Raw genomic sequence first — 144,179 nt, 5'->3', positions numbered from 1 at the left:
CATGTCTAGAAATAGGATAACATATGTGCAACAATATACTTGCAGTAATTATTAAAAGACTAAGGAAAAACGAAATTAATAACGTCACTGTACAATGACTACGCAGTGATTTACAGTACGCCTGTCGTTTCAGCATTTTTCGGGTGTATTCTCTATTCAGGTCCAAGGGATACATGTCAGAGACAATTCAACCGCTTCACCTCGGAGAGGACTTAAACAATCAAATTGCTTGACTGATTGGACCTGAGCTTTAGTTTATAATGTTCGGCATTACTTTTTTCAACAAAAGGAAGTTTTGAGTCAATGGGTGAAGACACACAAGGTGTAGTTTTTATATCTGATGGTAGTCCATAAAATTTCTTGATATGACTTGAATGAATCCAGCCTTTCCTGCCTTCGATCTTCACGGCTGTCCTCGTCGTTAATAACACGAGCTGAGGCGACCTCCACCTAGGATCCAGCTGAGTCTTTCGATCAAAATTCCTCACGAAAACGAGATCCCCCGGAATTACGTCATGGGGTTTCACTTCAGTGTTGTTAGGAAAAGCTGCAGCTACCTGTGAACGACAAGATTGTAGTGCAGACATCAAGGAAGCCAAGTAATCTGTCAGCATATTACAGTCAATATCAGTTATTTTACGTGGTATAGGCGTCCCCCACATATTTGGTGGTCTACCGAAGATCACCTCATACGGGGATAGCCCTGTTCGAGAGTGTGCTACCATTCTCATGTAAAAGAGTGCAACTGGTAATGCTACTACCCAGTCGACACCTTTCTCCCTGCATATTTTGGACAGTCTGATTTTTAAAGTTTGATTATGTCGTTCCACGAGACCTGCTGCCTCGGGGTGTCGGACACAATGAAACTTCCACTGATATCCTAGCAAAAGTGAAACGTGTTTCATTAATTCGGATGAGAACGGCTGGCCGTTATCTGAGTAGACAGCACGTGGTAAACCGTATCGTGGGAAGAATTCTCGAACTAGCTGCTTGGCAGTAGTCGGGGCAGTGTAATCTGATACCGGGTACGCTTCGGTCCAACGGGAAAGAGCACAGACAACTACGAGAACATATTTGAATCCACGACATCGTTCCATCTGGATATAATCCATCTGGAGAATTTCAAAAGGGTGATCAGGAGGCTGAAATCCACCCTGCTCTACGGGAATGCTTTTTCCTGGGTTGAACTGACAACAGATCATACAGGTACGAACTTTTTGTTTCGCTGCTGCTCGTAAATGCTTGTTGAACCAAATATGTTGAATGCTGTCTAGCATAGCTTTCTCTCCTAGATGCGCTGGACTATGGACAGTGTTAATAATGACTTGGACCATTGAATCAGGAAGGAACCACACAGATTTTTCCTTCGTCATCCATCCTTGATCCGTTTGGATCCCTCCTAATTCAGTCCATTTCCTTATTTCGTCTGGAGTAGCATGTGTCTGTATGTCAATTACATCAAGAGCGGGATCCTTAACCATCATGCAATGTGTTGGTGTCTGGACTATTGTCTTTGTCATGTCGGATGTTTGAGTTTGAGCAGTCTGTTTAGCTGTTCTGTCAGCTAGATCATTGCCTTGAGAAATGATATCAGTAATTTTCGTATGAGCTTTACATTTCATGATCGATATTGCAATGGGCAAATGTATTGCATCTAATAAGGCATGAATGAGGGGTCCGTGCTGAATGTGGGCACCGTGAGAAGTTAAATAACCTCTCTCTCGCCACAGCACGCCGAAGTCATGTACAACTCCGAATGCATAACGTGAATCAGTGTATATGTTGACTTTTTTATTTGTGGCTTGAATACAGGCCTGTGTCAGAGCGACGAGCTCTGCTGCTTGAGCGGACAAGGTATTTATACACTTGGTTTCAATAATTTCAGTGTCTGTTGTGACTGCGTAAGCGGCCACTAACTCTCCTGTACTTGTTCTCATACATGAACCATCTACATACAACGTCAGGTCTGGATCTGACAATGGAACATCTGTCAAGTCTTGTCTGGGTTTCGTCGTGATTGTAATAACATCAATACAATCATGGGCTAATTGGTCTGTTCCATTTACAGGTAAAAGTGTGGCAGGATTCAATGTGTTACAACGTCTGATTTCTATATGTGGCTGAAACAATGTTAGTTCATACCCTGTAAGTCGTGCTATAGTCAAGTGTTGTGTTTGCGTTCGATTCACAAGAACCTCTACTGCGTGTGGTACTTGTACTGTCAATGGATGTCCTAACACTATGGCATCGCTTTGTCTGATTGCTAAAGCTGTCGCTGCCACTGATTTCAGGCACGCAGGCAGAGCCTGAGCTACGGGATCTAATGTACTAGAAAAATAAGCACACGGTTTGTGTGATCCTGCTTGTTCCTGTGTGAGTACTGACAAGGCAGTACCTTCTCGTTCTGTAACAAAGAGTGTAAAATGTTTTCTGTAACATGGTGTTGCTAAAACAGGTGCTTGACATAAAGCTTTCTTTAGGCTTTCAAAAGCGAGTGTGTGTTCCTGAGTCCAAGGGAGAACAGTCGATGTGGCTGCCTCCTGTGTTGTTAGTTGAATGAGTGGTTTTGCTAGAAATGCATACTGAGGGATCCACTGCCTACAATATGAAGTGAGGCCTATGAAAGCCCGCACCTCCTTTTGTGTCTCGGGTATTGGCATATTAGCTATTAACTGAATACGATCTGGTGTAAGCTGCCTTCCCTCCTTGGACAGCGAGTGACCAAGGTAAATAACTCGCTGGACACAGAATTGCAGCTTAGAAGGGGACACCTTGTGCCCCTTTTCGGCCAAAAAATGTAAAACCGTCAGTGAGGCTTTTTCACATTCAGGTTCGCTTCGGGCGGTGATCAGCAGATCATCGACATATTGAAGCAAAGCAGTGTTGACTGGCATGTGGATACTGTCGAGTTCTCGTTTCAGTGCTTGGCTATAGATGCTGGGGCTTTCTGTAAACCCTTGAGGTGCGCGTGTGAATTTAAAGCTACGTCCATTTAAACTAAATCCGAACAAATATTGGCTTTCCGGATCTATTGGGACGCTGAAAAAGGCATTCTTGAGATCAATTACAGTAAAGAATGTTGCTTCGGAATCAATAGCTGTCAGTAATGAAGAGATGTCTGGAACTACGGGGTATTGTGGTACAATACATTTATTTAATTCGCGCAGGTCAATAACCAATCGATATACTGGGGGAGCCTTTGGATCAGTTCGTTTAAGAATCGGAATTATCGGTGAATTACATACATTGGAGTCGGTCTCCACAACCACTCCTTGGCCAATAAGTTCGTCAATGATTTGCAGTAAAGCCATTACAGCATCTGGGGGTAACTTGTATTGTCGCATTCGTGGTAGTACCACTCCTGCCTTTAGTGTGACTCGATATGGTGTAATGTTCATGCAACCAACATCTGTAGGGCCTTGTGCCCATAAATGGGTGGGTAAAGTCTGCAGTCGGGAATCCATATCTCGAGACACATAATGACCTTTGAAATCACGTAAAAACAATCTTACTCCTTCCGGAGAACAACATATTATAGCTCCTAGAGCTTTCAGTGTTTTTATTCCTAACAAGTTTTCTGGACATGATTTAGTAAGCAATAAATCTGTAGTTCTGGTCAAGGGTCCTATCGTAAGTGGAAGAGGCTGTGATACTTCATTAACAATAGGTTTTCCTGAAAAACCAAGGGAAATATTCTGTGAGCCTGAGAGGGGTGCCCCTGGAACTTCACTACGTTTTATGGTTGTTCGACTTGCCCCTGTATCAAGTAAAAATTTTCTATCTTGGCCTAATAATTCACTTTGTACATAAGGTCCTTCTTGGTCTACAGGGACCTCGATAAGGGGTAAGTCAACTTCCCTCTCTAGGCTGGTTCATGCATATCGTTGATAATCAGGATAGTCATACTGTGCGGTCTGGTACAGCTGTCGTGTCGTGGTTTGTGTGGCAGCAGCCGGCAACGCTGGTGCGGCTGGCACAAACTGTATAGACTGTTGTGGAGCTGGCATGGCCTGTGCATGCTGCGGTGCTCCTTGTTCATTCTGATCCTGTCTAAGTGGCCGTGGTCTTTCTTTTGTAATACCTGTGGCGATATTACGCTTCAGGACTGGGCAATCGTGTATGTAATGTCCTGGCTGTTTACAATAGTTGCATGTCCCTTTTACAGGTCCTGCTGAATCACCGGAATGTGTCGTACCCTTTTTATGTCCTTCAGCTGGAACTGTCTGAGAGACTAGCATTTTCATTTTTGTGTCTTTCATGCGTCTTTGTTCATGTTCTTGTTCCTCTCTAATTCTATTGTAATGATACTGTAACATTTGTAACATTTGTGATGGCGTATTACCTTGCCATGTACTCTCGAATTTTAATACTCTATTCTTCACTTGGGGCAAAGAATTTTCAACTAATTTTGTCACAAACAGATGTGGGTATGACTCGCTACTTGCTTTTATACCACTATTTATACCAAAACATTTTTCGAATCGGGCATAGAAATCACTAGTGTCTTCATCTTGCTTTTGTTTACAGGCTGAAATTGCACCCCAGTCTTCCTTTTTCGTAGTTAATAAACGTGGCAGTACCTGTACTAGTAAACCTGGTAGTGCTTTAGTTTTGTCCCCAAGCCCCGAACCTGGACCTCGGGCCTTTTCTTCATTTTCTAATGCTGTCCACTCTATCTTTTGGTCTCCTACCTCCCACTCTTTTTCCTTGAGTTTTTCATAAATGCCAGCAGGCATTAATACCTTTAATATTGTCATAATGTCGGGATAGGTATACTCTCCCATGAGTAACATATCTTTAATTTCTCGGTGGAAACCCGCTGGGTCTTTGTCATGACTGGGTACCACTTTCTTCATTTCTAACAATTCTATTTTCAATATGGGCGTATATATATATACGCGTTTAAACTGATTATCTTCGCCCTTTATTGGGTGTACTTCTCGTAAGGGATTCTGTCTGTCCATGTAATACATAGGTCTTTCCTTGATGGGCAATGAAACATGTTCTGGACATACAAAAAGAATGTACTGCTTTCTGGATTCTAGTATTTCCTTAATTAACTTAGTACCTGAACCTCTCCATCTATTCGTGAGTAATTCAGTCAATATATCAGGTAAGGGACCAGGATCTGAATGTTGGTTTTTATATAGTATAAGAAGTTGTTGAATCATATAAATCCCAGCTAAACGCTGTTCATCTGGGGTGAGGTTCAAAAATGTGTGTGCTACTGTATCATCACCATATTTTCCGGGACTGTCAATCCAATGAACGGCTGACCTGGCTAATTCTTGTTCATCCATAGAATCGAGAAAATGATAACCCCTTCGTTCTCGCAGTGATTTGTCAGCGGCTTGGAACGAATGCTCGGGGGATCTCATATTTATTATAGGTGTTTGGAAATTCCTGTTATTATCTGGACATATCGGACGTATCGGGTCAGTAAAATATCTAGTACTATTACAAGATCTTCCTCTACCTACATAGGCTATGGTTTCTGACTGTCCTGTGGACGGTCCTGATCCTTCTTCCTCCTCGTTTTGTTCAAACTGGTCTACCGTTAATCTTTCTTCGTGTAGGCGTTCTATTTCTTTACGGATCTTTCTGCACATGGCTATTATACATTTTTGCCTATCATGTCTCCCTTCTGATATATTCTGGCTCCATCTGGTAAGAGTTTGCATTATTTCCGGATCTACCCCCGATCGGTCTTGATTTCTGATTACGCAATTTATGAGGAAACGTAACAGTTCCCCCTGTATCTCCACTTTCTGGTATTCCATAGCTCTGTTAATACATTCAGAGTCTCGCCCTGTTTGGACATAATGATATATATTATCTAGATGCATAGTCATTCCTGGTAACTTCCCTAAATACACCGCGGCTCGTCTGATACGTAATGATGCCAGGATCATTTCGTCCTCTTTGCCGGGCACAGGGTCATATCTACAATCTACTAGAAGTTCCTTAAGCGTGCGGGCATTTATGAGTTTGGGGGTACGTGGATGTGCTGACTCTTGAAAGGTAAGTTTATTTATTCTGGGTGGCGTAGAAAAAATATTGGTAGTACCTCCGGTAGCCCCGTCTGGAGTATCGGGCGTGAAAGGATTCGTAGAACGCGATACAGCAACTATAGGTGTGGACGACACAGCTATAGAAGTAGCTGTAGGAACAGATGTGGAAACGGACGTGCTTGCCGGAACTTGTGTCAGGATTTGACGCTGTAAGGATACAGGATCTTGGCGTTGAACCTCCCCGGCCAACGGTCTATGTGGGGCGGGGTTAGCATACTCGGGAGCTGCGTCATCTAAATATGAGGAAAGAAAAACATCTTCTGCGGTTCTAGGATGCCCCTTAGGATGTACCTTTATTGGAAATAATGGGGGTGGCAAGTCTTTTGGTATCCCCGCAGTAGCCTTAGGTTATCCCTCGGCCAGAAGGGGATACATACCCTTCATAAGGGCATGTCTTTGTCTGTCTACTTGTTCTGATTTTACTCGTGTACCTTCTTCAATTAATAGATTTTCTTGAACTTTATTTGAATTCTCTTTACTCTTCTCTTCCTGTCTACGTGCTTTTTCTGTTCGTCTATACGATTCTTTACGCCATAATTCAATGGCATCTTTCTGTGATTGTCTAGCTTTCTTTTTCCATAATTCTTCCTCTACTTTCACGATGCACTCTGCATCCCAGGTCCCAGTTGCGGGCCACCTCTGACTTTCTGGTAATTCCTTAGTGTAGTCTACCCATAAATCGAGAAATAATATGGCGTCTAGGCCATGTTTATGATACATGAAGTACCCTGGAGTGTCCCTAGGAGGAATGGGAACAGCTTCTTCGAGTACCCCTTTTCTGGTTGTGATCTGTCTTAGTTTTGAAAAGAGCGGCATATTGAAAACTGGTCTGCTACTTGATCTTGAACAAACTTAATACAATAAAACACAATAATGAACAGTCATTCATACCACAATATGCAGGACGTATCAATACATTTAACATTTAACATTTAAAATGAGCAACGGTGATGATGACGATGATCTAAGAAAAACTTAATCACTAAAACATAATACTCGACATTTAACTGAATTATTCTGAATTTATATACTTGATATACTAGATATACTGCTAAACAGTACAGATACACTGCTGAAACAGTGCAGACCGGATTTGTGTACCCAAACCCGTCTTGACCGGCACAACCTATGTGCACGTCAGAACGCCTCCCCAGTAATGGTACTCACCGGGTAGCTCGGAACGGAAGGCCTCGGAACGGATCTGAACTGAACTTGAACCGGACTCGACTTGAACACTTCGGAAACCGGACTTGACTTGGGACCTCGGAAACTGGTGGGCCTCTGTGTACCTCGGATCTTGCTCTCTCAGCTAGGCTCTGGTCGGGATACTTCGCACTTCTCACCGCCTCGTCTGGGTGTTGATCGCAGCCTCAGTCGCCCCCGCTTGACCGGAGGAAGATACAGGAAATCCTGCTGGTACGCGTTGTTGTCCGTCCAGCTGTGGCAGGAGACCGGGCCTGCAACGCACCGCCGGCGCGTGAGATGAGAAAGGGTCCCTATTCGGGCGCCATTCATGTGGTAAATAATTTAATTACCGGGACTTAATTTGATACAGAAACATAATAAAATAGCTCAGTAAATAAGAGGCAGAATCCGTGGTATTAGAGGTTCGGAATGGGCTTTATTCCAATGGTCGATTATAATCGGTTGCTCCAGGTTCCATCACCACGAAGGTTCAGGAAGTGAAGTACATACTTTATTGACAATCAATTACTTTTATACAATAAGCATTACAGTGAAGCAAATACAAAAGGCGTAACAATTGATAGTGGAGATAATATATTCATACGTGGCAAAGATAGGCGTAACTGGGTGTGTTTAAAGAACGTCATCAGATGTGATGTCATAAGAGGGTGGTTACATGAAAGAATTTCGCAATGTCAGCAGAAATACTTGGCAGAAATGCGCGCGCAGCAGCATGACGTGTGATTGACGTGCAGCTAGGGGGTGAAGGGGACTTGACATTTAGCTCTACATGTGGCGACAAATGTCTGGAGGGTCAAGTCAACCTAATCCCAAATCATATCTAACATCCTATGTTTAAAGAACTATGTTATCCAAAAGAGAGGCCTTCTTGGAGTAGAATCTTATTCTATACTGACTATACTGACTGTTAGTGCGTGTACAAGCGTCTAAGTGTCTACACTAGATGCGAGGACAGGAATCTTCCATGGTAACAGTGCTATGAATTACTTGCATAAAGACAGAGAAGCCGGGCCTTTGCTCGGTAGCTGGCAGAATGTTTACTTAAGCTACTAGACAGGAATGCATTGGGCAGGGAGCGGAGCAGATAATTTCCGAAGGTGAAATACAGTTCTTGGCAGGCAGCAAGCTGATGTCAGGCATCGTGAGCCGCGCAGAGGATGAGACAAAGTTCATGGTCACAGATGCAGGCTCGGACTGGAGCTTCAGAGACAGAGAGCAAGAAAAGCTTGATGACAGAATCAGGGCCTACTTGCCTGGACTGTAAAATGGCATAAGTGAACCATATAAAGGCGGTGGCCTTTCGTACTTAGGAATGGAATATCCGGCCCATTCATGGCGGATCTGAAAGAGGACATGTTAACGGTGGACGCACATGTATTTGCGTCTTCATAACTGGAACTGGAGGGATCATACATGTACTTGTAACATGCACATAGAACCGTTGGGGTCCAAGATAGGGGACATAACTGACCAGAAAAATCCATATTTCCACAGTTCGGACACTGGAAATCCCAGTGCCCGGTCCTTTTGGAACTGAACAAAAATAGGGACCCCAATAGACACAACCGGAAGTTTGCCGATACCCACCATCAACGTCACCAAACTTGATTAGGATCACGTGCAATCGAACAACGCCATTTTTTTTTCTCAAATACACTGACCAGATCACTGATACGTACAACGCTTCAACAAAATAGTATGGTCAAACATTTTTTAATAACTTATAAGTATAACAATATTCCGGCAAAATGAACAGGTTAGAACATGTTTTAAACAACTATTTACATGACAGTCTGCTGCGACCTGCATCCCGAAGCATTCACGTCCACGTGACACCGTCCTCGCCTCTCCTTCCTCGAAGTTGCAACATTGGCCTGTTTTTGGGCGGTCCTTTCAGTTGACTTTGGGCTATAAAAGCCATGCAAAAATCCCTTGACATCAGTGGCGGGCGGCTGTGCGAATAGGCCGGAGGCTATACGAAGCGCCAAAGTTCTGGCAACACCAAGGCGGAGTCCGCCACGCTGTGCGGGCCTACCCGTCTTCTTTCTTCTTTCTTCAATAATGGCTGACGCCCTGGCGGGGGGGGGCGACGCGGACGGGCCTCCCCCACCTCCCCAGGTGGAGGCTTGCCAGCAGACGAGGGCTCCCCAGCCATCTTTTTCATCGGCCTGCTGAATTTCACCCTGGCACGCTGTGCGGATCTTCCCATTCTCTTCTTCTTTCGTTAACCCCTTCCCTGCTCATGACGGAACCGTTCCGTCATGAGCCACGGTTGTCGTGTGCTCATGACGGAACGGTTCCGTCATGACAATCCTGCCGGCGGCCGCTCCGCCTGCGCGGCGCTGTTTCCCCGCCTGTGCGGGGCGACAACGCAAATGGGCGGAGTCATGACGGAACCGTTCCGTCATGAGCACAGCTCAACTGTGGCTCATGACGGAGCGGCTCCGTCATGAGCACAGGCCCGCCGCGCTGCCCCCCTGCCCCCCCCAGCGCTGCAGCGGAATGTCCGCAGCAGCGAAGGGGTTAATAAGGGTTGGGGTGCCCTGGCAGGGGGAGGCGACGCGGACGGGCCTCCCCCGCCTCCCCAGGTGGAGGCTCGCCAGCAGATGAGGGCACCCTAACCGCATCTTTCACACGTCAGCCAGCTGAGTTGCGCCCTGCCACTTCATTCGCCGTTCGGCTGAGCCGGCGCCCCTGCACGCGGCCGCCAGGCAACCACCCAAGCTCAGGGTTCACCAGGACTGCCGCTAGCACCAGACGCGAGGAATGGGCCCCCGCAGCCAAGCAATTGGGAACCCACTCCGGTGGTGATACCATCCGAACTGCTGTTGTCGCTGCTACTGGAACCACTCCGGTGGCAATACCATCTGAACTGCCGCTGTAGCTGCTGTTGGCCCCTCTCCGATAGCCGTACTGAAGAGCTGCTGCTACTGCTGCCCTTGAACTCCGGCGGTTGACCCCTCCGGTTCCAGGCCTGGCCCACCGTGAGACAATTCTGGACTCGAAAGCTTGTTTGCTTGGGCATGGGCCCCACCCTTGACAGAACGCTCCCCTCAGCCTTGCAGAATCGGTTGGAGTCATTTGACATTCGACTCCTGCGGACTTCCGGTAAGGACAAAACCACCGCCATTGCTCTTTTGCCCCCCGGGCGGCGGCCACCTTGCCTCCGCTTGGTGCAGTGAAAAAGTAAAACGTCGGCGGAATAACCCACCTGCCGCCCCGCCCTAAGAACGAACCATGGCATTGCTACAAGGTTGCAGTGACGCCATGCTGACGCAAAGTTGACGCTAACGAAAGTTCTCGAACTACCGAAAGGAATTCTGGTTCAACTGCTAATTCATGGAAAGACTTAGACTGTGCACTGGCCCGACCCCGCCCTAAGATGGCGCCGATGTAGGAGTGGCCTACAACTCCTTGTGGCGTTCCAGTCACGTGACATTTGTGTTAAAAAGAGATATATATATATATATGTACGCGATGCTTTCACACATGATGGTGGGGGAGAGGGGGGGAACCGATTTTTATGTTAATCTAGTGTTGCTCATGTTGCTCGACGCCTCTCACACCGTGGCCGGCCTATAGCGGCTGTAGGCCCGTATTTCTACACTGACATTGTTTTAAATAAAGGGCTTCTTAAAAAGGAATTACGGAATCAGTGTCATGACTAATCATCTGGGTTGTTGAAGGTTTCTCTTTTAAATAAAAGATTGTCACTCCTAAGCGAAAGCATACAGATAATACAGACTCAATTTGCCTAAAATATTTTTGTTTAACGGAATTTGTACCCATCACGCCTGCCCCCTTTTTCCAAGAATTGTCAAATCAATAATCAACTATAACTTAAGGTATATGCCACACGCAAGGTATGGTATCTTGCACCATAATACGCGACCAATTGAGAAATACATGTACGACCAGGGAACCCGAATTTAGGAGATGAATGAACTAGAGCATCTTTGCCTCGAACTAAAGAATAATAGGTCCGTGGTATTACCCACTCCTGCGGCTAGCCTGGTACATGGTAGGTAGAACTTTTTCGTGTCTGCGCGCGCTAGGGTATTTTGAATACTGCACCTCCCCTCCCCTCTTTTTCCCCTCTATAGGTCACAACGAAGTTCCGACTGAAGAGTGGAGTGGACATGGACCGCACCGAGTTCAATATCAGGGAAAACATAGACAAACGTTGTGAGATAGTGCGTAAAATTACAGACCACCATTGGGAACATGAAAAACTGTATGATATGATTGTGCGTGTGTACTACGATTATACGGCATGAATGTGTATGCATTTCATGTTTGGGTCACTTGAAGAGAGCGTCACTGTATGATTGAAGTGCTCGTCCGCCGATCAAAGGGAGGAGAATAAAGGGTCAGACACCCCCTAAGATAAACTACAAAATACTAAAGGTACGCAGCATGCATAGGAATAGAGGACAGGAAAGGAGAGGTCCCCATGCTCAACGCAGCCCTGAGTCTCCGTCTTAAGTCTCCGTCTTGATGCATGTACTGTCACACCCTATCCGGCATTTGTGTGTACGTGATCACCGAATTTATGTCTTTTCCCCGCTTGTGTTTTCTTACATGGAACAGACCCATGCTACTCCATGTTGTGTGTGCACCAAGTGGCCTATTATCTTACCCATGTCTCTCTCGTTTTGTGTCGTATGTATGCCGAAATAGCCTACTTGATGCACACGTCTCTCTCTCTCTCTCTCTCTCTCTCTCTCACTCTCTCTCCCCCTCCCTCACAAAAGGCTCTTTCTTGCCCTCTTTCTTCTTGAATAAATTAACGACATACACCTCTTTGGTAAGTGTATAATTGGCCTGAACACGGTGGTGTTCGAACAAATTGACAGAAACAAAAACGACCATACTTTACCACGTTACTACCTCTCCTTTTTGCAAACGTTAAGCCTAATCGGCTGAGAAGGAAAGGACAGGTAAGACGACTGATGTCTCCCAATCTGACCCTCAACACGGGGACTATATGTCAGTGGTTTTTGTTCTTAAAGGACACCATCTCCACCGCCCAGAATTACCCCAGACCAATTAGCCCGAAATAGAATGTCTAAAGCACCCTGTTCTCCCAAAGATAACCCCAGCCCTATACTAGCCGTCTCAGAGTATTCCGAACGAAACAGCTGATGGCCCTGTTTTCTAATAAATCCATCGCCTAAACTGATAAAGGGTCACCTACTGTCCCCAGCAAAAATAATGCTTAGCTTATGAAAAGGATACTCGTGAACGCATGACCGTAGCACCTCGCACTTACTTTTTCTCAAACTTAGTAATCCTCGGAGGAAGATGTGTATTACCAAACCTTGTATTGAGATGAATGAGTCTCTACCGGAGAAGCCGGTTCGAATTTTTAATAGACCAGAAAGTGACAGATGTCCGGCTTCCTGCAACGATTATAGGGCACAGGAATCGTCACCTAGAAGGCCAGACAATGGACAGGGGCACCCACAGAAACCTGCACCACAGCAATGATTAATAGATTAGTAACACGCCCATTAACATCAGAGTTAATATACACCAATCATACAGTAACAGATAAGAGCATTTCCGCAACTACTCGGTGGTTGGGAGAGAGGATGAAGTATGTAAATGTCTTCCCTGCCAAAATCTCTAAGACTTTCGTTTCTTATAACCCATTCAAAGATAACCTGCAGCCATCGGAAGAGAGGGGTCGGACGTGACGCACAGCCTGACTGCGGACCATAAAGCATCTATGACATCGACCAAGGGGGAAGCTACGAAGCAAAAAGGGCGTGAGACGAGACGCCATTATCAGAATGATAAGCGCGAGGGGCTACATCGAGGCCCCTGCTCACTGACCAGCGTGCCTGAAGTCTCAACCCGTCGGGCCCGATTGATGGGCCCAGTGCTGAAAGATTCTGCTCTCCTTGGTCCGCATTTTTGATCCGATACCACGCCACCCCTCTTCCCTCGACATCCCGAAGCACGCCACCCCCTTCTCTCTTCCTCTTCCATTTGGATTATGACTTTGACCTACTGCCGAAGAACAAAAGGCAGGTACCCTGTCTCAAAGTACCTGTGGTGAACTGTGTTAAGGAACAGGACTGTGATCAGAGAACAGTGAGTGGTCACACCCTGCCACGTGAGAAATCAGATTTGAGCTGGACCTTAGCTCCACCGCCGGTGCTCAACAGTGCCAACGAAAGAAGAACAACAACAAGAGCTTACCAGTGATGGCTCTTTATAATAGGACACTGGCAAGAAGACCCTATGTTAAGTTGAAAACCCTCTCCCAACCACCTATTTATTAACTATCTTCCTATTGAGTTTTCATGATGCTGCATCAATCACTTCCGACTATACACTGGGACAGTATCCTATTCATACTCGAACACACTCACCTGGGCCTGACCTGCGGCACAGCTAATGTAATTTTGAATGTACTTCCTCCTCGCCTACTTTATCAAACTGTATGAGACAATGTACAAATGTGTCAGATTACTCCTGCCTACCCTAAAGACTCTGTATCCTTAAGAAATGTATGACGAACATTGACGATACTGTAACTGAAAGGCTAACAAAGGTGAATATTGGCCAGACAAGCTGGCGAGATATGTTAAAAGGGAGGACTGTGGAAATTTAGCTTGCAAACTGAACATTATCTGCGCCATCTTGCCTCTCCCCAGCGCCACGCACAGCGAATGCACGGCCGCCATTTTAGGCACCCCACTCTCTCCCCGCTCATTGTCACTCGCCAGCGCGTTCCCCCGACGCTGCAAGCATCCCCCACGCGCCGGCCACCCCCGCTCTCTCATACAGGCCATAAACCCTCTCCTTCTGCGCGACCCTGCTACGGAACCACTTCCGACCGACAACCCATACATGGTCATGCCTCTCCTTTGATAACCCCCTTCCTCTGCGCCCCATTGTCCGAACTGGTCCCAGGCCATCACCTAGCCCTGCGGATGCAGTTTATTGCCCCTACTGTAAGGGAAACACCCCACGTCAAAGGGATTACAGTAGATCAAAGCCCCTACTCCCTGAGACCCGACCGGTCACACACACCCCCCAGGAATTGGCGGATTACCCTGCTGCGCAATAGCCATCTCCTACTGTGGGTGGGGTGGGAACTTCTACTGTATCTATGTGTGGGATCGGATCTGAACCGGGGCTTCAGGGGATATTCCCCCATGCATCAAGGGAATCTCAAGAATGTACTATGTGTAATAAAGCAATAAACCAGTGTATAAGAGACTAGGTCTCAGAGATGCAGTTAGAGCACCTCGTGACGATACCTTGCTGTCTGATCTGATGTGTTCTGCTCCGACGGAATAAAAATTTGTTTCCTGCCTTCCAGTCTCCGGCGCCTGCCTCTTTCATTGGTAAATTATCGAGTGGTATAAGAGGCGATTACCGCCGGGCAAATACTTGAAAGGTTATCGACTGAAACTGCCGCTACCATTTAACAGATTGTGCTAGTACCTTCTATTGGGTCTGCATCATCCAAGGAGCAGCCTGACGATCAAGAAAATGTTACATTCTTCTGTTGTGAATCTGTCCCAAGCTCTGTATGTTTATGTGTTCTCAGATTGTTGTTGGGTGTAGAACTCATTCAGCAAGTAAGCGTACGTTTTCTCTTTTTTTTAATTTGTGATGCCTTTTTGAATTTTGTTTATTTATTTTTTACTCAATCAATTTATTTATTATGTTTTGGCACTCCGAGGAGGGCCACATAAACAAAATACACAAATACAAATACATATTCTCAAAGTACAAAATGACAATTACAACACTCTCCACTGAACAAAACAGACTGTGACACACACCTCCATATTTCATCAATAAATAGCTAAAAAACCTTTAAAAAAGTTAAAAATATTGAAGCAAAACATTTCATTTGGAGGAGTATATAAAGCCTGCAAAAAAGAGTTCATATCAAGAATACCCAATTGCAAACATATTGATCTTAGCCACTTTAAACGAAGTGGACGCAATACAGGACATATAAACAGTACATGAGAACGATCCTGAGCAGACATATTACATAAGTTGCATAAAGGAGAGGACCCATACCATTTTGCCAAAAGAGTATTAAGTGGCAATAGGTCCTGCCTCAAGAGGAACCAAAATCTCCGAACACCATGAGGTAAATTCCAGGAGACATAGGGTTGGGCAAGCTTCCTTGAGTATGTATTAATCAGAAGAACACCTCCCTGCTTAACTATCATGGACTTCTTGTCCAACGTAAAACAAAGAGTCCAGGAAGCCTGTTTCAAAAGAGATTTTAGCTGGGAAGGAGAAATAGTAAAAATGGTACTCTCTTCTAATTCAAGAAGTGCCACAGCCTTTCTGAAGTTCTTAACAATTTGGGAGTACTCTCTAAAACTTCCCAACAATTCCCCCTTGAGAAGGGATCTCAAAGTCCCCATTTCTCCTCTAGCAAGGCTGGCAACCCATCGTACTAAAGCAGACAGGCCCTGCACCCAACTACTACGGAGACCGAATTCAAGTCTACAGGCAGCTACAGAACAAGCAGAATTAAGAGAGGTTATAGACCTTAATAATTTTCCTTCAACCGTCTGTAGAAAACCCCAGTGCTTTAAATCGACCAATTCTATACCATACAGGAGGGTTGATGGAATTTTTGCCCTATAAACCTCGAGTAAACAAGCAAAGTGTCTTCTCCCTGTGGCGGAATAAAGAGCCCTCAAACTTTTACCTTGGGACAGGGCTTTACGAGAATTGTTATCGATATGAGGCTTCTCACTCAGGTTGGCAGAAATTATTTTTCCTAAAAAGGTATATGTCTTAACCACCTCCAATTTCTGACCACCGACTGACCAACCAAAATTCTCAGATTTAGATTTTTTCTTCCCTGTAATGCACATAATTTTACTTTTTGTGGCATTTATCCTCATGAAGTGGGTCTCTGCAAAAAGATGTAAAGCCTGCAGACGATTAGCTAATCCCTTAGGGGTTAAATCTAGGATAAGAATATCGTCTGCATATAAGAGGCAGGAAATAGAAGATCCCCCCACAACCGGGGCTATGCCAACACAAGATGCAAGCGAAGCTGGAAGTTCAGCAATATACAGGGAGAACAGCAGTGGGGCCAGAAGACAACCCTGTTTTAATCCATTAATAGAGGGTATAACCCGCGATAAACCCCTTTCTCCACCCTGTAGCACTCGACACCAAGTGTCCGTATGTAAAGACCGTACCAGATCTAATAAAAGTGGGGGCATACCCAAAACAGCTAGCTTTCTCCACAGCAAAGGGCGATCTACTTTGTCGAATGCTGTGGAGAAATCAATAAAAGCCGCATACACTCCTCCACCCCGAACTCTTACATATTTGTCCAAAATAACCTGAAGGGCTGTAAGGTTATCCAAAGTACCATGCCCCTTACGGAAACCAGTTTGTTCAAGGGGTAATATCTGATTCACCTCAACCCAATCAGTAATTAGTGATAGGAGACATTTGGAAAAAACTTTTCCAATAGCATCAAGAAGGGCTATCTGGCGATAGTTCATTGGCTTATCCCTATCGCCCTTCTTGAATAAAGGAACCAAAATGCTCCCCTTCCAAGAAGAGGGCACAGTTTTACTAAGGAAGCACGCTCTAAATAATGGAAAGAGAATCTTGCTCCATAAAACAGGGTCCAACTTCAATATTGAAATAGGAAGTTCATCAGGCCCCATTGCTCCAGAGGAACGCATATCCTTAATAGCCATTTCAATGGTTTTCTCTGAAGGAACTTCAATAGAAAACTCATCGTCTTTAATGGGCCACTCGCATTCCAGCCCAATGCCGTTCCCAGCATACAGGCTGGAAATGAAAGTGACCCATGACGATTCAGCAATAGGAATAGGGAGAGGACTAACTCTAACTCCACAACCCTCTCCGATAAGAGACCAAACTTGTCTGAGTTTGCCATGAGCAACGGCCTCCCGTAAACTTATCCAGAGAGAATCTTCTTTTTCTTTTTTAAGTTTCTTCCTAATTCTACTTCTCCTTCTTTTTAACAGATATATTTTGTTGTTTATTTCAATAGATCTGCACAAAAATTGCTCCCGCACTAATTTATTTATTTCCTTATTTAGAAGAATAATTAAACTAGGAACATAAATCCTTTTTACGGAAGAGGTGGATCTTTTAGCAACACAAATAACCTCCTTCATAAAATTCTCAAAGTGAATCAATTCAAAACCCTGCCAACCATTCAATTCTAAAATAGTTTTACCTAGAATACACTCCAGGCCCTTCTTGGCTTTAAAATTCCAAAAACATCTTCCAGAGTCCTTATGAAAATTAACTATATCACTATTAAGGGACCATGAATCGGAATTAGGAAGTAGTAGTGAAAGGCTTATGGTAATCACATTGTGGTCACTAAATGATGTCGGAGAGACCACCAAATCTTTCACTAAGGAAAAGATACAATAGTCGGTGATTACATAGTCCAGGATTGACTCGCTTTGAGAGGATCTATGAGTATATTTTGCAGGAACATCAGAGGGAAGCCTACCATTCACTATTAACCCCTCCGCTGCTGAAAGTTCTTCCAGCAACAACTTCCCTCTCTTATTAGTTTTAATTTTATTAGAGAAGAGAATTTGAGGAATAAAATATGCTTCTTCTTTACATTTGTTTCTAAATAACTCTAAACTAGAGTTCGAAACTTTACAATTAAAGTCACCTACTAACAACACATAGGGGGGAGGTTCTAACTCTTTAATCTATTTAATATACGAAAAAACTTGCTTCAATAGAATATTAAAACATTCATCCGGGGGGATGTATACATTTATTATCACCAAAGAATTATTGTTTCCCCTACTAGTTAAACTACAAAGGGTCACCGCCTGGAAAAGGTTACTTGGGTCAACATAATGGGTAAAATTCCATTTTAATCTATTCGACAAAAGGCACGCAATTCCCCCTTTTGCATGCCCTTTCTTCGAAGGCGAGGCCATTGCCTCAAGGACGAAATAATCTCTCCCTACACACAATCTACTGGCACACCAAGTCTCTTGGATGCAAATAACACTAGCATTCAAAGAGAACAAATATTGCAATTTCTCGGGACTATTATTTATCCCGGCAGCATTCCAAGAGATAACTTTTAAATTATTACTAAAGGTGTTGAAAGAGTTTAGGATTGTCTATAGATTTAGTAGACAAAGCACCAGGCAGCCAATTCCACAGTAGATTGTCTTCTATTGGGGGAGTATTCTGGATTATCGGGGCAGGCCTTACCTTCGTCACCAAACGTATGTTTTTCGAGACCCAAATCTTTAAATCATCAAATGAGGGAGGGAGACTATCTTGGCCGATGCCCTGCTGAGAGAGTCTATTATGAGGGAAGCTATTTCTCCCAAAGGACAGAACAGGTAATACGTTAATTCCCCTACACTGAAAACTCTCAGCCTGTTGCAATATAAGATTTACTATAAGTTTGGAATAAAACTTTACCCTGACATAGGGTGCGGCGGCTGTTCCTGATATGGAGACTAGATCAATATCGTTAGATTGAATTAATTTTAGGCTCTCTATATTCTTAAAGTATTTAAGTAGCCATGCTCTATTTAAAGGTAAATCCGAATCAAATAACGATAGAAAATCCACAGTCAATGTATCTACAAAAACTTCTGATACTTTTATAGGCAGATGATGAGGCCATACTACACCACCACCCGAAGCAGGAAAAGCAGGGGCAGAAGGATTTAGAGCTACAGACAACGTAGGGACCAACCCGGACATCTCTACCACGGGGAGAGGTATTGTCAACCCCCCCACATCCAATGGGGGGCCATCCCCAGGAGAGACCGGACAATCAGAGGAGATTTCAATGCCCAATACTGAGGGCTTCAAAATGTCAAAAGAGTGAGTGGCCGCCTCTCGACCCCGAGACTCACCCACAGATTCTCCAGTAATATGGACATTGGTATCTGGGACTTGGGAATCCTCAAAAATTATTTGTCTCTGCCTTTTCTTCCTGTATCTACGGATTGGTTTCCTCTTTTTTCCTATATTCTTTCTTTGTTTTCTAGTTTTTCCCTTTTCAACCCCCCCTATCCCCTTCATTTCAGGCACAAAAATTGAAAATAGCTCTTTTTCAGCTTTTGGCGCGGCGACCTCAACACTTTCTTCTTCAATTTCAAGGTCAAAAATCTTTACACAATTAGATACAGGAAGTTTGGGAACTAAAAAAGGCTCATTTTTAGGAGTAGCCACAAGATTTTTTTGAACTGAATTTACATTTACAGTTGAGTGATCACTACCCAGCTCATGCTCCTGCAGACCTACCTTAGAAACTAAATCAGGAACCTTTTCCGGGAGCTTTAACAGTAAAACATTTAATATCTGAGTGACTGATTCCAAAATACAGTCAGAGCTTCCCACAAATTTACTCAATAACTGTAAGATAGATGCCAGCAAATGTTCCAATGCAATCAGGGATTCAGAAATCGGTTTTTCCACTTTATCATAACCTGGAAGACCCATATGACCAATGCCAGATAAATTAGGCAGTGGGCTCTTGGAAATGTTATACTGAGAAAAAATATCTGGCGATTTTAAGGAGGGGGTACTACTATGAAGCAAAAGACCAGAAGGAGTAGCACCAATCGGGGACTTAATAGCTTCAGGTAGTTTCAAAGAACCATCAGCTAAGTATCGACCACAAAGCTCCAGGTCAATACTTGACAGCTGTAAGTCTCCCTTACTGTCCACCTTTAATTGTGAACCTCCCATGAGATCATTGGATGATAACACTTTATAAATTGCAGACCCATTATTTTGTTGCCCAATCTCAGAATTAAAAGAGACACCCTTAATGTCACCGGACATATCAGGGGGCGCTGGGCAGGATTTTTCAGTAGTCAGAGAGCCCGAATATTCTTTATTCCCCACATAAGGGACCTTCTTCTCCCATAGTTGTGGCAACTGGCATTGACCCTTTAATACCAAGTTACTGGCAGTCTTGTTACTAAGGGGGTTGGATCTTGACAACGTGCAAGCCCTTCCCCCCAATAATCTCCCCGAACGTAACTTTTTAGCCGACATCCTTATACGTGGGAAACAGGAAAGACCGTAACCCCGAATGAGTGCAATTAATAACAGTTAAACAATAAAAGATTGAGTGTTTGGAGGTAGGTTACGATGAGTTCCTAGTCAGGAGGAGAATGTTCACACCGTCATTATACACCACGATAAACATGTACCACTAAGCAAAATACAAAATGACAAATCAGGATTAAAATTAAATATTAATAAATAGGCCCAGCCCAGCCTACTTCAGCCTCTGAGGGCCACAGAGGGCCCGCCCTTTGCCCGGGCTTAGCCCGGCGCCGACCCGCGCGCGTCCCGCGTCGCAGGGGTAGTCCTCCAATTTAAGCGCCTCCGAGCGCGCTACTAACGAGGGCGGACTTCCGCCGCGAAGGAGCTTGGGGGCTGTAGTCCTCACTGTGCCCCGCGGCGGGAAAAGATTAACTGTGGCGGCGACGAGTCAAACAGAAGGTGAGTGTCCCAATAATCACAGCCACAAGCACACACCAAACTGCTGCAAATTTGTCCTGGTCACCATCAAATACATATTTTTTACTCTGATTAATTGCATTAAAGTCTGCGATAGTTTATTTTATTTGTCCTACTGGCGCTTTGACCTTTGCTATTGTATGAGACTCAGAATGGTTTTACAAGCCAACCCATATATTGTAAAGGGTATAGCCACATTGCTACCACCTGTTCTAGACCCTGGTTAGTGCTAGGAAATGGCACAGCTCTTGAATGCAGCAAAACTTACACGTTACTAAACTGGAAAGGAAGGTTTTGGAGGCTGAAACAGTAGTAGGTCAGGATTAGGCCTGGGCGAATTTTTACTATGCTAGAGTAATTAGAGTAATTTCCATAATTACAGATTACTCTTGTGATGCGAAATTACCAAATTTACGTGATTACTCCAGCTTGAGTAATAAGGAGTCATTTGGTGCAAAACTCCTACCGCAGGAGCACAGGAACAATGTTTTCAGAAAGAGAGAGCAGCTGCCGGCTACAGCTGCTCATGTCCGGTATCATTTAGAGATTTATTCTTAGCACAATATGCATCATCAAGCCCATTTTGGACACAAGCATGCAATTTGCACTAAAATAGCACTAAATGCTGGTTTACGCTTCTTACACAATTACGCATAATTACAAGTACTTTTTCAGTAATTACAAGAAAATGTGCTAAAGAGAATTACTCCAGTTACACCCACCCCTAATCATGATCACTTTGGGGCATATCAACAACCACCGGCGATAATTATCTCTAAGCGCACTTAGCGCTAGGATAATTATCGCCGGCTAGCGTGAATTTTTATTGCTGAGATAGCGTGCTATTAGCAACGCTTATCTCAATAGCGATAAAAATCCTCACGCTAACAGGCTAACGTGAGATTATCGCTGGAAACCCAGCGATAATCTCACATTACCTTGTTGATAGGGACAGGCAAATTTAGCCATGATATCCTCCTTCCATAGGATATCATGGCTAAATCAGAAAAATACCAGACGTAAAAAAGCAGCGTTAACCGCGGTTAGCGCTGCTTTTTTTGTCTCTAACAGGGTTAGCGACATTCTTGATAATAGGAGAAATGTGGCTTAGCGACATTTCTCCTATTATTTTACTCTGGAACGCCCCATTTGCATCTCATTAGAGATGCAAGGGGAAGCATAGAGTAAAAGGGTGCTAACATGCAAATTTGCATGGTAGCACCCTGTTGTTGATAGGGCGCTAGTTTTATCTCTGCTTTTTTGGTTTTTAAAGCCAAAAAAGCAGAGATAAAGCCCTTGTTGATATGCCCCCTAGTTGTCAGTGTTAATGCGGAGAAAGCTAGCTCCCATTCAGTGGACATTGAGAGCAGAAACAAGCATTGCACTCAACGCCGTTCGTGTAGTTGTGAAAAGTGCCCAGTGTTTTTCCAGATGATGGATAGAAAGCTTTGTCTTCCGGCCTTTTCCTTTTTCCACTTTTGGATTTCAAATCTGGCAGTGCTGAGGCTGCTTACTCTCCACTGGCTCGTTGAGACTGTGGTAATCTCTGCACAAGCTTGCCTAACTCTGGAGCGTGAGCTCGCGTGGAGAACGCGATAGATGGACGGTTGGTGGGGACGGGACTTCTGTTTCATGGCGGCGTTGTGAGGTTCTTGTTATTTACTGCCCTCTGGAAATAATAAACCTCACCATTCCAGAGTACACAATAACATGTGCAGTTTATGTGCATCTACTGCCTCGTAACACTGGTGAGGAGGATGGGATGTATACGACTTCAGAAATGTCTGACAACATAAGCAGACAATATTAGACTAGAACTTTTGTTTTACTGGGCGCACTCCAAGGTTCACTGAGACACTTACGGCTTCAAAGTCCTGCTTCGGGTCCAGGCATAGGTGGCCTTCAAGGCGATGGATGGCGAGGTCTATGACACAACAGAGAGGGAACATACCTTCTGGAAGGATTCCTTTACATACCTGTTGACCTGCAGGCCATGCTCAGACCAGCCTTGTGACCTGCAGGCCATGCTAAGACCAGCCTTGTGTCCTGCAGGTCATGCTCAGACCAGCCTTTTGTCCTGCAGGCCATGCTCAGACCAGCCTTGTGACCTGCAGGCCATGCTCAGACCAGCCTTGTGTCCTGCAGGCCATGCTCAGACCAGCCTTTTGTCCTGCAGGCCATGCTCAGACCAGCCTTGTGACCTGCAGGCCATGCTCAGACCAGCCTTGTGTCCTGCAGGACAATGCTCAGACCAGCCTTGTGACCTGCTGGCCATGCTCAGACCAGCCTTGTGACCTGCTGGCCATGCTCAGACCAGCCTTGTGTCCTGCAGGCCATGCTCAGACCAGCCTTGTGTCCTGCAGGCCATGCTCAGACCAGCCTTGTGTCCTGCTGGCCATGCTCAGACCAGCCTTGTGTCCTGCAGGCCATGCTCAGACCCGCATCAACCCATTAGTAGGAAATGTCCCTTTTTGGCCCCAACTAAATGGTCTTTGTACTCACTCGAATGTAAGGAAATTCAGAAAACAGTTGGAAATCTTATTTTTACACTGTGATACTTAGTCAGTTTATTCTCCTTATCAACTGATGTTACCTGGCGGGCTGCTACCAGCTGAGCCCCATTGGATCCTACAAGGGTGCTAGACTGCACTATAACAAACAAATTATAAAAACATAAAGTAGGTAAATTGGGCTTTTAAAATGACTGAAGTTGCCTAATTTTAAAAAATGGTTGAGAAAATGCATTTGGAGGAAGAGACATTGAGCTAAACTTAGAGCAACCCCTCCCCCAATCCATTATTTTACTCTGGATTGGTTTGAATCAGTCAATTACCTTTATTGTTTGTTATTTAATTGTGTATGTACATACTATACCTTTAACTTCCTTTTTTGAAGATAACTTGTCTTCCTCTATGGGAGCAGGTGGATGTGATCAAGATGTCTGACACAACCCTCTGGCTTTCAGCTTACATCCAGTTTGGGGGGTTGTATGACAGAGGCACGCATGGCTAAACCACGCGTGTCTCTACAATGCTGCCTGACTAATGAGTACATCTGAACAACGCATTCCTTAACCATGCATGCCTTTACCACGCATGTCTTTTCCACACAATTTCGTAGTCAAGGGATATGTGTGGTAAAGATAACACCTCAGCCTCCCGTCCTGGGCCCTAAAAACGACCCAACCCCCCCCCCCCCCCCGAGCCCTAAAAACTACCTGACACCCCTCTGAGTCCTAAAAAGTACCCTAAACCCCTAGGCCTAAAAACAACGCCATGCCCCCTCCTGAGCCCTGAAAACATGCCTGACCCCCGGAGCCCTGAAAACTACCACCAACCCTGAGCCCTAAAAACGACCCCAACCCTTAAAAACTACCACCACCCCGAAAACCCAGCCCCAGCCCCCTTACCAGACAGCGTCCTATCCTGATTCTCCCACTTCCTGTGCCCCTGAGCCCTAAAAACTACCCCAACCCTCTGAGCCCTAAAAACTACCCTGCCTCACCAGCCCTAAAAACAACCCCAAACCCCCTGAGCCCTAAAAACAACCTGACCCCTGAAAACAACTCTGACCCCCATCCCTAAAAACTACTGTCAACCCTGAGCCCTAAAAACTATCCCAACCCTTGAAAACTACCACCACACCCCCTAAACCCAGCCCAATTTACCATACTGCGTCCTCTCCCGATCCTTCCTCTTCCTGTGCCCGCTCATCCATGCATCTAGACCGCGTACTGCCTTAACCATGCATATGTGTGTTTACGGCATATGCGTGGTTAAGGGAAGCGCGGTTCCACTTCCGGAGAAATAGCATGCCTGGCTCAGCCCGCGCTCTAAGTGTTGTTTCTCAGTTTGGGAGACTCTTGGTTCTCAGGGTTACTGCTGCTTCTCAATATTCTCAGGGTTACTATTACTTCTCAATCGAGGTGATTGAGTCCGATTGCCTCTGACATGCTGGGGCTCACCTCCTGGTGTCCTGAAATCTGAGCGCCAAACACTCTCTTTATGCGCTTGACTCTCATTGTAGCCAGCTAAGGAGTCCGAGGCTTACTTTTTAATGGAGGCGGTGTGGAGTTAGTCACTCAGAACTCAACAGGGCCCTCAATAGCCCTCATAACGGACTGTCCACTCAATACTTTTATTCACAATGAAAAAGTATTTAATTATATCACTACTTAATAAAGTAACAACAAAAATAGATAATATCGAATGCAGGCATAAGTAATCACTAAATCATCCCACGATGCTATGTAATTCTACGAACGCAGCGCTACACACAGAATGTAGACAGGTGTCGGCTCACTTGCAGGGCTGAGGAGCTTCTTCGGGCTTTGGTGAAACTGAGATCAGTCTCTCTCCCATTCTGTTCTGGCCCTTTAATCAAATGGTCTCATATTCATCCTCTCATGCCTGCTTATGTGGGAGCCATACTACCTTCACCATGTGTATTGGATTCCAACACAACCGTAGGGGTCAGAGGTCACAGGCATAAATACAAACACTGGGAAACGTTCAGTCGCACCATGCAATTTTTACAATACAATATGTACTACCTCACAATCAGGCACGCAACGCCCAATGGGCTAAAAGGACTTTAGATCAATTGCCACCTTCCTCCACCCCCCAAATTGTGTGTGTAAGGCCGGGCTGGTGCAGCTTCGAGGACACACAGTAGGCGCTGATGTGTGCTGGAGATGGGGCCTCAGTGACAAGTGCTGAAGTGCACAATAATACGGCAACTGCAATCCTGAGAAAGGCATTCTTTTGTGTTATGAAAGCTCAGTTGGTTAATGCAATCACTGCAGATATCTGTGTGTGTAACCAGCCACACAACTGAATCCTAGTTGGTGCACCAGGGAATAGTGATGTATATTTATAGTGTTCTGAGGTCCCAGCCTGCGACTGAAAGCGCTGTAAACATGGAAGTCTTTATTTTAAAATGGCAGTACAAGCAGTATGAGACATGATGCCACAAAATGAACAAAGCCATGTTGGGTCTGATGTACAGAGCATGTTTGCGATCACCAAGTTTGGAATTCTCAAACTCACCTGGTTTGAGAGTGGCATATGACATTTTTAAATGTCCTAAGCCAATTTTGTGATTCAGTAACAAGTCACCAAATCGTAAAATAGGTTTAGAACAGCATAATGAATCACTGTTCGGAAGGGGCATGTTTAGGGCATGCTTTAGTGTGTTGAAAACATAAATTAGTGTGTACTACACAACCAAACTATAGCCGTGCGCATCTTTCTATACGTTTCTATTAAAAGGACGCAATCCAGAAGGTATCTGATGACACCCTCAGATTTCTTTCAAAAAGAATGAACCTTTGTCACCATGAAGCCTCAAATGAGTCCGTCAATAAAAGCCATAAACTGGCTCCCGAGCAGCCTTGAGATGTGCTGGTTAGCCAGTGGCACACTTGTACATTTATTTCAGATAGCAGCAGGCCCCCTGGTGAGAAGGCGTCCTTCCTCGTTTGCTGCCTGCGTCTACACTGGCTTCACAGAGCAGGAGCGGAGACCACCTCCCTTCGCTTTCAGGCAGAGGCGCCTGAAGGCCGGCTTTATCGGCGCTAGGGTGCTTTTTTTGTTTTTGTTTTTTTAAAGCATGCAAATGTTCTTGTAAAGTGGGAAATGATTGGGCATCAATATTAGACCCCACCCACTACACCCACTGAGACCACCCAAAGCCACTTGGAGGCAGGGGGGGCTTTCTCTGTTTTTTCACTGCTTCTCTTGGTTTCTGGTGTAGCGCTCACTCTGAATATTCAGCCCAGTTTCAAGGCGCTCATGGCCGCCGATTGGGAACTGTGCAGAGTGAATTCGAGTGTGGAGGCTCGTGCACACGATTACAAGAGGCCCAGCTCTCCTACATTGGAATTTACTGGCGGTGGAAATAACAAACATGATTTTACCGGCCAGAAAATCCAGGAGGTAAAATCACTCTCAGAAAAGACGCGTCGTCGCCAATGTCACCTCTATGACCCCTGCCTAAATCTCAGACGAGGCACGGGGGAGCATCGCATGCCCTCCACTGCCAGCCAACATGCTCCACTCCTTCTGTGCCTTACAACAGCCCCCGCACATTTGTACCACCTGCTCAGAACAAGTTAGAAGTGTGCATTAAACCCCACAGAGAAGGGGACACCATGTGGAATACCACCAGGTAATTCCCTGCAGTTTAACTCATAATTGCACAGTACTGATGGGTTGGTACTTAGCGCTGTCCCACTTTTCCATTCTTCTACCGAGAAATACTCTCAGTGCATTGTCACTGTTTATCCACAAAGGGATGCTACAACGCTACGGCTGTGGCGTATCATTAATTGAGCCCCTCTGGCCCACCTCCATGCCCCATTGGATTGACAGCCTGTCCTCACATGGAGTACCCGGACGGGTCCTCCTGTGAGTAAACCTTTTTCCTCTTTTCTTCACGTGTGGCACATCATTTTCACAAGGCCGCGCAACCATATATTCAGATGTCCCTTCATCACCAGTCCTGAAGAGACCCCACATTGTTTTGAGGGTCTCTTCAGGACTAAAGAAGGAAGGAAGAAGCGAACCATTTCCCAAGCACATATCACTGAATATCGCTGCTGTTCACATGGAATTATTATGATAATGGTCGACTTGTACAAAGTGTGAAAACCTTGTATTTAATATTCACATTGTCACTTAGGTTTAGGTTCCCTTTGTCACTTAGGACACTATGCACAAATGTTGTTTTGATGTATAATGTTTACTCCTAACTTTATTGTTTAAAAAATCCATAAAATATACTACACTGTAATCGGTGTGTTAGTGGTTCCTTCGCGCTCTGCCATTATCTAACCCTCTGTATAGCGATTGTGCTGATGTATCATAACCTCATAGTATATTATTCCACAGGAACCATTGTTTTTCCTACATAAAGATCACAACAATGGCAGCTCCTGTTGCCTCCTCTCGCTGTTGCTGTTGTGTTGTCCTGTAACCTCCAAAAGAGGATCTTGAAGAAACCTTTTATATTCCAGGCCACATAAAAGCGTGCGTTGCTAATGCTCCTATCATGTCTACAATGGATTGTGCCAATGCTTGTTATGTTGACCTTCCTGAGTTAGCTATTTGCAAGCTTTAAAGCATTCAGAATATGGCAGCATAGCTTGGCCTGAATTTCAGGAAGTTTGATAGGCCCTTCTGGGCTCACGTTAAGCTGCACTGGTTGCTAGCTCCTAGAAGCGAATCAGAGAGCTAAAAAGGGTGCCCACATTTGAAAATTGGGGACTTTTGTACTTGTAAAGACACACTCTGGAGGTGTTTTACAAGGTATGGGCCACTGCATGCATTTGTGCTTGCTGAAGGCAATGTTTGTGGTAGTATCAGGCAAATCAGTAGTACAAGCATTCGCATTGCCAATAGGTCTCGCCTTTGGGACCTTATAAGTGTTTAGCCATGCAACAGTTGCATAACTAAATACTTGTAAGGTCCCAAAAGCGAGACCTATTGGCTATGCCAATGCTTGTTTCTGTTTATTACTGCTCTGTAGTAATGCTTTAGAATTGTCTATTTCTTTACTTTTGAAGCAATCTCAGCAACCGACTTTAGCCTAAGATGTTTAAGCTAAAGCACGGGTGCCGCCATTACTACATAGAAGTAATAAACAGAAAAAAAAAGCAAGCACCCGCTTCGAGAAATGACTGCCGTGGCGGGGTAAAAATGCTACCGCCGGCCACAGCTTGCAGTGCATGTGCGCGAGTGGTGCGCGCGCAGCAGTAATCACGCCATACGGTGCCTCTGCTCAAGCGCGTGCCCGCGCACATTCACTGCAAGCTGTAGCCGGCGATAGCATTTTTTGAAGCCCTTACTCAAAGTCTCGCCAGACCAGCGCAAGCGCTGGGTCAGGCGAGACCTAAAAAACCAGCCCAGCAGACCATAAAATAGGCCCACACAGGGTAAACAAGCATTGGCATAGCCAATAGGTCTCGCCTTTGGGACCTTATAAGTGTTTAGCCATGCAACAGTTGATGTTGTTGCACCAAGGATATTGTGCTGCATAACTAAATACTTATAAGGTCCCAAAAGCGAGACCTATTGGCTATGCCAATGCTTGTTGTATTATGTTTTTGACCTTTTCTTGACTAGAAGAGATACACAGTTGGAAATTGTATATAGAAGTTTGTTTTACCTTTGATTTCATTTTTTCTACTTTTCTAGTCTGTAGTTTGAGCCTTCTATTGTCCCACAGACAGAAGGCTACAAGGTATACTTAACTCTCACACATGTATATAGGATGTATGGTGTTCTTGATTCCTGTTGCCACATAAACCTTTATTCTCTATTCTATTTTGGTAAGGCAATGGAGATAAAGTTATTTGGCCAGAAACACAAAATGTTGAGCAGATACCAGAACCTGGTTTCCAAGTTTCTATGTCTGCAGTGGCTTTGGCCGTTAGGCCATATCTCCTACAGTCTTCTTCGTATATTGTGGGATGTCCACAACTTTTGTCAACCATTCGTCAGAGTGATATTTGGGTAGAAGCCTATTAAGCACTTTTAGCATTTGTATCGTAGGGTATGGTTGGCTGACGGATGAAAATGTAATTAACAAATTTGCTTATGTACCGATAAAGTATGTTTTTTAACTGATTCATTAAATAGATGATAGCTTTGTTGAAATGTGCATAAGCAAAACAAATGGGAACAAGATATGTTTAAGATGTACATCCAAGCATGAAATGTTGGCAAATTACTATTAAATATATTTCAGACTTGTTGAGCTGTGCTTGCACTCAAAACCTGATAAAAGGTTGGATTACAGTATAGTCACGAAAGCCAAAACAGTACACGGCACTACATATTCCGAATGTAAGGAGATTAATAGATACATCTGCACGGCAGTCACTTAGACAAGGGCAGACAAAGTGGGACAGAAGTCGGTGTCACCGGCGTGCAGAGAGCATAAGACCCTCGGATCAAGCCACGCCGGATTCCCATCATAGCAGCTGAGGCCGAGAAACAAATCCTTCGAGTGTAAACACTTTGGAGTGACTGCTGCAAAAGACTTCACTGAGTAGCTCCGACCCCTCAATTCAAGTAAACATTGCAGCTGTCTCCAATTACATTTATACATATTTTTGCAGTTTTATATAACGCAAACTCCACCCAAAGTATTGGAGTGCTTTACATGAGAACCAGATACATTACACAAAGACGCATTCTGCTTTTTTCAGACACGGGTAGATGAAGTGATTTGTCCAGAATCACAGAAAGTTGAGCAGACGCCGAGACTCGAACCGGGTTCCCATGTTCCAAATTCGTCAGCTCAGGTTGTAACGCCACACCATCTCCCAAAGACCCACGCTCTAAAGTAAACGTTAGGTAACCATGATCCGCTCTAGGGTTGCTGAAAGGGGCTCTTCAAGTGAGGTGTGATCTTTTTGTCCAGGATCCCATTTTTCCCTTGACAAATCTTCGATAGACTTGACACTGATTGTGTTTATAGACAGTAATGACTTCCTGCGAACACTGCCAGCTTTGAATTTACCGACTTACACCAGACATCCCAAACTATGATCTTGTAAAAATGAAACTCCATCTTTATTTTGTCAGTTCTAATATAATATAAAGGGGATTATTATGTTGCCAGTCATGAATGTGTAACAGTTAATCATATATCATCGTTCTGGTTTCTTAGAAAAGTCCAATACTGTGTAATATCAGCTCCTCCCTTCATGACGCCGCCGAATGCTTCACAAAATAGCGCGCAAAATCACACTATATACTATATGATCCCCAGGTGCAAAACCGTACAATGGACGGAAATGAGACAAATGAGAGCATTTTAGAATGTAAAGGACAGATGGGTGCTTAGGGATTTTTGAACCGATGAAAACTCTTACCTCTGTCACTTCATGCTTTCTCAAGTGTCACTCAAATGGAAAATCCCCGCACCCATGTCCCCCAGCTCTGGATGTATGCGATCACACTTCTGTCAAGGTTGGTGCCAGCTCTGGAGTCAATGGGTAACTTTGTGACGATGATTCATATTGGTCCGTAGCATCTGAGGTAAATTTGAATAATGATATGGTGGCAATTGCAACATGGATATCATCTGTGTGCACCAGAAAATGACTTAAATAGTTCAATTAACTTATCTTGAAATGTAACATCCAATGGGTGCAAGCCAAATATTGAGAACTGACCTCAAGTGGCATTGGTAGGTGTGTGGTTTGTGTTCTATGCACTTATGCTGCGGAAAATCGGTGCTGCGTCACAAGCTGCCCCAGCATAGTAGCATAATTTCACAAACATCATATAGGAGACAGCATGTGTTGCTTCATCTTCTAGCGACATTAGAGGACGTAGCAGCCCAGAACCTTTGACCTCTTTAGTGTGGCAAGGGCAGTTTTGTTTCTTGAAAACTCAGGCTGCAGGACAGTAAACAAGTTGGTTTTTGTTGCATATTTATGTAGCGCAAACTCGCCCCGAGGGTATTGGAGTGCTTTACATGTGCACCGGTTACGTTACAAAATAGAACACACTTTGTTTAAATTCCACTTCTGCACCGGAAAGTATTTTTATTGCGGTTACCAAGAGGCTTAGAATGCAGATTTATTAGCACGGTTTACCGCAGATTAAACTGACTTGGAAAAAAAAACACGCAATCCCCCAGCCATTAAACAGCCGCAATTACACGGATCTCTGGGAATTAAAACAAGCACAGGCACGCCATTAAAGAAAACAAACACGCGCACGCGACTCGCGCTAAAGAAGGAGGCAGCAGGGGGAGGGAAGACAGGAGGGGGTCTGTTTTCCTTCCGGGAACGAGCATATGTTTGCAAGTTAATTACAGACATATGATGTCAAAGCTCGCTCCCGCAAGGGAATCGCCAGACATGCACGTGTTGCCATTAAAAGCAATGCACTGCGTGCACGTTTTTGGCTGAAAAGGCTCATCAGTGGCTAAAGGTCTTTCTCCTATGCCGCGCAAGCGCGCTGCATAGGCGAGACCTAAAAACGACCCACCCACTGACCTGTCAGACCAGCCCATCGGGCACTGCCTGATTGCCCTACGGGCCAGTCCGACCCTGCCCATCAACCATACAGTCGATGTGCTCAGAGTGTGAAGGAATACTTGTAACCTTTGCATGCTAGAAAGCCATTTGCTGCAAGCTCATACTGCCTTTTGGCTAAGTTTGCGCTACAGACATTCAGACATGCATTCATACATTCAATACAACAGCAAGATGTGGTTTGGTCTTTTCTTGGAACATTAAGCCTTGGGGCTACGATTGAAGACACAACTGGTGATGGGTGATTTGCACACTCAAGGATCCTCACAGTTCACAACGGCGGTCCCGTTGACCACTCCAGGGCCAGAGTGGTCCTGGGGATCTCCTCAGGGTTCAGAGGGCGACTGGAGAGCCACGCTTGTGGATAGGGAGGCCGGGTTCACCAGAGGCCTCAGCAGTACTGCTTCCTCAGGATACCACAGCGTGCTCAATATGATTCTTTCTGGGCAACCCTGACAGCAGGGCTACAGCAGGGCTCTCCTCTCAGCAGAGTCACTTTACATTTGGAATCACTTTGAATCAGTGGATCGCGCTAATCGCACATCCGATGACAAGTATGGCAATACTTACAAAGCACACTGTTTATTAACATAAGAATGTATAAAAAAGGGTGCTGCTTTGAACCGTACCGTTGGTACCCAAGGGATTCACTACAGAGAGTGATCAGACACCACACCCAATGCAATATCAAGATGGTCCAGAGCACATCGTAAAAGTTGGTTGGCCATCCACACCGCACACCGGATATGAATTTTTGGTATTTTATTCCATTCATAATATGAACAAAGCATTGCAAAGAATGTACACTGAGAATCCAACTGTGATAACACTAGAAGCAGTAAAGGAACATGACCAGTACTGTGCTGTTGTAGCCGTATGGTGTTGAAAGTGCCTTTTTCAAGTCTGTAATACGAACCGACAAAGATTGACGACGCTGTGTTCTGACCAAACATTTATTGGAACAGCTTAGAAGGACGCGTTTCGCCTGCCAAGCAGGCTTGTTCACCAATAGTTCAACCATTTGTGAAATCAGACATTTTAAATCGTAATGCATGAGTCAATAGTCACGTGATACGACTACAATTGCAGTATGTTGGAAGAAAGACTCGTAGTTCTCACTCGTGGACAACTATCGTTTTTGCCGCTCAATTAATACACAAAATAAATGAACAAATGTCACAATGTCTAACAGTACAATACATTAATAATTAATGACTAGTCCAATTGAACATAAAGTATATTTTTAAACTTCGTTCGTGATTTTTCAATAAAATTTTATGTAAAATTTGGTCATAGGTATTTGTCTCAGCAAGTCACGCTACACTAGGTAATCGATCCTCACTGATATGATTAACCTCGGACGCTTATGGGTGTATTTGCCCTAGTGGGTTTGCCTTTTTTGTACACCTTCCGTTTGCACTACAACTTTATACAGACAATCCTGTCCTTACAAAATGTGTTCACATTAACATCTAAGGTTCAACTCTCGTGAGTATAACCTGCTCTCGAATACAAGTACTACAACCCTAGTGGGTATAATTTCCTCGTTCGTGCAAGCAGTTTCTCAGATAATGATTGTTTAAAAAAGCTATATTGCTTGGTCTAATTACGCCCCAAAAGGAATATATTCAGGCTTCTATTAAACAAGCGAAAAAGAGAACAAGAGAAGATATTTTATTCCATGACAGCAAAAGTAAGATCATGCGACATAACAAGCAGAATAATCAAGTAAGAATGATCACCTCCTTCAACCGACAGCATGGTCAAGTTAGGAGTATTCTGAGTAAGCACTGGCACCTTATCAGAAACGATGCAATTCTGGGCAAGTTAGTACAAAAAAGGCCTGCAATCACGTTCAGAAAAGCTAGATCATTTAAGCAGATGCTAGTCAGCAACATGATTCCAAACCAGCAAACCACAAAGACATACACATGGTTAAGAAGAAAAGAAGGGTTTTTAAAATGCACAAAATGCAAAGCCTGTAACCATGGGAAGAATACCTCTTCCTACAAACCTGGACTCTCTAAAAGAGAGAAAAAGATTAAAGGTTTCCTGTCGTGCAAAACAGAATATGCTGTCTACGTTCTGCAGTGCCCTTGTGGCCTGCAATACGTGGGCAGTACTATTCACCCAGTACATGTAAGAATTCTGCAACATCTGAGAGCCATAAGAAATGGGGATAAAACATACCCAGTTGCACAACATTTCGACACATACCATGATAAAAATGCGCAAGAACTAAGCTATTATGTCATCGACTGCGTGCCTCCTAGCATTAGAGGCGGCAACCGAGAAAAAAAGCTTAGAAGACTAGAATCGCGCTACATTATTGAATTAAACACCAAAACCCCTATGGGCTTAAATATGGAAGAGGACTTGATAACCCATCTGTAAATTAAAGGCACAATATTTGTGTGCCAATCTGCGACACAATTTGTCAACCGAAGAAACAAGATATGCATGCTACACCTCTCTCAATTTCTAGTTTTAACTATTTTTTAATTTTCTTTTGTTTTCATTTTTTCGAACTTATTCCTCTCAAGTTTTTCTTGAAGGCATGAGGGATTATAAGTCGCAAGTTGGTTTGAAGGATTTATACATTATAGCTGCTTATTTGATTATTCAGCACAAGCTGATTGTATTTTTAAGAACATAACCCACTGTCACTTTAACTAGGATTATACATGCAAAGATCATCAGAAATGGGTGTATGCCCACTGGATCGTAATTAGACCAAGCAATATAGCTTTTTCAAACAATCATTATCTGAGAAACTGCTTGCACGAACGAGGAAATTATACCCACTAGGGTTGTAGTACTTGTATTCGAGAGCAGGTTATACTCACGAGAGTTGAACCTTAGATGTTAATGTGAACACATTTTGTAAGGACAGGATTGTCTGTATAAAGTTGTAGTGCAAACGGAAGGTGTACAAAAAAGGCAAACCCACTAGGGCAAATACACCCATAAGCGTCCGAGGTTAATCATATCAGTGAGGATCGATCACCTAGTGTAGCGTGACTTGCTGAGACAAATACCTATGACAAAATTTTACATAAAGTTTTATTGAAAAATCACGAACGAAGTTTAAAAATATACTTTATGTTCAATTGGACTAGTCATTAATTATTAATGTATTGTACTGTTAGACATTGTGACATTTGTTCATTCATTTTGTGTATTAATTGAGCGGCGAAAACGATAGTTGTCCACGAGTGAGAACTACGAGTCTTTCTTCCAACATACTGCAATTGTAGTCGTATCACGTGACTATTGACTCATGCATTACGATTTAAAATGTCTGATTTCACAAATGGTTGAACTATTGGTGAACAAGCCTGCTTGGCAGGTGAAACGCGTCCTTCTAAGCTGTTCCAATAAATTTTTGGTCAGAACACAGCGTCGTCAATCTTTGTCGGTTCGAGAAAGAGAGATAAAATATTACCGACCTTGCCTTGGTGGTCCTTCACGACGACGCACCCGTTGGTTTGGTGAGCGGCAGCTGTACCAAGGGAAAGAAAGTTGAATATATATATATATATATATACATATATATATCCAACTTAGCAGGAAACCCATTTGAAAAAGGCCACAGGAAGATGCAAATAATCTCTCTGATTTTAATGGCAGCATGCAAGCAGATGACTGGACAGCATCATACATCCAAAATAGTTCTTAAGCCAGACGCGTTTCGGGAATCTCGTCAGTCCCTTCTTCTGTGGCAATGTTCTGAGAAGATGAAAGCACTACTGCATTGCGCACGTTTACATTAAGTACACCTGCCCCAGTGGGCGTGGCCGCTTGCACGGCCTTCTGGGTGTTGTAGTGCGGTGCCTGTAATCCCCAGTGGGCGTGCTGTTCATTTTCACAAAAATACGCAAAGTAAAATCCCAAGTGGGTAGGTGCATGTGGCGGCCGACATCTGCCCCGCTTTGTTGCTGTCATGCTGAGTAGGCGGCCCCCGCCCTGCAAGGGAGTCAGCCTTGTCTTCCTTCCTACTGTTAAGATGCCGGTTGGCACCTTTTCGGATCCGCATTCACACGGTGGGCCTTATTTCGCGACCGGGAGACAGCCGCAAATATATCCAACTTAGCAGGAAACCCATTTGAAAAAGGCCACAGGAAGATGCAAATAATCTCTCTGATTTTAATGGCAGCATGCAAGCAGATGACTGGACAGCATCATACATCCAAAATAGTTCTTAAGCCAGACGCGTTTCGGGAATCTCGTCAGTCCCTTCTTCTGTGGCAATGTTCTGAGAAGATGAAAGCACTACTGCATTGCGCACGTTTACATTAAGTACACCTGCCCCAGTGGGCGTGGCCGCTTGCACGGCCTTCTGGGTGTTGTAGTGCGGTGCCTGTAATCCCCAGTGGGCGTGCTGTTCATTTTCACAAAAATACGCAAAGTAAAATCCCAAGTGGGTAGGTGCATGTGGCGGCCGACATCTGCCCCGCTTTGTTGCTGTCATGCTGAGTAGGCGGCCCCCGCCCTGCAAGGGAGTCAGCCTTGTCTTCCTTCCTACTGTTAAGATGCCGGTTGGCACCTTTTCGGATCCGCATTCACACGGTGGGCCTTATTTCGCGACCGGGAGACAGCCGCAAATATATCCAACTTAGCAGGAAACCCATTTGAAAAAGGCCACAGGAAGATGCAAATAATCTCTCTGATTTTAATGGCAGCATGCAAGCAGATGACTGGACAGCATCATACATCCAAAATAGTTCTTAAGCCAGACGCGTTTCGGGAATCTCGTCAGTCCCTTCTTCTGTGGCAATGTTCTGAGAAGATGAAAGCACTACTGCATTGCGCACGTTTACATTAAGTACACCTGCCCCAGTGGGCGTGGCCGCTTGCACGGCCTTCTGGGTGTTGTAGTGCGGTGCCTGTAATCCCCAGTGGGCGTGCTGTTCATTTTCACAAAAATACGCAAAGTAAAATCCCAAGTGGGTAGGTGCATGTGGCGGCCGACATCTGCCCCGCTTTGTTGCTGTCATGCTGAGTAGGCGGCCCCCGCCCTGCAAGGGAGTCAGCCTTGTCTTCCTTCCTACTGTTAAGATGCCGGTTGGCACCTTTTCGGATCCGCATTCACACGGTGGGCCTTATTTCGCGACCGGGAGACAGCCGCAAATATATCCAACTTAGCAGGAAACCCATTTGAAAAAGGCCACAGGAAGATGCAAATAATCTCTCTGATTTTAATGGCAGCATGCAAGCAGATGACTGGACAGCATCATACATCCAAAATAGTTCTTAAGCCAGACGCGTTTCGGGAATCTCGTCAGTCCCTTCTTCTGTGGCAATGTTCTGAGAAGATGAAAGCACTACTGCATTGCGCACGTTTACATTAAGTACACCTGCCCCAGTGGGCGTGGCCGCTTGCACGGCCTTCTGGGTGTTGTAGTGCGGTGCCTGTAATCCCCAGTGGGAGTGCTGTTCATTTTCACAAAAATACGCAAAGTAAAATATATATATATCTTACTCAAAGATGAAGTACACGGCACACCTCTTGATGATATTAGATTTGTTTATTCAGTTCGTGACTGTCTCCTACGCGTTTCGAACCGTAGTTCCTGATCACGGTAGAGTGTTATTCTAGTCCTTCTTTAATTTCCACTTATATACACTGTAAATCTCACTAGTGCATTATGGGTTGGGTAGTTTATACAAACATATGCTTTTTTACTTTTTTTACATTTATTCAACAAACTTTATTGTTCATTGCGCTATTCATTCTTCCACCTGTGTGGCGAGTTTGAGCATCAAAAAACACAGTAATTTGGATGAGCTTTCATCACATAACCTCCATGTGCTGATGAGGCCTGGTCGCTGAGTAGCGTACATGCCGTTGTTGGCATGCAAAATCGGCAAAAATTTAAAGAACTTGAGTGATCCAACGGGCAAAAACTTTGAAATAAGGGAAACCATCACATGTGAATCCACACATGTGGTATACATTCTCCAATGTGATTGTGGAAAACAATACATAGGCAGCACGATCTGTCCCCTGAAGAAAAGGATACTAGAACACATCCGAGCGATACAAAACAAGGACAATACATACGCTATCGCGAAACACATGACCATGCACAAGGACAAAACTTGGCTTAACATTAAGTATTCAGGATTAATAACAGTTCCAATAAATGAACGTGGAGGGAACAGAGTTCAAAAACTACGTCGCCTAGAGTCCAGCATGATCATGAGATTCAAGACAAAACAACCACTGGGTCTCAACGGGGATGAGGAGATGTATGTTCACCTCTGATGGTGACTGAAGAAAGAAGAAAGGAAAAAGAAAAAAGACAAAAATCGAAAATTAAGAAACCCGACGAATTTGCTCTGTCAAGTGAACTTTCACTAAAAGTTTTGCAGCAGAACTACATAAACACAACCGAACTATGTGGAGAAAGACAACAACAACCAGACAGGAAATGCATTAAAAACGATGATGCTCGCACACTCCTCATCTAACTGGCGACATGAGCAATCAAAAACACAGTAAAGGGCACTCAGCCCTCTACCCTGCGAAACACTCAGTTTAAATCTACCCCATGTGCAACTGCATAAAATGTATTGGATAAATTACCAACAACGGCATGTATGCTACTCAGCGACCAGGCCTCATCAGCACATGGAGGTTATGTGATGAAAGCTCATCCAAATTACTGTGTTTTTTGATGCTCAAACTCGCCACACAGGTGGAAGAATGAATAGCGCAATGAACAATAAAGTTTGTTGAATAAATGTAAAAAAAGTAAAAAAGCATATGTTTGTATAAACTACCCAACCCATAATGCACTAGTGAGATTTACAGTGTATATAAGTGGAAATTAAAGAAGGACTAGAATAACACTCTACCGTGATCAGGAACTACGGTTCGAAACGCGTAGGAGACAGTCACGAACTGAATAAACAAATCTAATATCATCAAGAGGTGTGCCGTGTACTTCATCTTTGAGTAAGATTTTGTACGAGACCCTGTCCTGGTCTCGACGCGGGCACCAGCTGATCAAGGAGCTCCCACTGTCAAATGGATATTTTTGCTCAGTGATATATATATATATATATATAGATATAGATATCCCGCACGGATAATTAACGCAGCACTTCTTTGGGCTTTTAAGATATTTATTCAATCGTAAATCTCCTACGCATTTCGAACTCTGTTCTTGATCACGGTAGTGTTGACACAGTCCTTTGTCAGTTTCTCATTATTTATACATGTATGGGTTAATGTTAAACAAGGTGCATTCTGGGTAGGGTAGTTTACCCAGGAGCATGTGTTATTTGTGTTTACAATCAGCTATACTGATCACGTTTGCCCGCTGCACGATCACGCCATCACAATAGTCATATTTATAATTTTTAGTGAGCACTGGGAATGTGCGAGATCTTTTGCTTCAATCTCACACGCATTGTGTGTCAAATGACACAAAGTTAATTAACCAAATTCCGATGTCGGAGGATTCGGTCAATATCAGAGCTCCTATGTGGACTGAGTGTCCAATGCAACAACGGCTGAGTGCCTTAATTGACCGTTGTGATATTGTGATCCTCAGCAAAACAACGTGGACAAAGTCATTAAGCATTGTATATCCATTTCTCCATTTACTTATTCTCAAGCATTAGTGTTCCTTCTACTAGTTAGTTGGTGTTCTACAACAATACTTGTAGTTGAGACTGTAACTATTCTCATGGTAGAGAGAGAGATATATAGGTAAAGAGTAGGTGAAGGAGACAACGGTTGAGGAAAGAGGGTAGAAATAATAGAGAGGAAGAGGGTTAGTCAGGGGGACGGGTGTAAATGTCCACAGTATATATAGTCCTGTTTTTATGTCCATTTCATTTCTATTGTCATATGCCATTGGATGGTAAATGTACTTTTGCATCTTTTTATTGAAATTATATTTTCATAAATGTACATACATCGCTTCATCCCCGTTCAGGCCCAGGGGATGTTTCATTTTGAATCTTATGATCAGCCTTGATTCCAGCCGCCTGATTTCTGAGTTCTATTCCCCCCCCGTTCATGCAGGGGGATCGTCGCTAATACAGAGTATTTTATGTCCAACCATGTTTTTCCTTTGTGGGTACTGAGATGTTTCGCCATGGCATATGTGTGGTCTGAGTTCTGTATGGCTCTTGCATGTTCCAAAATGCGTTTTTTAAGGGGACTACGTATTTCTGTCCGCAGAAACATTCTAGGACATATACCACATAAGTTGACTCACATGTGATTGTTTCTTTTATTTGAAAGATTCTTCCACTTGGATCTTTAAGGGACTTTAGATTTGTACCAATTCTGCAGGCCTTGCACGTTGTGCACTTAGTAAACCCTTTTGATCTTTGCTGAAGCCATGTTTCAGGTTTGTTATCTTCAAAGTGACTTCTTACCAACGAGTCAGATCGGCTCGGTGCTCTTCTGTACGACACCATTGGTCGGTCTCCAATTATGTTGCCTATGTCTGGATCTTTTTTCAAGACACTCCAGTATTTTGCTAGCGTTTTTTTAATCTTATAGTTCTCTTTGCTATATGTCAGTATAAGACGTGGCTGATCTTCATTATTTTCCTCTCTTTTCTTCTTCTTCGTGCCGTCCTCATGATCAGATTTCTTATCTTTGTTCACCAGAGTTTCAGCTCTTGTTTTATTTTTTGCTTTCTCTTCTCCACATCTAATGTCTGCATGTTTGTATCCCCTCTCCAAGAAACGGGTTTTAGTTTCATTAAATTTCCTCGTCATTTCCAGCTGTTCTGAGCAATTCCTCTTCATTCGTAAGAATTCCCCGTAGGGTATGCTCTTCTTCAATGATTGCGGATGGAAGCTCAATCCATGCAAAAGGCTGTTAGTTGTGGTCTTTTTTCTATGTACCATTGTGTGCAACTGATTATCTTTGACATAGATCTTAGTATCCAAGAATTCAATTTCTTTTGAGTTCAGGTTGTGTGTGAATTTTAACCCCACATCATTCTTATTGAGGACCATCAGATAGTCTAGAAATTCCATTTCCGTCCCCTTCCATAGCAGGAACAGATCATCTATGAATCGTAGCCATAAGGCTACGTTCATAGTGTGATGGTCGTTTTCTTTTCTCCAGGCTATGTTCCTCTCCCACCACCCCATCATGAGGTTCGCATAGCTTGGAGAGAAGGAAATTCCCATCGCAGCACCACAACATTGTGTATAGAATTTTTTGTTGAAGAGGAAGACATTGTTATGTAGACATATTGTTATCATGTCAATTAGCATGTTTGTGTGTTGTAATTCACTGACTGGTCTTTGGTTAAAAAAATACTGGATGGCATTGAGACCTTTATCATGATCTATTGAAGTGTACAGAGACACCACGTCAATTGTAACTAGCAGATAGTTTGGTTGCCATTGGGTGTCCACAAGTATGCGAAGGAAGTCCCCTGTGTCCTTAATGTATGAGCTTAACGTCGGGACAATCGGTGCTAAAAAGAAGTCTACATATGCAGATACATTTTCATATAGACTGCCACAGCTCGAGATAATCGGGCGCCCCGGTGGTTTGTTGAGTGTCTTATGTACTTTCGGAAGAAAGTACATCGTTGGAACTATCGGATTGTCCACCATCAGGAAATTTCTTTCATCTTCCGTTATTAGGCCTTTGTTCTGCCATGATTCTAGTTTGTTTCTCGAATCCATCCTTAGTTCATTCATTGGGTTCTTTTTTAGAACCTTATAGTTTTTTCTTTGTTTAGTTGCCGCATGGCTTCTTCCATATAATGTTGTTTCTCCATTACCACGATGTTCCCGCCTTTGTCGACTGGTTTTATTTCTATTTGATTGTTATTTCTGAGTGTTTCAATTGCTGCACGTTCATTTTTGGTAAGATTTTCTTTACGTTTTGGAATTGAGACAGTTTGCATGGTATCAAGATCTCCTGTCACTAAATCATGGAATGTATCAATTTTGTTCCCAGGGTGGAGTGCCGGGCAGAATTTTGATTTTCTTTTGAAATGAGCTGGTGTCCATTTGTTAGCGTTCACCCCCATCTCTTCCAGCATTTGTGTGTCAGTTATATGCGAGTTATCCATTTTGTTTGCCAGCTCATAGGCGATACGTAAGTGTGGTATTTCAGCAATTGAATATGTTTCAGATTCCTCTGATGTGAATATTTGGCTTGATTGGCCTCCGATTTTTGGAGGTAGTTTGGTGAAGAATTTCTTTAATTTCAATTTTCTTATGTATTTATATACATCTATTTTTGTTTCTATTGGGACTTGGTGTTTTCCGGACAGAAAAATAGTCCTTTCTTCAGGAGACTGTGTTCTGCTTCTGTCAGATTGTATTGAGATAGATTAATGACTAGATTCAGACTTTTTAATTCTTTTGATTTTATTATTTTCTCATTACCATACGGTTCCTTAGATTATATCTTCTGTTTTTTCCGGCTGCCTCTTCTTGTCTTCCTTCCTGTTCTCTTGATGGATAGAATCCCCTTCCTCTTGCTCTCATTCTTCCAAAGCCTCGTCCTCGGGTTTTGCCCTTTGGTGTTTGCTGATCCTGATATAGTATCTTCATTTCCTCTAAAAAAGAGAATTTACGTGATCCCAATGATCTCTGTTCTCCCTCACTTAAATCTGATTTAGACTCGGTAGTGGTTTGGTTGGTTGCTCCTGTGAGAAGTTGGCCTGATGTATGATGTCACTAGTTCTAGTGTACACCTTATATCAGTCCAAACAACCCTTATGGTGATTGGTTGTAAAGTCAACCTTATAGACCAGCTATCCTAGTGGTAGCATGGACAAGAGCAGTCTTAGGCTAAACTCTGAATGGCATGTGAAGCCAGCTGTGATACCATATATAATCCCTTGAATACCAAATGAAAGGACACCACAACAGATATATATATAAAATAAAGTGTATTTATTCTAGTCAAACCCTCAGCACTCTTTATGAGATTCGAGGTAAGTACAAAACAGTCTTATTTAAGCATACATTAAGTCACACAGGTAAGTAATACAGTTAGGCCCTAGGGGCCACGCAAACCATATACTAAAGAAGTGGTATAAGGACCACTGTTACGGAGTTACGGAAATAGAATAGGCCTAGGCCTAGGGAATCGCTGGGGCTACACTACACTACCAACAGTTAGGAAGTGGGAGGCCCACAGGATTCAGGTGCAGAGTGGAAACACTCACGCGTAATGCGTATAGTCGATAGAAATAGTACAGTTTTGAAATAAGCAGTTTAAGGACACTTCTGAAGCAGCTAGAGGGTCGAGACTCGGAAACTAGACCCTAGGATAGTCACTACCCTTGTGAGCACCGAAGTACCCAAGTTACCTAGCCCACAGGCTGCGGGTGCATAGGTGTGAACTTGCGTCGGGTTTCGTCGTGGACTTCTATGGATGCCTGAAGGAAAGTTGCTGACAGGCAGTCAGTGAAGAGTGTCCGGTGGATCCCAAGGCCGGGATCAAGAAGGAAGGGTACCTGCAAGCAGAAGGGACAGAGTCAAGGTCACTAGCCAGTGACCACGTGGAACCAGGAAGGAACCAGGCGATGTCGTGAAGATTGCAGGTGAAGGGTGAAGCTTGTTGCTGCAGCCACGGGTACCAGGAGACGTCGAGGACAACCAGGACCAGGAGGCGAGCTGTCCCACAAAGGCTCTTGCTGACAGCGGCGTCGAAGTCGAACTAGGACTCACCAAGCCTTGGCAAGCGGAACCCACGAAGAACGGAGGACTTGCTTCTGGTGCAGACCAGGAAGATCTGGGGTGCTTCTCTGTTGCAAAGAAGCAGGAGCCAGTCTCGAGGAGCCAAACCAGCAGTGAAGATTTTAAGGTGTGTCGTCACAGAGGCCGCTAGCCAACGGGCAAGCAACCGGACAGACGCGGCAAGCAGGAAAATGCAGAAGGGCCCCACGCAGGACTCGTGGAGTGAGGGGGGCTGATCTTCGGTGCAGATGGTGCTTGGGGTTGGGGCTTCTCAATCCCCGGTGCACAACTTCGAGGGTACCTCAGAAGCTGCGCTGGAAGATACTCGCCACTTTTCCCAGGTAGCCGGTCCCACGTCTCTCGTCGCCTCCACGGATCTCAGTTCGGCTGTGGATGTGGATCAGGGTCGGAGAAGTCTGGAAGTCAAGGCTCTGGTCGGGCTCTGCAGTCGGTCCCTCGTAGAACTTCAGCAAAGCAAAGGGTAGTCTCTTGATGGTGCCTGTTTGCACAGGGTAGCCACTCCTTGGCCACAAGGGAGATTCTTCAGTCTTCTTCTTTCGTCGAATGTCGAAGGTCCAGAGTTTCTGTTCAAGTTGCAGGTTCAGGATAATCTAATCTCCTGGGGCCCAGCTACCACTCTTATACTAATCTGGGGGGCTGGGTTGCCTGCTAGGTCACGCCTTATGGGTGGGACCTGGGAGGGGGGTGGTTACACCCCCTTCCCTTTGTCCAGTTTCGCGCCAGGACTGGGGCTGGTGTGCCCCAGCACCGGTTTGAACTGGACTATGCATGGAGCACCTTGTGTGCCCCAGGCAGTGTCTCGTTTCTTTCATCCCTCCCTGCCCCAATACACTAAAGTCTGTCTGGGGAGGTGCTAGCACCTCCCCAAGCAGGAAACCTATTGTCCAGGCCTCCCTGGCTGGGAGGGCTCCCAGCAGCAGGAGGTCAGACTCGTGTCTGTGGCAGCAGCATCCATTTTGTGATGCTGAGGCTTTGGTGAGAGTTAAACAGCAAAGTAGGATTTTAACATGTCTCTCCCTCTAGAAGGGAGGAATAATATCCTCATCACCAGAAATGGTATGGGGGTATTATTCCAAAGTGTTAGACACCTTACACGACATGTTTTGATAAAGCCAAACCATATTTACCATAACCATTTAAGATTATAAGGCACTTTAAGAGTATATGGTAGGCTATATCATAGAACAGCTATAAGGACATGGTTCCGAAAGCTGCAGACAGGCTCAGCTCATGCTAGAGCACCATCTCACATGTTACCAAGCACTCTGCCTCCAGGATTGTTAAGGCCTGCCATAGGAGTGGCTGATAGGTACACATGTCTCTATATATAATGGTAGATATAGGTATACTATATCTAAGCAAGGGGTGATTACACGACCTTGCCCCAGCTGAGTGATCAGCCAGTTGTGTCTGATTGGAGGGCCAGACCAGGGGTGGCATAATACATGCTGCAGCCCCTGGGAGGCCTAGGGTACACCTATGCCCTGGGTATCTAGGGTACACTGTACAGGGTCCAATAAGGTGATCCTTACCAATTGGGTATGTACCTAGGGTACATGGAGTCCATTTTAAAGAGAGAGCAGACAGCCTGAGACCCTGAATGGCAGGATCTCAGGCAAACTAAGTCGAAAAACCAGCTAGACACTAGGCAAAAAGTTGGGGGTAACCATAGTCAGATATCCACCTTCCTACACAACCCCCCCCCCCCCAAACGAAAGGAGATAAGGCTGTCCTTGACAAGGTAAGCCTCTATTGCCTAAGTGGCCATATAAGGAAGAACCAGCACTGGCATGGTTACCCCCTGTCTCATGGTCCACTAAGCAATCCCTCACCCTAAAGGTATCATAGGGTCTCCACCATAGGGAATCTCTACCTTTGGTGTGTCTTTGCAAAGTAAAAGGCTGGTGTTGAGATGGAGTACTGAAGTGAGTGTCCTCAAAGTGAGGCCTCAGCTTCCTCCAATCATCCTCCACCATGGATGCCTTTCTTTCTTTAACTTAGTTGCACTGTGCTCTCAGGGTCAGCCTCTGGCTACCTAAAGCTGGAGGCTGGGTCCCTTTTGTGGGCTTACTGGAGGGACAGGTCAGGTTTGGGGCCCTAAGGTCCCATGTTTGCCTGTGCCCAACAGAATCCCTCTGGGGGAGGTCCCTAACTCCCTGTAAAGGAGATCCCTCAGGAATGTTTTTAACCATCACCTGGCTAGGGCTACTAGCCAGGCAATCCTCATTCTTTTGATGAGGGGGTTCTTGTGGACAGGGGCCCTCTTGGGGTCCACTGGCCTCCCTGACCTCTGCAGCCCTGGGCTGACTGAGGCAGGGTAGAGAGAGGCAGGCTACCTGCACCAGACTGGGTCCCACCTTGGAAGGGGCCACTGACATCAGAGGCTCTGCCAGGCCAGGCCTGGCTACCTCTGGGGCAATTCCTCCACAAGGGGTGAGGTCAGTTCCCTGAGGAGGCTGACCTTTTCCTAATGTCTGGGGAGAGGGAGACTTTCCTTCCTCCCCACTACTCTCTGTTTGTGTGGAGTGATCCATAGTTTCAGGCTTCACTACACCTATGTCAGTCTGAGTATAGGCTGAGACCATTACAGCCTTGCCAACCTTTTCAGGGAGGCACTCAGTTTGGGTTTGAGCTGTGACTGTCACAGCTCTGCCAATCTCTACAGGAAAGTCTGTCTTTGCCTGGGCTGTGGCTACCACTGCCCTTCCAACCTTTTCAGGGAGGAAATCTACTTGGACAGGGGTTGTGGCTGGCACAACCCCACTACCCTTTTGTGAAAGGCCTACCATTTTAGAATGGGTGTCTTGTTCAACTCCAGCCCGAGCTGAGAGTTCTAAGTCATTCCCCAGTAAGCAGTCCACAGGCAAGGTTGGAGACACTGCCACCCTTTTAGGGCCAGTGACACCTCCCCAGCTGAGACATACCTCTGCCATGGGATGACTGTTCTGTTTGCCATCAATGTTAGTTACCTGGTATGAGAAACCAGGCAAAAGCTGCTCAGAGGGAACTAGCCCATGGGCTACCATAGTGATGCTAGGTCCAGTGTCTCTGTAGGCCTCAGCTTTTCTACCATTGATGTAGGGCTCTTGTCTGTACCTACCCAGAGTGTTGGGACAGGCAGTGAAGTTGGCAAATCCCATGCCACCATCACAGACAAGAGTAGCTGCTGTAGGGGAATTGGCTAAGCCAGGATCCCCCTGTGTTCCCCAAGAAAACCCAACCAAATTGTTGGGGTCACTCCCACCACCTGGGGGATTACTGCTGACAGTAATAGGTGGTGTGACAGGAGTAATTGGAGGAACAGTTTTGTTTTTAGCCTTTGGGCAACTGCTGTCAGTTTTCCAATGCCCAGGAGTTTTACACTCATGGCAGTAAGGCTTTTTAACTGTGGTAGAGGAGGGAGCTTGGGACCCACCACCCTATGTGGAGTTTTGGGGCCCTGAGGAAGATTTCTCTTTTGTTTTGTCCCCACCCTTCTCTTGAGGCTTGGTGGTATCTTTCTTTTGGTCACCACCCTGATTTTTAGGCCTAATCCTGGTCCTGACCCATTTATCTGCCCTCTTTCCCAATTCTTGGGGAGAGGTCAAATCTGAGTCTACCAGGTGTTGATGGAGAAGCTGGTTCTGACAATTACTAAGGATCTGCTCCCTCATAATCAAGTTGTACAATCCTGTATAGTCCTGCACCTTGCTCCCAGTTAACCAACCTTCCAAAGCCTTAGTGGCACAATCCACAAAATCAGACCAGTCCTGTGTCTGTGTTTTCTGGGTATCTCTGAACAACAACCTATATTGCTCAGTGGTTAAGCCAAACCCATCTATCAGAGCACTCTTCAGGACTTTGTAATTGTTAGCATCCTCATCACTGACTGTGAGGAGCTTGTCTCTACCTTTGTCAGAAAAGGAGAGCCACAAGATAGCTGCCCACTGACTCTGGGGTACCTGCTGTACTTTGCAGGCCCTCTCCAAAGCATTCATCCACTTGTGGATGTCATCCCCATTCTGATATGGGGGACTATCTTGCTTAGGTTTCTATGGTCATAAGACCTATCCCTATCTCTAGGAATGTTGCTGCCACCAGTGGGTTCTGACCCACACAATTTTTGCTCTCTGGCCAGAGCAAGCTTCTCTTTGGCAAGGGCAAGTTCTTCCCTTTCAATCCTCAGTTTGGCTTCCTTCATTCTGGCCTCATGCTCTCTCCTTTGGGGGGAAGTCATCCCCCTGTGGGATGGAGCATTGGAGCTTCTTGAGTGATAGGAGAGGAGGGAGTCCCCTGAGGGAGATCTACCCCTCCTATCTCTCTTTTTAAGATTACTTGGGGGCCTGTAAGGGAAGCTCCCATGCAAGCTCCCATGCAAGCTTAAGTTAGCCTGACTAAGTCTTCTGTCTGGGGTCTTGCTACCTCCCTCTTCCTCTGAGGTCTCTTCTAACTCATCTGTATCAGTTAAGTCAGGGGTCTCTTCTGTGGAGGGGAGGCCCTTATCTACAGCTATGGCACCATACTTGGCAGCTCTTTCAGCATCATAGGCCGCCAGAAGCTCCACTAGCTGTCTAAGGGTAGGGTTGGAACCCTGTTTTAATCTCCTGGAGGTACACAGTTGTCTCATCTCCTGGAAAGTGAATGCATCATATCTAGAGGGAATCTGTCCAGGATTCTCCTCTCCTGAGGGAGTATCAGTGTGATCTCCATTCAGGGACATGATTCTAGTGAGGGTGTGGTGTGTGCACCTACCTACACTAGTTGTATCTACTAAACCTCTCTAGTAGTTGTAGTCAGGGTGTGCTAGGCCCTTCAACCTACAACAACTAAGTCCAGTAGGACTTAAGTATTATAATCTATGTTATATGTACCTAAACAATATCTGTGTGATCTTTCAATTTAGTATCTCAAGATTACAATGGTATTACAACAGCAAGCTCAGATCCCACCGCTGCCACCAATGTGAGAAGTTGGCCTGATGTATGATGTCACTAGTTCTAGTGTACACCTTATATCAGTCCAAACAACCCTTATGGTGATTGGTTGTAAAGTCAACCTTATAGACCAGCTATCCTAGTGGTAGCATGGACAAGAGCAGTCTTAGGCTAAACTCTGAATGGCATGTGAAGCCAGCTGTGATACCATATATAATCCCTTGAATACCAAATGAAAGGACACCACAGATATATATATATATAAAATAAAGTGTATTTATTCTAGTCAAACCCTCAGCACTCTTTATGAGATTCGAGGTAAGTACAACACAGTCTTATTTAAGCATACATTAAGTCACACAGGTAAGTAATACAGTTAGGCCCTAGGGGCCACGCAAACCATATACTAAAGAAGTGGTATAAGGACCACTGTCACGGGAATAGAATAGGCCTAGGCCTAGGGAATCGCTGGGGCTACACTACACTACCAACAGTTAGGAAGTGGGAGGCCCACGGGATTCAGGTGCAGAGTGGAAACACTCACGCGTAATGCGTATAGTCGATAGAAATAGTACAGTTTTGAAATAAGCAGTTTAAAGACACTTCTGAAGCAGCTAGAGGGTCGAGACTCGGAAACTAGACCCTAGGATAGTCACTACCCTTGTGAGCACCGAAGTACCCAAGTTACCTAGCCCACAGGCTGCGGGTGCATAGGTGTGAACTTGCGTCGGGTTTCGTTGTGGACTTCTATGGATGCCTGAAGGAAAGTTGCTGACAGGCAGCCAGTGAAGAGTGTCCGGTGGATCCCAAGGCCGGGATCAAGAAGGAAGGGTACCTGCAAGCAGAAGGGACAGAGTCAAGGTCACTAGCCAGTGACCACGTGGAACCAGGAAGGAACCAGGCGATGTCGTGAAGATTGCAGGTGAAGGGTGAAGCTTGTCGCTGCAGCCACGGGTACCAGGAGACGTCGAGGATGACCAGGACCAGGAGGCGAGCTGTCCCACGAAAGCTCTTGCTGTCGGCGGCGTCGAAGTCGAACTAGGACTCACCAAGCCTTGGCAAGCGGAACCCACGAAGAACGGAGGACTTGCTTCTGGTGCAGACCAGGAAGGTCTGGGGTGCTTCTCTGTTGCAAAGAAGCGGGAGCCAGTCTGGAGGAGCCAAACCAGCAGTGAAGATTTCAAGGTGTGTCGTCACAGAGGCCGCTAGCCAACGGGCAAGCAACCGGACAGACGCGGCAAGCAGGAAAATGCAGAAGGGCCCCACGCAGGACTCGTGGAGTGTGGGGGGCTGATCTTCGGTGCAGATGGTGCTTGGGGTTGGGGCTTCTCAATCCCCGGTGCACAACTTCGAGGGTACCTCAGAAGCTGCGCTGGAAGATACTCGCCACTTTTCCCAGGTAGCCGGTCCCACGTCTCTCGTCGCCTCCACGGATCTCAGTTCAGCTGTGGATGTGGATCAGAGTCGGAGAAGTCTGGAAGTCAAGGCTCTGGTTGCGCTCTGCAGTCGGTCCCTCGTAGAACTTCAGCAAAGCAAAGGGTAGTCTCTTGATGGTGCCTGTGTGCACAGGGTAGCCACTCCTTGGCCACAAGGGAGATTCTTCAGTCTTCTTCTTTCGTCGAATGTCGAAGGTCCAGAGTTTCTGTTCAAGTTGCAGGTTCAGGATAATCTAATCTCCTGGGGCCCAGCTACCACTCTTATACTAATCTGGGGGGCTGGGTTGCCTGCTAGGTCACGCCTTATGGGTGGGACCTGGGAGGGGGGTGGTTACACCCCCTTCCCTTTGTCCAGTTTCGCGCCAGGACTGGGGCTGGTGTGCCCCAGCACCGATTTGAACTGGACTATGCATGGAGCACCTTGTGTGCCCCAGGCAGTGTCTTGTTTCTTTCATCCCTCCCTGCCCCAATACACTAAAGTCTGTCTGGGGAGGTGCTAGCACCCCCCCAAGCAGGAAACCTATTGTCCAGGCCTCCCTGGCTGGGAGGGCTCCCAGCAGCAGGAGGTCAGACTCGTGTCTGTGGTAGCAGCATCCATTTTGTGATGCTGAGGCTTTGGTGAGAGTTAAACAGCAAAGTAGGGTTTTAACATGTCTCTCCCTCTAGAAGGGAGGAATAATATCCCCATCACCAGAAGTGGTATGGGGGTATTATTCCAAAGTGTTAGACACCTTACACGACATGTTTTGATAAAGCCAAACCATAGTTACCATAACCATTTAAGATTATAAGGCACTTTAAGAGTATATGATAGGCTATATCATAGAACAGCTATAAGGACATGGTTCCGAAAGTTGCAGACAGGCTCAGCTCATGCTAGAGCACCATCTCACATGTGACCAAGCACTCTGCCTCCAGGATTGTTAAGGCCTGCCATAGGAGTGGCTGATAGATACACATGTGTCTATATATAAGGGTAGATATAGGTATACTATATCTAAGCAAGGGGTGATTACACGACCTTGCCCCAGCTGAGTGATCAGCCAGTTGTGTCTGATAGGAAGGCCAGACCAGGGGTGGCATAATACATGCTGCAGCCCCTGGGAGGCCTAGGGTACACCTATGCCCTGGGTACCTAGGGTACACTGTACAAGGTCCAATAAGGTGATCCTTACCAATTGGGTATGTACCTAGGGTACATGGAGGTCATTTTAAAGAGAGAGCAGACAGCCTGAGACCCTGAACGGCAGGATCTCAGGCCAACTAAGTCGAAAAACCAGCTAGACACTAGGCAAAAAGTTGGGGGTAACCATAGTCAGATATCCACCTTCCTACAGCTCCCCCCAGATTTGTTGTTTTGTTTTCCCATTGTTGTTTGAATATCTCAAACCTTTTGGCAAAGGTGAAAATGGTTCCATATTCATAATCATCTTCATCCCTGCGGAATTTTCGATGTTTGCGTTCTTGTACTTCAGTCTCATGTTTGTCGAGGTTGTGCTCCATGTCTGCTCATAATTTTTTGATGGCTTCATTCTCCTCATTTGAAGACTTTATTTGAGTTTCTAATTCTGCTGTTTTATCATGTAGTTCCTCCACGTCTTTTCTTGCATATTTTATGATAATTAGCAACATGTTTCTCGAGCAGGCCATATTATCTTTGCCCCATTCCTCGAGCATTTCCGGTTTAGTGTCCGGGTGGTTTGGTAGAGTAAATATGCGGAGGCCCCTCGGTACCATTTCACATTCCACATATTTCTCTAGAGTGATAATTTCCCAACTTCTCGAGATCTCCTTCCGCAGTAGCCTTTCAAGTTGTTTGAACAACTGTTTTATTGTAGTTGTTTGGGTCTTCGTTGTTCTGCCGGATTTCTTCACTTCTGTTGGCTTTGGGGTGCCTCTTTGAAACATACTTTCGGCCTGTGAGGCACGTTTGGCCGCTCTCTCTTCCATGTTGAATTGACTCTTGGTTTCTTTTTGCTATAATGATATGTTTGAAGTGACGATGGCGTCTTCTTACCCCGCTTAATTGCTTCAGATCAGTTCATGTATTTGTCGATGTTCAGGACTCTTATCTCCACCATTCGTTTTAAATGAGAGTGGGGCTGTTTAGTTGGCCCCCTATTACGATTGATGTTGCCAAGCCAAAAGGGGTTTCGAGAAGTATATAGAGATTTTCTTCTCACTTTTAAACCCGCGCTTCTTTTACTAGTGAAAATAATTAGATAAGCGCTTTGTACCAGGCAGGCAACTAGAGCCAAATTTCGGGGGGGGGCTGAAAAACATTTCGGGGGGGGGCTAAGTCTTCCAGCCATAGGCAGAATGACTGTAAGAAGGGGTGAACACACAGCAAAAGCCTCATTAACGAGTAAATTGTCTTTTAAAGACCCGTGAAGTACTCGGGTGCGGCTGCAATTTGACGGACGCCAGCCCGCGAGGCTGTCTCAGCCGGGCTGTCACACACGACGGGGGGGGGGCTGAAGCCCGGTGAGCCCAATGGGTGTTGCGCGCCTGCTTTGTACCTCACTGCAGCGTTGGTGACCTTGTCCCCGCAAGTACTCGAAGTACGCTCTTACCTGGGAGACTCCCGGTCGTGTCAGCGTCCTCTGACCCCGCACGCCAACACTCTACCTGGTATTAGCGGAGCGTTTGGTCAGGTTTCAACTTCAAATGCTTTCCTCGGCGTGTTCTTCCCACCACGGAAAAAGTTCTGCTCTTTGCCTCCAGTGGCCGGTGGTTTATTCTCTCACGCTCTGCTGTTTGTTATGCCGGAGCAGTTTGAAAGGTTTCACTGGGCTCTCTCTCGTTTGTTTACTATCCAACCGCACAACATCCTGTACGAGAGGAGCACTTTGTCAGTCGGTGCTCGTGGCGAGATCAGGACAGAATCTCGCTACAAAATATCCCGCACGGATAATTAACGCAGCACTCCTTTGGGCTTTTAAGATGTTTATTCAATCGTAAATCTCCTACGCGTTTCGAATCCTGTTCTTGATCACAGTAGTGTTGACACAGTCCTTTGTCAGTTTCTCATTATTTATACATGTATGAGTTAATGTTAAACAAGATGCATTCTGGGTAGGGAAGTTTACCCAGGAGCATATGTTATTTGTGTTTACAATCAGCTATACTGATCACGTTTGCCCCGCTGCACGATCACGCCATCACAATAGTCATATTTAGAATTTTTAGTGAGCACTGGGAATATGCGAGATCTTTTGCTTCAATCTCACACGCATTGTGTGTCAAATGACACAAAGTTAATTAACCAAATTCCGATGTCGGAGGATTCGGTCAATATCAGAGCTCCTATGTGGACTGAGTGTCCAATGCAATGACGGCTATATATATATATGAATCATGGTTGCCACATAATGATTGCCAGAAGCAAAAAATATATATATGGAAAATAGTGCATAGTTCTCAAGAGTTGTTCATCATTAAAGAAAAGAAAGAAACATGTGTTGTATCAGCCCAGAAGTGTGGCATGCACAGAGAAAACACGTAATGTAACCGGTGAGAGGACAGGATGTGCTATAGGTTGGAAACAGGTAAACCCTACACCACAGATGCACAGATTCCTTAGGCGGGGAGAGTTCCCAAACACCTCTCATGTACAAGCAGGAGGCCTGCTCGTCCAGGGCAGGACCTCAACTTCACTGTAGACTCTCCAGGTGATTTGCCCTCGGAGGACTGGGGAGTCGACTGTCAGGACCGCAGACCTGCTCCTCAGGAGTTCTTCCACCACACTCCAGGGCATGGCTTCTACTGGTCAACTAAAAGTCCTGGAATAATGACTGCCTGCGCCTGTCCTTCTCATTTACTCATTTTAGGTCATGCCTACTAGACAGCGCATTCCTTGTCTCTTGTGAGGTACACTGTGGCCTCCCAAGAACTTAGATGGGCTTGGAGCCCGCCCACTGCTTTCCATTGGTTGGAATCCTTGTCACTTTCATTTGCCTGCTTCTTACTTCGATCCCAGCTTGTCAATCTTGTGTCTGTCCCTCACCTGAGCATCTCCCCCTGCACTCTGTGCTGCTCTCTGTTGGCTTCGCCACCTTTGCCCTCACCCTGGTGCTTCGGCCTCCTGCTCCCCCCACCAGTGCCCTCGGTGTTGCTTTCCTTCGACCCCTGCATTGCTTCCGCTCTTGCCCTCTCCTCATTGCTTTCTTGTTTCTTCCAACACCCCCTGTTGCTTTCGCATCCTCTTCCATGTTGGTTCAGTGCCCTCCTCGCCTTCCCTTGTGTGGCTAGCTGTTCGGCCCCAACTGTCCTTCGTTTTGCTACCACTTCCCTAACTGCCTGCGTCAAAAAAAAAAACTTTTCTGCATTTTATTTTTTTTAGTTACGGATCCAACTCAGGTTTGTAACTAGAAAATCGCACATGTGATCCGCATGCCTACTAAATGACGTGGGCAGCTGCAGTAAACATCTTTTTTTTTTACTTTAGCCAATGCTTGTTGAGGTAGGGATTCTGCATTCTTCTTCTGCACTTTGGATTAGGATCACCAGCACAGCTGAGGGGAGAATTCAAATTTTACACCTTTCCACCATTCAGGCTCGAAAAGTGGAAGCCCTGACATAGTGCTGGCCTTCGCCGCCCTCTCTACTCAAGCTTAATGGACAGGGCCACTGGAATTGTGCGGCAGGAGAGGGCCAAGTTATGCGGCAGGGGTACGTAAATTATGCGGCAAGAAATGCCAAATTATGCGGTGTAATGCAGCACATTTTGCAATAGTATTACTTCATTATTTCATCATTTTTAAACTTGGTAACACTCTCTGGGCATTGTTTGCACCTCATTAGTACTAGTTTAACACACAAATATAGCAATAAGCAACAGAAAGGGACCAGTGTAAATTTGCAAAGGGTTTCCCACTGCGCAGAAACACGGATTGTCGCATTTTTCGGAACTTTTGAACCGTTTGAGCCAAAAACTTTTTTTTCTCGTTAAAATCTGCAGATTATGCTGAAGATGATGGAAAATGTGGCAAATCTATAATCATGCAAAAATTGCCGCAGAATTGCATAATTTCAGTGGCACTGCTAATGGAGTGTCGTTAAGGAAGAACAACAGGCAGGACACCACCAGGCCAGTCCCTGCATCTGTAAGAAGCCAATTGTTGCCAACCCTTACCAGGAGGATACAGGAGTGTAAAGTGTACACCATGCTAGTCTGGCAGGCTACCTCCATCTCCATTTTGTGCAGCATGCCTCTAGGAGCAATCCAAGATGGAGGTCAGCGGGCCCAGAGTTGCACAGGACCCGTACATCCCTGGCTCGCACTACCACACATGAGGCACACACGTGGAGTGTCGAGAAGAACCTGGGTATATGTGAGGCTGACTAGCAGTTTACTGTGGCGAGGCTAATAGCCACGCCATTTCCATGCCAGGTAAACAGGCCTGTCACACTACTATCAGTTACACGCCTCCACCATTGCCAATCTCAAGTAATCAAAGGGGGCGGTAGTCCAGGGGACTGGTCTGCTCCGGTATGAATGTCACTTGAAGTGGGTCCTGGGCTCACACACATGATCGCTGTGTGCGCCGATGCCTCAAGAGGTAACAAATACCGTCCAGCGCTTAGTTTGTAAACAACATAAGTGCCAGACCCCTCATCAGGAGGACACTGCAGCTTGCACCATCCGTTATCATGCCAGCGCTGCCAATGACAGAACCAACACAACTACTCACCATCACACTCCTACACGTGTGAGAGTTCAGGCTATTCCAGGCCCCCAAAGCGATAAGAAGGGCTTGGGCGGCAGGTAATAGTCATTTTTAATGTATACTGAACTAATAATTAACTTCTGTTGTGGTTATCACTAAATTAGCCATACAGCGCCACCTTGTGGCAGACTGTCACAAGCACTGGTGTTCACAATAAAGTGCTGGTACGGAGCACCGGAAACACCGGCTCACATTAAGCACTGCCAGAGATCCTTCTAGGGGTAACTTAGGGAGGGGTGCAGGCTTGTATATCATGGGCGATACATTCACATCCCAGCTCTTGGTAATTTATAGTTCTATCCGTACTTCAAGCACCAGTGTACTGTGGATTACATATGACGTTACTTTATCAGACTGAAAAACAGTTGCTACGAAATATTACATTTTGCCTCTTTAAGTTGAAAACCTGGTGCTTCAATGTCATCAGCATTGGATGAAGTTATAGCTAGTCCTGCTGGAGGACTTGATCGGTGGTGGCACAATCTAGAGTGATTATGGTCCATTGAGTCACTCATAATGTAATGAAAACTCGGCTTATTTGTAGGTATTGTAAGCGAGACCGGCGCAGAGACGAGGGCAGCCCTACTTGACGATTTACCCTGTTTGCGAGAGGCGTAGGTGGAAAGTAAGTTGTTGATGTAACAACATGAGTACAACAAGCATTTGCAATGCAATAGGTCTCGCATTTACAAGAGTTTGAGCTATTAGCATTGTAAATGACAATGCCTTTTATTTGTTTTGAAAACCTGCAAGTGGTGCGTTAACGCGCACTTTGGGTTTATAGTCCTTGCTTACGAGAAGCAAGGCTGGCAGTAAAAGAGGCGCAGTTACTGCCAGCCTTGCTTCTCATAAGCAATGACTAGAAGTACAAAGTGTGCGCTTACGCTACGCTTGCAGGTTTTCAAAACACATTAATAAAAGGCATTGTCATATATAATGCCACTAACTCAAACTCTAGCAAATGCGAGACCTATTGCATTGCAAATGCTTGTTCCCTTTGCTATTGCTGGTTTGTTCTCAAAACTCTGCTCGAGAGCAACTGCAGGATAAGAAGGGCTTCGTTGCTTCTGTTCACCAGTGCATTTGTCTGTAGAGCAGGGAGAGTTGAAGACAGAGGGAGCATGGGAAGTGCTACCCACTCACTCCTTTAACGGGTTTTGTCTTCTGGAACACTAAAGACAAAATGGTTCGGGCACAGGAAAGGGGGTTACGCTTCAGACCCTGGCAAACTCCTGTCCCAGGGCAGCAGGGTAGTCTGCCAGTGGGCTGTTCCTCACCCAGGCATGCCACGTGACTTCTCCATTGAGTCCATGCCTGACAAGGGTTGGGCATGTGCTAGAGACATGATGGAGGGTGTAAATCACTTACCTGCCCGCCGGCCGCCCCCGCCCCTCTTTCCTCTTCCTGGCTTCTTCTGTGCAAATAGGAAGCACCCAGGGTCCCCATAGCCAATCACAATGCTGCAATGCAGCGTTGTGATTAGTTTGAGGGCTGTAGTTCGGCGCTCAGCCAAGGCATGGAAGCATGGGCGATGGCATATTCTCCACCCAGACTGTAATGTAGTAGGGTGGAGAACATGCAAAGTGCGCATGACAGTTTGGCCGCCCGAGAGGAACTGCCAATCAGTCCTTGCTCACTCACAGAGTGCCAACCACTCCTCCCCCCTGTTCTGAGAGCAGAGCGAATCTGCCCCGCCCCTACAATACACAGCAGCAGGAAGAAATAATATTATAACGTCAAATTATTATCATTTTTTTTTTCACTGCAAAAAGCAGTGGGGCAACGCTCCTCCGCCTTAGCGGAGGAGCTGCCACTGGAAACTTCATCAGGTAGGACTCAGTTGAAATGGGTAAATTATTGTTTAAGAAGCAGAAATCTGTTACATTCACAGACTACAAAGTCTGTTTTCCAGATCAAAACAAAAGGATGAATGAAGCACTTCTATGTTACAGGCAGAGAGATATTCTGTAGCAGCCTCGCAGCACAGGCTCAGGCACAGAAGCACCAATACAGGATACCAATATCGGCGACATTAAAGGAAGGTAATGTCAGAATGTAAGCCAGAACATTAATGTGGACTGAGAAAGCACTAAAAGCACACAATACACCAAACCCTAAGCCCAACCCATCTGATAATAAAATAAACATTGTAAAAACCAATAGGTTTTGCTTATGCGAGATCTACTGATTTTTCCTGTGTTTTTTAATACATGTGGCACAGCAGCACAAGCTGTGCAACATGGGTTAAAGTTCTAAAAAGTGCTATGATGTGGCCAGCGTTGACTGCGTCATAGTGGGTTTTCCCCCTGTAAGCCATGTTGTACAGCAACCTACACTGCTGTGCAAGATGGGTAAAACAGTGCGAGCCAATCAACACGAGGGAGGTGCGAGCGGGAGGGAACCATGTACAGCGGGAGGAGGGTGAGGGGCGGGAAAGAAACAACGGACAGTGAGAGGAGGGCGGGGGTGTTAAACAAACAACAGACACTAGGAGGAGGGCGGAGGGTGCTAGAGAGACAAAGGACAGCGGGAGGGTATGGTGGTGCTTGTACCCCTTACTGTGTTATAGGCTACCTATATCACTACCATTGCACACACATATAAAACCTATAAGTCACTCCTATGGCAGGCCTTAACAATCCTGAAGGCAGAGTGCTTGGTTTTTATGTGAGAGGGTGCCCCTGCATGAGCAGAGCCCCTCTGCAGCATTCGGAGTACCTCCTCTGATGCTGTTTGTGGTGCAGCCTGACCATATACTCTTAAGTGCATTATAACCTCGCGGTAAATGCTAACTTTGGACTGGCTGCACGGAAACATGTTGTGTTTGGTGTTAAACGCTTTGGAATACTACCCCCCCCCCCGCCAGTTCTGGCGGCGGGGGTAGCATACCACCCTTCTAGAGGGAGAGACATGTTCACACTGGTCTAACCCGGTAAAGACTTTCTACAGCCCTGGCATCACAAAATGGATGCCACTGCCACAGACACGGGTCTGGCCTCCTGCTGCTGACCGAAACTCCGGCAGGGGAGGCCTGGGCAATAGGTTTCCTGTCCCAGGGAGGTGTAACCACCTCCCCAGACAGGCAGATGTGTATTGGGGCTGGGCAGGAGCATTCTCTGGTGCTTTGAAGTCCTGCACTGGGGGCACACTTGGTGCCCCTGTGCATAGTCCAGTTCAAACCGGTTGCAGGGGCTTCCTGCCCCTGCTCTGGCGCGAAACTGGACAAAGGAAATGGGTGTAACTACCCCTCTTTCCAAACCCTCCCATAGGTGGGTCCCTAGAGTATGTCCAACCCCCAAACTTAGTATAAGTATGGGAACCCAGTCTTTGCGACTTTAGATTATCCTGGACGAAAATCTGCAACATATATCCTGGACCTTCGACGTTCTACTTTAACTAGAAGACTGAAGAAATCTCCCTTGGGGTCAAGGAGTGACTCCCCTGCTTGGCAGGCACCAAAGAAGCAACTGTCCGGTCTGCAATTCTGAAGCTCCCGCCAGACGCTGAAGTTTCTGCATCCCCAGAGGTGGATTTCCAGACTTCCCCGAGGCTACCCTGAGTCCACAGCAAAGCTGAGGCCCGTGGCTATTGTGGGTGACGTGGAACCATGACCCCTGGACACTGTGATCGTTTGCTGATCCATCATCTTCCTGGTCTTCCTCGAAGTTGTGCTTTGGGCTCCGAGTAGCCCCAGCCGTGAGCACCTCCTACACCAAAGATTTCTGGCCTCCACTCCATGAGTGACCCGCGGGCCACTTTCCAGTGCGACTGCTTGAGGTTCCTTTGCGATCGCTAGCCCGTTGGCTAGTAAGTCCCCACAAAGGCAACTCCTCTTCTGATTGGGCTTTCCTGGTTGCTCCAGACGTGTCCCGACTTACCTTCGCTTAGTGAGTCCCCAAGACCTTGCTGGTCTGCACCGACGTCCTTTTTCTATTTCTAAGCGACTTCCCGTTGCCAAGGCTTGTTGGGTCCAATCTGGTCGCTGACACCACAGCACTCGACAGACTTCGTGGTACAGCTCGAATCCAGCTCCTGGTCATCGTCGACGCCTCGTGGCTAAAGAATCAAGACACCCATCAACTCACCTGAAGCACCCGACATCTGTGGGCATTGAAATATCGTGCCCCATGTCACTGGTAAGTGACCCAGACTCTGTCCTCTATGCTCTCAGGTTCCTTCCATCCTTGATCCGGCCTTGGATCGCTTCAGACACTTCTCCTCTTCTCGGCAGCAGCACTTCCTGAGCAGTTTCCATTGAAAATGACGCCGCGACCCGACACCATTTGACACCTATGCACCCGGCTTCCCTGGGTGAGGTAACTGGAGTACTCCGGTACTCCCGTGGGTGTTGGCCCTAGATGCCTCTAAGTCCAAAAGGGTTCGCTCGTACTCATCCTCTAAGTGTCCTTAAACTCTAAATTTCCAACCGCAACTTTCCCCATAGAAGTTAACGGCGATTCGCGGCTGTGTTCTCACACTGCACGCGTCCCTCGTGGGTCCCCTGTGTCACTACCTTGGGTGGTTCCTTGTGGTCCTAAGCACTTCTACAGGCTCTAGGCCTTGTGTCTAGTTCAGTCGTGGTTCTTATACCACTTTATTGGTATATGGTTTGGTACGCCCCTAGGGCCCAAACGTGTATTTGTGCTTTTACTGTTGAATACTGACTTGTAACTTAAGTACTTCAAACTCCAGCCTCATAAAGAGACTAGAGGGGTGTGTTTTATCTTAAATACAAATATTTTAAATACATACCTGGTGTGGTTGTCCTTTCATTTGGTCATTCAAGAGATTATAGACTGGTAAAACAAGCTGCTTTACATTCCTTCAAGACTTAGCCTGAAGGCTGCTCTCCATAGCTACCACTAGGATAACTTTCAATAAAGGTTGTCTTTAACCTGTCACCATAAGGGGTTGTTTGGACTGATAGAAGGTGCCCACCATAACTAGTGGACAGCATATATCAGGCCACCTTCTCACACTCCCTCCTTACTTTCCTCACTCCATTCCTCTGCCCCTCCCTTCCATCCTTCCTCCCTCCCTTCCATCCACCCTCCCTCTCTCCCTTCCTACCCTCCTTCCGTTGCTTCCTTCCTTCCTTTCTTCTCTCCTTCCCTCGCTTCCTCTGTCCCTCGATTCCTTCCTTCCTTCCTTCCTTCCTTCCTTCCTTCCTTCCTTCCTTCCTTCCTTCCTTCCTTCCTTCCTTCCTTCCTTCCTTCCTTCCTTCCTTCCTTCCTTCCTTCCTTCCTTCCCTCCTCCCTTCCCTCCTCCCTTCTTTCCTCCCTTCCTTTCTTCCTTCCTTCCTTCCTTCCTTCCTTCCTTCCTTCCTTCCCTCCTCCCTTCCCTCCTCCCTTCCTTTCTTCTTTCCTCCCTTCCTTCCTCCCTCCCTCCCTCTCTCCCTCCCTCCCTCCCTTCTTTCCAGGTATGAGGACCGAGATACTCCAGTACACTCAACAGCCGCACGTAGCTCTACATACATCTACCTCCGCAGCTGCTGTACCCCAGGCTGTACCTCGAATCCTGGGGTCTGCCTCAACCACCCAGACACCAACCCATCCGGAGTGAGTGGGTGTGGTTCCTGGTCGGCAGGGTTTACCTCTTGGAGCGGGAGTATGGCTTGTGGAGATGTGCGTCGTCGGTACTGCGCGTGACTCTGGCCGTGCCCCACCCTCTCCCGGCCATGATACACCTTTACAGTGGCCGTGGGCAACTCCTGGTCACTAGCAACTCCTGCTAACTAGCAACTCATTCTAACTAGCAACTCTGGTAACTAGCATGTCCTGCTAACTAGCAACTCCTGGTAACTAGCACATCCTGCTAACTAGCAACTCCTAGAAACTAGCAACCCCCAGTATCAAGCAACTCCTGGTAAAAAGTGGAAGAGGTGTGGCGCAGCGGCCAGGGCGGCTGACTCCGGAGCATGGGACTCACCGTTCGAAGCCCTGCGTCGGCGGCAGGTTAGCCCAGCACCACGTGACTCTGGGCAAAAGCTCACTTAATCTTCCCGACTGCCCCCAGCGCCTTGACACCCTTAGGTGTAATTGTTCGCACTTTACAAATACCGGTATAACAAGCAAGTCCTGGTAGCTATCAACTCCTGGAAACTGCAGCTCCTGGTAACCAGGAACTCCTGGTAATAAGCAAGTCCTGGTAGCTATCAACTCCTGGAAACTACAGCTCCTGGTAATCAGCAACTCCTGCAAACCAGAAACTCCTGGTAATAAGCAAGTCCTGGTAATAAGCAACTCCTGGTAACTAGCAACTACTGGTAACTAGCAAGTCCTGCCAACTAGCAACTCCTGATGACTGGCAAGTCCTCCTAACTAGTAGGTGCTGTTAACTATCAACTCCTGGTAACCAGCAACTCCTAGTAACTTGCAAGTCTTGGTAAACAGCAATTCCTTGTAACCAGCACGTCCTGCTAAGGAGCACCTAATGCAAACTAGCAATTCCTGGTAACTAGCAGCTCCTGGAAACTATCAATCCTTGGCAACGTACAACTCCTGATAACCAGCGACTCCTGGTAACTAGCAAGCCCTGCCATCTAGCTACTCCTGGTAACTAGCACCAATCACGCCCCGGTCGTTAATTTCAGATAGTTTAATTCTATCAAATAACGAAAATAACAATGTTTGACTGGCTCATAAATTTTAAAACAGCTGGACCTGTGTGGCGGGATCTGTGGCCATTAGTTTGTATTTTAAGTATTCTACTGTACCGTTGTGTTCCATGAGTTTGCAGTGTTCTGTTCTGCATCTCTTGTTTCTATGTCCATGTTTACATCTTCGACCATTTGTTTCTGAAAGGTAAAGTGTGATCCATTTTGGGTCTGAATCAAGGACCTCCTACAGGGGTGTCCAACAGAGGTACAGGAGGGCCACACCTATGAGGATCCGCCGATAATGAGTCTAAATGAAATTATTTGCATTGCTAGGGGTTATCCTGGAATTAGAGCCAGATCCGGGGGCCTGCGCGGGAGACCCCTGGTCTAGAAGGAAAGGAGTTTCAGAGATGCCCAAAGGATGGACAGACCAGTCACCAAAGTCGAAGATGAGAGAGCGAATGGAATAAACATTCACACGGTTCTTACTGCATTTCAAGGGATCTTTATTGTTCAGAAGAGTGCACAGCCATGCAGTGACGTCAGCAGATGGGCACAGGAAGCCAGAGGGCGTGATGGAGTGAGGTCTTCGGAGCAGGGAAGGAGAGACTCAGGCGTGATGGAGTAATATCTTTGGAAGAGAGTTAGGAGCGCTTCTGGTGTATGGAGTAAGGTCTTTTGAGGAGGGACGGAGCTCCTCTGGCATGATGGAGTAAGGTCTTTGGAAGAGGGACAGGAGCACCTCACGCGTGATGGTGTAAGGTCTTTGGAAGAGGGACAGGAGCAACTCACGCGTGATGGAGTAAGGTCTTTGGAAGAGGGACGGAGCTCCTCTGGCAGGATGGAGTAAGGTCTTTGGAAGAGGGACAGGAGCGCCTCAGGTGTGATGGAGTAAGGTCTTTGGAAGAGGGACAGGAGCGCCTCAGGTGTGATGGAGTAAGGTCTTTGGAAGAGGGACAGGAGCACCTCACGCGTGATGGTGTAAGGTCTTTGGAAGAGGGACAGGAGCAACTCACGCGTGATGGAGTAAGGTCTTTGGAAGAGGGACGGAGCTCCTCTGGCAGGATGGAGTAAGGTCTTTGGAAGAGGGACAGGAGCGCCTCAGGTGTGATGGAGTAAGGTCTTTAGAAGAGGGACAGGAGCGCCTCAGGTGTGATGGAGTAAGGTCTTTGGAAGAGGGACAAGAGCGCCTCTGGCATGATGGAGTAAGGTCTTTGGAAGAGAATCAGGAGCACCTCTGATGTGATGGAGTTAATTTTGGGGAAGAGGGACAGGAGCGCCACAGGTGTGATGGAGTAAGGTCTTTGGAAGAGGGACAGCAGCGCTTCAGGCATGATGGAGTAAAGTTTGGGGAAGAAGAACAGGAGCGCCTCAGGCGTGATGGAGTATGATCTTTTGTGGAGGGCCGGTAGCTCCTCTCGTTTGATGGAGTGAGGTCTTTGGAAGAGGGACAGGAACGCCTCAGGCGTGATAGAGTAAGGTCTTTTGAGTAGGGACAGGAGCGCCTCGGGTGGGGTGGAGTAAGGTCTTTGGAAGAGGGACAGGAGCACCTCAGGTGTGATGGAGTAAGGTCTTTGGAAGAGGGACAGGAGCAACTCAGGCGTGATGGAGTAAGGTCTTTGGAAGAGGGACGGAGCTCCTCTGGCAGGATGGAGTAAGGTCTTTGGAAGAGGGACAGGAGCGCCTCAGGCGTGATGGAGTAAGGTCTTTGGAAGAGGGACGGAGCTCCTCTGGCAGGATGGAGTTAGGTCTTTGGAAGAGAGTCAGGAGCGCCTCTGATGTGATGGAGTTAATTTTGGGGAAGAGGGACAGGAGCGCCACAGGTGTGATGGAGTAAGGTCTTTGGAAGAGGGACAGCAGCGCTTCAGGCGTGATGGAGTAAAGTTTGGGGAAGAAGAACAGGAGCGCCTCAGGCGTGATGGAGTATGATCTTTTGTGGAGGGCCGGTAGCTCCTCTCGTTTGATGGAGTGAGGTCTTTGGAAGAGGGACAGGAACGCCTCAGGCGTGATAGAGTAAGGTCTTTGGATGAGGGACAGGAGCGCTTCAGGTGTGATGGAGTAAGGTCTTTGGAAGAGGGACAGGAGCGCCTCAGGCGTGATGGAGTAAAGTATTTGGTAGAGGGTCAGGAGCGCCTCTGGCATGATGGAGTAAGGTCTTTGGAAGAGGGACAGGAGCGCCTCTGGTGTGATGGAGTAAGGTCTTTGGAAGAGGGACAGGAGCGCCTCAGGCGTGATGGAGTAAAGTTTGGGGAAGAAAGACAGGAGCGCCTCAGGCGTGACGGAGTAAAGTTTGGGGAAGAAGGGCAGGAGCGCCTCAGGCGTGATGGAGTGAGTTCTTTTGAGGAGGGACAGGAGCGCCTCAGGCGTGATGGAGTAAACTTTGGGGAAGAAGGACAGGAGCGCCTCTGGCATGATGGAGTATGATCTTTTGAGGAGGGCCGGTAGCTCCTCTCGTTTGATGGAGTGAGGTCTTTGGAAGAGGGACAGGAACGCCTCAGGCGTGATAGAGTAAGGTCTTTTGAGTAGGGACAGGAGCGCCTCGGGTGGGGTGGAGTAAGGTCTTTGGAAGAGGGACAGGAGCACCTCAGGTGTGATGGAGTAGGGTCTTTGGAACAGGGACAGGAGCGCCTCAGGCGTGATGGAGTGAGGTCTGCAGAGGAGGAACAGAAACACCTCTGGCATGGTAGAATAAGGTCGTTGGAAGAGGGATTGAACACCCTCTGTTGAAAGTAGAATTAAAGCAGAACAAAGAGGGGGGGAATATGAAGGCAAAGACTGAATGGGCAAGAACATGGATGAAATAAAGAAGAGCAGAAAACGTGGAGGAGCGATGTTTGGGGACAAAGAGTGCACCGGACTCTCCGCTCACTGTCAGGGCGCTGCAGGTGGGGCAGGAGGCAGGAGGTAAAAGGGTGAACGAGGAGCGGGTAGGAAAAGGCTGTACTGAATGAAGGAGTGAAGAAGCGCTGGGCAGGGGGGGGAAGGCTGAACAGGAAATGACAACTGCGTGACTGAAGAAGTGAAATTGAAGGGATTATTTAACTATGACTCTAATTAATCAATTAACTGAATTATTAATTAGGGCATGGGATAAACCATACGAGGAGACTAGCGCCTCACACTGAATAAACACTAGGCATTGACTTGCTTAAGAATGAGAGATTTGGCAGTTACAAGACGCACAATGTTGTGTCCATCTGAAGGGCAGTGGGTCTGCCTTGGCGGATGTTGCAGAGTGCGCGTTCCACAGTTGTGTAACCTGAATCACAAAATGGCGTCCACCCAGTGACTGGGTTTTCAGTGGACACAAAGAGAGACATTCTGTATGGGTCAGATGAGAGGGTTATTTTTCTGACTATTGGAGAAAATGGAGAAGTGAGTGAAGGCGCTGACCACCGCTGTAGCTTGGGTGCCCAGTGTCTTTGAGGATTCTACAGTGGCCCCACACCTGTGGCTTTAAGAATCAGAGAATCAGTGAGAGAATGAGAAACAGGGAGAGACTGAGAGTGGAAGATTTGATGAGAAGAATGAAGAAGCATAGAATAGAAATAACTGAAGGTGGCGGGGTGCGGGGTGCGCAGCTGGTCATAACCAGCGAGAAGGTGGAAACGCAAGGGCGCAAGACGAGAGATGGAGCGAGCGAGGGAGTGGGAGGGAGGGAGGGAGGGAGATGGGGAAGCAGTGTTAGGGAGTGGAGATGGCACTCTGAAGATGGTGGGCATCTCATCATACTGTTCATCAGCGGACAGAGATACAGATAGCCTGGGCGCCACAAGGACGATGGCGATGGCCTCGTGGTCAGTATTTGCTGAAGATCGCCAGGATGTGCTCCTTGTTCTTGGGTTTGTAGCTGTCAACACCTGTGGGGAGAAGAGGACACTGGAGTCAGGAGAAGAGGAAGGCTGAGAAGCCAACAAGGATCATGAACCAAACAATACTTTTCCTGAGTGAAGATGTGGAGAGGCAGACAAGGTGCAGAATCCGTGATGGACCAGGGAGACATAAAGGTCACCGCTCATGGTTTGGTGCTTTCCATTCTTGAAGCGTCATTTTTAGGCCTTGCCTACAAACAGCTTTAGTTGTATAGAAGACCTCCTGTTATCAATACAGCACACAGGAGTACATATAAGGAATCTACAGAGAGAGCAAATGGGCATTGAGCCAGCCCCCTCTTCCAGTGGCTTTCGTGTCATTTTCAGGGGTTGGGTGTGCCTGTCCATCATGTCCACGGAGGATGGTTACATTGGCCTATCATCCCTTTAGGTTCCGTGACGGGGCCATCAAGAAGTGGTTCTAAGCACCTGTCTCCACACTCCCCGTCTTCATGAGTCATGCCGCCCTCCAACCTGCCTTTAGCTCTTCTCCTTCCTGTCCTGTTGCTTCCTTCCCCCACTCTATCCCCTTTTCCAGCATCCAAAGCTTTCTCACTCAATTAATTTCTCCTATCTCCGGCCCGTCATGGCTTCTCATCATCACTCCACCACCCCGCCCGTCATCTCCCCCATCATTGTTGCAGCGCCTCAATGTCTCCTCGACATTGTTCTGCCTCCCGACCAGTCATCGCTCCCTGTTGTTGCTGAACTCCCTGGGGAGGCAGATAGGGCACGGGGGAATGCTGCTAATTACAGCCACCATCAAGAGCATCCAGCCACCACAAGTGGGTCAGTACTCCAAGGACGGAGAGCTGTCCAAAGGGGAGTCTACGTCCTCTGTTGTGGTTCTTCACCCTGTGAGAAGGCTTTCTGATCAATGCCGCAGCTTGTGACAGGCGGAGTTCAAACCCAACCACCACATGCGCACCACCTTCCTTCTTGGCAGTACCGGTGTCCACACTTGGACCCAATTCTTCTAGCCAGCCCTGGTGCTACACGACTGTGCCGAACTGTACAGGTTCAGCCAGGCATGGCATCTAGTCTTCCTGAACTGTATCTCTGATGAACTCTGTGGGAAGCAGTGGCTACCTTTGCACAGTTGCGGAAGAAAAGCATGTGCTGGAGGTTGAGGCAGTGGAGGAGGAGGCAGCTGACAGCTCTCATTTACCCGCTATTGTGTGTGCTGTTCTCTAGCCTCAGCTTGCTTCCTTCCTTTATCGTTGTCGTTCTCTTCTACACTTCCCAACTTTCTTTTTTACACAATGTCAGCGTTGCACTATGTCTATTTTGCAGCCAGCCTACAACTGAATGTGAAAAGTTAAACTGATGAAACTCTAATAGCTGGAAAGTTCTTGCTGTATTCGGCTATCTTCAAAGCTACATCAACTCTGTCACTTCCCCTCTCTTAGTGTGCATTTAACTACAAAACCCACAGTAAGATAATTTCAGGCAGTAACACCCCTTTGACCTCAAATGGAGTTCTACTTTATTTTGCAAGACAGCAGCCTCGTTTAGTTGAACAAACAGTCAATGTCCATAGTGGAGAACTTTGCACAACAGGAGTAGGATCCTCTGTGCAAATGGACGTTTTATTCCTTGGCGGGGAGAATTTTTTGTCTATGGGGAAAGCCCTTCGTCTCCAATCCCAGCAAATCTGGGGTCGATCTGTTATTCTTCCCACCCAGAAAGAGGGATTACGCAAACCCTTGGCTGGAATAAAGTTGCAACGATTTACAAGGTCATGAGGGGAATTCTCATGTGCTGTTCAATGGATGTAGACTTGTAGCGTCACTGTAGGACTCCCAGGCAATAGAGTCCACAGCCCCTGTTTTGAGAGTTTGAGAATCCATGGATACATTTCTCATGGATATTTATGCCTTCTGGTAGAGGGATTCATGAGAGGTAGAACCCATTGATAATACCAGGCAATGTTTCCTAAGCGTAAGTTATCCGCCCCCTGGTTCAATGAGAATTTAAAAAATGTAAGGAAGGGCAGTAAACAAGCTGTAAGAAAATGGAGGAAGTGCTATGATGAAGATGATAAAATAGCCCTGAAGGTAATAGTGGGTAATTATAAAAGAGAAATCGCAAAAGCGAAAGCTGAGTACTATGCTAACACCATCTTGGAGGCATCCAACAAAGCTAGACGCGTTTTTAAAATAGTAATTGATCTGTCTATGCCCGACTGCTGAAAAAACAACCATCGTGACTCAAGACTTATGTAATGGTCTAGCGACTTTCTTTGAGGAGAAAGTCACTAAAATAATCAACGGTCTTGCAGTAGACCAGGAACACAAGAGTGGGAGGGAATTCAGAGTGACGATAGAGCCGCTAGGCTGTCTGGAGGAGGTAGGGGCAAGTGAGGGCAAGTTAGTAACTTTAGATTATTTTGAAACCCCTACAGAGGAAGAATTTCATAAACTCGCTTCGAGCAATGCATCCGGATCCCCTATGGACCCCCTCCCTCATAGGTTATGGAAGGAGCATGGTGAGGAGGTTTTCCCACAGCTCCGTCAGATCTGCTGCCAATCCTTGAGCAGTGGGTTGTCCCTACCTGCTGGAAACAGGCAATTGTGTCGCCCCTGTTGAAAAAAGCTACACTCGACCCCCGGTGTCCAAACAACTGTAGACCAATCTCCCCTCTATCCTACCCTGTGAAAAATGTAAAATGCCTGGTTAGTAAAACCCTCTCTCAATTTCTGGAAACTAATCAAAGGCGGGAAAACATACAATTTGGTTTTTGCTCGGGTCATGGTACAGAGACTGCATTAATAACAGTCCTGGACGAGCTTAGAATGCATGCAGACAGAGGTCAGTCGGCTATTTTGATCCTACTGGACATGTCTGCCGCGTTCGATATGGTCAATCATAAGATCCTTTTGAGGCGGCTCATGGAAATTGGGGTGGAGGGCATGGCACAGAAGTGGTTTCATTCCTACCTTGGGAATAGGCAGCAAGCAGTGGCCCTTCCCCCTTTTCTATCGAAATTTGGGACCATTCAGCATGGTGTTCCTCAGGGTTCAGCAATTAGCCCGACCCTTTTTAATATCTATATGAGTCTGTTGATTCCAAACATCAAATCTTATAAAATCAATTTGGTGAACTATGCGGATGACACGCACTGTCCCTAGAGGGGAATCACTCAATACCACTTAACCTCTTCTGTGACCATGACGAGATAGTCTCGTCATGGAGCACGGTCGCGCTGTGCCCATGACGAGACTATCTCGTCATGAAACCCACCCACGTGGGAAACGCCCGGCACAGGAGGGGGAAAGGGCGTGGCACCGAAGGGGTTAATAGTTCTCATGAATGCAAAAAACTGCCAGATGGCTCACGGACAATTCCCTGAGGTTCAACAGGGAAAAAAAAGAAATCCTGTACTTCACGGCCAAGAAAGTTCCTCGTCCGCTCCCGTCTAATTTTTTGCCCACCCCTTTGGATAAGCCCCCCATACCCTCCGAGACAGTGCGTAACCTGGGTGTAGTTTTTGACGACAAGCTGAGTCTGGAAAACCACGTAAACAAAACGGTTGGAACATGCTTCTCCCTCATTAGAGCACTGTGGACAATACTCCCTATGCCAGCTATGACAGCCAGGGCTCTCGTGGTGAGAAGTGTCATTCTGAGTCGACTGGACCACTGTCATGCTCTGATGCTGGGTGCGCCTAACATTCTGATCATGAAACTTCAAAGAATTCAGACGATAGCTACAAAGCTAGCCCCAAAGTTGCCACATAGATCTTCTGCCTCTGTGTCCCTCAAAGAGCTCCTCTGGCTTCCAATACCACAGAGAATACAGTTCAAGTCACTATGTATTGTTTTTAAGGCTCTGCATGGACTAGGGCCGGCGCCACTGCAGAAAAAATGTGTCTGGTAGGCCCCCACAAGAAGTCTTCGATCCTCTGCAGCCCATCTGGTTAGCACACCCAGAATTAGAAACACTAGGTCTGGAGGTCAAGCATTTAGCTGTGCAGCTGCTCGTTTATGGAACAAACTCCCGCCCAATCTTAGGCAAATAGAAGAATTCCTACACTTTAGGAAGAAGCTTAAAACCTGGCTCTTCCCAAGGGTGTAATGCGGAACAGTCATCCTCATGGTAATACGTGCATATAGGGGAGCTAATGTAACCTCTGCGCCAGGATGCCCGTGGGGTGATAGTGCGCTTTATAAGACTGCGTTACATTACATTACATGTTGGTGAATATTGCATTATATACGGTATTGAGACTGCGTGGCACTATTCCCTTCATAGGCAAATACATTGCGTGCTTGGAACCTCTGAGATCGCCGGTTCCTTGGTAGGTGGATCCATGGACTGTTTTACCACGAGCTGTCACTCAGCCCTTTTTGATGCTGTTGGGAATTAATATGCTATATCATAAAAGGCTTACCTGGGAAGCCCTGCTTACCTTGTGCCAGAGGCTTAGTCCCACTGAAGAACTGCCAGTAAGTCTTGTCTTTTGTGGATTCTGCGAGGCCATTGATGGAGGTGACGTACACGCCCTGTGGCAACGTCTCTGTTTTAAAACTGAAAAACAAGCAAAATTATGTCAAACGATTGTCTCACTTATAGAAATCACCTATGTATCTGGGATGGTGAGAAACAAGAGCAGATAATGAGAGTGAGAGTGACATGAAGAATGTAGATAAGAGAGAAAGAAGGAGTGAGAGATAAAAAGAGAATAAGGAAGATATGTTGGGAGAGACTGTGCAGTGAGAGAGAAAAGGAGTGTTGGAGAAAGTGGTAAAGAAAGAGCAAACAGAGGTAAAAGAGTGAGAGCTGAACGTAGACAGAAATAGAGTGAGACAGAGAATAGGAGACGGCGCCAAGAGACACACTCCTGTCAAGGTTCTGAAGTCCCACATGGGTACAAAATCAGCCATTCAAAGGGCTTACAGGATTCCTACCATAAACAAGTAAAGTAGTTTAAAGGCTGAGCACTGTTTACTACATTTTCCCACAGGTGCAATTACTGACAAGGCTGTTGATCCTGTTTTTTGGGAGGGTCAGCATGACTCATGTAAGCCTATCCCAAGGACACCACGACAGGTAGAAATGTTGTGAGAAATCTCTCTAAAAACATGAATACAAAATATGGCCAACATCATCCAGGAATATTAAATCAGGTTTGATAGACACATTAGATCCTTTCCCATGCGAGGAAATTTCAGATGGTTCCTTCAAATTTGTCTGTGAAATCAAATTGAAGAAGAATTTCCCATAATAACAATGGCCATCCGATCTCACAAAATTCCATCATGGTCCTTCAAGTCTTCAGATCTTACCAGGGGCCAGATGTATGCAGTACAGTTCGCAAAATACTCGTTGCAATATGCAACCAATATTTTTGCAATCAGTGTGGTAATCTGCAAACCAACCTATGAGCTAATAGGTTGGTTTGCAGATTGTGGGTTGCATTTCGACCTACCTCATGAACATTAATAAAAGGCCTTTTTGTGGTCACAAACTGCCCGATTCTGTGAATCATGCCATTTGCAAATACCAAAAACGCTTGAAACATCTGGCCCCATATTCCTTCGTGGTCATCCCAGGCAGCAGATCTCAGAATGTTTTTCTTTGGTTCTTCTATCTATGAAATGTCAGAAGATTCGTTCATAGTCATCCCAGCCATCAGATCTCAGAAGATTCCTTCATGGTCATTCCAGCCATCAGATCTCAGAAGATTCCAAGATGGTCATTCCAGCTATCAGATCTCAGAAGATTCCTTTGTGGTCATTCGAGCCAGCAGATGTAAGAAGATTCCTTTGTGGCCATTCCTCGCCAGCTAACCTAAGTAGATTTCTACACAGCCAATGGATTCAATACTGGTCATCTCTTGACTTGTGTACTCTTCCCAGAGCAACTAGAGCCAAATTTCGGGGGGGGGGGGGGGGGGGCTACAAAAAATTTCGGGGGGTGGGGGGGCTAATTCTTCCAGAAATAGGTAGAGTGGAGATGCAGGGGCTCTCAGAAGGGATGAAAACACAACAAAGCCTTGTTAACAAGTAAATGGTCTTTTGAAGACCTGTGAAGTACTCTGGTGCGGCTGCAATAAGACGGTCGCCAGCCCGGGAAGCTGTCTCACCCCGGGCTGACACACACGGGGGGCGGAAGTCCTTTGAGCCCAATGGGCGTTGCGCACCTGGCTCTTGCTCTTTGAAAATCCCTCCCTGGCTGCTGGACATTTACTGCACCCAGGGTCTAAGTACCCTTATTTGATCCATGTGGTACCTACTGCTTTATCCCACACTCTGATTTCTTGCCCATCCCTCACCTCTCCTTTTAGTTGTACTGGGCTACATAATGCAGTGTTATCTTTAGAGTGCACCTAAGCCACAGATATTACTTTTATTACATAGGGAATGTTATCCTCAAACGTCCCGTAGGTAGACATACGCTCTAGTCCTTGATCTTTTTTCGGGGTCATGAGTGCCTGAGAGGGTTCCTGGCACTACAACCACAAGGAAAGCAGGACATTTCCTTAAAAGATAATTGATTTCAGATTCCTGGTAGGCTGCTATGGACTGTTGCTGTGTGCTGTTATTTTTAACTGGGCATGGCTCCCCAGTCTGGTGGTCTTACTAAGACCCTAATTACAAATCCGGGATTTCACCCATAGTGAAATCTCTGGGTGAGAAATCACAACTTGCAATTTTCAGGGTCTCGCGGCCCGAAATCATCGTGTCAATAAACTCCACACCTGATAATTCCAGGTTTGGGAAACACCGTCCGGCCAGTCACAGTTGCTGCAGGGGGAAGAGGATGAGAAAAGCAGCATTCCCAGCCCTAGGTGGTCCTCTGTAGGTGGGGGGCAGACAATGATTCAACCAGAGAGGCACTGGTGTGTTCTGCACTCCTTATACACCATTTGACCCCCACACTCTGCCGGCTCTCCCGCTGACAATTTCCACCTTCTCAGAGCAAGTGGAAAATGTTACTGTGGTGTTCCCTGAAATAGGGAAAACTGCCTGGCAAATTATCCAATAATGTGGTTCCAAGCAGTTATTCTGCATTCCATGGAACAGGCTCTCAATGGCCAGAATCTTTAGTGTGGAGACAATGGCTGGTAAGTTGGATCCTGATCCCGGTATCTCAACACCAAAGTCCATCCAACTCCTAATGTGGGCCTTAGTTTCTGTAAAGGGCTGAAGATCCTCTTCTCTTTGCTTCCCAAACCCTTCCCTTCACACCTGTGCTACGGTTCTCCATTTTACACCCTTCCTTTCACACCTGTGCTACGGTTCTCCATTTTAAACCCTTTCCTTCACACCTGTGCTACGGTTCTCCATTTTAAACCCTTCCCTTCACACCTGTGCTACGGATCTCCATTTTAAACCCTTCCCTTCACACCTGTGCTACGGATCTCCATTTTAAACCCTTCCTTTCACACCTGTGCTACAGTTCTCCATTTGACACCCTTCCCTTCACACCCGTGCTACGATTCTCCATTTTAAACCCTTCCCTTCACACCTGTGCTACGGTTCTCCATTTCAAACCCTTCCCTTCACACCTGTGCTACGGTTCTCCATTTTAAACCCTTTCCTTCACACCTGTGCTACGGTTCCCCATTTTACACCCTTCCCTTCACACCCGTGCTACGGTTCTCCATTTTAAACCCTTCCCTTCACACCCGTGCTACGGTTCTCCATTTTAAACCCTTCCCTTCACACCTGTGCTACGGTTCTCCATTTTAAACCCTTCCCTTCACACCTGTGCTACGGTTCTCCATATTAAACCCTTCCCTTCACACCTGTGTACGGTTCTCCATTTTAAACCCTTTCCTTCACACCTGTGCTACGGTTCTCCATATTAAACCCTTCCCTTCACACCTGTGTACGGTTCTCCATTTTAAACCCTTCCCTTCACACCGTGCTACGGTTCTCCATTTCAAACCCTTCCCTTCACACCTGTGCTACGGTTCTCCATTTTACACCCTTCCCTTCACACCTGTGCTACGGTTCTCCATTTTAAACCCTTCCCTTCACACCTGTGCTACGGATCTCCATTTTAAACCCTTCCCTTCACACCTGTGCTACGGTTCTCCATTTTAAACCCTTCCCTTCACACCTGTGCTACGGTTCTCCATATTAAACCCTTCCCTTCACACCTGTGCTACGGTTCTCCATTTTAAACCCTTCCCTTCACACCTGTGCTACGGTTCTCCATATTAAACCCTTCCCTTCACACCTGTGTACGGTTCTCCATTTTAAACCCTTTCCTTCACACCCGTGCTACGGTTCTCCATTTTAAACCCTTCCCTTCACACATGTGCTACGGTTCTCCATTTCAAACCCTTCCCTTCACACCTGTGCTACGGATCTCCATTTTAAACCCTTCCCTTCACACCTGTGCTACGGTTCTCCATTTTAAACCCTTCCCTTCACACCTGTGCTACGGTTCTCCATATTATACCCTTCCCTTCACACCTGTGCTACGGATCTCCATTTTAAACCCTTTCCTTCACACCTGTGTTACGGTTCTCCATTTTAAACCCTCCCCTTCACACCTGTGCTATGGTTCTCCATTTTAAATCCTTTCCTTCACACCTGTGCTACGGTTCTCCATTTTAAACCCTTCCCTTCACGCCTGTGCTATGGTTCTCCATTTTAAACCCTTTGTACTTCTTATCGCTAAACTCTGGAACCATTTTAGTTCGACCATACTTTTCATCTGCTGCACTTACTAGTCTAGATCCTGAAATACCTTTTCTCCTCTGAAGCTCTGACAGGCATATTTCACCCAAGTGATTGACATGTTTCAGCGCTAAGAGGTCATTTACATTCAATCTTCCTTTTTCATAAAAGAGCTATTTGACTCTGAGGCAGAAATGCTCCAGGAACCAAAGGAGTCATTTATAAATTGAAATGGGGTACCCAGTGGTTTTATGGCAATGCAATTATGCCCTCCTGCCTTTAAGTGGTAGTGTTTCTATTTTAAAGCCATGATCCCATGGTTACTCCATGTTAAATAACAGTGTTCCCAAAACATGGCTATGGCCGTCAACATAATAGCCTCAGACATTATAATTTCAGAGATGCTCAGTATTGAAACCTATGGCCCCTAGCACCTATTGAGCTATATGGAAGCGCAACCTGTTTTAATGGGAGGTTTGTGGTGAGAATGAGTGCAGGCCTCTAAGAACCTCATCCTGAGCCAAAGGCACCCTAAAATGACTCCTGTGCCCTCTACTGTTAATCCATCACCCTTACCTGAACTCTTCTGCATTAATCTCTTGGGCTGTCTTCATCACGCGCAGTAGCACTGACCCTTCGGGCACCATGACCTGGATAGAGAACTTGAAACTGTCTCCCAGGAGGTCGTTGATGATGGTGTAATCCACCGTGATGGTAGGAACTGTAGGGAGAAATCAAGAGACAGACCGTGCTTAGCATGGAGCAGTATGACTTTGGGTACATGGTCAGAGGATGGGGACCCCTCTGGGCCAAAGCACCTCAGAGGATCTTCTTACCATTCTCAGGGGCACAGGTCTTGCCCACGTCCAGATAAGTCTTGCCCTTCAGAAACGGGAGGACCTGCGATGCAGCTATTGGGATGGCAAATGTCCCCTGTGGAATCTCGCTCAGAACCTTGGCCAATGTCTTGGTGCAGCTCCAGAGATCCGGAGGATAGTACTGCCAGGCAGCAATGAGGGCCTGAAGGATGGAAAGAATGGTAAATTTACTCTGGAAGAATGAAAGGGGACTAAGAGAGGAGTCTCAGAATGCATGAAAAGATCGCTGGGAGACAGACCGAGAATGGGGAAACAGGAAAGAAGCTAACAGGAAAAAGAAACAGAGAGAAGCATGCATAAGCTGACATAGCAAAAGAAATTGAGGAGAGGAGTTGGCCTAACGGCTAGGGCGGTCGACCTCAAACCTGGGGAACTGGGTTTGAGTCTCAGCAATGACGCTGAACCTCCTGTGATTCTGGGCAAATCACTTAATCTCCCTGTGCCTACCAAAAATGAATGTGTGTCCTCATGTAACGTAACTGATGCTATGTAAAGCGCTCTGATACCCAATTTGGGTCAAGTTCACGCTATATAAAACTCTGTAAAAAAAAAAAAAATAATTAGAAATAGGACACACTTTGATATTAACTACAATATACTTCTGGACCTACTCAAATGCACCATCTCCTTCCACAAGAATAATCCTAACATTGTTGAACTTCTTCCTAACAAAAAGGTCCCAAGTAGGATGCTTCTTGAAATTGGCCTATAGACTAATGCCAGTCCCCTAGATGTCTCCGGGCAACAATACCATTGACTGACCCTTTACTGCCAGAAAGTGCACTCCATAATGCCAGGGGTACCACCATACGGACCAAGCCACTTCTCCAGTTGCTGCTCTCCTGTAGGCCACTGACAAAGACTTCCGATGTCTTCCAAATTACAGAGAATGCCTATCCTTAATGACTGGTCCTCAATCTATCAGTGGCCTTTGACACAGTTGATCACCAAGTGCGGGCTACCAAGCTATCCACACACAGGGCAGCACCGGCACAGTTATCAGCAGGCCCACATTATTCCTTTACCACAGGCAGCAATGTGTGCAAATAGACTCCTCGAAGACACTCCTGCTCCTAGTCAAACACAAAGCTCCCCAAGGCTCTATTCTCACACTAGTGCTGTTCAACAATTCCATGGATCTCTTTCGATATTAACAAAACATAACAATGCAATTCACAAATATGATGGTCAATAAACAACTCTATCACCTACTACCACCAATATGCAGCAAAGACATTGCCTGAACATCATCCACACTGGAGAGCTGCAGTCAACCTAAAATATATATATATAATACAGAAAATGAGTTAATTCTCATTAACTGGCATCACTCCGAGTCCTACTCCCTCACTTTACTTCCTTACAAATGTTGCCTCCCTGCCTTCCCTAGACACCAATTCCATGGAACTTCCCCTAATAAAAGTCCTTCCCCCACCATACCTCCTGTACTTAAATCAAGCTCACAACCAACCCACTAGTCAACTGTTCTACAGTGGGAGGGCAGGAGAGATGAGGAATTAAAGCGAGGAATGCCATTACTAGTAAGTAATAGAAGCATAACCCTTACGTTTCTCACTTTTTTGAGTTTATTACAAATGAAAGTTATCAAGCCAACCAGATAGACAACTGATCATAGTAAAGAAACATAACACCAGGCTTCACTGAACAGAACATAACCAATCTCCTATTTCCTCATAGAGGAATGAAATGTGTAAACAAAGACATCATTTATACAAGAGCCTTATAAAAGTCTATAACGCTTAGTGTAGGTAGAAGAGTCAGACCGTGTAGCTGCCCTGCAGATTTCAGCCATTGAAGTTTCTTGTAATTTCAGAACAGTTGAAGACATACCACAGACCTTCTTCATCTTCTAAATTCCTCCAAGGAGCTCTGAATGCTCAGATAGCTGCCCATTGTACCCGCATAGTAGCTACAGACAATCTCAACCTTGACCGTTCCAGTATAAATTTCACAATCAGCATCAAACTAACAGAGCTAGGATTTCTTCTCTCACACCAGCGTGAAAAAAACTTTCTGTGCCTATTATATGATGTCAAAGCTGACAATGTCCTACAGGCTTCTATAGTAACTACTAGATTCTGTGGGACACCCTGTCCCCTTAGCTCTTTCCTTTTCACATTCAAGCTGTCAGGTGGTGTTTCCTGAGGGTTTGTTATCAGAGGACTGGCAACTCAAGAAGGGATGGAAATATTGGAAAGTTCCATTCTGGTAACACCTTCATGGTAATCAAAAGAGGAAACCAATTGGCCCATGGCCAGTGAGGAGCAACCAACACCACCTGAGCCTGCTTCCTCCTCACTCTCAATAAAATGATCTGTGAAAGGGGAGACTGAGAGAAAGCTTACAACAGACCCCCTGGCCATTGGCGTGAAAGAACATCTATGGCTCAAGCTCAACCATCCCTGTCTCTCGAACAGAACTAATGCACCTTGGTAATGGTCACTGATGCAAATAGATCTAACACCGGGACACCCCAATGCTGGGTCAGCAGATCATGTGCTTGAAGGTGAAGACAAAATCCCAGAGAGGATGGAGTCTTCCTGCTGAGAACATCTGCTGTCAGATTCAAGATCGTCTGTATATGAATCTCAGTTGAAGCTATCAGGGAGTCCTGCGCCCAGGCGAAATTTCTGTGAGCAATCCTGTTGAGCACCCCGGATCTAGTCCCACCTTGCCTGTTTCTATAAGCTTTGGCAGTGATGCTGTCTGTCCGAGTCAATACTGCTTTTCCCTTTATCTAGATATGAAAAACAGAAGAGGTCGGTTCAATGTTTTCAATTCCCTCCGATTTGGCCATTTCTGGGCTTCCATTAGAGACTATAAACCATGAACTTGTTGATACTCCAACCATAAACCCCATCCGGTCAGACTGGCTTCCATCGTGACTATTGCCTGAACTGGAGGATCCAGGAAAATCACAATCTCCAGACTGTGAGAGTCGATCCACGATGACAGCTTGTCTTTGATTTGTCGAGGCAGAGAAATCCTGATCACCAGGTCGTCAGAACTCGGATCCCAGTTCTCCAGAATTCAAGACACTAGCTTGTGTGGTTGGAATCTTGCTCAGGGAGCAAGAAAAATTATTGAAGCAAGATCTCCCTTGATTCTCAGTCACAAAGCCATTCTTGAGACCTTCGCGGGTGAGTAGTTGCGCTTTATAAACCCCTGATTGATTGATTGATTGTCTCTTAAAGCCTGTTAATTCCACAAATCCACAATGTGACTGAATTTTGAGAATCCAACAGGATGACAACCGCACTCTTCCCTCTCGTCTTTGGAAACGCGCTCATATAAAGACCGAACCTTGAGTTGGCTTTAAGTTTTCCCCAATTTATGAGAAACCCATGTTTTTGGAGCACCTCCAGAACACTGCTCGTATGTGACACCAAAAAGCATTTGATGGAACCTGCATCAACCAGTTAACGAGATAAGGATGAACAAAAGTTCCCTCTGAATGAAGAATGGTGACCAGAGGCGCTAAGACTTAGCGAACACCCTCGGAGGGGATTTGAGCCTAAAGGGAAGGACACAGCTTTGATAATTTGTGCCTTCCACTCCAACCACAGGTAATTTTACATTGATTTTTTTGATGAGAACATGCAAATAGGCATCCTCCAAATCTTTCAATGACAACCAATCTCCTGTTTTTATCAAAGGGATTACAGACTGTAATGTTAACATACAAAAATTGAATCATTGTATCCAGGAATTGACCCATCTTAGATCCAGGACGGGTCGGAATGCCCCGGATACCTTCTGAACCAGAAAGAGGATGGAATACAGCCCCATCTCCCTCTCTGAATGTGGTACCTTGGATATTGCCCTCTTCTTGAGTAAAGAGTTTACAACACCCTCCAGAAGGATCAGGCATTTGGGACTCACTTTTGGTAGCTGTGTTATCTTTATCACTGTAAGGGGAGGTCATTGCACAAAGTCTATCGCATATCCCTTGTTGACTATGTTCAAAGCCCAAGCATGTGACACATCCTTTTGCCAGTTTCCCAAAGAGTGATGAGGTCTTGCACCCACTGGCATTAGTTTTGATGAACCTTAGTTGTCAGAATTTCTTTTATGTGTAACCTTCCAGCCCATATCCTTTTTAGGAGAAAAAACCTTTGCCGGTATTACTTTCAATGGAATGTAAATGATAAGTACTCCTTTTGAGGAGAAGCAGTTGTCCTCTGGTCCCATAACCGGATTTTTCTTCATACGAGAGTGCATGCTTGTGGTATTTGAATGTCTTTGAAGCCATGGAATTCAACTGTTTTCCAAACAGCATCTTGCCTTGAAAAGGTATTTTTAGAAGGGAAGATTTTTCTTCCGTCTTCGCCTTCTATTCTTTCATCCGCAAGTGCCTTCAGGCCGCAATCAGTGCCCTAGCCGACACACCTGTCATTTTGATTACATCAGAAGAGATCTCAGGGAGCAACTATGGTTGCTCCGCCATACCAGCAAGCAGCTCTGAACATTTGACCCCTTTCTGAATGGCAGTTTATCAAAGTTTTTAATTACCGACTGGACAGTGTAGGCTGCATACATGCTCACTTTTAGCACCAGGTATTCTGCTGTAAAAGCATTCTTTATACCTTAATCAACCTTTTTATCAGAGGGGTCAGAAGGGGAACAATTCTTTGGATTAATTGAATTTCTACCAATCAATATGGCCAACATTGCATCCACCTTAATATCATGAGGTTGGACCTCACCACCCTCCAGCATGTCTAATTTGTGTAGAATCCAAGGAACCATAATTCCGGCCAAGTCCCTCCACTCTCCCATTACCACGTCCTTAATGGTTCTGTGAAGGGGCAAACACATAGCACATGGTTTCACATATTGAGGAAATAGGAGATCCTCTCCTTCATCCACCAAAAGGGAGGTAATCCCAGGTTATCTCAAAGATGAGGCAGGATTTCCCATATCCCCTCTCTCCTAAGCCTGATGAAGTGGAGGACTTTTATCTAAATCAGGGCCAAAGGAGACCACGTCCTCTAATCTTCTGCAAGAATTGGAACTTTGATTGCACTTAGATTTGGCTAGGGCATTAGAAAGTGCTGTCTCAATCATATCTTGCACCTCCGATTGCGACCGGAGAGGCAGTAATGCAGCAGCCGAGCTCCCATTCCCACGTGTGGGATGAGGTGCCGGAATAGGACCCTCCTCATTTTAGAAAGATTAATAAATTACTCACATCCTCTTAGTTGCTTTGTTCCCTGACATCTGGACACAGACTGAAGGGAGAAACTACCTGTGCCTAAAAAGGAGACAGAGGATTAGCACCTGAATTACTTCCTCCATTGCCAGGCAACCAAACCTCAACCTATCTAACTGGCCTAGCAGAAGCCATGAAAAAACTTTATAAAGACTGTCCCACTCTGAACAGGACCTTACAAACGCTCCCAGTGTGTACAGGACAACTCCGGCCACCTCACCGCTCACTGCAGCAATTGCACACCAGTCATATCCTACTTTGTCCTCCAACCCAGAAAATACTGCCCCAGCTGCAGAATATTGGTCCAACTCTGTCGGTGCATCTACTGCTAAGCCGCTGCCTACATCCCGCTGCCTGCATATGACTCAGCTGGCCCCATTCCTCTTTAAAAAGTGCCAATATCCATGAGGAACTCTGCAGCCACTAAATACTGCCAATTAGGTTGGTCAAGACGGCTCCACCACCGTCAACAGCACCAGCATACCTTGGGAGACAAAAAACAAAAACAGGCGGTAGAGAGGCTTTTAATATGTGAAGTTCTGTGGGATTGGTGTCCGGGGGAGGCAGGGAGGCCTCATGTATAATAAATACAAGCGAAGAGGGACGTAAGGGTAATATGTGTTCTTCAAAGAGTAGTGTGAGAAGTTGGCCTGGCATATGCTGGTCACTAGTTATAGTGGCCACCTTGCACCAGTCCAATTCGACTCTTATGGTAGATAGGTTTAAAGACAACCTTTTAAAGAAAGCTATCCTAGTGGTAGCTGTGGAGAGCAGCCTTCAGGCTAAGTCTTAGAGGAATGTAAAGCAGCTTGCTTTACCTTATAATCACTTGAATTACCAAATGAAAGGACACCACACAGGTATCTATATAAAATATATATGTATTTATTGCTAGACACACTCTACTAATCTCTTTATGAGATTAGAAGTCAGGAACATATGCAAACATCAACGTTTCACAATAAGTTAAGCACAAATATGGCTGGGGCCCTAGGGGCGTACCAGTTCATATACTAAAAAGGAGGTTTAGGAATGTCGACTTGCAAGGGGACAAGGCCTAGGGCCTGTAGAATTGCTAGGGCCTCACTAATCCACCCAAGGCAGGTAAGTAAAGGACCCACGGGAGACGCGTGCAGTGTGAGAACACAGCCGCGGGTTCCCTATTGATTTCAATGGAGCAAGTCGCGGTTGGATTTTTAAAGTTTTAGGGTACTTCGGGAGAGTCTACAAGCAAGCCACTTACAAGGTAAGTCATTTGAGGGCCAACACACACAGGAGCACTGGAGTGCACGAGTTACCTCACCCAGGGAAGCCGGGTGTATAGGTGTCTTTTGGTGTCGGGTCGCGGCGTCGTTTTCAATGGAAGCCGAAGAAGATTTGCTGCTTGTGAAGACAGGAGAAGTGTCCGGTGGAATCCAAGGCTGGATTCAGAAGAAAGAAGACCTGAATTCAGAGGAGACAGTGTTCAAAGTCACTTGCCAGTGACCCGGGCCCAGGAAGATGGATGCCCATAGTCGTCGGGTGATTTCAGGTGATCATGGGTGTTTTGACTCTTCAGCCACGAGGTCCAGGAGGCATCGATGATAACCAGCAGCTGGATTCAGAGTATCCCTCAACGTCTGCAGCTTACTGAGGTGTCAGCAACCGGAATGGAGCCAACAAGCCTTGGCAACAGCAAGTCTCATGGAAAGTGAAGGAAGTCAGCGGTGCAGACCAGCAAAGTCTGAGGGACTCACCCAGCGAGGGTAAGTCAGGACAGGCCTGGAGCAACCAGGGGAGCTGTTTGGTTTGATAGAAAAGTCTTCGGGGGACCCACAAGTCAACGGGCAAGGGATCGCGAAGACGCCTCGTGGGGATTCGCTTTACAGGAGCCCACGGTCACTCGGGACGGGGTAGGCCTCTGATCTTCCGAGGAAATCCTGCTGGAGGCTTGGATCACACGTGGTCCAATGCACAAGTTCGTAGAATGTCGTGAAAGCATTGCAGTTGACAATAGTGCACGGTACCTGGGTATTGCTGATCCTCATCACTCGTGGGGTCCACTCACCTCAGCTTTGCTTGGAACTCACAATGGCCTTTGTGAAGTCAGGAAATCCATTTCCGGGGCTGCAGGGACTTCGGACTCCAGCGGGAGTGGAAAAGTTTGCGACCATTGATTCAAGTTTTTGGTGCCTGCCAAGCAGGGGAGTCACTCCTTGACTCCAAGGGAGATTCTTCAGTCTTCCAAATGTAGTGGAACGTCGAAGGTCCAGGATTCTTCTTGTAGAGCGTCGTCCAGGGATATCTAATTTGCAATGGCAAGGTTTCCCTATATTATACTAAAGGAAAGGGAGGGACTAGCTCTATGACCCCTCCTATGGGAGGGTCAGGAGAGAGGGTGGCTACACCCACTTCCCTTTGTCCAGTTTTGCGCCAGAGCAGGGGCAGGTAGCCCCTGAACTGGTTTAAGCTGGCATATGCACAGAGGAGCCTACTGCTCCCCCAGTGCAGGACTTCAAAGCACTCTAGGAGTGCACCCACCCAGCCCCAATACACTAAATCCTGTCTGGAAGGTGGTGACACCTCCCTGTGACAGGATGCCTATTGTTGGGCCTCCTCCACTGCGAGTTTCAGTCAGCAGCAGGAGGGCAACCCAGTGTCTGTGCTGGTGGCATCCATTTTATGATGCCAGGGCTCTTTAGGATTCTACCGTGTTTCCACAGTGGGTACATGTCTTCCCCTCTAGAAGGGTGGGATCATACTCCCACACCAGTTACTGGTGTGGGGGTATGATTCCAAGGTGTTTGACACCAAACACGACATGTTTTGATGCAGCCATCCCAAAGTTAGCATTTACCGGTAGGTTATAATGCACTTAAGAGTATATGGTTTAAACGCATCCACAAACAGCCACAGAGAAAAGACTCTGAGGGCTGCAGAGGGGCCCTGCTCAGGCAGAGGCACCCTCTCACATGTAAACCAAGCACCCTGCCCTCAAGATTGATAGGGCCTGCCTTAGGGGTGACTGATAGGTTTATATGTGTGTGTAAGGTGTGATATAGGGAACCTATACCTCAGTGAGGAGTGCTAACACTACCTCACCCAGGCTGCAGTAGCAGGCCTGTGGTGTCAGATTTAGTCTGCTTCCCAGGGATGGCATAATACATGCTTCAGCCCCTGGTAGGCCTGTGAAGTACTTATGCCCTAGGTACCTAAGGTACCATATACTAGGGGCTCATAAGGTACCACAGTATCCAATCACTAGTGCATCTAATATGCAATCCAAGTTGTTTAGAGAGAACAGAGAGGCTGGGGTCCTGATTAGCAGGGTCCCAGCCTGACTATAGCCAGAAACCAGTGTAAACATCAGAAAAAAAGTGGGGGCAACATAAGTGCAGATCCTACTCTCCTACAAGTAGTAACTAAGAGATCCCAGGAAGAAGGGACCCAGATTAGCCTCTTAAAGTTAAATGCGTTTCTTCTCGTTCGTACCTTCCAATAAAATGTCCAGCCTGTCATTCATCACGCCATGAATCCACTCACAACTACCTCAATATCCCTTCTAAGCAATAGTGCCTGATTTATTTATTTACTGGAATGCTATATAGCACATACAAGGCCCTAGAACATCAGAGAATAGAGCAGCGGCGAAACAGAAGCAGCAAATAAGATAAGAGAATAAGCTATATCAGTATCGTACACAAGTTCCACAACTGTTCAGTGGTGAATCAAGAAAATAAAATAAGCTAAATCAGCATATTTGTACACAGTTTCTATAGGTGCACCGCATCTCAACAAACCATTGTGCTCGATTAGCAAAATTCGTAGATGAAGAGAATGATGGATCCAGGTATGGTTGTAGGAAGCAGTGAAGTCACTATGTACATGAGGAGAATGACGGATCTGGGTGTGGTTGTAGGAAGCAGTGAATTCACCGAGGTAGATGAGGAGAATGATGGATCCGGGTGGGGTTGTGGGAAGCAGTGAAGTCACTATGGTAGATGAGGAGAATGATGGATCCAGGTGTGGTTGTAGGAAGCAGTGAAGTCACTATGTACATGAGGAGAATGACGGATCCAGGTGTGGTTGTAGGAAGCAGTGAATTCACCGAGGTAGATGAGGAGAATGATGGATCCGGGTGGGGTTGTGGGAAGCAGTGAAGTCACTATGTACATGAGGAGAATGACGGATCCAGGTGTGGTTGTAGGAAGCAGTGAATTCACCGAGGTAGATGAGGAGAATGATGGATCCGGGTGGGGTTGTGGGAAGCAGTGAAGTCACTATGGTAGATGAGGAGAATGATTAATCCAGGTATGGTTGTAGGAAGCAGTGAAGTCACTATGTACATGAGGAGAATGACGGATCCAGGTGTGGTTGTAGGAAGCAGTGAATTCACCGAGGTAGATGAGGAGAATGATGGATCCGGGTGGGGTTGTGGGAAGCAGTGAAGTCACTATGGTAGATGAGGAGAATGATGGATCCAGGTGTGGTTGTAGGAAGAAGTGAAGTCACTATGGTAGATGAGGAGAATGATGGATCCAGGTGTGGTTGTAGGAAGAAGTGACGTTACTATGGTAGGTGAGGAGAATGATGGATCCAGGTGTGGTTGTAGGAAGCAGTGAAGTCACTATGGTAAATGAGGAGAATGATGGATCCAGGTGTGGTTGTAGGAAGCAGTGACATCACTATGGTAGGTGAGGAGAATGACGGATCCAGGTGTGGTTGTAGGAAGCAGTGAAGTCACTATGGTAGGTGAGGAGAATGATGGATCCAGGTGTGGTTGTAGGAAGCAGTGAAGTCACCATAGTAGATGAGCAGAATTGTGGATCCAGGTGTGGATGTAGGAAGTAGTGAAGTAGTGAAGTCACTATGGTAGAGGAAGAGAATGATACATCCAGGTGTGGTTGTAGGAAGTAGTGATGTCACTATGGTAGGTTTTAGACCTGTCAGCCTTAGGGGGGTCCTCATCTAATGTGTTTGCCTTCCTCCCCCATCTTTGTTTTCTCATCTAATTTGTGCTGATCATAGGACTCTGTGCACTTTATCACTGATAACCAGTGCTGAAGTGCATGTGCTCACTGCTAAAAACATGGCAGAATTTATGTATACCCAATTGGCATATTTAATTTACTTGCAAGACTCTATTAAAGTGGCACTACCTGTGTCCAGGGCCTGTAAATTAAATGTTACTAGTGGGCTTGCATCACTGATTGTGTCACCCACCTAAGTAGCCCTTTAAACATGCCTCAGGCCTGACAATGCAGCCTGTGTATGCAGTGTTTAACTGTTATTTTGATCTGGCTAAACAAACCTTTTACCAGGCCAAACCTTCCCTTTTTCTACATGTAAGTAACCCCTGGAGTAGGCCCTGGACAGCCCAGAGGGCAAGGTGCAGTGTATTGAAAAGGTAGGAAATGTACCTTTGAGTTTTACATGCCCTGGTAATAAAAAAATCTTAAATTCATCTCTCTCAACTGCAAGGCCTATCTCTTCCATGGACTAACTTTGGGGTTACCTTATTACATTTAATAAGCTGTAATTTACAAAAGGGAGCAGGTACCCAGTTCACGATTGTTGTCTTTGAAATGGTAAAGAATAATCTTAACTTATGGTGAAGTCGATTTTTAAATTATAATTTTGGAAAATGCCAAAAAAAGAAAGTTAGCATTTTCCTGCCTTAGCCCTTTAATGCCTGTAGCTGTGTCCTGAGTCACATGACTGGGTGTACTTGTATATTCCCCTGGATAACCACACACAATAGGGAGGTTATGTGTGCCTGAATGGGCCATCACCGGCAGGATGGTAGAGAGGAGCTAGGTGCAGCCCCACTGACACATGAATAGTCTGTTCCTGCTTCCACACAAAGGGCTGCATACCTCCTGTAGTTAGCCTGGTGTCAGGACAGGGAAGGCAGGATGCCTGCCAACTTCAAAGGGAAACCTCTATAATCTTCTCCCCCACTTCAACGGCACACCTGGGTAAAAATCCTGGACCGCAGACTTCACCACTTCAGTAACTTCTGGACCTGTGAATACTCTGCTAAGAGAGCAACTGCTGAGCTGCTGCCTCATAAGAATCATGGGCAATATTTACTATCACAATTACGCACAGACACAGATGGGTAAAACCCTTTGATACACCATTACTCTTGTGTAACAAGTTAGTATATTTATAGCAGGTCAACTGCCAAACATGCCAGGCTTCACACATTCAATGCAAGGTGTAGTGACCGATATCTGTGCTGTCACCCTGTACATGAGACACTGGTGAAAACATGATACAGGAGTTTCCACATACTAACAAAAATCATAGCTACAAGGTATCCCGTTGTTGCGTGTGATACCTTCACTAATCATGTCTTTTTACATAACTGCATTTTATTGCATAAGTGGTTAAGCCCATAGTCACAACGTAAACAGCAACATTTCAAGTCTCAGAATACAATGTGACGTGTGTTAAAAGGTCAGGTCTGACTTGAGCTGAGTCAATTGCCATGGGGAAACTCTACAGCTATGAATGTCCACAAAACAGCAGTAGCACCTTAAGTTAGTTGGTCAAAGAGAGCAGAAAAGCATCGACGAGCAGTCTTAAAGCATCAAATTTCAGGCGCCTTAGAACGCAGGGCTTCACATTGATCTGGTGTAATTCAAAATTGTATTGATTTTGCAAGGTACTGTGCTGTTAGCACTTTTGACCACCCTTATTGGATCATAATATCAGTAAGGAGTAGGCGAATGACCCCCGACTGTGTGAAGGAATTTCTTTATCAAAACTTTTGAAATTACCACTCTTACTTTTTTAATTTGTAAATAGTCCTGTAAAACAGACCAATTCCTGATAGAGTGAGTGTGAGAGGTAATGCGATGTGAGAGAGCGTAATGGGATGTGAGGGTTAGTGACAGTGCAATACACAGACATTCTATGAGGAAAACAGTCTAACAAAAGTCTGTTGGACATACTGCCCATGTGAGGACACCACATACGATGCGTTACTTCTCCTTTAAATTAAATATGTGATTTGTAACCATCACTTCCAAATAACAATGTGTTTTGTAAACACTGGAAAAACACAGGCCCTGATTCACAAAGAGCCTCTGCTCTCGAGGTGGTAGGCTCCGCAGTCGTGGTGGGATCTCTACACGCATGTTGGGAACCTCCACGAGAGTGTGGAGACTCTTTGTGTATCAGGCCTCAGTGTTTGTCTATTTTGGGGGTTAGGCAGCTGAATAAGCTCTAATAAGCATTGATTTGAAAAGGTTTGGAAAAACTGAGAAAACACAACTGAAATCCACAAAAAATAAACACAGAGAACAGGACAGCCCACAATTAGACAAGGGACATCAACTAGAGACACTGATGCATGGAGAAGAGAAAGAAAGAGATAAAGAGAAGGAAAAGGTAAAGAAGAAAGAGAACCTGAAGGGAATAGAAAAGAATACATTGAAAGTGAGTCAGGTCTGCCCCACCTGTGCCGCTAAGCCAGTGCTGTAAATGTTCCCTATGGCGCCATCACTCTGCTGCTGTTCCAGGATGGTCTTCTTCAGTAGGACCCCAATTGTATCCTCCAGGATGAAGTCTGATTTGCCAGTGTCTTCCGTCGCTTTCATGCCAGACAAGCAGGTGAGAGCCAACACCGCCACAGCCCCGGTGTCTGCAGATCCCTCATCGGACACGTGCAGCGAAGGATGGTGAGGGAGAGATCCACCATGGTAAGAAAAGGATAAGACGCTTTTTATATGCAAGCCTGGACTAGTGAGATCAAAAAGACAGACACGTTGCGTTGTCCCTGTGGCATCGTGCCAATCTGTAGAAGACAACAGCCTGGTGTAGTGAGGTGAAAGACAGGTGAGGTGTGTGTGTCCCACAGTGTGCTACATGACAGGAGCGAGGTGTGTAAGAGATTGAGGTAGTTTAGTTGGGTTAAAGACAGATGAGGCACCCATGTGAGCTACAGCTTCTACATCACATGTGTGAGCTGTGTCTGATATCCTCCTGGTTGAGTGAGGTCACAGACAGGTGAGGTATCTATTTGACCCACAGCATGCCATGTGGCACGTCACAGTTATGAGCCAGATATCAGCCTGGTTGAGTGAGGTCACAGACAGGTGAGGTATCTATTTGACCCACAGCATGCCATGTGGCACGTCACATTTATGAGCTAGATATCAGCCTGGTTGAGTGAGGTCACAGACAGGTGAGGTATCTATTTGACCCACAGCATGCCATGTGGCACGTCACATTTATGAGCCAGATATCAGCCTGGTTGAGTGAGGTCAAAGATAGGTGATGTGCCCATATGGCCAGTGGTGTGTCAAATATCATCCTGGATAAGTGAGGCCAAAGACATGTGTGGTGCCTCTGTGGCACCATGCCAATCCATGGGACACTTGGGAGGTCTTCAAGGTGTCAGGCTTGTTGAGTGAGGTCAAAGACAGGTGCGTAACCTATTTGGACCACAGCGTGCCACATGACAAGGGGCGAAGATTGTTTGCTATCAGTCTGAGTTAGTGAGGTCAAAGAGAGGTGAGGTGCCTCTGTGACCCATAGCATGCACATTACAGGGGTGAGGTATGTCAGCTATCAGCTTGGTTTATTGAGGTCATGGACAGGTAAGTGCCTGTGGACACTATACCAGTCCATTGGACACTTGTGAGGTGTATTAGATATCAGTCCAGTTTAGTGAGGTACATGTTTGGCTTACAGTATGCCACACGACAGGTGTGAGGTGTGTCAGATATCAGTCAGGTTGGTGAGGCTGAAGATAGGTGAGGTGCATATGTATGCTTGATGACGAGTGTGCGGTGTGTCACATAGCATCCTGGAATAGTGATGTCAAAGACAGGCGTGGTGCCACAGTGACAACATGCCAACCCATAGGACAATTGTGAAGCGTTCAAGATATCAGTCTGGTTGAGTGAGGTCACAAACAGGTGATGTGGCTATGTGGCCAGAGCATACCACACAACAGGTGTGCCAGGTCTCATCCTGGTTTTGTGAGGTCAAAGACAGGTGAGGGTTCTCTGTGAATCATAGTGAGCTACAGCATAGATCTGAGGTACATTGACTTGGGCAAGGGCTACGGCTGTTTTACTCACCTGTATATGAATGACTTGCTATCCAACCGCATGTATGCATCTCTCCAGACCTGTGCCATTGCAGGAGCTAAGATATCCAATGCCATTATCAGGGATGTGCTATAAATGTGAACCAAGGAGCTCAGTTAAGTTACACCTATTGAAACATAGGGCTCCAGTGGGGGAGATGGGATCCCAGTCTTGGAACCCAGTTTGGTAACCTTTGAGGCACCAGCCTCACCTCTCTCTCTCACCCTAGTCTCTTTCTCTCTCGCTCTCGCTCTCTCGCTCTCTCTCTCTCTCTCTCTCTTTTACTTTTGTACCATTTCTCACACTCTTTTGCCTTTCTTTCACTCTTACTGTGACTTTTTATGCCTTTTTTGCTCACTGTTTGTGTCTTCTCCACTCTCTTCTTTCTTTGTGCTTTTCCTCTCACTCTTACTGTGACTTTTCTGTGCCATTTCTCTTTCTCTTTGAGCCTGTTTGTGACATTTCTTTCACTCTTTTCTGACTCTGTGTGACCTTTCTGTGCCATTTCCATCACTCTTTTGACTTTTTTATGGTATTTCTGTGCTGTTTCTCTTCCTCTTTTTGCTTCTTCGTGCCATTTCTCTCACTCATTTCTCTCTCTCTTTGGCTTTTCTATACGGTTTATCTTGCTCTTGTTTGCCTCTGTGCTAGCTCTGTGACTTTTCGGTGCCATTTCTGTCACTATTCTCTCGTTCTTTTTGCATTTGTGCTATTCTCTCACTCTTTTTTCAATCTCTCTGTGACTTTTCTGTGCCTTTTCTCTCGTTCTTTTTGCCTCTTTGTGACATTTCTCTCACTCTTTCCTCTCCTTGTTTTGATTTTTCTGTGACATTTCTCTTGCTCTTTTCTCTCTCGATTTGTAATTCTCTGTGCCATTGCTCTCGCTCTTTTTGGTGCTTTGTGCCTTTTCCCCCACTCTTTTTTCAATCTCTCTGTGACTTTTCTGTGCTTTTTCTCTTGCTCTTTTCCTTCTTTGTAACATTTCTGGCACTCCTTTTCTGACTTTTGCCATCTCTCCAGCATTTCTGCACCCCCTTCCCATCCTCTTTGTTCCTCCTCCCTCTTCCGCCTACTCCCAACCTTCTCCTTTGCACCTCTCTCCTTCACCGCTGCCGCGCTGCTCCTCAGCCCCAGTCACTGCCCCCTGTGCTCCTTCCCCTCATGACCTACTTCATGGTGGACAAAAGCACGCCAAAGGCAAGCCCGTCTGCGCCTGTTTGTGCTTGGACTGTGCCCAGCGCCAGAAACACTGTTCCCCCGACCAACTACTGTCCAGCTGCTGTCCTTCGTGCCTTGAACCCCAGACGTCCCACCATCTTTTGGTGGCACACAGTACCACGCAACACGGAAGGAGCCTTAAGCTGCTCCCTCTGCTGCTTCACCTGCAGCACTGCACCCACAACACCAACCATGAGCATATCCACTAGACCCACCCCACACACTCCACACCTACCAACAAACACACCCTACCCCCCAATAGCATGCAAGCTCTTCAACACTAGCTCACTCAGCAAGCCGCCACAGAGATCTCGAGCCTGCTGGATGACGCCCCTTCCCGGACCTCCTCTTCTTAACGGAAGCACGGCTGACCACATCATCCCTTCCATGCCCTTCGGGCACAGCAGCTGCCTTACAGGTAACTGACATGCCTCACTATACATTTAAAATGAATCGATCAACCAGCGCGCGCCCTCCTAACCCCAAATATTCATCGCTCAAATATCTTCCTCAACCCATCGTCTCCACTCATGAGCACGATGCAATAACTCTGGCCGTCCCGGCCAATAATCATTGACCAATTGGTTGAAACTGCCGTAACAACATAACAACTCCGTTCCCACCCCACGTCCCTTTCCCTCCCTTGAAAGGATTAGCCGGACCTATTGCAAGAGCAACTTTGAGAGCAAAGACCTACGTAAAACTTACCAGCTCACCATCCTGATAGCGCCCGCTCATCAGCGACAACTAATACGATTCCATACACCTCCCCACACACCTGCACCATTCCAGCCACTAAAGACGGAATGACATATAACCCCTTCAATTCTTCCTCAACATCCCCCCTCGATCTCCTGCCAACCCCTGAAATCTAACAAATCCATGACAAGTGACCTGACCAAGCCTCCTACACCCCCAGTAAAAGGATGGTAGGGCGGGACTCATTTCTTAATCTAACTTGCCCTCACACTTCTCACCTGTCACATACCTCAAAAAAGGCACACTGGCTTACATGGGGGCCCCAAAACTGGATCAGCCCAGCTTTCTAAGAGTTGGGGTGCTTCAGGAGAGCGGCACGGGGTTCCAGTCTTGCAATAGCGTGAAAATCTGCTAACTAGGGTTGAGATACAATGCAATGTGTTTGATCTCAGTAAAGTAACATCTTTCAGTATAGTTTGGGGTGCTCTAGTCAGCATCTGACCTGCACTTGCAGCAGAGCCTGGGATGATTAACATCTTGGAAAACTCCAGTTTGGTTGAGATGGTTCCATACATGCCAACATTTCAGAACAGGAAACTGGGAGGTTTTGAAAAAATATTCGGTGGAATGTAGTTTCCCCGTTGACTTCTATTGAAATAGAGGCAATTTCAGGAGGTAGACAGCAACATAAATCCAGTTTTGGCTTTAAAAAACTGTGAGTCTCCTGCCTGATTCGGGTCTGCTGGCATGTATGTTTCTCCCACATGCAAACGTGGAATCCTGTGCCACCCCTGCCCATTGTATTTGGTTTTACTTGAGCCCAGAAAGTAGAATTCAGCCGCAAAATACTCAGCAAAATGTTCACTCACATCACCGCTCACAAACCAAGGTTTGAAGGCCAGCAAAGGACGGCCGATTATCTAAAATTAAAAACAAACAAAGTGCTTCTGTGGCCGTTTCATAACTCACAGATGTGAGGAAACAGTTTTCCACGATCCACAGGCAAATTATTACTTCTGGGGGTCTCAAATGAATTCTTGGGCTATTTCCTCAATATTCCTGCAGTTTTTTAATCATACTGCTCGTTAGCATATTTCAATGAGAACATGTGGTTCCTAATGTATTAATTTGCCCTCTATTTTTCAAACATTTCTGCGAGGAAATGTAACAGTTGTGCGTGTTTGTTTCACTAGCTTGGTCCAGTTTCAGGCTGGTCCTCACACTCCTCAAATGCAATTTTCACCAGTCTCCACTGGCTCATATGTTCAATGTGTTGCTCCAACATTTTGAATCCTTACCCTTTCTAGGGTTTTGCATGCAATAAGCAAGGAACTATATAAGGAATTAATTAATTCTCAGTAGTTTTCAAACTATACAGAATTTGCTGGTAAAGGAGAAAAGGACTAGGGGGTATGTTTATAAGGAAATGGCAGAGCTCGGAGCCGCATCCAACTTTTCAGCGCTGCCCTCCGCCATTTCCAAACCATAGAGATGCGCTGTATTTACAACAGCGCTGGATCTAAAAATACCTTCCTTGCGTCAACAGACACCCTTGGCCATAAACAATCAATAATGGTGCTTTTCTATGTGTATGTCTTCTTGAGTCTCTGACTTCCCCTCCCTTCCCTTACTATAGACCTGTGTCTGTTGGACGAAATGGGGCTCGCTCCCCCTGATGGGAACCCCTTCTGGTGCTTACAGTACTTATCGCCTTGCTTGTGTTTAGGTTTGGGTTTGTGTTTATTTAAAACAGAACCTTCGATTCTCCTGTCAGTGGAATGTTGACACTCGCATGTGTTGTGTTTTTAAAGCTGCCGTACCTCCGGGTTGTCGGCTGAATAGCTGTGTCACTGATTTTAAAGAATAAAGGTTTTTAAAAAAAAAAAAAAAAAAAAAAAATAATGGTGCTTTTCTCTGTCTCTGTTTGCTGCAGAAAGCAGCACACATAGACAGAGCAAAAAACAAGGAGAAATAAAACTATTTCTCCTCATTGCGCCATTCTAACATCTGCTACTGCATGACCTTGTAAATCTGGGGCCGTGTCAAAACGCAATGGGTGTCGCAGTCGAATGCCCACTGAAACACCCATTGCATGCTCCTTTCACACAGAAAACAGCGTGAAAGGGGACCATATTTGCAAAGCAGTGTTAACGCCACTTTGTAAATCTGGAGCAGGGTGATTGCGCAACACAAACTTTGGTGTTCCTGTGGCGCAATCCCCTTGTAAATATGCCCCTGGGTTTGGTGGAAGGGCTCCTGCACGTGCTGTGCAGAACACTTCTTACACCACTGAGCCTTGCTCTGTCAACCTCCAAACCCAGGTCTTTGATCACACAGACAAGGGTGTCAATACGTTGCCTCTTTTTTGTCCCATCCATAGACTCACCGACAGAGAATAGGAATCCCAGCTGGGAGTCTTTGACAGCCTTGGCGAGGGCCACTCCTGCCGGGCCTGCTGCCGCATTGCCTTGCACACACAGCGCCAAGGCATCCAGTGCCACCTGGTAATAGGTGGTGAGCGGAGTGTGATACTTGTCTGTGGAACCAAAAGAGGAAGGTGAAAGAAAGCATTACCAACCTGGATTTACACATGGCCCTAAGAACCTGCAGCCCGATAGTTTACATACAGGGCATCTCTGAGCAGCAAACCAAACAGAGCTGGCGAGGAAACAAAAAATACACAAGTCCCAGATTTACACAACCATGAATACGTTTCTACATCCAAGACAGAAGAATCTAATATAATGCGAAGCGAAGTAGAATACCAGCTCCAAGCTTGGGTCAGGCATGCCATCTGCAGGGCAACTACTACCCAGGGTGTATACAAAAGTTTAGCACAGATTCTACCCATGTTGATGTGTGCAGGTGCCCTCTGACAGAAATGGTCACCAGAGTATCCTCATCCTGTTGAACTTGTCAGCAGCCTCTCATATAAGCAACCAAAAGTTAGTCCAAAGCCAGCCTGTTTTCTAGATTTTCTAGAGACACATAGGACGTAGGTAATGCGCCAATCCGAATAAGATAACCAGTTCTACTGCAACCATCCCACACCCTACTGAACCCTGTTTGAGCGAGATGTGTTTCAGGTAACGATCAATCACATGAGACATTACAGGGGTGATTAATGGAACCCCCAAACCTTCTTTCATTAAGGAATAACGCACTCAAGAATACTAGAACTCGCAGGATACATTTTAAAGATTTATTTATATATAAATCAATATCTAAGTCTAGTGCATTCAATATGAATTGTAACCACAATGAAGACAAATAAAATGGTAGCAGCAACGTTAAACAAAAACCTAAATAATAAATACTGCTCCAACATGATTACTGTTAGTAACCTATGGCATTCCTACTCTCATTCTTCTACTTGTAATCACTAGTCTAATTCTAGTACAGCAGAAAATAAACCCTATGTTCAGTTTCAGAGATGGTGCACGCCCGCATACCTGTTTGAACAATAGAGCTCAAAGTACAGCGAAGTATCGAGGCCTGCTAGTCGCGTCTCGCGAGGCCAGATGCACTGATGCGTAAGCGAGTGAAGGCCGAGTGCCTCCTATTCCAGTGTCTTTGAATTGGGACCAGCGATATGATTCTGTATGGCCTGTTCCAGTGCCAGCTGGCATGAATATACCCCTGTACCCTTCACTCTCTGTCCTTGAATTTTATAAAATAATCTCATTGTAGATAGAAACTCTTAGGAAAAACAATTAACCGAAAGTGGCCTCATGACTTTTCAATTATTTATATTCTACGAGATTAATTTACTTCAAATGACAACAATAAACGAAACACGTAGTTGTCAACCTTCAAAAAAGTCTTTAAAATTAATAATAAGCTAATATGAAATGAACCAGTTAGTGTTTAGATTAAATACTGCAAATATATTCAGATGAGCTTGATTATTACATTGCAGAACATAATATAAACTAAAGGTACCTCATGGTACTCACATATGTTCAGCATTCTGATTGAGTTACTGGAACATGTGACTCAAGCAGGGCAATGCCCAGAATAGAAGGGACACACTGTTCCCAATGGTTGGCCACCTTGCACTTTACAAATGCCTGCATGGAATCCTCCTCAGCTGCCTATTTACAGCAAGGGAGCGCTGGACCGTTCCTACCTCCATCCTTCACATGTCCCGTACTGCTCCCTCAGCTCTGTACCGGTTGTATGTGTTTTCATAGAAAAACAATCGAATGGACGAGAAACCATTTCACATAAATGGCTTAATGGAATTTTCAAGATGAATGCTATTTATAAACCAATTAATTGAATGTCTATTTTTTCAAAATTGGCTCCTGCATGCTTCTTTTGAAGGTGTGACTGAAATGGTTGCAGGTCTTACTTTCAGAAACATTTTTCTTAGGGGTGGGGGGAACTCCGCAGAGTTAAATAAAAACTCTGCAAGATTCCGTGGAGTTCTGATGTTGTGCTGCTTGCAATGCAATTTACTGCCACTAGTGCGAGCAGCACTGAAAAATCATCGTGAACGGCACCATGCGGCACGCAAAAGCACAAGCCCATTCGAGTTGGTTTTGTACCCACTCGAGTAGAAAATCTACATGAGCTGCACCAAATTTAGTTGAGAGGCAGTCCTCTCACCGTGACCGCCCGAGACCACCCACATTAGAAAATGGCACTCGCCAAATTTGGCTTGTACTCGCATTACTAGAGCCTTGCAGGAAAAGTTTTTGCCACACGCCGTTTGGTGGAATTTGGCCCAAACTGGCAAAATGAAACATTTATTACAATCCTTTATGTTAAACTTGTCAAAACTTTCTTTTGCAGAATCCTCACTATCCCTAAACACCATTGATGTCTGCCCCCTAATGCCTCTCCACCCATAAACTCCACCCTCCCTGACCCCTAAACGCCACTGATCCCTGAATCCTAACAGAACTTTGTAACCCTAAACTCCACACATCCCTAGACCCTAAAAACCCGTCACCATACCTAAACTCAACCCATCTTTTACCTCAAAACTTTACCCATCCCTGAACCCTCAAAGCCCTTTCTACTCCTATTCCCTACACATCTCTTAACCTCAAACCCTCACTACCGCCAAACTCAATCCATTCCTGAATCCTAAAAGCCCGTCCTTATGCATAAACCCCACCCATTTGTGATCCCTTAAAATCCTTCACCACCCCTAACCTCCACTCATCCTTATACCCTAAAAACCCTCACTACCCCTGAAATCCACCGATTCATGACCCCTAAAGCCCCTCACCAGCCCTAAACTTCACCATCTCCTCACCCTCAAAACCGTTTCTACATAAAAACTCCACCTAACCCTGACCTTTTAAAATCCCAAAGAACACTATATTCCACCCAATCCCAAAAACTAAAAACCCTTCATCTTCCTAAAACTCTACCCATCACTTATCCTCATAAACACTCACCAGCCCTAAACTTGACTAATCTGTAAAACATAAAAAAAACTTAACACCCATACATGACTCCCATCTCTGAACCCTAAAACCCCCATCACCCCTAAACTCCAATCATTTGTGAACCCTAAAAACTCCTAACTACCCTAAACGCCACTCAAATCTGTCCCTAAAAATTCTCATTACCCCTAAACTCCACCCTTCCCTGAATCCTAAAAACACTAAAAAAAATACTCATTGCCCCTAAACATCTCCCATCCCTAAACCAAAAAATCCCTCACTAGCCCTAACCCTTACCCAAGTGTGTAATTTGGGATGTTTCCTTAAAGCTATCTCTGTTTTTCCATTAATTCACATACATCAGTGGTAACGTCTACACGAGCAGAGGTCATTTAGCAGTGGGACCTTGGATTCCAAAATTTTACAGATGAGGCTGAGCTTGTTGTCATCTGCACAGGACGTGACATCACAGGGCACAGATATCCCTTCCCCATCAGACTCCATCCCTATCTGTCATTGTGAGGGTTGATGTTCCTCTACTGTGCTAAGATTGTACTTTTCGTTCTGGAAGCCAGCTTGGCATGACAAGGTGATTAGGTATTGTACCAGTCAGTTCCACTTGTAACTGGGATTTCTATTTCATGCCAGCTGGTGTTTTAAGACCTAATCTAATAAGCTGATCAAGGTCCACAAATACCATCTAAATGTTGCAGGAAATGACAGTCTACACCTACCTATCAGCAGGAGAAAACCCAATGTCCAACCTGAACTGCCTGAGACCTCTCTGCGCCAGCCTGGCATATCTCCAACACACGGCCGGGTTATCAAATCAAGCCAACACTGAACCACTACAACTGGTGACCAGAGTCAAAGAAAAGAGCATCTGCGGGACATGTGAAGCCACACACAACAAACACTACCTCTAACAATGGGATGCGACTCACAAATGAGGTCCTTCCAGGGGTGTTAGGTCACATCCTGCCTCACTTTGTATGTTTCCAATCTCATTGACTGCAGCAAGCAGCCAAGTAGATTAGAAGACAACTTCCTATAGCACCGCAAAAGACTGCTCATCCTCCTGTTTATCATTGACTTCCAGGTAATTCTTGTCTCTCATGTGCTGCTGGAAGACCTCCTTCACCATCCTCATTCATAGCCCCCTCCCGCAAAGTCTCACTCTTTTCATTCCATGGTGGACTCACTCTTTGATGTGGGCTATCTATTGTCAGGAGCAGAACAGACCCAAATAAAGAATACAAAAACATAATTGTGATGTGGAATAGAAACAGTGTTAGACTCAAAGATGGACTTTAATTAGGCCTTATACCCAGTAATTGATTGTTGCTCTCAGCCAGGAATCTCCCCTGAATCCTCTACTTCTGAGTCTTGGAAGAAACTAGATTACTAAATATTCATTTGCATGTCAATTTTACCACACTTCCCCACTCACCAATATTTGTCAGCTCCTGTTTGACTTTACCCTCCAAGACCTGCACCAAGTTGACAGACTGCCCCTGAGAGGAGACTCTGGTGGGATCTTCACAGGAGGACTTCAGTGCAAGGACATAAAGGGCGACCTGTCCTGATGTGAAGGGGAGGTCTGCGGGAAGAGAATAAATGCAGTTCATTATAAGATAATGCAGGTAAACCATATAAATGGCAATGTCACACTCCAGCACTGTCGTGTCTTCGCTGTGACTAATGACGACAGACACTGTGGGTTCGTTCAACACACTTTATTAGCAACCGGTCACTAGCGTGTCCCTACTCTCACTGCCGTCCCTCAGGCACGCCCCGCCTCTTCCCGCTGGCCGTCCTCCTCTTCCCCCTCTCCCGATGCTCCACCCTCAAACCACTAGACCACCTCACAACTCTACATCTCCCCCTTTGTTAGCAAAACAAATGAATCACTGACGGGTTACATTTCTTCAATTAGCCGCTTAGGCTGGCGAATTGTCTGTCGGGGTCTGAGAGACCGTCCTTCAGGCACTACGGTGGCATTGTCTCCGAGTTCCTTGTCCGAGTGGGTGCCATTCTCACCTTGCGTTTCAATCTGTTGAACTCTTGGTGGCGTTATCCGCGACTCGAGTGCCTCCTGCAGAGCTGGACTACACTTTTGAAAGTGAGACACATTTCGAGTGACACGCCTGTTGTCTGACTCCGCTGTCAGCATGGTGCCCTTCTGTCGGGTGACTGTCAGGGGTTCCGCTCTAAACTTGCTGTCCGTTTTCTTGCATTGCTCCTGCTTGACTACCACGCAATCTCCTTCGTGGAACGAAAAAGAGCGGGCTCGTCTTCTACCATCCGCATATGTCTTCATGCTTTCTTTGCGAGCTCTGTCAGTAGCTTCCACTTCCTGATGGACGCGACTTGGGGATACCGGTCGTAGAGCTCCCTCCCAAGTGGGTATCCGCGTCCGAACCGGGCGCCCTAGCATGAGCGTTGCTGGACATTTGCCAGTGGTGGCGTGCGGCGTCGTCCGGTACGCTCGGAGCACATCGTTGAGTGCCACCTGTGGGTCTCTTTTGTCAAGAGCCGCCTGTTGGAATGTCTTCTTGAGGGTGGCCATGAACCTCTCAGCTGTGCCGTTGGCCTGTGGCCATAGTGGTGTTATCCGCCGGTGTCGGACATTCATTAGTTTCATGAAATCACTGAACTCCCGGCCATTGAAAGGAGGACCATTGTCTGTTTTCACCTCTTTGGGTACCCCCCAGGCTGCAAAGACTTCATCCAAGATAGTAAGTGTGGCAGCTGCGTTAGTGGATGTCACAAATCGGGCGATAGGGAATCTCGAATATTCATCGATTATCACTAGCACATATTTGCCCGACTGCATGGGGCCATAAAAGTCCATCGCCAACTCGTGCCACACTCCTGGCGGTAGGGGCGTCATCTGGAGTGGGGCCGGCGGATCTCCGTGCCTTACCACTTGACACTGCGGACAGTCCTTCAGAGTTTGTTCTACCATTTTGTCCAGGAAGGGGAACCAGACACGCTCACGAAGAGCCCTTTTGGTTGCTACCACTCCTCGATGGCTTTTGTGAGCCAAGTTGACGACTCCTTGCCGCAATTGTTGGGGGATGACGATTCGGTGATCCCTTAGCAACAGGCCGTCTGCTGTGACGGATAGTTCCTCGCGCACGTTCCGGAATGCCTGCAACTCCTGATGCATTGTTGGGTCGCCGCTTTCATCCTCCGTGTCTTCATGCCGCCATCGGTGTGTTTGAACTCGGCGAATCACCCTTTGCAGCATGGCATCCTGCGAGGTGACATCTTGGATGACGTCTAGGGGAACGGCTGGTGGCCGCGCCTGATCCACTACAAAGTGGATGTATTCGTCAGCAACGGATGGTGTGGGGCGCTGGGAAACTTCGGGGTGTCGCGACATATAGTCAGCTGGGTTGGCTGCCTTCCCCGGTTTGTGCACAATGGTGAAAGTGTATTCTTGCAGACGTAGTCCCCAGCGTTCGATGCGGGGAGGCATTTTGGACCGCGGGTTTCCATAGATGGTGATGAGTGCTTGGTGGTCCGTCACCATTGTGAAATGTTTACCATAGATAAACACGTGGAAGTGTTCGCACGCCCACACTACCGCGAGGCTTTCCTTTTCAGGTTGAGAGTAGGCCTTCTCTGTGTCGGAGAGACTGCGGCTGGCGTGGGCCACTATGTGACGTTGGTCAGTGTCTTTATCGTATTGAGCCAGGATGGCACCTAGGCCGACGGGGCTCGCGTCCACGGTGATTTCAGTCTTGCGGTCTGGGCTGAAGTATGCCAGGCTCTCCACCGTGCCCACAGCCAGTTTAATTTCTTGAAACGCTCGCTCGCACTCCGACGTCCACTCAAACGCCTGTCCCTGTTTTGTCAGCATTCGAAGGGGGTGGCTGAGTGTGGCATAGTCCTTAATGTATCTCGAGCAGTAACTCGCCATGCCCAAGAAAGACCGTACATCGCTGACGTCTTGTGGACTCTTGGTGTTGTTCAGAGTGCTCACTTTGTCGGGGTCTGGCTTCATTCCGGCTCCAGAGAAGATGTGTCCAAAGAATTTTAGCTTCGACTGGTGGAACTCACATTTCTCTCTGTTGAGCGTGAGGTTGGCTTCGAGGAGGGCATGGCAGACCCTGTCTAAGGCTGTATCGTGATCCTGGATGTTCGCCCCGTAGACTAGGATGTCATCACTGTAATTCAGCGTATTAGGGATGTGATGGATTGTTTGTCTGATAGCCTCTTGAAATATCTCTGCGGCTGATGAAATGCCAAAGTTCAGTCTCTTATATCTGAACAGCCCCAGGTGCGTTGCGAATGTCGTGATATATCGTGAGCTTTCGTGGAGTTCCAATTGGTGGTAACCCTTGTTAAGGTCTAACTTAGAAAATACCCGCGCCCCGTTTAGTGCAGCTATCATGTCACTTAAGTGGGGCCCTGGATGGCGCTCCCTCTCGATGGCGGTGTTGGGCACCCGCATGTCCACACATAGTCGGACCTTCCCTGGCGTTCCTTTCTTTGGTACGACCACTACCGGAGACACCCACGGCGTGGCGCCTTCTGTCCGCTCGATGATGTCAGCCTTTAGCAGGTCCTGCAGCTCGTCTTCCACAGCCTGCTGGAGGTGGAAGGGTACCTTCCGAGGGTGTTGGGCAACTGGGCGGATCTGTTCATTTATGTGGAGGCGAATTTGGCCTCTGTTCATTTTGCCGAGCCCGGAGAATAACTTTGGGAATTTGTGGATGGTATCGTTGTCGCTGCTGACACGGTAAAGGATTTCCACCAGTCTCAACCGTTCAGCCGTCGGCAGGCTGAGGAGACAGTCCGCCTCTGGCCCCTCAATGACGTGTATCACAGCTGGGACAGATGTTGTTTGGTGCCTCAGCGTCGTCGAAAATTTCCCAAGACATGGGAGCGGCTTCCTGGACATCCAGGTATAGACACGGACGTGTGCAGGGCTTAGTCGGGGCCGAGGATTCATTTTCCTATACTCTGTCACCGGGATGTAATTGAGTGATGCCCCACTGTCCATTACAAACTTTGTGTGATGTGTGCCCACACTGATGTCCAGGCGAGGGTATTTCTTCAGCTGGTCTGGATCAGCAATCATGTTTACATATTCCACTGAATACTCTTGTTCGCTTGACGGTGAACCAGAGTCTCTAGACGGTGATCTTCTCGACCACCTTGATGATCGTGACTCCCTGCTGGACTGGGAGGATCTGGACGACGACTTCTGACGGTCATGTACTGCTCGCGCATGGTGTCGGCGCGTTTCGCCTCTTAGCATCCTGGTTGCATTTTTGTCTTTCTCACGGCGGTACTCCCCGCACATGGTCTCAAAATGATTACTCCGGCCACACTTGTGGCACTGCTGCCCTATGGCGGGGCATGCTCCGCTGTGTGGGAAGTCATATCCACATCTATAGCACCTTCGCACTGGCGCCTTCTTCCCGTGATCCTGGCGTCTGCTCCTCCTCCCCGAGTCTGGCCGCCGATGTCCGGGGCGGCGATGTCTCGACGGCGGTCGTGCGTGTCGTGCTCGTTCTCTCGACCCCCGGCGAGGACGTTCGGTGTGCACTTGACAGATTAGCTCCTTGCGCTCCGTACGCCCTGCCTCCATGGTCTTGGCCTGTTCCGCCGTTTGGTGGTGTAATCTCGTGAGTTCCTCAATTTCATCTAAGGTGTGGCTTTTCTTCAATAGTTTCCTACGAAGGGACTCCGACTGACAGCCGTCAATCACGCGCAGCCGTATTGCATCATCTGTCGAGAATGCTTCAAAGTTGCAGTGGCGCGCCAATCGCCGTAGTCGCGTTATATATGAGCCCATTACCTCATCTTTCTCTTGGCGCGCTCGCTGAAACACATACCGTTCATAGTCCACATTCTTCTTGTGCAAGAACTTCTTATCCAGGGCCTCTCGCACCTTGGCATATGTTCCCGCATCTGTGGCAGGGATTTCTTTTATCATCTTGCTGATATCCTTCCCCACGAGATTTCGAAGTGCGATCAGTTGATCCTCATCCCCCAGTACCTTGGAACCTTTGATGTAGTCCTCGAAATCTTCGATCCATTCTTCCCAGCGAGGGCCCATGCTGCTTCCGACCACGAGCGCTAGGGGTTCTGGAGGGCGCAGATGCGATAACCCCATGACAAGTGGCTTCGCTTCTTGGCGGACTGGGGATCCCTGGGTCGACATTGTGTTTCACGCGACGCTATGTCTTATCTGTCCACTTGCCTTTGCCTTGGCTTGTTTGTTATTTGTCTTGTTGTCCACTTGCCTTTGCCTTGGCTTGTTTGTTAATTGTCTTGTTGTTATTTTCTTTCTTCTTTTTTGAATTTATCTGTCCCTTTGCACTCGTGTGTGGCTTCGCTTTGCTCGTGCTTGTTTGTTCCTCACGGCGCCTGACTTCAAAATGGCCGCCGGGTACACTTAAATGGGACGTCTTTGCAATTCGCCTGACTTCAAGATGGCCGCCGGGCCGGTATCGTGCACAGGGCTTCACACGTGCTGCTATCACTGTGAGGCTTCACTCACCCCCGGTCCGTGCACCGCTCGTCTGGCCTCCGCACGTCTTCCGTTTCACTCGGGGAGAGGCTTCCTAGCAGGGTAGGTGGTGGTTCTCACGTCTGGCACTCACATCGAGACGCGTGGGCCAGCGTCGTCGACCTCTCTCCTTTCCTTCGAGCGCCAAACCCTCTTCAGACTCAGGGTGCGTTCCGCGCTTCCGCTCCTCACACTGCCGGGCTCTCTTCGCGCTCGGGGTGCGCTCTGCGTGCGGCGGTGTTCCCGCCGTCTTCTCCCGCGTCTTGCCCTCCGGCGGTCTCGGTTGCGTTTCAGGGTTTGGGAGAGCATTCAGCTCGATCCCACCCTCGTCGCCAGCTGTCGTGTCTTCGCTGTGACTAATGACGACAGACACTGTGGGTTCGTTCAACACACTTTATTAGCAACCGGTCACTAGCGTGTCCCTACTCTCACTGCCGTCCCTCAGGCACGCCCCGCCTCTTCCCGCTGGCCGTCCTCCTCTTCCCCCTCTCCCGATGCTCCACCCTCAAACCACTAGACCACCTCACAACTCTACAAGCACTCCCATAGGAACCAGTCTGGAGCATAGATAAGCACTGAAAAACACTACGACAACATTGAGCAAATGCGCATTTAAAGCAATCATCCAGAAAAGCCCTCCATGAACAACTGAGCCTGTGGTAAAGTGTCAAACGAGCCAAGTTACAAACATCATGGAAATACCAACTCAGAAAACCCACAAACAGTTAACAAACAAATGTGCACCAAAACAACACCTACTAAACAATCAATAAATAAATGTAAAGGAGAATAAAACTACCAACCACTCAGGCTATTAACCTTGTAAGAACAATAAGTCAATGAGGGAGCATGTGACTGAGTAACTCATGTTCAATCAACAAAGTAGTTCTTCATGAAACTCAAATAAATCATGATTTGTCTATGACAAACACAGTCAGAGGAAAAACCGATGGAAGCATTAACCGCAAATCATTTGATTAACTAATCTATTTCACTGTAAAAAAATATAAATTCAGAAACATCCATTGAAAGAGTGACAAAGTCCCCACTCAATGAAACATCAACTCAAACATCCTGATAAATAGTCAATGATCTCTCTCTCGCACACATGCATGCACACACACACACCCACAGTCACCCACATGCGCACACACAAAGCACACAACCAAACAACAAAAACTGGAACACTCACAAAAAACTGAAGAAAAAGTGAACAGAACCAAATTGAAGTAAATATAGAACCATACAACCAAATAAACTGCAATCAAACATCAAATCAATAAATACCCAGTTAATAGACTGTGTCAAATACTATAAAGCACGCAATGAAACACCCAGCACGCAAGCTAAATGCACTGGTAAACCCCTATCCAACAAAAAACACAAACGCACTATACACAAATACAAATTCAACACAACACAACATTCTAAGGGAAAATAAACAGACATGTTACTACACAGCAAACTATAAACTCACCAAAGAAACACTAATGCAAAAAACACACAGGTGCAGGTTTCAAATAACAAATATTGAAACACATACACACACAATTATATAAGAGAAATCTTAACTCTGAAAAACACCCAAAGAAACATTGAAGTAAGAAGCCTCAATGCAACACTGAGACCCAAATATTTGTACAAATGCCCAATAAACATTGAAAGAAAATAACAAAGCACCTAAAGATAGAGTGAAGGCACAAACATGCATACACACACTATAAAACAGACAGCAAAACTATGAAGGAAAACACCCTCCACAAAATAGAAACGAAGCAGTGAACAAAACAATTAACACAACAGTAAATAAAATCACCATCACTGCAGGACTCAAAATACCCACTTGGGCAGAAACATAAACGGTATTAAGAAGCCAATGATAATGATAGGTTCAGTGATGTATGCAGCTAATTAATCAAGGAACAAGCACTGAGACAAGATTGAAATCAGATATAGAAATGAAACACTCTTCCAAAGTTTGAATAAATGCACATGTGGCAAAATGAGTTACCAAATTCTCATGAAGAGTACAGGATCACTGAAACAGAGAACACCACAGTGGAGAATTGCAGAGAGTTTGTTGTTCGTTAACAAGTGGGGGATGTTCCAGCTACCAATATAGTGATGCTGCAATTCCAGTCCTACAAACCATAATCCAACCTAATGTGAGGCATCACAGCAGGACCTGAGATCTCTGGGACATCCCAACCAGTCAACAGACAGGTTTCCATCCAGACCTTCGGACACTCTACGAGATACATTGAGCGTGCAACGAGTGCCGATTGCGACTAAGGTATATCCTTTTGTTTGAGTTGTGGATGTGGTGTGTGGGTGTATTCCTCACCCATTGAGACTCTGTTGATTGCATCCTGTTTGAGTTGCTCCACCAGAAGGTTCTCAGTGTTGACATCTTGGCTCCCGGCTAAGTTGGAGGCTATAAGTACACTGGGGTCTGGTGCGGTGTTGGGGCTGACAGAGTGCAGCATCTGGTTCAGGAGAGCCGTGACCAGGGACTTCTGGGGTTCCGGAACAGCTGAAAGGAAAGATATCTGAGGGTCATCAAATGCTGATGCAAATCAACTAACCTGAGCCTGGGACAAAATAATGGAGGAAAAGGTCTAACGTCTTAGCAGTGTGTGTGGGAACACAAGAATGGTCAAGTCAGAACTCACGTTACCTTTACACAATATTGTGTTACTTTCAGACGATCAATCACACAAGCTCAATGCATGCAGACACACACACATACCCACATATACAGATAAACACACGTGTATGTTCATGTGTACACACATGAGTAGCCTTACATACATACACACTCACAAGAGTATCAGTCTCTTAACTGCTGACTTGCCATAGAATTGGGACCATGGTGACACCCAGAAGGTGCTGGGATCTCCAAGAGGGAGAAGGCAGAGAAGATCTTTACATGACGAGGGAAAGAGCCAGAGGTGGACGGCACTAACAAAGGTTGCTACTTGGTTGGAAACTAAATGCCATGAGGAAGGAAGGGGCCAGAGGAGACTGACATGAGGGATTGGGATCTGAGGGCTCGATTCACAAAAGTAATCTGAGACAAAATCCTAATTCTACGACTTTGGGTATTCACAAAGGGCATTTAGGAGTAGTAAAGTTAGAATTCTGTCATAGTTAAAATTAAGTTTTGGTCTTCAGTTAAACTTAAGACCAAAACTTAAGTTTAACTGAGACAAAATCCTAACTTTACTACTTCCTAAATTCCCTTTGTGAATATAGAAAGTCGTAAAGTTAGGATTTTGTCTCACGTTACTTTTTCTGAATCGGGCCCACTGGAACTGAGGGAAGGGGCTGGAGGACACTGAGGCTACATTAGGGATCATGAACTGTGGTCACTATAAAAGGCTAGGAGAGAGGGCCCTGGTCCTGCTTGACTAGGAGAATTGTGTGGGGAGCAGGATTGAAAGTAGGGAGGATCATGAGGGGTCAAGAGTTAAAATCTACCTCCCTGATTACTCAATGATGGCAGGCTCACTGATTTGTTTAGAGAAGGGTCGTCAAGTACACTTGCATCATAACTAGTTGCAATCAGTTCTTGATAAGGTTGTAAAGACACTTGTAGCATGCCTCCTTATCAGCCACTGGAGCATCGCTAACTGTGCCTTAAATCACCACAAAGACTACACAACATGTACCTATGTCACCCTCTAACATATGGCAGCAGCCTCAACTTGAGGGTTGCCCTATTACTGAATAAATACAACCCGAGCAGAGCTGCCCCCTTCTAAGTATTAACCCCTTGCTGAGCTTGTAGTTCTAAGCAAAGCTTCACTTTTTGTCTATTAGTTTATAGAGGAGTTTGGTTGCGTTTTGCTCTAGTAGCTGCAGAGTCTACGTGTAGAACATCGAGAGTCCAATCAGCAGTGGGGGAACCATGTGAAATTCTTCATTACAGGTCCCATATACAGGAGGTTCGGCAGAAGGTAAGGTGGAACTCTTCAATTTTTAGACCCTTCCTTTGGTGACCATCAGCCTCAGACCTGAGATCAGAATGTTCCACCGGTTGGGACCCTGACCTCCCAGAGTTCATCGTCCAAGATTGATTAGATTGAATGCTTTTTGGGCAGTAAGATGTGTAGATGCAGGACATGTGATTGTGGTAGGCTTGTAGTGGGGGGTTTACTCTTTGTTGGTATCATTATCATGGGAGAAGTCAAATGTGAGGTCGTAACTCGTAAGCAGTGCATCCCAAAGGCATCAGTTATGGTCAGGTTACCGAGCCATAACTGGTGAATATTAATGTTTTTTAGGTTTAGGTTTTGTTTTATAACTATAATTGCTTTTTAAGTGTCTGAGATCTTTTTTAAATGCACATTAAGGTATTTTAACCAACACTCAATACAATGTCACTTTAACCTTTGACTCTTTAGTGAATTTCAATTTTTTTTATCATATGCCACATCCAGCTGTTCTTTGCACCTGACCTCCTATTTGCAGCCAACAGTGCAGCTGTCCAACCCGCTGTGGGTAGACAACCTCTGCTGCACACACCCTTCAGCCGTGCACAGTGGGGTTTAGCCAGACTCTGCACCCAACCTGCGTGCGAAGTCAAAGGAAGGTTGCACACAGGGGGGATTGGCCACCAAGGACTGTTGGGTGCAAGGGCTGGCCAGGGGCCAAGCTCTGCAGCCAACCCTTGCTGTGCTTGCAAACGATGGTGAGAAGTAGGGTTAGCCATCTGTGGTGAGTTTGTCTCAGAGCCTGGCTACATCACACCACATAGCAAGACCCTGTTGCGCACCGCAGAAGGCCATAAGCAGCAGTGAGTGTCCACCTGTGGAGGCCTAGCCATATGGTCTGATCAAAGGCCAGGCTCTGCACCCAACCCCTGCTATGCACATCCAATGGCTGTGTGCAGTGTGGGTTGGTTGATCACAGATTGTTACCAAAGGGGTAAAGTCCTGCTACTAACCCTCTCTGAGCATGACAAAAGGTAGAGTACTTGTACTTCTGGATGTGGTCATTAGTGAAGTAATCAGTGATGTAATCGATGATGTTGTTTACCTTGTCCAAGTATGACATAAGCAATGCATGATGGGAGAGCTATGGTTAGTTTACCCAAATCAAACTGACAGGATTTCAGTGGTTTTTGATGTTTGTTTTGTAACCTGAACTGCCCTCTAATTGTGGGGATTTTCAGCATATGTATGTATGTATATATATATATATATATATATATATATATATATATATATATATATATATATATATATATATATATATATATATATATATATATATATATATATATATATATTCAGTGAAAAAACCATAGGTTTCACACACGTTATAGTTAGGAATTAGCATTTAAAAAACCTTAGAAATTCAGTGAAGAAAACCATGGGTTTCACACATGTTATAGTTAGCTGGACATTTTACTCGTAAAAAACCATTGAAATTGCCCCGTTATAGTTAGTTCAGCTAACTATAACTCGCGCGCCCGCAATGCACTGCTGATGACGTCACATATTACATCACTCATGACATGGTCAGTGACATCACTCATGACATCACTGATGACATCTCAAATGACATTACTGATGACACCATCCAGTGAATGTGTGTTTTTCTGAAAATTAAATATGTTTTATATATGTATATCTCAAGGTCGATGAAAGAATAAATGGGTATATTACTGTCTAAATGGATGATTTCTTATTGAAAAATTGATTGTGTAACTGACTGATTAAGTGTATCATAGTGAATACATGGCTTAGTGAGTAATGTTTAAATATATAAATATCTGTATCAGTCTCTCACTTTGTGTATAAGTGGCTGCATGGGTTGGTGAGTATCTACATGGGTGTCTATATAGGATATTAGTTGGTTTTTTGAGTATCAGTCTGAGTGTCTGCATGGTTCGGTGGGGGGTATTACGTAGTGCATAGGTGCATGAATGATTGACTCACTGTTTGTATGTGTTGATCAGAGCATGTGTGCAGGACTGCATGGGTGGATGAGTGTGTGTATGGGTGTGTTAGTGAGTGAATGACTGTCTCAATAGTGTCTTTATGAGTAACTACATATGTTTTAAACTAGTATATGTGACTATTGGTGTAAATAAGTGAGTATATGTGAGAGTGAGACATTGGAAGAGTTCCTGTATGAATAAGTATGTGTTTCTATAAGTGATTGTTTAAAAGACTAAGTATGTGTAAGTTTCCGTAGAAGTAAGTGTGGTGGTGTGTGAATAACTGTATATGCAAGTAAATGTATGTTTTATTCTTTATTAGCATGGGTGACTATGTGTGTGAGTAGCTCTATGGATAAGTGGCATTGTGTTACAGGATGTATAGGTGTATGAGTACATATGATAAGTGAGTACATGTATGAGTGACTGTATTGAACTGTTGGTGAATGAATGGATGTGTATGTGGATCTTAGAATTACTGAAGAGGTTGTTGTAACTGTTATTGGTATGTCCATTCTTTTGTAAATTTTAGTCTCTATTTTTGTATGTGTGTATCAAAGGTTATATTAGGGTGAGAGGAGGTCTGCCACTCTATCACAAGGATGATGTCATCAGTGATGTCATTTGAGATGTCATCAGTGATGTCATGAGTGATGTCACTGACCATGTCATGAGTGATGTAATATGTGACGTCATCAGCAGTGCATTGCGGGCGCGCGAGTTATAGTTAGCTGAACTAACTATAACGGGGCAATTTCAATGGTTTTTTACGAGTAAAATGTCCAGCTAACTATAACATGTGTGAAACCTATGGTTTTTTTCACTGAATTTCTAAGGTTTTTTAAATGCTAATTCCTAACTATAACGTGTGTGAAACCTATGGTTTTTTCACTGAATTTCTAAGGTTTTTTAAATGCTAAGTCCTAACTATAACGTGTGTGAAACCCATGGTTTTTTCAGTGAATTTGCAAGGTTTTTTAAATGCTAATTTTTTTTTTTTCTTCTATTTTTTCTAACATATTTTTATTTTAATTTTCTTACCTTTTATAAAGACTATGATTAAATTTTTAAAATTCTTTAATATGTTTTTTTAAATATATTTTTTAAAATAAACATGTAAAATTTATTAGCAGTACTTTTTTTCTATTTTTTTTATTATTTTTTTAGTACGCGTACCGTAAGCTCACGGTAAGCGTACGGTTTACGCAACGCCCGTAATTTTTTTACGCTGCTTGCGTATAGTTACGCAATTTGCGTAGCCGCGCGTACTCCGCGTGGGACGCGTACGCGTGTACGCTACACGCGCACGTTACGCGGAAGTGTCGGGGAGTGACTGTTATGCGCATGCGCGCAAGCGCGTGTCTTTTTTACGCGCATGCGCACTTTTGAATTCTGCATTTCATTTATTTTTTTTTATTTTTTTTTACCGTACGCTTACCGTACGCGTACCCCGTGATTTTTTTAAAAATCAATAAATGTTTTTTTTGTACTTTTCTGTCCTTCTTTGACCCCCTTACAAATGTTAGGGGGTCTGTAACTCTCCTCATTGCCCCCTTTTCTTGTTTTCACTCTTTTTTTTCAGAGTGAAATACACAAAATGGCGGCCGCCGCTTCCTGGTTTCGGCCGATTCGAATGTTTACTAAGATCTAAGTGCCAATCAGAATCTCGCTCGCGCACGCCATTTTTCTTCCGTACGCTTACCGTAAGCTCACCGTACGCGTACCCCGTGATTTTTTTAAAAAACAATAAATGTTTTTTTTGTACTTTACAGTCCTTCTTTGACCCCCTCACAAATGTAAGGGGGTCTGTAACTCTCCTCTTTGCCCCCTTTTCTTGTTTTCACTCTTTTTTTCAGAGTGAAATACACAAAATGGCGGCCGCCGCTTCCTGGTTTCGGCCGATTCGAATGTTTACTAAGATCTAAGAGCCAATCAGAATCGCGCTCGCGCACACCACCGTACGCGTACGGTAAGCGTACGGTAAGCGTACCGTAAGCGGGCTCAGATATATATATTGATTTAAAGGCTATTTTCTCAGAATCTACTGAACAGATTTACACCAAACCTACAAAAGGCACTTCCTTGACCTAGGGACTACTTCTCTGCCAAATTTCGAGTAATTCTGTTCAGCCGTTCGGGCTGTAGCTCGTTCTAAAGGTCCTATGGAAAAATGCATGGGAAAAACGTGTTTTGGGACCCCCCTTTTATCTCAGCCCCCGCTTGACGGATCCCCCCGAGACTTTCAGGGTAGGAGCGGAGCGTAGCGCCCCACCTATTTTGAGAAATTCGCGAGGATTCGTCGACCGGCGCCAAAGTTATTCAAAATAGAATGTTGCGGATTTCCTATGGAAAAGGGGTCCTAACTATAACTACCTACTGGCGACCGCCAGTAGGTAATATTATCTACTGGCGGTCGCCAGTAGATAGTTATAGTTAGGACCCTGTTTCCATAGGAAATCCGCAACATTCTATTTGGAATAACTTTGGCGCCGGTCGACGAATCCTCGCGAAATTTTCAAAATAGGTGGGGCGCTACGCTCCGCTCCTACCCTGAAAGTCTCGGGGGGATTCGCCAAGCGGGGGCTGAGAAAAAAGGGGGGTCCCAAAACGCGTTTTCCCATGCATTTTTCCATAGGACCTTTAGACACAGCTACAGCCCGAACGGCTGAACAGAATTACTTGAAATTTGGCAGAGAGGTAGTCCTCAGGTCAAGGAAGTGCCTTTTGTAGGTCTGGTGTAAATCTTTTCAGTACTTCCTGTGAAAATAGCATTTAAATCAATATATATATCTGAGCCAGCTTACGGTGCGCTTACAGTGCGCTTACGGTAAGCTTACCGTACGCGTACGGTGCCGTGCGCGAGCGCGATTCTGATTGGCTGTTAGACCTTAGTAAACATTCGAATCGTTCGAAACCAGGAAACGGCGTCCGCCATTTTCTCTCTCGCACTCTGAGGGGTGGAGGAAAAACAAAGGCAAAAAACATTGAAAGGGACTATTTAGACAGCTCCTAACCACCTAGTCTTGGTGAAAGTGTCCCCAAAGACCCCCCCAGGCCAAAAATTCATTTTTAATTTTTTTCGAAACATCGGCGATTACGCTTACCGTACGCTTACGGTTAAAAATAACCTTTAAAAAATAACTATCCACACTCTCCCCACCCCGTGTGCAATTGGTTCCTGAAGGGCACCAATTGGGCATGGCATGTCTCACTCAATGAAAATTTAAATGCTTACCTTTCACAACGAAGCGCATAATATGTCCTCCATGTGCGCACGGTGCGCGAAGCGCATCGTGCGTATATGGCCCATCCAGCGTAACGTGGGCACGCGGTGCGCGTAGCGCACTGCGTGCCCGCCGTGCGTGCACGGCACTAATTGCGTAAAGTGGGCGCGCGGTGCGCGAAGCGCACCGCTTGCTCACTGTGCGCGCACGGTGCACGAAGCGCACCGCGCGCGCACGGAACGAACTGCGTTAAGTGGGCGCGCACGCCACGAATGGCGTAAAATAACTTAGCATTTAAAAAACCGTACAAATTCACTGAAAAAACCATAGGTTTCACACACGTTATAGTTAGGAATTAGCATTTAAAAAACCTTGCAAATTCAGTGAAAAAACCATAGGTTTCACACATGTTATAGTTAGCTGGACATTTTACTGATAAAAAACCAATGAAATTCCCCCGTTATAGTTAGTGCAGGCAACTATAACTCACGCGACCGCAATCCTCTGCTGATGACATATGTGTCTTTATGAAAAAAAAATATTTGTAATATATGTATAGCTAAAATTTTATGGAAGAAGACATGGGCAAATAAGTGTGTAAATACAGTATTAGCATCAGCAGAGGATTGCGGTCGCGTGAGTTATAGTTGACTGCACTAACTATAACGGGGGAATTTCATTGGTTTTTTTATCAGTAAAATGTCCAGCTAACTATAACATGTGTGAAACCTATGGTTTTTTCACTGAATATATATATATGGCCACCAGGTGCGAGGCTCCAAACATCGTAACAGGCACTGATGAAAGCTGAACCGCTGAAACGCGTCTGCCAAATGTTACATTCAGCGTTGTAACCTACCTTGGAATAAATCCTCTTTATGCGTCCTGGCTGTGTCAGACCCTTCTTCTTTCTGCTTGGAGTGGGGATTTGGACTTCATGTTTGGCCGGTATTGCAGGCACCGGCCTTCTGACACGCCCTCTCGATCTGGCTGCACCGCGTTAGCCAGCAATTTGAATGGACTTTGTGTATGCAAAACGCGGCGCCCCCTCGCGCAGGCTGAAGCACCACAGGGTGAGAGCAACACTGCGTGGGGAGAGAGGAGCAGCATTGACTGCAGGGAGCGTTAAGGGGTTTCAGTGAGGTTTGTCAACTTCGCAGACAGCTGTGGTTGGGTGCAGTCCGGAGGCCACATCGTTGGGACGCCACTGGGCGAGCGGATCCTCTACTTACTTAAGGAAGATCCACAGAAGGACTGCAAGTACCAGCATGCACCTGTCTGAATCTACAACGCGATTTGCAGTATTCCTTTAAGAACTAAGGAGGAGCCCCAAGCAAAATGGTAGGAGTGGCCACGAGAACATCCAAATGGCCACCAGGTGCGAGGCTCCAAACATAGTAACAGGCACCGATGAAAGCTGAACCGCTGAAACGCGTCTGCCAAATGTTACATTCAGCGTTGTAACCTACCTTGGAATAAATCCTCTTTATGCGTCCTGGCTGTGTCAGACCCTTCTTCTTTCTGCTTGGAGTGGGGATTTGGACTTCATGTGTGGCCGGTATTGCAGGCACCGGCCTTCTGACACGCCCTCTCGATCTGGCTGCACCGCGTTAGCCAGCAATTTGAATGGACTTTGTGTATGCAAAACGCGGCGCCCCCTCACGCAGGCTGAAGCACCACAGGGTGAAAGCAACACTGCGTGGGGAGAGAGGAGCAGCATTGACTGCAGGGAGCGTTAAGGGGTTTCAGTGAGGTTTGTCAACTTCGCAGACAGCTGTGGTTGGGTGCAGTCCGGAGGCCACATCGTTGGGACGCCACTGGGCGAGCGGATCCTCTACTTACTTAAGGAAGATCCACAGAAGGACTGCAAGTACCAGCATGCACCTGTCTGAATCTACAACGCGATTTGCAGTATTCCTTTAAGAACTAAGGAGGAGCCCCAAGCAAAATGGTAGGAGTGGCCACGAGAACATCCAAATGGCCACCAGGTGCGAGGCTCCAAACATCGTAACAGGCACTGATGAAAGCTGAACCGCTGAAACGCGTCTGCCAAATGTTACATTCAGCGTTGTAACCTACCTTGGAATAAATCCTCTTTATGCGTCCTGGCTGTGTCAGACCCTTCTTCTTTCTGCTTGGAGTGGGGATTTGGACTTCATGTTTGGCCGGTATTGCAGGCACCGGCCTTCTGACACGCCCTCTCGATCTGGCTGCACCGCGTTAGCCAGCAATTTGAATGGACTTTGTGTATGCAAAACGCGGCGCCCCCTCGCGCAGGCTGAAGCACCACAGGGTGAAAGCAACACTGCGTGGGGAGAGAGGAGCAGCATTGACTGCAGGGAGCGTTAAGGGGTTTCAGTGAGGTTTGTTAACTTCGCAGACAGCTGTGGTTGGGTGCAGTCCGGAGGCCACATCGTTGGGACGCCACTGGGCGAGCGGATCCTCTACTTACTTAAGGAAGATCCACAGAAGGACTGCAAGTACCAGCATGCACCTGTCTGAATCTACAACGCGATTTGCAGTATTCCTTTAAGAACTAAGGAGGAGCCCCAAGCAAAATGGTAGGAGTGGCCACGAGAACATCCAAATGGCCACCAGGTGCGAGGCTCCAAACATCGTAACAGGCACTGATGAAAGCTGAACCGCTGAAACGCGTCTGCCAAATGTTACATTCAGCGTTGTAACCTACCTTGGAATAAATCCTCTTTATGCGTCCTGGCTGTGTCAGACCCTTCTTCTTTCTGCTTGGAGTGGGGATTTGGACTTCATGTTTGGCCGGTATTGCAGGCACCGGCCTTCTGACACGCCCTCTCGATCTGGCTGCACCGCGTTAGCCAGCAATTTGAATGGACTTTGTGTATGCAAAACGCGGCGCCCCCTCGCGCAGGCTGAAGCACCACAGGGTGAAAGCAACACTGCGTGGGGAGAGAGGAGCAGCATTGACTGCAGGGAGCGTTAAGGGGTTTCAGTGAGGTTTGTCAACTTCGCAGACAGCTGTGGTTGGGTGCAGTCCGGAGGCCACATCGTTGGGACGCCACTGGGCGAGCGGATCCTCTACTTACTTAAGGAAGATCCACAGAAGGACTGCAAGTACCAGCATGCACCTGTCTGAATCTACACCGCGATTTGCAGTATTCCTTTAAGAACTAAGGAGGAGCCCCAAGCAAAATGGTAGGAGTGGCCACGAGAACATCCAAATGGCCACCAGGTGCGAGGCTCCAAACATCGTAACAGGCACTGATGAAAGCTGAACCGCTGAAACGCGTCTGCCAAATGTTACATTCAGCGTTGTAACCTACCTTGGAATAAATCCTCTTTATGCGTCCTGGCTGTGTCAGACCCTTCTTCTTTCTGCTTGGAGTGGGGATTTGGACTTTATATATATATATATATATATATATATATATATATATATATATATATATATATATATATATATATATATATATATATATATTCACTGAAAAAACCATAGGTTTCACACACGTTATAGTTAGGAATTAGCATTTAAAAAACCTTGCAAATTCACTGAAAAAACCATAGGTTTCAGACATGTTATAGTTAGCGGAAATTTTACTGATAAAAAACCAATGAAATTCCCCCGTTATAGTTAGTGCAGGCAACTATAACTCACGCGACCGCAATCCTCTGCTGATGCTAATACTGTATTTAGACACTTATTTGCCCATGTCTTCTTCCATAAATTTTTAGCTATACATATATTAGAAATATGTTTTTTTTCATAAAGACACATATGTCATCAGGAGAAGATTGCGGTCGCGTGAGTTATACTTGCCTGCACTAACTATAACGGGGGAATTTCATTGGTTTTTTATCAGTAAAATTTCCGCTAACTATAACATGTCTGAAACCTATGGTTTTTTCAGTGAATTTGCAAGGTTTTTTAAATGCTAATTCCTAACTATAACGTGTGTGAAACCTATGGTTTTTTCAGTGAATTTGTACGGTTTTTTAAATGCTAAGTTACTTTACGCCATTCGTGGCGTGCACGCCAACTTAACGCAGTTCGTTCCGTGCGCGCACGGTGCGCTTCGCGCACCGTGCGCGCACGGTGAGCACGCGGTGCACTTCGCGCACCGCGCGCCCACTTTACGCAGTTAGTGCCATACACGCAAGGTGGGCACGCAGTGCGCTACGCGCACCACGTGCCCACGTTACGCACCGTGCGCACATGGAGGACATATTATGCGCTTCCTTGTGATAGGTAATCTGTTAAATTTAATTTGTAAGTGATGACAATAATATGCCATGCACAGAGAGTGTTTTTTTATTTATTAAAATTTTTAGCGTAAGCGCACCGTACGCGTACGGTAAGCGTAATCGGCGAAATTTTCAAAAAATAAAAATTTACCGTTTTTGGCCTTTGAGGACTCAACTAACATGGCTATGTGCATGGGCGCTGTCTAAACAGCCCCTTTATATGTTTTTTGCCTTTATTTACAGCCCCCCCCTCAGAGTGCGAGAGAGAAAATGGCGGCCGCCGCTTCCTGGTTTCGACCGATTCGAATGTTTACTTAGATGTAACAGCCAATCAGAATCGCGCTCGCGCACGCCACCGTACGCGTACGGTAAGCTTACGGTAAGCGTAACGTAAGCTGGCTCAGATATATATATTGATTTAAAGGCTATTTTCTCAGAATCTACTGAACAGATTTACACCAAACCTACAAAAGGCACTTCCTTGACCTGAGGACTACCTCTCTGCCAAATTTCTAGTAATTCTGTTCAGCCGTTCGGGCTGTAGCCTTGTCTAAAGGTCCTATGGAAAAATGCATGGGAAACGCGTTTTGGGACCCCCCTTTTATCTCAGCCCCCGCTTGACGAATCCCCCCGAGACTTTCAGGGTAGGAGCGGAGCGTAGCGCCCCACCTATTTTGAGAAATTCGCGAGGATTCGTCGACCGGCGCCAACGTTATTCAAAATAGAATGTTGCGGATTTCCTATGGAAAAGGGGTCCTAACTATAACTACCTACTGGCGACCGCCAGTAGGTAATATATATATATATATATATATATATATATATATATATATATATATATATATATATATATATATATATATATATATATATATATATATATCTTAACTACTGGCCAGTAGGTAGTTATAGTTATGACCTTGTTTCTATTCAAAAAGCATTTGATCTTTTCCCAATAACTTTGGCGCCGGTTGACGAATCTTCGCGAAGTTTTCAAAACGTTGGTCTCGCTCCAGTCAGCTCCTATCCTGAAAGTTTCGGGGTGATTCGCCAAGCGGGGGCCGAGAAAAAAGGGGGGTCCCAAAATGCGTTTTCTCCATGTTATTTCCCATAAGAAACTTTAGACACGACTACTGCCCGAACTGCTGAACGGAATGACACCAAATTTAGCAAAAAGGTAGCCCTTGGTTCAGAAAGAGACCTTTTTTTAAATGGTGTGAATCCGTTCAGTAGTTGCTGAGAAATTCAAAAAATAAGAGTGAAAAAACCATTTCCCACAGGAAACTTTATGCAAGGATACAGCCGAAACTACTGAACGGATTTACCCCAAATTTGGCAAAAAGGTACTGCTTGGCTCAGAAAGCGACCTTTTCAAACATGGTGTAAATCCGTTCAGTAGTTGCTGAGAAAATCAAAAAGAAAGGTTTCAATATTTAGAGGCACGGAGGATCCCGCACCCTCACGATCACGAGCTGCATTCTAATTGGCTGTCAACACTTCAAACCAGGAAGTGTTGGCAGCCATCTTGTGCTTCGGTAGAACCGAGGCACAAGAAGTCAGTAAAACTAAGGCGCAAAACAAGAAAAGGGGGCAGGGTAGAAACACCCTGACCTCCTAGGCCTGCTTAGGCGGTCCCACAAGGACCCCCGGGGCCAAAAAAAGTATTTTTTTTTTTAAAAATTGCGGGATGCACGGAGGATCCGCGGATCCAGCCGTGAAAATAAAAAAAAACAAAGCGCGGGCTCCCGCGCTTTGTTAATAATTAGCCCCCGGGTGGGCCAAGTCCCAGGGGCATGTTGAAAATATATTTGCGGGGGCCCGGGGGGACCCCCGCAGCCCTGGGGACCGCCACCCCAGGGGCTTGTTTTTTAAATGGGTGGGGGGGCTCCAAGGCCACCCAAGCCCCGGGGCCCGCCACCACCCGGGGCTTGTTTTTGTGGGTGTATCAAAGGTTATATTAGGGTGTGAGAAGAATCATCAAATTATCACATGGATGATGTCATCAGTGATGTCATTTGAGATGTCATCAGTGATGTCATCAGTGATGTCACTGACCATGTCAAGAGTGATGTAATATGTGACGTCATCAGCAGTGCATTGCAGGGGCGCGAGTTATAGTTAGCTGAACTTACTATAATGGGGGAATTTCTCTGGTTTTGTACGAGTGTAATGTGCAACTAACTATAACTTTCCCTAAAACCTATGGTTTTTTCAGTGAATTTCTAAGGTTTTTTAAATGCTAATTCCTAACTTTAACGTGCCTGAAACCTATAGTATTTTCAGTGAATATTGTTATATATATATATATATATATATATTATCTACAGGCGGTCGCCAGTAGATAGTTATAGTTAGGACCCTGTTTCCATAGGAAATCCGCAACATTCTATCTTGAATAACTTTGGCGCCGGTCGACGAATCCTCGCGAGATTTTCAAAATAGGTGGGGCGCTACGCGAAGCGCACCGTGCGCGCACGGAATGAACTGCGTTAAGTGGGCGCGCACGCCACGAATGGCGTAAAGTAACTTAGCATTTAAAAAACCGTACAAATTCACTGAAAAAACCATAGGTTTCACACACGTTATAGTTAGGAATTAGCATTTAAAAAACCTTGCAAATTCAGTGAAAAAACCATAGGTTTCACACATGTTATAGTTAGCTGGACATTTTACTGATAAAAAAACAATGAAATTCCCCCGTTATAGTTAGTGCAGGCAACTATAACTCACGCGACCGCAATCCTCTGCTGATGACATATGTGTCTTTATGAAAAAAAAATATTTGCAATATATGTATAGCTAAAATTTAATGGAAGAAGACATGGGCAAATAAGTGTCTAAATACAGTATTAGCATCAGCAGAGGATTGCGGTCGCGTGAGTTATAGTTGCCTGCACTAACTATAACGGGGGAATTTCATTGGTTTTTTATCAGTAAAATGTCCAGCTAACTATAACATGTGTGAAACCTATGGTTTTTTCACTGAATTTGCAAGGTTTTTTAAATGCTAATTCCTAACTATAACGTGTGTGAAACCTATGTTTTTTTCAGTGAATATATATATATATATATATATATATATATATTCCAAATGTACTTTGCCATGCAAAAGAGGACACCCACACAACGTATGATTCATCCTTATTTATTCGGGAGGCAGCAGCGGACTCAGAGAGCATCCCACAGCGTAGTAAAGCGCCTCTTGCCTACGCGTTTCGAGAGCTTGTCCCTTCTTCATGGCATGGCGTTGATGGGAAGGCAAAGACGTGCACATGATTAAGCAGGTAATAAAGTTTTTCTTAGTCCCGCCTTAGTGGGCGTGTTGGTGCAAGGCACCCTGGTTCGTGTAGTCCTGGGCAATGATAACAGTCCTTAGTGGGTGCTGCTTTGCTTGATCCCTTTGTAGTATTTACCCAGTGGGTCGCTGGCGATCCTCATTTGCTTCCGCTGCTTCAGTGATGCCCCGGTCGAAAAGGCACGTTGTTCCGCAAATTGTGTCGACTTGCAACACTCGGACCTGCGAAGAGCAGCGGGGTTGTCCTCGTGACCCTGGCTGGCCACCACATATTCCAAATGTACTTTGCCATGCAAAAGAGGACACCCACACAACGTATGATTCATCCTTATTTATTCGGGAGGCAGCAGCGGACTCAGAGAGCATCCCACAGCGTAGTAAAGCGCCTCTTGCCTACGCGTTTCGAGAGCTTGTCCCTTCTTCATGGCATGGCGTTGATGGGAAGGCAAAGACGTGCACATGATTAAGCAGGTAATAAAGTTTTTCTTAGTCCCGCCTTAGTGGGCGTGTTGGTGCAAGGCACCCTGGTTCGTGTAGTCCTGGGCAATGATAACAGTCCTTAGTGGGTGCTGCTTTGCTTGATCCCTTTGTAGTATTTACCCAGTGGGTCGCTGGCGATCCTCATTTGCTTCCGCTGCTTCAGTGATGCCCCGGTCGAAAAGGCACGTTGTTCCGCAAATTGTGTCGACTTGCAACACTCGGACCTGCGAAGAGCAGCGGGGTTGTCCTCGTGACCCTGGCTGGCCACCACATATTCCAAATGTACTTTGCCATGCAAAAGAGGACACCCACACAACGTATGATTCATCCTTATTTATTCGGGAGGCAGCAGCGGACTCAGAGAGCATCCCACAGCGTAGTAAAGCGCCTCTTGCCTACGCGTTTCGAGAGCTTGTCCCTTCTTCATGGCATGGCGTTGATGGGAAGGCAAAGACGTGCACATGATTAAGCAGGTAATAAAGTTTTTCTTAGTCCCGCCTTAGTGGGCGTGTTGGTGCAAGGCACCCTGGTTCGTGTAGTCCTGGGCAATGATAACAGTCCTTAGTGGGTGCTGCTTTGCTTGATCCCTTTGTAGTATTTACCCAGTGGGTCGCTGGCGATCCTCATTTGCTTCCGCTGCTTCAGTGATGCCCCGGTCGAAAAGGCACGTTGTTCCGCAAATTGTGTCGACTTGCAACACTCGGACCTGCGAAGAGCAGCGGGGTTGTCCTCGTGACCCTGGCTGGCCACCACATATTCCAAATGTACTTTGCCATGCAAAAGAGGACACCCACACAACGTATGATTCATCCTTATTTATTCGGGAGGCAGCAGCGGACTCAGAGAGCATCCCACAGCGTAGTAAAGCGCCTCTTGCCTACGCGTTTCGAGAGCTTGTCCCTTCTTCATGGCATGGCGTTGATGGGAAGGCAAAGACGTGCACATGATTAAGCAGGTAATAACGTTTTTCTTAGTCCCGCCTTAGTGGGCGTGTTGGTGCAAGGCACCCTGGTTCGTGTAGTCCTGGGCAATGATAACAGTCCTTAGTGGGTGCTGCTTTGCTTGATCCCTTTGTAGTATTTACCCAGTGGGTCGCTGGCGATCCTCATTTGCTTCCGCTGCTTCAGTGATGCCCCGGTCGAAAAGGCACGTTGTTCCGCAAATTGTGTCGACTTGCAACACTCGGACCTGCGAAGAGCAGCGGGGTTGTCCTCGTGACCCTGGCTGGCCACCACATATTCCAAATGTACTTTGCCATGCAAAAGAGGACACCCACACAACATATGATTCATCCTTATTTATTCGGGAGGCAGCAGCGGACTCAGAGAGCATCCCACAGCGTAGTAAAGCGCCTCTTGCCTACGCGTTTCGAGAGCTTGTCCCTTCTTCATGGCATGGCGTTGATGGGAAGGCAAAGACGTGCACATGATTAAGCAGGTAATAAAGTTTTTCTTAGTCCCGCCTTAGTGGGCGTGTTGGTGCAAGGCACCCTGGTTCGTGTAGTCCTGGGCAATGATAACAGTCCTTAGTGGGTGCTGCTTTGCTTGATCCCTTTGTAGTATTTACCCAGTGGGTCGCTGGCGATCCTCATTTGCTTCCGCTGCTTCAGTGATGCCCCGGTCGAAAAGGCACGTTGTTCCGCAAATTGTGTCGACTTGCAACACTCGGACCTGCGAAGAGCAGCGGGGTTGTCCTCGTGACCCTGGCTGGCCACCACATATTCCAAATGTACTTTGCCATGCAAAAGAGGACACCCACACAACGTATGATTCATCCTTATTTATTCGGGAGGCAGCAGCGGACTCAGAGAGCATCCCACAGCGTAGTAAAGCGCCTCTTGCCTACGCGTTTCGAGAGCTTGTCCCTTCTTCATGGCATGGCGTTGATGGGAAGGCAAAGACGTGCACATGATTAAGCAGGTAATAAAGTTTTTCTTAGTCCCGCCTTAGCGTGCCTTTTCGACCGGGGCATCACTGAAGCAGCGGAAGCAAATGAGGATCGCCAGCGACCCACTGGGTAAATACTACAAAGGGATCAAGCAAAGCAGCACCCACTAAGGACTGTTATCATTGCCCAGGACTACACGAACCAGGGTGCCTTGCACCAACACGCCCACTAAGGCGGGACTAAGAAAAACTTTATTACCTGCTTAATCATGTGCACGTCTTTGCCTTCCCATCAACGCCATGCCATGAAGAAGGGACAAGCTCTCGAAACGCGTAGGCAAGAGGCGCTTTACTACGCTGTGGGATGCTCTCTGAGTCCGCTGCTGCCTCCCGAATAAATAAGGATGAATCATACGTTGTGTGGGTGTCCTCTTTTGCATGGCAAAGTACATTTGGAATATGTGGTGGCCAGCCAGGGTCACGAGGACAACCCCGCTGCTCTTCGCAGGTCCGAGTGTTGCAAGTCGACACAATTTGCGGAACAACGTGCCTTTTCGACCGGGGCATCACTGAAGCAGCGGAAGCAAATGAGGATCGCCAGCGACCCACTGGGTAAATACTACAAAGGGATCAAGCAAAGCAGCACCCACTAAGGACTGTTATCATTGCCCAGGACTACACGAACCAGGGTGCCTTGCACCAACACGCCCACTAAGGCGGGACTGAGAAAAACTTTATTACCTGCTTAATCATGTGCACGTCTTTGCCTTCCCATCAACGCCATGCCATGAAGAAGGGACAAGCTCTCGAAACGCGTAGGCAAGAGGCGCTTTACTACGCTGTGGGATGCTCTCTGAGTCCGCTGCTGCCTCCCGAATAAATAAGGATGAATCATACGTTGTGTGGGTGTCCTCTTTTGCATGGCAAAGTACATTTGGAATATGTGGTGGCCAGCCAGGGTCACGAGGACAACCCCGCTGCTCTTCGCAGGTCCGAGTGTTGCAAGTCGACACAATTTGCGGAACAACGTGCCTTTTCGACCGGGGCATCACTGAAGCAGCGGAAGCAAATGAGGATCGCCAGCGACCCACTGGGTAAATACTACAAAGGGATCAAGCAAAGCAGCACCCACTAAGGACTGTTATCATTGCCCAGGACTACACGAACCAGGGTGCCTTGCACCAACACGCCCACTAAGGCGGGACTAAGAAAAACTTTATTACCTGCTTAATCATGTGCACGTCTTTGTCTTCCCATCAACGCCATGCCATGAAGAAGGGACAAGCTCTCGAAACGCGTAGGCAAGAGGCGCTTTACTACGCTGTGGGATGCTCTCTGAGTCCGCTGCTGCCTCCCGAATAAATAAGGATGAATCATACGTTGTGTGGGTGTCCTCTTTTGCATGGCAAAGTACATTTGGAATATATATATATATATATACATACATATATCAGTGTGGTTGCCTGCCCACACTGAGGAGGTTCTGCACAGGTTCTGGCCACATGCTCTACCCTGAGACCAACCCCAGGCCGTATTCACCTGAAGGCTGTGCATAGCAGAGGGCTAGCCTCTCGCATTGGGTTAGCTGCTAGCGGGGAGTTGGACACCCCATACCACGCACAGCCTAAAGCTATACTGAGTGAAGGAGTTGGGTAAATAAGATTAAAATAAACTGAAATTCACAGAAAAAACAAAAGTTAAAGTGACATTATATTTAGATTCTAATAAGATCTTACTTTACGCTTAAAAACGTAGAAATTCACTAAAAACAAAACAAAAGCTAAAGTGAAATTATAGTTAGGTGTGATAATAATACTAATTGAAAAACCTCAGAAATTCATTGAAAAAACAAAGGTCATAGTGATGTTATAGTTAGGTGTTGCAGTAATATGGACAATAATGTTTTAAAAACAAACAAAAAACGTACATTCACCAGTTACAGTTCACTGAGCTGACAATAACTTGCGCCCCCACCATGCACTGCCTATGACCTCACATATTACATCACTCATTACATATTGAATTAAATCATTGATGACCTCACTGATGACATCATTGATTACATCACTGATCTAAATTTATTGCTATAGTCAGACTTGCTTCACCAGTGGCGTGTGCGATCCATTTAAGGCTTCTATGGAAAAGAGTCTAAGCTCGAGCCGTAAAACTTCGAAACTCCCGTGAGACGCGTCATCTTCTCCAGTGTGTTTGCTCTTCTCCTTCCATCCCCCATTTTCCCCCTGTTATGGGTTGGCAGGTTGTAGATTACCTATTTCTCTGCTTACTGTCCCTACTGGGTGAAGAGTGGTGGAACTAGCATGGGAACTCCTGCCTCCCACACAGCTCCAGAAGAGGTGGTGACAGTTTGATGGCGTTTTATTTTCTGTTTCCATAAAGTTTGTTATATATGAGTAGGCGGATTTACCAGCAAGTCATGCAAAGCAGCTAGACATCCTGCTGCGTTGCGTGACAGAGGGAGGGCAGGAATGCGCTGTATCTACTAAGATATGGCAGATTCCTGCTTCCTTCCTGTGCAGGCGCACTGAGTGCCGCCTAGCGCTAACAGAAGCACCCTGGTGCCAGGGTGCCTGCGTTACAGGCAGGATTGTTTTTGTGCAGGAAGGGACACCATTCAAGATAAAAACAACCCTTTGCAGCATTTTCCTCTTTCTAAGTGTGCTGCAGAGGATAAACAAGGAGAAATAAACATATTTCTTCTTGCCACGCCCCACCTGGGAAGGCGGAGCATTTTGATGCATTCCCGAGGTCAAAAGTCTTATAAAACATCTAAGAATACGACAAAATCCTTGAGTGGATGGATGCGTGGACAAGCCACGCTCCACCCATGGAGCGGATCCCTGGGGCAGAGTAAAGCAAGGCAGCGACTTGTACTGCTCTGCGTTACTCCAGATTTACCAAGCCACGCTGGGCCACACGAGGAGGCTTTGCGTGGCTTAGTAAACCTCACTGAAGCCCTTGCGTTGCCTTGCACCTCCTTCTGTAATTCAACACAAGTCCTAAGTGACACTGAGGCATTGTGGCTGCCTTTGATGTGACTGCTAGGTATTATTGATGTATTCTTTTCTCCTCGTGCATGGCACAACTTAAAGTCCCTTTAAACATGTCATTACACGGCACTGAAAGACTTTTACATTTACATTTTTCATTCCAAGCATAAGGTGACCATATGTAGATGACTGCATATTTTCTTTTTCATTTTTGTGGCATGTTCTTGCAATTAAAATAAAAAATAATAATGATTGCCCAAGCTTGCCAATGCAAGCTTATTGGCCTTGCCAATGCCTGTTAACCAAAGTTAAATGTGATGAAAACCTGTAATTTGTACAATTGTTTCCCAAAATTCCTTGGCAGTGTGCAGCATTTATATCACTGTAAAGTCATCTCTAAGCCATGTTAAGTATTGATCGTTGTTAACTGTGCTCTGAGCTCTGATCTTACATAAATATTTAAAAGATCCGATGAAAAAGAACCGCACCACCAGCCTTACTCATCCTGTCTATGCTGTTTATTCAATGTTATTGACCCAGTGGACTTTCAAATGCACATTTTCCAAACTGTCTTTCTAACAGTGTACGTGCAGCATGCTGAAAGCCCATGCTGGACAATGGCCTTTAAATCAGTAAATACACTTTTAACTATTACAGGTTGTTGAAAAAGATGCTAGCAAGCTTTCTAAATTTTCTCAGAAGCAACCCACTGCTCTCATATAAAGGCGTTTTTAATTTATTTCGAAAAGCACATGGTTGTGAAATGTTTCCCAGAATATGCTTGAGTGAGAATTCAGTCAGGGGGCCTCACTTTCATTATTTTACTCGGGACCCACAAAAGCTTCTGACAAAGCCTGCATTCAAGGAACATTGCACCTCTGGTATCTTTACGTAACCTCCACCGGGTCTACTCTCCTGGGACTCTGTGGGGTCAGACCACAGACTCAGGACCACTCACCGCACTGTTCAGCAGCGTGGACTCCACACCAGGGCTGGGCAAGGAGGGCGACCACCAACAGCGGGCGGACCGGGGACATGGTCATCTCCAGGGGGCCTCCGCTTGAGCAGCGTCTCCTAGGGTTCTCCCCTCCTCAGCTGAGGTCTGTGCCGGCCGCAGGCCAAGCTCTCTCTCCACCTCTCTCCTTATCTGCCCGTGCCGTGGGCCAGCGGTAGAGCAAACACCGACAAGGGCACAGATATGGAAGGGAACAGCAACTCAGGAGGAAGGAGACGACTGGAAACCTTCTTTGAATAAGAACTCAATGTCATCAGGTGCACCACGGTTTAAAGGCCCAGCACTTGGGCACAGAGTTAATTTAAAATAGGATCTGGGTGAGCTATAGCAGTAATATGTTATCACCTGATCATGTGTTTGCCCACCTAGGATTTGGAGGTCTCATTCAAGTACCCACGTGGGCAAATGCCCACACCGTTAAAAAACGACACATTTATTAATGACTGTTATTGCTCCTCTCGGAGCTTACGCCACCTCTCTTTGAGCTGAGAAGGCCACCTGGGGGCAGGGGCTGAAGCTGGAAAGTTACAGCATAAGGAAGGGTGATCTGCTGACTGGTTTGGGTGTGGGAGGTCACAGAGGACAGTGAATCGGTGTTGGTGTTGGTTATTTCAGTACTTCAGGAAGTGAGCTGTCAAGGACAGATGAGGTAGGAGGATGTAGGGATGAAAGACCTTGCACTGTGGGTACAGCTGTGCCATCCTACCTTTTCACTAGCACTTCTGGCTACCTGCTTTCGCCCGTTTGATTCCACATCAGTCAGCCCAATGGGAGTGGACGAGGGCCCGATAGGCAGGGCCAGACTGGGAACCAAAACAGGCCTTGGCAAAGAGCTCGTCCGGCCCCCCGCAGGTTTGGGGGTGCAGCTGAGCTCTTTGCCAGGGCCGGTTTTGGCCAATTTTGTTACAGGGGAAGATATTGCCGCTATGCTGCAAAAACGGCCCTGTAACAGAAACGGCCGTCCAGGGGCCCAAAGCCGGCCCCCACCCTGGCAGCCCACCGGGGAAGTGCCCGGTGCCCGCTTTGGCCAGTCCGGCCCTGCCGATAGGTGATTCTCCTGTGCTTACCTTCTGATGAATGTGTGACTATGGAGGAGGTGCCCCCCACACTTAGCTACGGAGCCCACAGTTTAATATAACTGGGGTTTTTGCTGAATTAACAGAGGGACTGCTAGGGTGGTAATTTTCACCTATTTGAATGCTCTAAATGCACACCATTGCCTTATAATTGATTATCCTGAAGAAGACCCCAGACCTTTTAGGCTTATATAGAGGTCGAAACCTGTTGGCAACACATAGATCTTAGGTTAGGTGATTCATTGTATTTCACCATATGACCGATTTGTTTTCAGTGTTTTTAAACATATCACAGGTACCCGCTGAATAAAGAATAGTTTGAGTATACTTCTAGGTAAATTTTACATATACTCTTGCCCATAAAAAGCAGGACCTCGTGTACTGTCCTGAGCATAGATCTATAAGAACTCCCAGGGTTAGATAAGCTTCCCTTGGTTATGTCCGCCGGGGTGGCATTGCTCGTACCCCAGTGTGAGAGGTTGTCAAACGATGAAGTATGCCTCGATAAGTTGAAGGTGAGATGACCACTCTAAAATCTTTTGATGACCCACAGCCTGGAGAAGTTGAAAACCCTTTTAGGATATAGTTGAATCTAAACACCCTCACGTCTCTGTCTTGTGTTGAATAGTTGTTGGAGGATATACTTGAGGTGTAACCTCCCTTACTCTTCCCATGGGGATTCAATCAATGAGCTACCACTATTTCAGATGTCTGGCACATCACTCCTGCATCTGTGTGTAGTCTGTTGTCCTTTCCCTGAAGTATCAGGAAGTCTTAGTAGCCGCACCCAGTTGCCCACCACTGCCCTTCTTGGACGGTCCATGGCTTTGTTCAGCTGGTGCTGCTCCACCCACAGCCCTCCAGTGTGGAGGAAACCTGTGAAGGTGTGCCAAGCTCTAGTTGGCCACAGCTATGGATTTTGGACATGGTACCTACCTTGAGTTAATATTGAGGCGAGTTAACATTGGTTACACATTACACAAATATCAACAAAAGAGAGCGTGAAGCTACAGGTTCATAATTAACCCAATTACTTTATTGATTATTACACCCTTGGGCAAGGGGTTCTATGGAGCACCAGAAAAAGTATTTTTGAAGATGTTTCAGCAATGTGATTGCAATTCATGTTTAATTTCTGCAATTGTCCAGTAGCCCTGGCTTCCCAAGAATGCCCACTGAGTATTGACTGACTCTTCCAGGTGATGACATTGTATTCACCTGGACTTCAGGACATGGTCCCACTCTCTAGCATCAAACCATAGAGGTGTGTGACCAGGACAGTGCACACTGCTGAGGGTGGGATGAAGCCTTAGCTCTCAGAAAAGCACTGCTACTGCGCACTGCTGCTGCATACTGCTGCTGTGCACTGCTGCGGGGCACTGCTGCTGTGCACTGCTGCTGTGCACTGCTGTGGGGCATTACTGCTGTGCACTGCTGCTGCGCACTGCTGCTGTGCACTGCTGCTGTGCGTGAGGCTGTCTCCTCCTTCTTCAATACAAATGTGGGTTCGGTCGACTCCTTTATGATGGTGTGGGAAACATTTAAGGTTTTCATTCAGGGTATTGCTATTAGTAAACATGCGGGAGGGCCTCGCGCTATCCGTGATCGCCTTACACTGCTGGAGGGTCAGCTTTCAGATATATAGTCACGCGTGCTTCTTTCAGATGACCCTGAACTGAGAGAACTCCTTAAGTCCACATTGGCCGAATTCCATGAGGCCGCAGATAGTGAGGTCAAGCACATGGGTAAATACGCTACCGCCAGAGCGTATGGCGAAACCGATAGGCCTGGCTCGGTGCTGGCGGCGATGGCTCGCCGACGACTTGACGCGCGAGATGCTCCTGAGATTGTGGTAAATATTCTTTTTTACCTTGACTGAATTTCATACGGAATCTAAAGTAAAGTAAAATAGCTCAGAATAACAAGAGGCAGAATCCGTGGTATAAGAGATTTTCTGAATGGGCTTTATTCCAAAATGGCCGACTCGAGTGGCGGCCTTCAGGTTCCGTCACCACGAGGGTTCAGGAAGTGAAGTACAATACTTTATTGACAAGAAGTAACTTTTATAGGTCATACATTACAATGAAACCAATGCAAAAGGCGTAACAATTGATAAGAGAAATGACATAGCGTTACGTAATTGAAACTAGGCGTAATAAGGAGCAGAAAGAAACATGATTGGCTCTGATTATCATGCATAGGTGGATCTATAAGATAATACTTAACATAGATGCGCGCGCAGCAGCATGACGTGTGATTGACGTGCAACTAGGGGGTGACGAGGACTTGACATTTAGCTCTACGTGTGGAGACAAGAAGTCTGGGGGGTCAAGTCAACCTAATCCCAAATCATATCTAACATCCTATGTTTAGAGAACTATGTTATCCACAAGAAGAGACTCTCGGACAGAATCTATTCTATACTGACTGTGTGCGTGTACAAGCGTCTAAGTGTCTATATGAGATGCGAGGGGCAGAAAACTTTCCATGGCAACAGGGCTATGAATTACTTGCAGGAGGACGGAAAGGCCGAGTCCTTTGCCTATGAGCTAAAGGAAATGTTTACCTAAATCACTGGACAGGAATGCATCGGCTGAAGAGCAAAGTAGATAATTCGAAGGTGAAATACAGCGTCTTGGCAGAAAGTCAAAAACTGGCCGAGGCAGGCACCGTTAGCTGCACAGGGAGTAGGACAAAGTTCATGGATACAGATGCGAGCTCAAACTGAAGCTGTCAGAGACAGAGAGCAGGGAAGGCTTTGAGGACAGAATCGGGCCTACTTGCCTGAACTGTAAAAATGGAGTAACTTAGCCATATAAAGTCGGTGGCCTTTCATACTTAGGAATCGAATATCCAGCCCATTGATGGCGGATCTGACAGAGAACATGTTGACAGTGGACGCACATATGTTTGCGTTTGGCAACTGGAACTGAAGGGAGCATACATGTACTTGTGACATGCACATAGAACCGTTGGGGTCCAAGATAGGGGACATAACTGACCATAAAAATCCATATTTCCACATTCCCTCCTTGTCCCCTTCTTGCCCTTCACGAGATATCAATCTTCATCAATCCATTGATCTGTTCATATAGCATCATTTGTTCTTCTTTCTTCTTCCGGGATCTTGAATGAAAATCTTGATGTGGAATGCACGATGTGGCACACAGACCACAAATCGCTGGTCCACATTGCAGGCATAAACAACAACTGAAGAGCATAAGAAGGCCAATACCTAGGAAGGATAGAACTCTCCATCCCCAGGCTGATATCACACTCCAAAACCACCCGGACCACGTCCAAGTGCCTGGATTCTCGTGTATCTGGCTCACAATCTTATGAAGGCGTGTTATAGCTTTATATACAGATGGTGAATTTTCTGGTATGAATATGCAGCAGCTGGATCCGATGACCCTGCAAGCTCCGCCCCTATCGGCCAGGATGACGTCAAGGACAAGGCGATTCTGGAGAACAACAATTCTCATCACTGATTGTTCCTCTGTCAGATTGCCTAGGGCAGCTATAGTCTCGTTTACTACAGCTTCAAGAGTCTTGGTTAGTCTACGTATCAGCTTACTATTCGATATTGTACCTATATAGGGAAAGATACCTTTATTGAAATCTACATACTTGTCCCATGCCGTCTCAGTATAATCGACAACTGGGAGATCTCTTCGCTCTCTATTGTGTACTAAATGAACATTCCGATAATAATCAGGGGGAGCTAGGAAAACAGGTGGTAAAAGGAATGCTATGTAACAGGTACCATCCCAATCTAGAGGCAGACGCATATATGCCGTCTGACCACATATAAAGTAAGAATGGCGAGAAGCTCTAAATGAGGATTTACCTTGATCACTATATTCTATTGTAGTAACGCATTGGCTATGGCCCATATGTATGGAACCAACTTTTCTTACACATAATTCACCCTTAACTGGAAATACTGACATAGTGGGCAGAATTAGTTCAACTTCGGATTTGACATTCAGAATCATAAGATTAGGTGTAAAATTACCTAATTTATACACTTCATTTTCTAGATCAGTTCCTGTTCTACTGGGGTGACCCTCCTTATTAGGATGACAGACTTTGAATAAAACTAGATTCAGATTTCCCCATATCCAATGTTGTTGATAAACTGCTGTGTCTGGGTCTATGGAATTTAGTAAACTAAACCATGCTCCACAGGAGCCATTGTGTGTGAACGGATGTGGAAAGAAAGGCAGAACTCCTTTGTTATTCTGATAGGGAGGGAGTCGGCCACACACCCAACAATTGGTGGCATTACTAGTCTGATGGGAATGATGTAACATACTAATGAAGGTGTTATTGCGCAGCGCAAGTCTATAAGATAATTCATGTGGAGGTAGGTCACTAAAAGAATGTTCAGCAGCAACATTATAAACATGTCTAGAGATAGGATGGTATATGTGCAAAATCACACTCGTAATAATTATTAAAACACTCAATAAAAACAAAATTAATAATGTCCTCATACAGTAGCTACGCAGTGATTTACAATACGCCTGTCGTTTCAACATTTCTCGGGTATTTTCTCTACTCAGGTCCAAGGGATGCATGTCGGAGACAATTCAACCGCTTCACCTTGGAGAGGACTTAAACAATCAAATTGCTCGACTGTTTGGGCCTAAGCTTTAATTTATAGCACTGAGAGTCATTCTGTTCAGCAAAAGGAAGTTTTGAATCAGTCTGTGAGGGAGTGCAGGGCACAGTGTCTATATCCGAGGATAGTCCATGAAATTTCTTAATATGGCTGGAATGTATCCAGCCCTTGCGGCCCTCAACTTTCACGGCTGTTCTTGTGGTCAGCAGGACTAGCTTCGGTGCTTTCCACCTGGGCTCCAACTGGGTCTTCCGATCAAAATTTCTTATAAACACCAGATCCCCCGGAGCAACGTCATGGGGTTTCACCTCAGTGTTGTCAGGAAAAGCTGCAGCTACCTGTGAACGACAAGATTGTAGTGCAGACATCAAGGAAGCCAAGTAATCTGTCAGCATATTACAATTAACATCAGTTATTTTACGTGGTATAGGCGTCCCCCACATATTTGGTGGCCTTCCGAAGATCACCTCATACGGGGATAGCCCTGTTCGAGAGTGTGCTACCATTCTTATGTAAAATAGTGCAACTGGTAATGCTACTATCCAGTCAACACCTTTCTCCTTACATATTTTAGACAATCTGATTTTCAAAATTTGATTATGTCGTTCCACGAGACCTGCTGCCTCGGGGTGTCGGACACAGTGGAATTTCCACTGATATCCCAACAAAAGTGAGACATGTTTCATTAATTCGGATGAGAAAGGCTGGCCGTTATCTGAATATACAACACGTGGTAAACCGTACCGCGGGAAAAATTCTCGCACTAACTGTTTGGCAGTAGTCGGGGCCGTGTAATCTGATACTGGGTACGCCTCAGTCCATCGGGAGAGAGCGCAGACAACTACGAGAACATATTTGAATCCTCGACATCGTTCCATCTGGATATAATCCATTTGGAGCACTTCAAAAGGATGATCAGGAGTCTGGAATCCACCCTGTTCTACGGGAACACTTTTTCCTGGGTTGAACTGACAACAGATCATACAGGTACGGACTTTTTGTTTAGCTGCTGCTCGTAAATGTTTGTTGAACCAAATGTGTTGGATGCTATCTAGCATAGCTTTCTCTCCTAAATGCGCTGGGCTGTGAATTGTAGCTATAATGGCTTGGACCATAGAGTCAGGAAGAAACCATACAGATTTCTCCTTCGTCATCCATCCCTGATCTGTCTGGATCCCTCCTAGTTCAGTCCATTTCTTTAATTCTTCTGCAGTAGCATGTGTCTGTATGTCAATTACGTCAAGTGCGGGATCCTTAATTGTCATACACTGTGTTGGTGTCTGAACTATTGGCTTTGTCATGTCTAATGTGCGATTCTGAGCAGTCTGTTTAGCTGTTCTGTCAGCTAGATCATTGCCTTGAGAAATGATATCAGTAACCTTCGTGTGTGCTTTACATTTCATAATCGATATGGCAGTTGGTAGATGTATTGCGTCTAACAAGGCATGAATAAGGGTTCCGTGCTGAATGTGGGCACCGTGGGAAGTTAAATAACCTCTCTCTCGCCACAGCACGCCGAAGTCGTGTACAACTCCGAATGCATAACGTGAATCAGTGTATATGTTGACTTTTTTATTTGTGGCTTGAATACAGGCTTGTGTTAGAGCAATAAGTTCTGCTGCTTGGGCTGACAAAGTATCTATACAATTTGTCTCAATAACTTCAGTGTCTGTTGTGACTGCATACGCGGCCACTAAGTCTCCTGTACTTGCTCTCATGCACGATCCGTCTACATACAACGTTAGGTCTGGATCTAACAATGGAACGTCTGTCAAGTCTTGTCTAGGTTTCGTCTTTATTTCAATAATTTCAACACAATCATGAGCTAGTGGGTCTGTTCCAATTACAGGTAATAGTGTAGCAGGATTCAATGTATTACACCGTCGGATCTCTATGTGTGGCTGAAACAATGTCAGTTCATAACCGGTAAGTCTTGCTATGGTCAAGTGTTGTGTTTGTGTTCGGTTCACAAGAACTTCTACTGCATGTGGTACTTGTACTGTCAATGGATGTCCTAACACTATGGCATCGCTTTGTCTGATTGCTAAAGCTGTTGCTGCCACTGATTTCAGGCACGCGGGCAAAGCCTGAGCTACGGGATCTAATGTACTGGAAAAATAAGCACATGGCTTGCGTGATCCTGCTTGATCCTGAGTGAGTACTGACAAAGCAGTACCTTCGCGTTCTGTAACGAAGAGTGTAAAATGTTTGCTATAACATGGTGTTGCTAAAACAGGTGCTTGGCATAAAGCTTCCTTTAGGCTTTCAAAAGCTTGTGTATGTTCCTGAGTCCAAGGGAGAACAGTCGATGTGGCTGCCTCCTGTGTGGTTAACTGAATGAGAGGTTTTGCTAGAAATGCGTACTGAGGGATCCATTGCCTACAATATGAAGTGAGGCCTATGAAAGCCCGCACCTCCTTTTGTGTCTGGGGTATTGACATGTTAGCAATTAACTGGATGCGATCTGGTGTAAGCTGCCTTCCCTCCTTGGACAGCGAGTGACCAAGATAAATAACTCGCTGGACACAGAATTGCAGCTTAGAAGGAGACACCTTGTGCCCCTTGTCGGCTAGAAAATGTAAAACTGTCAGAGAAGCCTTTTCACATTCAGGTTCGCTTCTCGCGGTGATCAGCAGATCATCGACATATTGAAACAGTGCAGTGTTGACTGGCATGTGGATACTGTCAAGTTCTCGTTTCAGTGCTTGGCTGTAGATGCTGGGGCTTTCTGTGAATCCTTGGGGAGCGCGTGAGAATTTAAAGCTGCGCCCATTTAAACTGAATCCGAACAAATATTGGCTTTCCGGATCTATTGGGACGCTGAAGAAGGCATTCTTGAGATCAATTACAGTAAAGAATGTTGCTTCGGAATCAATTGCTGTCAATAATGATGATATATCGGGGACCACAGGAAATTGTGGCACAATGCACTTGTTTAGTTCACGCAAATCAATAACCAATCGGTATACTGGCGGAGCAGTAGGGTCAGTTCGTTTAAGAATCGGAATTATCGGCGAATTACATACATTGGAGTCTGTTTCTACAACTACTCCTTGGGCAATTAGCTCATCAATGATTTTCAACAAAGCCACTACAGCATCTTGCGGTAACTTGTATTGTCGCATTCGTGGTAATACCACTCCTGCCTTGAGTGTAACTCGGTATGGTGTAATGTTCATGCAACCAACATCAGTAGGGCCTTGTGCCCATAGACGTGCTGGTAAAATCTGTAGTCGGGGATCCATGTCTCTAGACACATAGTGACCTTTGAAATCACGTAAAAACAACCTTATTCCTCCCGGAGAACAACATATTATGGCTCCTAGGGCTTTCAGAGTTTTAATTCCTAACAGATTTTCTGGGCATGATTTAGTAAGTAATAAATCTGTAGTTCGTGTCAAAGGTCCTATCGTAAGTGGAAGAGGCTGCGATACTTCATTAACAATAGGTTTTCCTGAAAAACCAAGGGAAACATTTTGAGAGCCTGAGAGGGGTGCCCCTGGAACTTCACTACGTTTTATAGTTGTTCGACTTGCCCCTGTATCGAGTAAGAATTTTCTATCTTGACCTAATAATTCACTATGTACATAAGGTCCTTCTTGATCTACAGGAATCTCGATAAGCGGTAAGTCAACTTCCCTCTCTAGGCTGGTTCATGCGTAACGCTGATACTCAGGATATTCATACTGTGCAGTCTGATACATTTGTCGTGTTGTGGTTTGTGTGGCAGTAACAGGCAACGGTGGTGCAGCTGGCACAAACTGTATTGGCTGTTGTGCGGCTGGCATGGCCTGGGAATGCGGCATAGCTCCTTGTTCATTCTGATCTTGTCTGTGTGGCCGTGATCTTTCTTGTGTTTTACCTATGGCGATATTATGTTTTAAAACTGGACAATCGTGTACGTAATGACCTGGCTTTTTGCAATAATTGCATGTCCCTTTTACCGGTCCTGCTGAATCGGACTGTGTCATACCCTTTTTATGTCCTTCAGCAGGTACTGTCTGAGACACTAGCATTTTCATTTTTGTATCTTTCATACGTCTTTGTTCGTGTTCTTGTTCATCTCTAATTCTATTGTGATGATACTGTAACATTTGTAGCATTTGTGACGGAGTGTTACTTTGCCAGGTACTCTCGAATTTCAATATTCTATTCTTTACTGGAGGTAAAGCATTCTCTACTAATTTTGTCACAAATAAATGTGGATACGACTCACTACTTGTTTTTATACCACTATTTATTCCAAAACATTTTTCAAATCGGGCATAATAGTCACTTGTGTCTTCATCATGCTTTTGTTTACAGGCCGTGATTGCACCCCAATCTTCCTTTTTCGTAGTTAATAAACGTGGCAGTACTTGTACTAGTAAACCTGGTAATGCTTTGACTTTATCCCCGAGCCCTGAACCTGCAGCTCGGGCCTTTTCTTCCGTTTCTAATGCTGTCCAATCTATCTTTTGGTCTCCCACTTCCCACTCTTTTTCTTTCAGTTTTTCATAAATGCCAGCAGGTAAGAGCACCTTTAATATCGTCATAATATCAGGATAGGTATACTCTCCCATCAGCAACATGTCCTTAATTTCTCGGTGGAAACCCGCTGGGTCTTTGTCATGACTTGGTACTACTTTCTTCATTTCTAACAATTCAATTTTGGATATGGGTGTGTATACAAATACACGGTGAAACTCATTGTCTTCGCCTTTTATTGGGTGCACTTCTCGTAAGGGATTTTGTCTATCCATATAATACGGCGTTCTTTCTCTGCGGGGCAGCGAGAAAGAATCCGGACTTACAAAAAGGACATACTGTTTACGTGACACTAATATTTCCTTAATTAACTTGTTACTAGAACCTCTCCATCTGTTCGTGAGTAGTTCCGTTAATATATCAGGTAAAGGACCAGGGTCAGCATGTTGGCTCTTATATAGTATAAGAAGTTGCTGAATCATATAGATTCCAGCTAAACGTTGTTCATCTGTACTAAGGTTAAAAAACGTGTGTGCTACGGTCTCATCACCGTATTTTTCAGGACTGTCAATCCAGTGAACGGCTGATCTGGCTAATTCTTGCTCATCCATGGAATCGAGGAGATGGTAACCCCTTCGTCCTCGTAGTATTTTATCTGCGGCTTGGAACAAATGTTCAGGAGACTTTAAATTTATTACAGGCGTCGGATACGTTCTGCTATTATTTGGACATTCTGAGTGTATGGGATCAGAAAAGCATCTAGTATTATCACAGGATCTTCCTCTGCTTACGTATGCTATGGTTTCTGACTGTCTTGCGGAATTCCCTGATTCGGATACTTCATCTTGCTCGAACTCGTCTGTTTCCAATCTTTCTTCGTGAATACGTTCTATTTCTCTACGGATTTTTCGGCACATGGCTATTATACAGTTTTTCTTATCGTGTCTCCCTTCTGATATATTCTGGCTCCATTTTGTAAGAATCAGCATTGTATTCGGGTCTACCCCCGGTCGGTCTTGATTTCTGATCACACAGTTTATGAGGAAACGTAACAGTTCCCCCTGTATCTCTACTTTCTGGAATTCCATAGCTCTGTTAATACATTCTGGGTCTCGCCCTGTTTGGACAAAATGATATATTTTATCTAGATGCGTAATCATTCCTGGTAACCTCGCTAAATACTCTGCAGCTCGTCTGATACGTAAGGATGCCAGGACCATTTCGTCCTCTTTACCGACCACCGGGTCATATCTACAATCTATAAGGAGTTCCTTAAGCGTACGTTCACTTACGAACTTGGGTGTACGTGAATGCGCTGATTCTTGAAAAACAAGTTTATTTATTCTAGGTGGCGTAAAAGTATTGCTTGCACCTCCCGTGGCCCCTTCAGGGGCGTCGGGTGTGAATGGATTCGTTGAACGTGATACAGCAACTATAGGTGTCGATACCACTGTAGAATCGATTGCGGGGACAGATGCGGAAACAGATGTGCTTGCCGGAGCTCGTGTCGGGACTTGCTGTTGCACGGGGACAGATACCTGATCCTGACGTTGAACCCCTCCGCCAGACGGTCTATGTGGTGTGGGGTTAGCATACTCGGGAGCTGCGTCATCTAGATATGAGGAAAGAAAAACATCTTCTGCGGTTCTGGGATGCCCTTTTGGATGTACCCTAATTGGAAATAATGGGGGTGGCAAGTCTTTTGGCATCTCTGGAACAGCCTTAGGTAGTCCTTCGGCTAGGAGGGGGTACATACCACTCATAAGAGCGTTTCTTTGTCTATCTACTTGTTCTGATTTCACTCGGATACCTTCCTCAATTAATAGATTCTCTTGAACTTTATTAGAACTCTCTTTACTCTTCTCCTCCTGTCTACGTGCTTTTTCTGTTCGTCTATGTGATTCTTTACGCCATAATTCAACGGCGTCTTTCTGTGACTGTCTGACTTTCCTTTTCCATAACTCTTCCTCGACTTTCATGATGCACTCTGCATCCCAGGTCCCTGCTGCGGGCCACCTTTGACTTTCCGGCAATCCCTTGGTATAATCTACCCATAGATCAAGAAACAATATGGCATCTAAGCCATGCTTGTGATACATAAAATGCCCTGGAGTGTCCCTAGGAGGAATAGGGACGGCTTCTTCAAGTACCCCTTTTCTGGTAGTAATCTGTCTTAACTTCGAGAAGAGCGGCATCTTGACAACTGATTTGATACTTACTCTTGAATTTACTTAATACGAAAAAAAACACAATAATGAACGGTGAACAATGAACAATCATTCATACCACAATATGTAAGACATTTGAACACTTTAAACATTAAACATTAAACATTTTTTAAAAAAAAAAATGACCGACGATGATGACAGTCTGCATAACTAATCACCAAGCTGAATTCTTGACAATAACTGAATACTTCGGAATACTTGATATACTGCTAAACAGTACATATACACTGCTAAACAGTGCAGACCGGATTTGTGTACCCAAATCCGTCTTGACCAGCACAACCTATGTGCTGTCAACACGCCTCCCCGGCGATGGTACTCACCGAGTAGCTCCTTGAAACGGAAGGCCTCAGAGAATGAACGGGACTCGATGACTGCGGACAGCGGACCCTCTGGACATCGGGATTTCGAAAACCTGGTGGGCCTCTGTATACCTCGGATCTTGCTCTCTCAGCTAGGCTCTGGTCGGGATACTTCGCACTTCTCACCGCCTCGTCTGGGTTGATCGCAGCCTCAGTCGCCCCCGCTTGTCCGGAGGGAGCTTACAGGAAATCCTGCTGGTACGCGTTTATGGTCCGTCCAGTTGTGGCAGGAGACCGGGCCTGCAACGCACCGCCGGCGCGTGAGATGAGAAAGTGTCCCTGTTCGGGCGCCATTATGTGGTAAATATTCTTTTTTACCTTGACTGAATTTCATACGGAATCTAAAGTAAAGTAAAATAGCTCAGAATAACAAGAGGCAGAATCCGTGGTATAAGAGATTTTCTGAATGGGCTTTATTCCAAAATGGCCGACTCGAGTGGCGGCCTTCAGGTTCCGTCACCACGAGGGTTCAGGAAGTGAAGTACAATACTTTATTGACAAGAAGTAACTTTTATAGGTCATACATTACAATGAAACCAATGCAAAAGGCGTAACAATTGATAAGAGAAATGATATAGCGTTACGTAATTGAAACTAGGCGTAATAAGGAGCAGAAAGAAACATGATTGGCTCTGATTATCATGCATAGGTGGATCTATAAGATAATACTTAACATAGATGCGCGCGCAGCAGCATGACGTGTGATTGACGTGCAACTAGGGGGTGACGAGGACTTGACATTTAGCTCTACGTGTGGAGACAAGAAGTCTGGGGGGTCAAGTCAACCTAATCCCAAATCATATCTAACATCCTATGTTTAGAGAACTATGTTATCCACAAGAAGAGACTCTCGGACAGAATCTATTCTATACTGACTGTGTGCGTGTACAAGCGTCTAAGTGTCTATATGAGATGCGAGGGGCAGAAAACTTTCCATGGCAACAGGGCTATGAATTACTTGCAGGAGGACGGAAAGGCCGAGTCCTTTGCCTATGAGCTAAAGGAAATGTTTACCTAAATCACTGGACAGGAATGCATCGGCTGAAGAGCAAAGTAGATAATTCGAAGGTGAAATACAGCGTCTTGGCAGAAAGTCAAAAACTGGCCGAGGCAGGCACCGTTAGCTGCACAGGGAGTAGGACAAAGTTCATGGATACAGATGCGAGCTCAAACTGAAGCTGTCAGAGACAGAGAGCAGGGAAGGCTTTGAGGACAGAATCGGGCCTACTTGCCTGAACTGTAAAAATGGAGTAACTTAGCCATATAAAGTCGGTGGCCTTTCATACTTAGGAATCGAATATCCAGCCCATTGATGGCGGATCTGACAGAGAACATGTTGACAGTGGACGCACATATGTTTGCGTTTGGCAACTGGAACTGAAGGGAGCATACATGTACTTGTGACATGCACATAGAACCGTTGGGGTCCAAGATAGGGGACATAACTGACCATAAAAATCCATATTTCCACAAGATAGAAGGCGACGACGGGACGACTCTGACGCACCCCACTGATGTCAATATGCAATTCTTATCTTACTATCAGGACCTATATAGCTCTAAACTTGCCCCCAGTGATGATGACATCACCAATTACTTGGAATATATACAACTACCCTGGCTCCAAAATTGGCACAGGGAATTCTTGATGCGCCCCGTCGAAGCGGCGGAGATTTGACTAGCTCTTGGATCGATGCGCGAAAGCAGCGCACCTGGGCTTGACGGCCTCACAGTCCCCTTTTACAAAGCCTTCAGTGATCTCCTCATCCCACATATTATAACGCTGTTCCACAATATGGCCTCGAACGGCATCATGCCCCCATCTATGCGTGAGGCTTTAATTATCACCCTTTTGAAGCCTAACAAGGACCCCCGTAGATGCCCTTCTTACCGTCCGCTTTCTCTGATCAATGTGGACACTAAACTGTATGCAAAGATCCTTGCCAATCGTCTAGCCCCGCTCCTTCCCCAACTTATTGGCCCTGAACAGGCTGGGTTCATCCCAAGTCGCACGCTCACACAAAATATCCGCACAGTTTTTGGCGCGTTGCAGCATATCCGTCCAAAGGTCAAAGCCGCCGCGCTATTCCTTGACGCCGAAAAGGCTTTTGATTCCATCGAATGGAAGTTTATATACGCTGTGCTGCGGCGTGTTGGAGTTGGTGAGGAATTCATACAAATGGTGTCGGTGTTATACAACTCCCCTGTGGCTCGAGTTCGCACGGGTGATGTGGTTTACTCCCCTTTTTCGATCTGCCGTGGCACGAGGCAAGGCTGTCCACTCTCCACGCTGCTGTATGCGATAGCTGTCGAGCCACTGTTAGGGGCATTACGTGAATATCACAATCACAGAGGACTTCGCTTTCCACATTACAACCTCATTGTCTCGGCATACGCAGATGACACGCTGTGTACATCAGAGACCCTGAGACCCACCTACCCCCTGTGATACGGGAGGTATTACGCTTCGGGGGATTGTCTGGCCTGAGGATCATTTGGGATAAGTCTATTTTGTTCCCATTGACACCTACCACGGTCCACTTTCCGCTTTACTTCCCACTCCAGTGGACCACCGAACCGGTGCGGTACCTAGGTATCCAAGTTCATTCGGACGCCGAGGAGGTCCTTAGGGCCAATTATGGCACATTGATGGGGAAGATAGATGATGACGTGGACAGATGGATACGTCTCCCATTATCTTTAGTTGGCAGAGTATCCTTGATGAAAATGGTTGTGCTACCTCGCCTACTTTTTCTGTTTCTCAAAATACCGATCGTGGTTCCTCCACAGCTGTTTTGTGACTTGCAATCTCTGATGATCAAACTGGCATGGGCGGGCAAGACTCCGCGAGTCGCCTTTGACACGCTTATGCTTCCGTATGCCGCTGGCGGCCTTAACGCCCCCAACTTCGAATTGTATTATAGGGCTGCACAGGCCTCCCACGCTCATAGCTGGGTGCATGGTCCTCAAGCTCTGCCCCATCTCCACATTGAGAGTGTTGTCGCCGCCCCCTACTCGTTGCCTCGACTACTGACGCAGGCCCCTACTTGACGAAGTGGCGTATTAGACTCCATTAATTCCGTAGTACACGTGTGGAATGCTCTGCTGCGAATATGTGATGGGGCGCAACTATACTTGCCCCGTATGCATATCGACTGGTGGCAGTGGTTTGTGCTCAGCTCAGATAGAGGTACCCTAGATTCCCTTCACAAACTACGTATATATCAAATGGGCGATCTATTTCGTCAAGGACGGTTGGGCTCCTGGGATGAGGTGGCAGGCATACACTCAGCCCTCACCAAGTTTAATTTTTTTCGTACTCGGCATGCTTTGAAGGTGGTGTTGGGTGATGACTTACAGGAACCCTTGGCGATCCCCCCTCTGACAACTCTACTAAGCGCTCCCTCCCCACGCGGTATCATCTGCAAGCTCTACACTCTTGCACATAGTGAAAAAGCGTCTTCCCTTAGTGGCATTAGACGAGCTTGGCAGGCTGACATAGGAACTCCCATCTCTGACGACATCTGGTTTTATTGTTGTAAGGTTACTCGTGGGATCTCCCTGAATGGCCGCCACCGACTGGTTCATTTTACATTTCTCAATAGAGTATATTACTCCCCTTTACGGCTTTTTAGATATGGGTTGTTAGACTCTGCCGATTGTGAGAGATGCTGTGCCCCACATGCAGATTTTTTCCACCTAGCGTGGCAATGCCCGTCAGTGTTTCACTATTGGGAACTAATTTTCCAGAAGCTTAGCGATATTCTGGGGCTACTCCTCACCCCAGACCCCCTGCTGGTGCTTCTTGGCTACACCAGACCCCTTAAGAATGCTGTACGCAAATTGGCTGCCATGGGCCTCCTGCTTGCTAAGCGTCGATTAGCGATGCGATGGCTGAGGGGCCCGCTATCTACAGTTGCGGAGTGGGAGCGTGACGTGTTGTATTGCAACACCCAATCTGATGTCTACAGCGAACTGCTCCCCCCTTTTAATCGCCCTAAAAGTTTTTGGGGGCTATTTGCTCAATATAGAGCTGCTGCTCAGTCAGCAATGGAGGATCCTGATGTCTAAAGAGTGACTGCACGATCTCGCTACACTTCTTCATTGGATAGTTTTGCATATACCCTCCTCCTGGTTCTCTCTGACACACGGCCTCCATCTTGTCCGCAGCTATTGGCGCCCGCATGGTTCTGTCGCACTACCTCACCATTAATGTACTGAGTGTCTGTTAATGTAATGTATGCACCTTTGCTGCCACTCATATTATCATGCACCTTTGCTCTGTATTACAACTGTGACCTTGCTAATGTTTTTTTTTACCTTGGTGATCCATATTAATGCCTTCACTGCTTGACTTTGTAATTTTCTTTTTTGTTATGTCAGCTTTTTGTATGATTGCTTTCTTTTCATTTTCTTTTTCTCTGTTATTGTGTTGAAATAATAAAATACAATAATAAAAATATATATATATATGTCCCAGGCACATTAGTACAGTTGATTTTGTGACTCTCGAATTGCAAGTCACACAAAATCACAATTTGAAATTTGCAAAATCACATGGTCTTA

The 144,179-nt window shown here is 46.0% G+C and overlaps 1 protein-coding gene across 1 annotated transcript; it reads right to left on the bottom strand.

Annotated features, from left to right (window-relative positions):
* Positions 1–62,712: 62,712 nt before the first annotated feature.
* On the bottom strand, positions 62,713–126,973 carry LOC146839429 (cobalamin binding intrinsic factor-like). The gene is made up of 9 exons (XM_085651477.1): positions 126,797–126,973; positions 106,122–106,310; positions 98,699–98,848; positions 94,236–94,385; positions 88,295–88,479; positions 75,575–75,758; positions 75,315–75,459; positions 70,514–70,632; positions 62,713–66,090 (listed from the first exon to the last, which is right to left on the bottom strand). The coding sequence occupies exons 1-9, from the start codon at positions 126,879–126,881 to the stop codon at positions 66,029–66,031; spliced, it is 1,269 nt and encodes a 422-aa protein (XP_085507603.1). The 5' UTR covers positions 126,882–126,973; the 3' UTR covers positions 62,713–66,028.
* Between the last annotated feature and the right edge of the window lie 17,206 nt (positions 126,974–144,179).

The sequence above is a fragment of the Triturus cristatus genome, chromosome 4_1 (assembly GCF_964204655.1).
Source record: "Triturus cristatus chromosome 4_1, aTriCri1.1, whole genome shotgun sequence".
NCBI lineage: Eukaryota > Metazoa > Chordata > Amphibia > Caudata > Salamandridae > Triturus > Triturus cristatus.
Note: the sequence above shows the minus strand (reverse complement) of the source record. Positions and strands in the feature narration are given on the sequence as shown.

What these genes read in the sequence shown, in the direction of transcription:
- LOC146839429 (XM_085651477.1), bottom strand. Translation starts at nt 126,881, where the DNA reads ATGACCATGTCCCCGGTCCGCCCGCTGTTGGTGGTCGCCCTCCTTGCC. An exon ending in CCACGCTGCTGAACAGTGCG is followed by an intron (nt 106,311 to 126,796) that starts GTGAGTGGTCCT and finishes CTTTCCTTTCAG; the next exon opens with CTGTTCCGGAACCCCAGAAG. An exon ending in ATTAATGCAGAAGAGTTCAG is followed by an intron (nt 70,633 to 75,314) that starts GTAAGGGTGATG and finishes CTTGTTTTTCAG; the next exon opens with TTTTAAAACAGAGACGTTGC.